General features: G+C 41.4%; 1 protein-coding gene across 1 annotated transcript; it reads left to right on the top strand.

The window, feature by feature from the left end:
- Positions 1–23949: 23949 nt before the first annotated feature.
- On the top strand, positions 23950–104292 carry adamts18 (ADAM metallopeptidase with thrombospondin type 1 motif, 18). The gene is made up of 24 exons (XM_049592795.1): positions 23950–24357; positions 24660–24741; positions 26044–26357; positions 44172–44454; positions 45710–45924; positions 46964–47047; positions 47149–47308; positions 49433–49538; positions 50687–50824; positions 50930–51083; positions 53214–53309; positions 55382–55530; positions 65180–65352; positions 66303–66433; positions 68997–69120; positions 69452–69696; positions 79547–79667; positions 81216–81342; positions 91916–92120; positions 95281–95475; positions 97505–97575; positions 97741–97906; positions 101332–101527; positions 102800–104292. The coding sequence occupies exons 1-24, from the start codon at positions 24256–24258 to the stop codon at positions 102913–102915; spliced, it is 3753 nt and encodes a 1250-aa protein (XP_049448752.1). The 5' UTR covers positions 23950–24255; the 3' UTR covers positions 102916–104292.
- The last annotated feature ends 28129 nt before the right edge of the window (positions 104293–132421 follow it).

The raw sequence follows: 132421 nt of genomic DNA, 5'->3' as shown, positions 1-132421 counted from the left end.
TGCACAAATACACTCTGTATTGTCTTCTTTTGATTCACTCTGCTTCATCACTGACTTTAAGAGAACTTTCTGTGTCTACCGACCCTAAAAAACCCTTGAGCTTTGGCTTTTGTTAAATCAGCAGGCTTGAGACCACATAGTGAAAAGACTGCATGGTGCAGCAATATCCTGCTCTGTATTGTGTAGTTTGAGGGGTCACGGACAATGAAGCCGGTGTGTGTGTATGTTTGTGTGTGTGTGTATGTGTGTGTATAATCCCATTTGAAATGATCTCACCTCTCTTCAGGTCACTTCATCATTGAGGCCCTCCATCTTTTGTCCTCTCCTCTCTCGCTGTATTTCCTTCTGTGTTTTCCTTTCATTGAAAAAGCAAATTGGCTTAACCTCACACGCACACACACCAGTACACACACATACACACACACACACACACACACACAAAGAGTGAGAAGAGAGGAGATAGAAAAGTCAACATCGGCGGCAATAAGCCCAGTGCTGTCCCCTTGGAGGACGGGGTGTCAGGGGTTTGTCTTTGCCCATTGTCCAGCCGTGGAGGCCAGAGACAGGGGAGGCTTTCCAGCTTCTGCCCCCAGACAATGGGGCCCTTGGAGGGGGCCAGGACTGACAAAGTACAACAAGCTCCCTGGTTCAGATAGAAAGGGTCAGAGGGGTCATTTAACTTCACACCTCAATTTGTTTGACTTTTGGTTTTGGCTGTCAGACAGTGATCACTTTTCATGGAATCCAGTCTGAAGTTGTTTCTCCACAGTGCCCCAGTATAACTTGTTTAGACTAGCTTCCCAAAGACGTTTCACAAAGGTTTTGCCTAATACAGCACTTTCTCAATTCTCAAATTATGTTCGTCTTGCCAGAGAGACACCATTTAACATAAAATAAATGACCTCCTTGTGGTTGAAAGTTCTCTTATGCTCTCTGGCTCCTTTCTACTTTGTGGCGCATTTTACAAACAAGCAATACATATTTATAAATACATCAAAGGGTGGCCCTTCCACCATCGGTCCGTCAGAGAAGCCACAAATTGAGATCCATGTGCAGAAGTCAGAGGATGAGATTATCCCCAGAAAGACAAGTTCTAAATACAGCAGGCCGACGTGCCTTCCCCCCGTCGCGCCCTGGTGAACCTGCTGGTTTTTCTGCTCCTGGCCGCTTGGTGTATTTTTACAAGGGATGTTTATCCTCAAAATGCCGGTTGAGCTGTAATTTTGGGTCGTCCATCCGTCTCTGTGTCTGTCTGTTGCTCTCTGGGGGAGGAAAGAGGTTGCGGCTGCTGACCACTAGCACAGACTGGGGCGAGCTGCTTGTACAGCTTCTTCTCTCTGATACAGTAACACTCATGCAACGTGCATCACCTCTGACGTGGTTTGGAAACTGCGTCTGTTTGCTGGCTAATGAAGAACAACTGCTGATTGTTTCTGTTTCATTTCAAATTCAGTTTTAAAGGCTACAAATTCTGAAAATTTGAATTTCAGTCCTTTAACACACAGTTTCCATATTACACATGGAGCATGAGTCACCTGCAGTGCCTTCAAACAACTTTTGAAGTCCAGCAGAAGCTCAGTTGGTAACCACAGTCAATACAGACAACAGAAATAACAAAAAAAATTACACATTTTCATCAATTTTAGGGCACATTGATCCTTTCTGGGGCAAAACTAGTAAGTTCTGATAAAATGTATTTGCAGTGCTGACTGGCAAATCAAGACTCAACTTATGCGAGAGCCAGTTTACTTCCTCACCACTGCTGCAGTCTGGAAACAGGCCTTGTTACCAGCTCAGTCACCATAAAAGATATTGGCATTGTACATTTCTGCAAACAAAGATTTGTAACATGTGTATGTTATGATGTAGTGGATCTTAAACATTACATTTCAACAACCCTGTGGTTAACATGTGGTTAGGTCCAGGCACGAAAAACCACTTGGTCATGGTTAGGAAAAGATCATTTTGAGGCTTAAAAAACTGGTTTTGGTGGCACAATCACAGCTGGAGAAGCCATCACTGTCTTGGTAAAAAACAGCTTATTTTCATGGCACAATGCCGGCAGGAAATGCAGCGATGTCTTGATAAAGAACAACCACTCTGCGTGGAACTATCCCTAATGGAAAAAAAGCAACAGGTCACTAAAAAACACAGAAGTTTGGTGTCTAAAAAGCTACTGGAAACACAGCTATGACTGGCTGAAACAAAACCAATTTTGCTGTTTGTTTGTCTCGAACAATAGTCTGCAGATTGGCAAGCATCTCGCCTAGATTTCACACCATTCAACATCCTTTTAACCTCCCGATGACAAATTCAGCTCATATATTACATCACTTGAGAAATGTTAATATGATACGTATGTAATGCACAAATGTAACATATCTGTGGTTTGCATAAACGTACAATGCCAACATTTTCCTGGCAATTTGACTGTATATTATATAAAAAGATGGTGCCATTTTCCAGTCCATCCCCCAATAAGTCCATTTTGACACCTCATTTCCTTTTTGAGGCAGCAGTTTTGTAGTGACACTGTTTGTTTGTGATTACAAAAAAGAAAAGAAAATCATGCTTAATTGTTCTCCCTCCGAATGGACAGAAAGATGACCTACATAGCTTACATGGGAACTCCAATTTGAGTTCATTAGTATCACTAATCTATCAGTCCATCCATCAAGTCATTTTCTAAACCACTTATCCTATTCAGGGTTGTGAGAGGCTGGATCCTATCCCAGCATGGACTGGGTGAGATGTGGAGTACACCCTGAGCAGTGTCTATCACTGGGCTGACACACACTGCCAGTTCAGATAAACACATCTATTTGCAATTTTAGATATTCCAGTTTATCTACATTCTATGTCTGGGCAAACCATTGGTTGGCACTCTGGTCAGGGCGCTTCTGTGTGGAGTTTGCATGTTTCCCCATGCATCTCCTTTGGGTGCTCCAGTTTACTTCCACAGTCCTTGTCAGCATTCTCATTACAGATAATTTCATCTAAAACTTCACAGGACCTCCAGATGCATCATGGAACCAAGTCAGCTATTCATTTCTGACACTGCAACAGATTACAGTGCACATTTGCAAGAGCAGATTTCAAAGTGTTCTCCAGATACTATATGGGGAACCGGTCACACATGTTGCCTTTGTTTGTGCACATGAAAAATCGGATTTAGAAACTGGAGCTAGCCTCTGGGTTTATAGCCCCAATGTATTACAGCTCATGAAACATTTGGACAATGATTATCAAAACCAAGCTTTTTTGAGCCGAGATCTCAGTAGCAATCATATCAATAAGTTTCTATTGTGTAAAAAACAGCAATTAGCCCATTTTACTGTGTCATGACAGCACAGCCAAGGACCTGCACTCTGTCACGTCCCCTCGGGAAGAGAGTGGGCCTAACTTGGCCTGCAGGAGAAAGGTGGGGTAAGGGGGCATTGGGGGTAAGGGGGACATTAAGGCTGACATGGGAAATCCCAGAAGCAGGGCCAAGCCATTGGTCCTGCACTGATGGCGAGCCAACAGACAGTGGGCCATGTGTTGACTGAGATGGGTTTGGGGCGGAGGTGGGTGTGGAGGGGGGAGGGCAGACAGGAGAGACATTGGCCGGCGGCACATCCCAGATGGAGAGAGATGAGTGCTGCCAGTTGTCACGTTGTGTTTGTAGCACGGTGGAAAACACAGAACCGCAAGTCTGGGGCTCCTGGCCGGACCTCATTATCCCATCAGCTCTGAAGTGACTCACTGAGGCAGACTTTCTGTGTTGCTGCTGTCACCGCCGGCCTCACTCTCACTCTCTGTGCCTACTCTCTGTTTAGCTGCTGCATCTTCATCCCCTTCCTTTTATAGATTCTCAAAGTGTCCTGTATCAGCTCCAACTGTTTGCTAAAATGGCAATGCAGTACTCCTCCTTAGAGTGCATGGGAGCACTACTCCACAAATTTGTTGTAGCAGATTAACAGCTAAGAAGCAGCTTTTAGGGGATACTATGGATGTGCTACACTGTGGGAAGGAGGACTTGAGGCAAACCAGATATTACATGTTATTTTCTTAAAGGTTTTGAAATGGCTCTAAGTGTGTCTGTACATCTGACACCTGAAACTGATATAAGTCTGATGTATGGTCAACCCTATCTGCAAAATAAATGGTGGCATTGTACGTTTCTGCAGACCATATGTAACATTTGTACCTTAGTATGCTGCCCATATGATGAAGCTTTACATTTCAACAACACTGCGGTTAATAGGTGGTTTGGTTTGTAGTTAGAAACAGATCGTGTTTTGGCTTAAAATACCTGCACAGTTGCTGATGGAAATGCTGCAATGTGTGGCAAAAAACACCCAAGTTTGCTGGAAATTGCAGCAATGTCTTGCAAATGAACAACCAGTGTTGGCTGTTTTTGAACAGTGGTCTGCAGGTTGGCTGTAGGTGTTACCATGCCCTCCACCGTGCCATGTCAAAGTCAACTCAAATGCATATAATTAGAACTACATCTCATCGGAAGCACTGAAATTACACTTCTGAAACATTCAAATTTAAAGTACATATGGTTTGCAGAAACGTACAATGCCAACATTTTCTTCAGGGGACTGGGCCGATGTGGTTTTAAGAAATTCAAATATATGACAGATCCTGCAGACGCCTTTGATTTTCTCTTATAAGGAAGAACTCCAGAGTCATCTTTTTTATTCCCATCACATATTTTGCCTCTACATAACCGCTGTTATCAAAGCACAACTGTCTGTTTGATGTTTCACCATGCCTAAACAATATGAGGTGAAATAAGAGTCAGCGAGGAAAGTGGAGTTACAGAGTTCAGATTTATTCATTTATTCCTAAAGGACTGGGCTGTACACTACAATTTATATTTTAAATGAAACAATACAAAGGAAGAGGGAGAGAGGTCCCATTGTTGCACCTGAATTGCACCAGACATTAAACTGCCTATGCATGATTCATATTTCAGTTCATGTTTCTCTAATCCATGCAATGCTTGTCACCTTTTCATTTAAAGGTGTGTGACACACCAGTATCCTGTTACTGTATGTTACTGAACTGTCAGATGTCCATATGATTGATGTGTTTCCAGTTGGAGCTGACCACATTTAAAAATATCCTTTGGAGCTGTAAACAAATACAGTTTTGTTTACAGACAATGATCCCCACAAAACTAATACAAAATACTTTGTATGTCTCCTGAAGGTCTAACAAAAATGTTGTATACATTTCCCACCTCATACATTTTAATTCCTGTACCGCTCACATCCTGCAGTGGTTTGTCTTCTTCTGGTCTTACTTGAGACCCTTTTTGGAAAATAAAAATGTAGGATACACTGAAAATATCTGCAATGTACTACAAATATATGTAAATACAAGAGAGCTGATTTAAGTAACTTGGCCAATAAAAACAATGGCACCTCTGTGGTGGTATAAAAACTCTCTTGAGCCTTGTGTACTGAGGAAGAGCTCCACCAGTTTTGTATGTTTTGGTCTCGGTTTTTTCTTTTGCCACAACGGGAGCTGCTGTGCCACTCTAAACTACTGTGCAACTCAACACCTCCTGACCAAACAATGGAAAATATTCTGCTGCCGCTTTCTCAACCATCAACCAATGCATTTCACAAACAGAGCTGTCAGGAGCACAACATGAGCAAATCCAGAATGAGGATCTGCAGGATTATAACCGACAATTCTGTATTCTCTTTAACACTGTAATCATCCCTGAGATTTCCATTTGACAGCTGTGAAATGTTACAAAAGACACTACAAGTCTTGCATTCATTGTGACATTTAGGAGGAATTACCCACTGCAGCCGACAAAAATGTATGTAATGTAATGTAATTATTGTAATTGTAGTGTGTATCATTGAAAACAAACAAGTAGTACGGGAATTTCTTCAAGAAAACACTGGGTGGTCAAAAAATTCACATAGCATAAGTAGCAGGTACAGTCTACTTTTATTGTATCCAGTCACTGTCTGGAAGAACAGCAATGTGGATTCACATGCCAGGAAACTGACTGGAAAGTTTAATAATTAAAAATAATATATTGTGCCAGTGGTGCTTTGAGAATGCTAACATGAGCATGCTAACAGCCTCACAATGATTATGCTAACATGCTGATGTTTAGCAGGCATAATGGTTACCATGTTTCCCATCTAAGTTAAGTGTGTTAGCATGCTAACATCTGCCAATCAGCAGTAAATATAAAGAACCCCTGAGGCTGAGGAGAATGGACTTTGTTAACCCAGTGGGCTCTAAAGAACCCTCCAGTGTCAGTTTTTGATGTTCAGGGACTGCATGTTACTGTACACATTGTGTCTTTTCAAAATACATATTCGTTTTCACAGGAAATGTTCAGTGTCTGCTCATTACATGCACACTGTCTTTTTCAAAATAAAACTACAACATATGTAAAACACTTTGTTTTTGGGTTTAGGAAACAAAAGTCTGTGTTAGATTTGAGTGCAGTTGTTGTTGTTGTCATGTAACATAATGTGACATACGTCACTACCATAGCATGCTACACATAGGTACTAGCACACAACATTGCTATTAAAATAACTCCACAGACTTTTGGTTTTGGTTGACTGTTAACATTTAGTAGATTTCCTCTCCACAGATGACACCAGCTGTGGTCAGCTTGAAGTCTAGAAACTGTAAAATCCCTCCACTTTCCACTTAGATGCTCACTATGTTCTAAACACCATTTGGAGAGAATAGCAATGCTAGATAGACCCTCACTGTTCAAAACACACCTCCTTAAGATGAGTAGAAAGTGTTGGAGCAAAAACTTCCCAGATTGAAAGACTAATAACACACTTTCCTGACTCAAGGCAAGAGGTTTGATTTCATATCCTCTTTAGTGGATGTCAGTGTCTATGTGTTTCCCCACAAGCTGAGCTGTCATAAGCGATGCTCAGGTAGATACTGTGTTGCTCTGTGACCTGAAGGCTTCAACTGTCAGCTGTCCCCGGTGCCATTAACAGGAGGCAGGAAAAAAAAAAGAAGGAAAGTAGTCTCCTGAAAAGAACCTAGGTATGAATGGAATAGTGCTGACTGGGAGGTTTTGTAAAACATTAGCTCTTTTTATCACCTGTCACCTGACGCCTGCAACTCTGTCTGTGTAAAGCCATTAAGCAGGTATCTGAGGCTGCCAGGGCGCCGTGTGACACAAAACAAACGCCCTCTGTTATTCTTTACCTGCAGTTCCTGGGGGAAATGGAGTGAGGTAATGCTGCTCGGCTTACATGATATGTGCACATGCAGATAACCACGTTCTGTCTTACACACACACACGCACACACGCATGCACACACACACACACACACACACACACACACACACACACACACACACACACACACACACAAACATGTAAACACACATGATTACAAGCATGCACTCACAGGTCTTAATCCTCTATTGTCTGGCGGATAAACAGACTGGGTCGACTGTCCAATCTCAACTTTTTCTTTCTAGGACAAACTCTGAGTCTGTGCTTCACTGTGGCTTCTTCCACCAAATCTGCCTCCTCTTACCTCGAGCTCAGGCTTGCCCTCTTCTTGAAGAGCATTAAGATATCAAAAGATTACCCCTATAGTCAGCCTTGTAAATATTTTGGTCCAATGAGGGTTTATTAAGGGCTTCCTATTTTCATTGGAGAGCGGATGAGGGGAGGGGTTGACAGATGCTTGGACCTTCTTTCATTGGCACAGTTTATACCTTTCAGCCTCGCCGTCATCCTATTCATTACTGACATAATACTTGGCCAAATTCGCTATTGAGTCATCTCTTGACAGAGTTTCTACCTCTGCCAGCTCCCTGTTAGAGTAGATATCTGTGTGTGTGTTTGTCTCTGTGTGATCTACTGGAGGCAAAGCTAAAAATCAGAGTGTGGCTTTATTGCAAGGAGCACCTTGTTTAGAATGAAATGTTTGAAGCTAGGAAGCATTTTGCAGTTTTCTGTTTATGTCATCCAAAAAAAGCTAAAACAAAAACTGCAGATACTGTGGATCGAATTTAACCAAAGGTTAAATATCAGCATGATACACATGAAATGATTTTCTAAACTAGATTCCTGGAATGCTTTTTTTCTCCAGAGGAAAACAGTGAGTCACTCAGTGGTTTTGTGGCTGAACAAAATCTCACAAACCTTTTAAATCTGATATATACTTTGTGCACTGAACACCATATTAATGACAGCGGGGTGTAACTGGAGCATGGATTAAAAACATGGTGTCTAAGAAGGTATTTCTAAAACAAACTTGTTTTAATCCTGGGTGAGCGGGTGAAAGAGTTTAACCAGGAGCCTCAAGCTGCCTTTCAAAGTCAAGGTTAAAAAGAAGCTGACATCACTGCAGCGCTGAAATGATGCCTTTAACGTACTTCTATATTTCTGTGTCACTGACTGTGTTCAGTTGACGCTTTATTGGTTGAGCCATTAAGACAGTGAACCCTAAGGGGGCTCGGGATGCCTGAGACAAAATAGCTCTTACACAGTCTGTATAAAATAATAAATGTAGCCTTTGTGACATCACCTGTTGGTTTGTAGACTTGTGTTGTGTCAGCTCGGCACTGAGTGACAATATTTGGGTGAGAGGGTGGAGCTGTGGATGAGCGAGGAGTGATCTGACTCATAGTGGTGATGCCAGACAGCCTGTCATTCAAATCAGTCACTCCTGTACTTCAAGCTTTAATAAAATGTAAACGGATGAGCTTTATAAAAACTCACCCATTCCTACAGTTGTCATGAAGGGGGAAATTAGCTATAGAGACATATGCAGGCTGTAATCATATTTATTTCTGCTGTAAAGTTGGGCATTTTAACAAAGGGGTCTATGGGGATTGACTTTTGGAGCCAGCCTCAAGTGGCCATTAGAGGAACTACAGGTTTTGGCACTTTAGTCCTAATTAAATCTTCCAGCCACAAAGGTTGCTGCTTGTTCTTCAACCGCATTGTCCAGCCATGTCTGATGGGGAAAGTATTTATAGAAGTTTTAAATGGTTAACCTAGAAGTAGATTTGTGGCATCCTCCTGGCTGCACCTCATTGCCTCCCCAGTCTCACTTCAAGAGCTCTGTGTCTTTTTCATGCCTTGTTGTCTCCAGTGGTCCTTACTAGCCTAGATTAAGGCGGTATAATTTGTTCACCCAATTTAATTAAATCTTGTCCATGTTTTGGTTAATTTGTGTGCACAAAAAAACTTAAGTTTATTTATGTGCACATGATAAGTGTATCATCAGTTCAGTTCAGTTTATTTAGAGTGTAAAATCACCATGGTAGAAACATGGTCTCAATACACTTTACAGAATCAATATATATCAGGCTGTTCTCACAAAATGTTTGTATTTTTTCTTACGAAAAGTAATGCACCCAAATTTGTACATACCCCACATATTTATAAGGGGGCAATCACATGACTATTGGGCTGATGGGAGTAAATAAGAGAGCAGTCCCAAGCAATCTTGTAAGGTGGCAGGTTGGAGTGATGGATGGGTCACAAAAACCCAGACTTTTCTCTGAGACTTTCCCCTGGAGTTGCGTGTTCAGAACTGTGTGACCTTTGAGTAAACTTTTATTTTAAGGTACGTCCTCGCCATGTTTATTTGCCTAAACCTGACCTCTGTAACTTAACTTGCCCAAACGTGAGGACACCCAACCATGTCTCTTTCCTAAACCTACGTTAATTACATACATACTGTACATTAAGGACGTAATGTCATTCGTGGGGCACTAATTCGGAGGATATCCTATGAACTGTAGTGCATGCATTTTTTTGTAGGATATCATACAAACCGTTCTATGTTATGTATGTAGACATCCCTCCACCTCACTCCCTGCCACTAGGAGACCATGGTGCTGACATTGGTTAAATATTAGAAGGGCAAACATGTTGGCAACATCTGATGACATCATGTCACAAGGAGAGTGCAGGCTTCAGCCAAGTTTGGGCTCTTTTTATGAGCTTGCAGATACTGCTAAGGATTCTTTGGGCTGCTGTGGCTCAGTAGGGTGGATTGTCCTAGGTGTTCGATCCCCAGCCCCTCCAGTCTGCATGTCCAAGCATCCATGGGCAAAATACTGAACCCCAAAGTGTCCCAATGACTATGTGGTATGTTATGCATCTGAATGTTAAACTGATGAGCAGGTGGCCTCTTGTATTTTTGTAAAATAACCACCAAACCCCCATGCTTATGTGCATACCAAATGTGTGTCCATACATTTTAATACTGTGTAGTATGTATTGTCCACTAATAATCATAGTAAAATATTTTTGTATCTTGCCTACAAATGAAAGTACTTTGCTGTAAACAGGGAGGACAAATTGTGACAAAGAATATACTGGAGATTTAAGCAAACAAAGAGAACTGTTTCCTCTAAGATTTAATGCTTTATTTTTCACATTACAGTCCTGGCACTCTCAGCACTGACAAAAGTGTATTTTAATTTCTTTCAGCTGAGAGTAATTCCTCAATTATTGTTGTACATTGCATTGTAGGACAATAGTGTCTATCAGCACACATTAACACGCTCAAAACTTTACTTAGTGTATTGTGATGGTATAAGAAAAACAAGTCATTGGTCTTTGTTGTTGTTTGTTTGCTGTAGGCTGATTTACTGGGCTGCTGCCTCATCACAACAACTTTGCAAGAAGGAACCCCTTTGATACAGATCAGGGAGATTTCTCTCAATAACATGGCATCAGATCTCTAAAAGGGGGCAATGGACAGTGTAGTATGCGTGTTTGTGTGTGTAGTGTGGTATGGTGTGTGTGTGTGTGTGTGTGTGTGTGGGAAGCCTGCCACATACAGTAAAACCCCAGGGCAGCACCAGACCGTATCTAATGGGAATTAAACAGCGTATTAAAACATCGCCCAGTCATCTTTCTGTCCAGCCTCGTCACAACAGTTGGAAACTTCCTATGCTTGGCAACTGGACAAGATCAAGCTTCAGGCTATATCTAATCCAGTGATGAAGGACTATAAACTTCGAGCAGTGCATGGTGTTTGAAATGTCTTTTTTTAAATTAATATCACTTAATTCAAAGTCCAGGTGAGACAATTCAACATTTCCCTATGACCATCTTCTAAGAAAGTACCATAATGTTCAGTTCAATGTGTGTTCTTCTCGGAACAGGCAGTGAGTGCAAGCACTAAACTCAGATTGTTAAACAGTATAAGATTTGTTTTAATTTGTTTTGTAGTGCAGCTAAAGCTGATAATTTAATTGAATTCACTGAAAAAATATTGGAGTAAAATATGACATCCTCATCTGATTGTTTTGACTGAATATAGCCATGTATAACCTGTTCTTATTCCCAAAGCGTCAAATACGGTAGCCTGATCAGTGGCCCCTGGCTTCTGATAATGACCCATAAGGCACCCTAAGGTGTCCATATGAGACCTGCCTTTCAACTAACTCCAAAGCAAACCCTTCTACAGCAATGATGTAGTACAAAGAGCGAGAAAATACAAATCGGGCAGGAGGTAAGGGTGATGGACGGGTCAAACAAATACAGGACTTTCACCCAGGAGAAACCAAAGGTCAACTCTGAGTTTTTTTTTAACAACCTTACATAGTTTACTTACTGTTATGTAACAAATGTAGTTATTTTAACTTAGCCCTGATCTTTGTTCTAAAAATAACCAAGTAATTTTCTAAACCTAACATAGTTTTGAAACCTACTTTTGCTGCAGAGATGGAAGTTCATTTTGAAAGATAGTAGTGCATGTAACAAGGAGAAATTAACACAGATTTGATATCTGAATTGTTATCTGTGTGAAAGGGACAGCCGGCAGTACGGGACCATGGACGGGACTGGTGTGGTGTTTTGACAACGTGTTATGTGTGAGAAGAAGAAGATGAAAAGCAGTTGAAAATGTCCACAAATTGGGAAAACAACAAGGTCCAGGCCCTCCTTACCCTCCAAGCAGAGGGTGAGATCAGCTGCCATAAACAGGGATGGTAAACGATTGTTATTGACATGTTATGCCATTGTTATTGTTTATAAATGCTGCTGATGTGTATGTTTTATGTCACACTAGAGGCCGCCGCTGTTGTGTCAAACATCACACCTGTCATCCCTTAAACTGTTCTGAGATTACTCATGCCAGCACACTGCTGACATGATCAGTGAAGCACATATCCTTCTTTCCAGGGTGCAGTGTACCACCCAGACTTTCTTGTCTTCTCACTGGATTAGATTTGACATACTGAATGACAGCCTCAGATCCCTAATTTAAATACAGTATAATACTCAACATTGTTACCATTTTGATGAATGGAATTAGAAAGCTACGTTCACTCATAAAAAAGGAGAAAATTTCCAGTTAGGATTATAAAAACAAAACTGTCATTCTCAGGTTTGAAAATAATAAATGGACCTCCTCTCCTTGACTTCTAATGGAGTTAACAGTTAACAGTAATTTTGTACACCAACCTGGTCATTGATTTACTCCTCTTACTTTTATTACATTCACCTTTATTTACTGAGCACTTGTCAAAACATTGTTATAAAGTGTTTTATGAGACAAATAAATGGACACAGCCAGATGGGAGGGTCAGAAATGTGTGCTCCACCAACTTTCCTCATTAGCTGAGTAATAGAAACTGGCTGGATCAATACTGGAGCAGCAGAGCCATTAGAGAATGCAAGATCGGTATTTATTCTTGCTGGTTTCAATCTGCCATGGGCCTGACTTTAGTACTAAGGAGTGTTTTTACACATTCATTCTCAGAAACCAGCTGTCGGTCAAACAGAGGCTCATCTCTTGGGTTTTCTGTTGATGAAGTTTGAGTTTCTGTCGGCAGCAGTAGTTTTGTTTTCCTGTTTTGCTCTTTAATTTTGGTTCTTTTTTTTTGCAGCTATGGTGGCTTGTTCTAACTACCCACTTCTTCTTATGTTTAGTCCAAACAAACCACAGACATAAAATGCATTTCTTCCTGTGTGCAAGCTCGTATTTTCCTGAAGAAAATACCTTCAAGACACAAAGAGCAACTCTGTTTAACACTGTGCAAAGGTGACAGTCATTCAGAGAATGTATGTTGAATAAATACAGCACCTACAATCGTTTTCATTCAGGTTTGTTGCTTCACAAAAAGGGGTTATTTTAGATTCTGTGCACTGGGCAAAGAAAAGTGTTTGTATGCATGTGGGTCTGTGTGTGTGTGTGTGTATAACAGAAACTTCACGAACATTTCACAACGAATTTTAAGCGCAGAGGTTAATCTTAAAATAGTCTGGTCTGGTGCCACAGGAGCAGCAGGCTTTTATTCTACCTGGCAACAAACACAGAGGCACACCAAACACACACACACACCGGGCAGTTAGCACCTTCACTGGCGTGAGCCCATGTGATGTCATCAAAGACAAAAATCCCAGGTGCTGATGGGATAGGAAATGGTCTCTCTGGCTCTCCCCCACCTCCTGGCACCTGGCTGACAACTGATGACATCTCCCTTTTCATGTAATGATCCCCTTGACTTCAAAGTGAAAGTAGGGGAATCCCACCTCACACACATCCACTAACACACACATACACAAAGCGTAAGGACAGGCATTCATCTTGTGTTTCTTCCCATTGGTAAGGTGTGACATGATTATAGCTGTCCCTTCCTTTTGGTAACTATACTTCAGATGTCAAAATCTCAAATACACACCCTTAAGAAATGTGTCCTATGTCAAAATGGCCACTTTATATAAAACCTGATACATTTAACAACAAACCAGGACACAACTGGATAAATTAATGCACTCGTGTAAAACACATCTGGTTAATTTCCCTGATTTGAATATGTAATCACTTCATAGCTACATACATGATATCATGCTATGAGACTGGAGCTAAAGATGCGTGTGGGTAACGCTGGAGTTGCTAAGTGGAAGCTTCCCGAAATACACATTCTCACTCCGACCTCGTCACATATTGACATTCTGATACACCGTGTCAAGTTCTCTTCTTTCAAGATACACTTCCATTTTCACAGGAAATTTAACATTTACACTCAGTCTCTTTCAAAATAAACGAACTACGTTGGTACCCATCCACCACCCCTCCTGCCCGCCCCACTCGGATTTTCGCCTTCTTAACTTTCGTCCTTGTCCCACCGCGTTTCCCCTTGATGTCGCTGGGTGCGGTTAAACTATGACAGCAATTGGCTATGTATCATGCTGATGTTAAATGACGCCTTTTTTCGTTGGTTTCTGATGCGGCAAGTTACTGTCCAAATGCTGGATTTCGTCTGCTGATGTGCTACATGTCACACCTTTTTTGATTCCGCAAAGCTGTGAGGCAGTGTGTTATCACACATTGGAGTGGAATGATGCCACCATCATTTGGTTCTGTGTAAAAATGCAACAGAGGCATAAAGACAGGACTTTGTAGTGGCCCTATAGCATGATCACCACATAGCAAGTGCTATAGTCAGTAAGTGATGTGCTCCACGGCTTTGAAGTAGACTTGGTTACTACTGTAGACACTGCAATAGATATAGGGCATGCTAAGCATTGCAGCTTACATTAGAGCAGATAAACACATTGTAAATCCAATCCACACACTTTTGCTCATGTGTTTTTGGTTTTGGCAAAGGCCACAAAAAAGACGTGAGCCATCAAACTCTTTGAATACAGAGTATCGCCGCTACAACAGCCCTGTGCACTGCTTTGTATGTGGAGACATCTAAAGTTTGACAGGCCTGCTGTGCAAGTTATGATTAGTCAGTCTCTGTTTGGGGGAGGGGTTTAGGAAACGGTCAGTAGGCATGATTCACAGTTTATCTCTAAAGGATACACTTCAGGAGAATTGTCATTCACTCAGACAAGTCTAAGATCCTTTTCACGAGCCTGAGGTCAGACATCCACTGTAAACCCATATAACCTTAACTGTACTGTTGTCTTAAATTCTAGAGATGACCGATATCACAGATGCTGTTTTAGAAATCTAGATGGACCATCTGTGAGCTTAACTATAGTATTTCATGTCTTTGATGCTGGTGGGGGGTAGAGAGAGATGCCAGAAGGTCTGACTGCAGAAGAGCTACCCAGAAAAAGATGAGGCTATCAGTGACACTGACTAATACTGGAAACACACACTAACAGAGACATACAGTATAATCATACACATTCATCAGGGGCTTGGCTCTCTAAAACTAATATGTTAAAATAAAATTGTATTCCCATCCCTTTCCTGTAGACATTTTCAAAATCTGAGTTATTCATCCTATTTGATGGAATTTCATATTGTGACTCCAAGCTATCACATTGTTACACACACTGCATGTGGTCGGCCCACACTCGATCTATTTCTATCCGCATGCAGAGGGAGATCACACAGGGCCACAAAGGACAAGACGTGAGTGACAGGCGAACAGATGCCTGCCACTGTGGCAACCGCTGACACAACCAAAAATAATCCTGGAAGAACAGACAGAAATTCACCCCAAAAAGTTCCACAGATACAAGCGGCGGGGAAATTATAAGGTCTGAAATGAAGACCAGATACAGGACGAGAGCACAGGACAGGAGAGAGGAGCAATGTCTGGAGCTGGAGTTGAACATTCTGGAGCCCACGCTGGAAAAAGCAGTGACAGGCAAAACAAGCAAACAAAAGTAAAGTGAGAGGGAGAGAAATCAGGGAATAGGCTGACATATCCCTGAGGTAACAGCTTGCTCCTCTTAAGGCTTCAGTGAAGTGTTTGACTGTTCAGTAAATAGGCCCTACGTCTGATCAGAAACAGAGTGCATCCACTTTCTCAGCCAGCGCTACACCCAACCTTGAAGGAAAAGGGTCTCCCATGGGTAACTCTGTGCCACAGTGTATTAACAAATGTGTAAAGGGTGATGAGAGATGCCAGTGTTTTTGAGCCAGTGCAGCCCAGCCTGTGCCCTAAACCAGGGACTTACTCACAGAGAGGGAACTGGGGTCAACCTGGAGTTCTTAAGACAACTTTAAGGGGCCTTCAGCCAGTGCTGTCAAAAATATTGATAAATATTGATCCTGATAATTTGAAACTGTTTTAGTACTCATTCTCTCCAGACATACTTTCTTGTTCTCTCTTCTATCCTACAGCAAATTGACACACACACACACACACACACACACACACACACACACACACTACTGCAGTCGCCTCTAAATCCTCGCCTCCTCTCACTCACTCTTTCTTCTCAGTTTAATTCAGTTTAATTCAAAGAGGCTTTATTGGCATGGGAAACATATATTGACATTGCCAAAGCAAGGGTGAAATAAAAAAAATGTATGTACAATAAGTAAAGATTTACTAGAAGAAAGAAATGTTACATTTCATTTCTTACTTGCTCTTTATTGCCTTTTGAATGTGTGACAATCTCAAAGGCTTTTATTAATGCAAAAAACTTTTACTGTTCATGTTTACTACAGTCATTCTGCTGTTTTCTGCTACTAACCAAGAAAAGAAAAAATGTCTTTTTCATATTATAGCCTTGTTTTTGTTTTTTTTTTGTTTAAAAAGACAACTTATATTCTAATGAGAAGGGTTGACATGGGGTCTATGGTCTGCTGCATATCTGTAAATCAACAGCCTTAAAGGATAGCTTCTGACTGTTTCAAGTCAACACTTGAATGCCACATGTAGGCTATGTTCCAAAGTTATGGTCTCATTTGTCCAAAATTCCTGAGCGGAGGCTGAGTGACCCTTCCTAGTAATTACGTGTCACAACTACTGACAAAACAGTGACAGTATATAGAATAACGACTGCAGCAACTTTCAAGTTCTTAATTATAATATGCACAAGAATTACAGAGACGCTTGCTGAAGTTGTTGGCAATGAAAATCTTGGATATCAGGCTCCTTCCTGCAGTGCTCTTTAGAGAACAAGAAAATCACACAAGTACAAGCAAAATGAGAATCTACGACATAACATAGAGCAAGGTGAAATATAGGGCTAAAATATAAACATAAATAAAATCTAAAATAAAGTAATACAAATTTGTGTAGACAGTATTAACAAAAGAATACATTGAGTGGAAATAAGAATGTACAGTATGCAGAGTATACACACAGCGGTGTAAACAGTTTGTAAAACAGTAGGTAGAGTACATGAGGGTAAAGTGACAGTATGGTAAGGTTAATGTAGAATTTTAGAGATTGTTTTGTTGTAGTATTGTGTGTTATTGTGTTCTGTATACTTGTACTTTGTACTTGTGTTTTTTATCTTCGGCACCTCACAGCAAATCAAGTTTCCCATCCGGGATAATAAAGTGACTGAACAGAACACGTGATGAGCTCAGGAGGTCAACAGTCTTATGGCCTGTGGGTTGAAGATGTCCCTGGTGGTGCGGTACTGTCTGGCGGATGGCAACAGACAGACAGTTTGTGGCTGTAACGGTTGGGGTCTCTGATCATCCTGTTGGCCTTCTTTCTACACTGCTGGGTGTAGAAGTGCTTAATGGGTGGCAGCTCCATCCTGGTGATGTGCTGTGCAGTATTCTTCATCCTCAGTGTGGTCTTATGGTTGAGAGAGGTACAACTGTCATACCAAGTGGTAATGGAGCCGGCCAAGATCGGAAATGATCACAGTGACCACTACCCCTTTCAATAATGACATGTGAGTATTGTATTGAGATAGACAACAGGACTACAAGTATGCAGCAGGCACAGTGGTAGCTACATATGATTTAAAAAGTAGCTTGAGATTGAAAATGTTTTATAATAGATCAGACTACGCTTCTGCATGTACAGTAGCAAAGCACCATGCATCATACACCATGCAGATGTTCACCACCACAGAGCTTTGACAGCCACCTTGAAATACGTATTTGTGTCATGTTACTGAGTTAAAATATGTCAGTGTGAGTATATTTTTGCAGTCTACTACTTCGATACCATAAACTTGTCAGAGGGGATCTTTGCTCTGGTTCCTCTCACGTCTTGTTCCCAGGACAGAAGGCTCTGGGGATTGATCTGGTCTTAGTGTGGTCTCTAAATCTTACAATCTATTTCCATCCCATGACCAGAAAACCCAACTGCTTATATTTCCTGCTGCAACCAGATATGTTGTATTGCTTTTGGGAAACAAACAACAGACTGGCCTGACAGGCCCTGGTAACTCAACAACCCATCTGGGGGAGAGACATTATGAGAAAGGGAGAGAGGGAGGGAGAGACTGCTAAGGGTTTCAGACAGTTGGTTTAGCATGCCGTAAATAAGCACATCGTCTGTCAACACAGTGGCACGGTGCAACGAGCTGTGGTGCGCCGGGGTGTAACACTGCTCGGATTTAAAAACATCTGTAGACACCACCAACAATGCAAACTACATTTTAAGAGGGGGAGAAAGAGAATTATCTACGCTGAGAGAAACACATCAACAGAGGAGAAGAAACAACAAGAAAAGGAAGGACAGGAACCACATCAACCACATTAGAAAAAGCCTCTCAGCCCACAAATCTTTCCACTTTCCTGTCTCAGGGTTGTGTGGTGTCTGCTCTGCACATGGATACAAATAGGTGGGTGTGTACAGAGTAATCAGGTAGTCAGCGGGAGTGTCAAACACGAGCGGCTTTATATACAACAACTCAGGGACCTTCAGTGAGAACTTGCGGAAACAGTGTGGTTGCGTTTCCTCACTCTAACTCTACATCACACAGAGCAGATGACAGTGCAATTACCCTCCAAAGTACAGTGCAGGAAATTTCCCAGCAACCTCAAATCACTGGCATTCACACTTAGGCCAAGTACAGGGCCACCACAATAACATCTTACGTCTTAATGAAAAGTAGACGCTGTAATGAACCGGTGAGGTAAAATATCATCATGAAGGTGTCTGTTCCCATGAAGAGTTCGGTTCCACAGTGAGATATCTTCTGTCAGAGGGGGGTGAAACTGTTTTAAAGTTCTTGAAAGCACAATATTCAGAAGCTCATTATGTATCACAAAGGATAGCAAATTTATTCACACACTGAATTCATCCAGTCATAGGCTCCAAAGGGCTCACTCACCTCTGCTTAGCAGCACACTCAAGGTAATGCTGCATTTCTATCTTCCCTGCATGCTCACTGCTATTGTACATGCTTAACAGTGGACTGAAGAGAAAGTGCCATTTTTACAAGCTTACTGTGTTCAGCTTTCACTAGTTTTTCAGGATGGAGGAACACACCAATCCCATCTGGTTCAGACTGTAGAATTCGCCCCCAATGACTGAGAGAGAGTCACCACAGTGAAACATGACTTTGGAGTTGTTGGTAGGTCCCTTTGACGTAATGGGGCTGAGTAACATCAAGTAATGTAACAAATGACTTCTGCTGCAAATTCACCAGTCAGCAAAATGTTATGAATAATTGATGCATTTTTTCAAGCAACTTGCCCAACACTGCTGCCAAAAAATGTTCCTCTGATTATGTCTATTGCATGCTTTGGCATGCTGTGAGGAATGCAAAGCTTTTTTGAGACGCTTACAGCAACTGTATGCCTGTTACTACAATGAGATGTACTGCAGGTCTATTCAGAGGAGGAGGGGATCCCACTTTCAGGAGTTAGACATGCAGAGTGGCCCGTCTCAAGTGGGAAAAGGTTGCTGGGGTGGTGATAAACCCTCTTATCTGAGTAGAGCTATGATCAGGCCCAAAAAGTGACTGCAGTTATGGGCCTGAGCCTGACTTTAACATGAATTTCCACTGTAAAAAACTAAATGAAAACAGGCTGAAGTCAACTTAAGTCTTTCAGTACAATAACAGACATTTGCGAGACAATCTGTGATATGCGCCTTCTCCTACTGAATGTTCAGTCATATGCCACATATATTAAATGGAAATTGTGTATCATTTCTCCTTGTTAATGAAAGATGGGAGTTGGGATGGGCTGATGGCAACACAGGCCATACATTATTCATGACATTACACAGACTATAAGTTCTGAATTAAAAAAATGCTGGGAAATTGGAGCAAACCTGACCCTATTCAAGCCTGGGGGCATTGGGAATTTTGAGAAATTACAGCCTGGCTGTGCCCAAACGCAGCAGGTCAGGTCGTGCCCAATCGGGTTGGGACAGAGAATAAAAGCTCCATATCTGACACAGCTCCAAACCGACAGACTTATCATTGAAAATATCATGCATTTCTTCACTTACAGCACACACATGCACAGATATATCTGTTACTTGTGCACTTGGCAGCATCCTGCTCCAATATTTTAAAGCATATTTTCTACCATTTCTTCTCATTCTAATCATTAGTGTATAATCTGACAGCATGTACTGCGGACTGTGGACTTGGTTGTGATGTAACTATGAGTCTTTAACCAGCTTGAATTTGGTAACACTGATGTACAAGTGCAAGCACACTTGCCTGTCAGCCCAGCCCGAAACAAGACTCAACATTGTTAGCTCACAGTATCTGGCAGAGCTATTGTTCCAGACTGTTGTCAAAGTCTGGGCTGTGTTGAATGTCACTATTCCCACTAGGGTCTGTGGGTGCAGATTGGGTACATCGGATCCCACAGTGTGGGATGCTCTCTAAGGCTGTGTTTCATACCTCAAAGAGGCATGTCTTGGGTGACCATCTCATCTATGGTTAATGGGGCTTCCATTAGAAAAAAAAACAACAACTCATCAGGATCAATAATTAGCATGCGATAAACATTTTAGCAAGATACTATACAAGTGCACTGTTCCTGTTCTAATATTGTAGAACTAATACCATGACTATTTAAAAAAAATGCCATGAAGGGTGATTCGGTCACTCTAAACGCACATATAAGACATTCATAAACCCCATGAGAATATGGTGGGGTTATTAAGGTGATGTTTTATTCGGGCTGCGCTTTGTGCCCTGCCAGAAAAGCTGGCAAGAGCTGTGAGAAGCCTTATTATGCTCGGCGGGGTGTGAATATGTGTGTAGTGAGCTGGCTCTACTCTTCAGCTGTGTGTCGGTGCATTCCAGCAACCTATCCAGGTGTTTGCCAGCCACCGGAATGGAAAAGGCCACTCCAGGACCACCTGTTCACAACAGTTAGGATTACACACATGCTTTAACAATATGAGGCACTAAAGTGTGTGCAACCTGTCGCTTCAACATGACAAATTTAACTGTATGACTCGTAAACACTTAAACAATGTGCCTCCATTTTGGTTAGTTTAATTGACGATATTAAAATGGCTTCAAGTGGAAGGAAATGTGTAAATGCTACCTTGAAATATAGTCAATATCAGGAGAATTTTAAGGTGAGTGACCCAGGAAAGTCCCCGCATAAAAAAACATTAGCCCAAAAGTCAGACTTTATTTAAGGCCTCACATACATTTTAGAAAACACACACAGACTGCATTTTACTGCCCCACATAAAAGATCTTTAATCCTTGTTTTTATTAAGCCAGGGTCTGTATTTGTTTTCGATCCTGCACATTTGTCCTCAGTTGTTCATGTTTTAGCACATGTTTTACTCACATGGTTTATTATATTGTCTTTGTTGGTATATTGATACAATGTGATGAATGTTATTTGTAACACTACGATGAAACATTTCTTTGACAGCTCCACATTTGCAGATGAAACAGTACCTAATGTGGCCTGACATACTTTAGAGAATCCTGCAAATGATCACGTTCTGCTAGAATGGCTTAGTATTGAGCCTGAAGCAGCATACAAAAAAAAATCTACTTCCTTTCTTGTTTGTGCATCTGAGCTGCCAGTTGTTTATGTGCAGCCCAGCCAAAATAAATAAAAATGGTGCAGAACAAAGAAGAGGTAGGAAATGAAATGTCTTCTATTCTTTTGTGGAGACTGAGGCAGAGTTGTGGGAAAATAAAAATCAAAAGTTGCCATTGCACATGGACTGTGACCAAATGTGTGGGTGTGACACATCCTGATGGAGACTAGTGTTGAAGTGGATTCAGGATTCAGTCTTTCAGTTCTGACCAGTGATTACACCGATGAGCACCTGGACTGGCAATATCTAGTCTCATATGAAGATATCAACATAATACTGATGTATTGCCCAGCCATTTGTATTTGCATTGGGACATTATGAAGTCTGATGGCGAGAGCCATTTCTTTGAATTTATTAAGTCAGTCTGCTTTCAATTTATATTAATGTAATAAAAAATAAAATGATGAAATGTGGGCACAACACGTATAAAAATATGTCATATACTTAAACTGATACCTCCCTAACAATTTCTTTAGACACAAATCAATCAATCAACCAATCAATCATATATTTCTATAGCCCTTTACAAAACCCAAAGGTACCCAAAGTGCTTAACAACAGTGTCAAATAACAATGAAACTACATGAAGTACCAAACACAAAAAACAAACAATAAGACAATACAGAAAAGAAAAACAATGGAAAGTGCGACAGTGCTACAGGGCATTAAAAGCCTTTCAACATAGATAAAATACATTAAAACAGAATAAATCAACATTAAAAAAGGATCGCCCTAGTCAGAATTGAAAGCCAGTCTAAAAAGGTAGATCTTCAGCTTAGATTTAAAAAGGCAGATATCAGTAGTGGTGCGAATGTCAGGGGGGAGCTTGTTCCACAATCTTGGAGCAGCAACAGCGAAAGAACGGACACCCCATTGTTTGTATCTCGACCTTGGGACTTCTAACAGAAGCTGACCAGACAAATGCAGGGCCCTGGCACTACTGCGGATAGTTAAAATCTCTAACAAGTAGAAAAGAGCAAGGCCATTAATGGCATTAAAAACAAACGACAAAAGTTAAAAATCTATCCTAAAACAAACTGGAAGCCAAATAAACATTAATATACAAGCAGAAACTTTGGTAATGCATTTCGTGTCTATTACTTTAAGACTGCATCAAACAATTTGTAATACACACATTTAAATATGATGTGTAAGTAGCAAAGTAGGCTACCCATTACTGTAGCAGTAAGAAAGGAATAAGCTGTAGATATATTTTGAAACAAATTTGAAACCAGATCAAGTTTGCAGAAGGTGAGCAAACAGTGTCTGCTAAAAATAATTACGAGTGTTGTATTTGCATTGAACTAAGTAAGTCAATTTGATTTATATAGCCAAATATCACAAATCACATTGCAAGCATAGTCAAGAGTTGTGCTTCTGGACTTCTGGGCCAAAACATAACATTGCCCTATAATAGGACCATCATCTGGATGATCTGTATATTTCTGTTGCCCAATGGGGGGATATGAAAGCTATGCAAACTTTACTAAAATCAAATTTCAAGTATTTACAGCAGTGGCGGAGGAACTATTAAGACCCTTAACCCAAGCTGAAGTGCTAATAAACAATGTAAAAATACTCTACAACAAGTAGAAGTGACAAAGGTGCCTGGAGCCCCAAGTGGATAATCCTTGTTTACTAGTCAAAAAGGCTGGAATCCCCTTCATTTTTAACAGTAGGCCTACATTGTATTTATAAGCACTTTTTAATGTAAAATCTTAGAGCGACCAATAATGACAGTTGTCAGATAAATGTAATGAAGTAAAAGTAGCCTACAATATTACCCTCTCAGATGTGGTGCACCTGAAGAAGGTATCAAGTAGCAAACACAGAAATAAGTAAAGTACCCCAGAGTTGTTCAGTACTTCACATCATTGATTGTTCTCATCACTGACAAAAGCAGAATAGTTCAGGTCTTTGTTATTACACTTCTATTTGAGAAAAATACTGGAAAAGTCACGTGCCTGCTGTCTATTTCCCCCACAACACTCTGCCACTACAAAGAAACAACCTTGCGGAACCAATTTTAAAACCAGTAAGTCATAGCTCTCCTCGCGAAGCTTTCAAAGTAGAAATTTACGAGCGGCACCTAAAGGCAGCAACAGTCCTGCTGCTGCCAGGAGGAGAATCTCTTTTTCTTCTCTTTTATCTGCGCGTGGTAAATGATGCTGCGCGCTGATTGGCTGCTGCCCGCTGACTTGTGCTCCATCCTGCAGGCCGACTCTCACAGAGCCGGGCTGAGTGCTCAGTCAGCGCTCCTCCCGGTGATCCCCGACACCGCTACCCACCGCTCCTCCTCACACACACACACACACACACACACACACACACACACACACACACACACACACACACACACACACACACAAACATACACACACACTCATGAGTGCGCGCTGCGTCTGTGCGCACCACCGGCTGCTGCAAGCTGCCGACTTCACCTGAACGAGCAAAGCGGGGAACAGAACAACTAAACAATGCGTGCATATTGCATTATGCGATACCGCAGGTTATTACTACTTTTGCGCTCTTTGAGGAGGTAACGGGGGAGGTGTACGCTTGCATGCCATCACCATGGATTGCATTTTTCTTCTGATATGGACTTTACCCATCCCGCTGGTCGGCTGCACCTCAGTCAAGCTCCTGTCTACCCTCTTGTCCTGGAATATTATCAAGGCATGTGACACTTACAAACGTATACACTCTGAAATCCATCACATGCGCCATTCTAGTTTGGGACCAAAACAAACATGTGTCTCTTTTCTGCATCAGCAACAAAGTGGTGTGTGCACTGCTGTGGTCACTGATTGTGGTGAAAAGAAAGACAAGTGATTGTCATCCCAAATTAGACGCGAGTGCACCTCATGTTTCAACAGAGGAGCTCCATTTATCATTATTTATCTTTTGGCTTCCACTTCTTGCAGTGCTTGCAACCTGTTGCTACCTGTTCGTTTATATCTTTCTTCTTTTTTTTGCAGACGCTGCACATTTACTGCTCTCACACCTCCCACACCGTTACGGCCAGCTATTCTCCCAGCGACAGCCACGGATTAAATCATGGTGAGTGCTTGTCTTTTGACATCTCTGGATGTTTCTTCCAGCTGGCTTGATTCCACGTTTGTAGAGAGAATGTGAATAGACTGAGATATATGGCAGTGATGGGTTCAGTTATTGAACCAGTGGCTGCCAAAAATGATCTTGAATATTACAATTTTTATAATTCTACTGTCAAATGGGGTGTCATGTCTACATCTTACTTGATGCTGTAAAAGAAAAAAGTTAGGAAACCACTGCTGCAATGGCTGGAGACAGGCCAATGAGTGCAGGGATTCCCTCTGGCTGCTTTGACCCATAGAAACCAAAGACACAAGTTAGGATGATTTACATACTTTGATTTACTGAGGGAAGAAGGGAGGTGGACAGTTTTCCTCTGGTTGTGAAGAAAGCACCCCGATTCTCCCCGTAGTCACATTGCTGTTGGGTATAGGTGAAGAACATAGACAGTCAGGACCACTGTCACATTGCCAAGGCTGAAAGAGAGTTTGTTATAAAACTTAATGGTGTTTCAAGTTTCTGCTTTTAATGTGGAGTCTCACACCGCTCCGCTGTGTTGAAAAGGTTATTAAATAAATCATTTTAGCATGTTATCTGACTGGAACACCATGACAACTGTGTGAAATCAGAACATCATATATTCACAACCTCTGGTTCTGAAGTATTAACCCATGTGATGTATCGTGCTGGAGTTATGGCTTCTGTTAAAAGCCATCTGTGATCCATATGAAGTGCTGCGCTCTGAGCAACAGCTGAGCACTGAACCTTTCACTCCAGCACCAGATTCTCATCTCAGTGACGGGTTTTGTTTCCTATTGGCAGATCGGTTTAGATGCTGGTAATGAATGTTGTGTTCCAGCTGCATCTTGCAAAAATGTGACACCATGTGGAGCTGCTTCGATCACATCTGTGATGTTTGGTATCAGATTGCTTTTATCAGTTATTTGAACTGTCAGCAGCAATTGATTGTAAATAGTGCAGAGGCTTGTAGCTTTCTTTTAAAGGGGTAAAAGAGTGTATCCACCAACATTAGCTTTACAGCAGTAAAAGTAGAATGCAAAGTAATTTAGTATGGTGTCATTAACTATTTCCACTGTCTCCACTGATATGTATAAGGAATGACTAAATGCAAATGTTCGCACTCCTCCTTGGCCAAATACACTTAGGAAAATGTTGGAACTAATTAACTGAAGTAAAAGGAGTTGATGCAGGATGTTAGAAAGTGTGAATGCCAAACAGCAGTCACTGAATAGAGTATTTGATGTTGGCACTCTTACGTGACTTCCTTTCCATCATTCTTCTCCTCAGACTACGTGTTTGTAACTCCGGTGGAGGTAGACTCTGAGGGAGGATACCTGACCCACGATGTGACCAGGCAAATCCATCGCAACAGGAGGTCGCTCTCTTCTTCCCTGCACTACCGACTCTCGGCCTTTGGGCAGGACATGCACCTGGACCTGCATCCGTCCCCTGTGGTTGGCCCGGGGTTCACCGTGCAGACGCTTGGCTCAGATGGCATTGCCACAGTGATGGGCGATGTAGGGTTTCACAACTGCCTGTATCAGGGATTTATCCGTAACCTGTCGGCCTCCTCTGCAGCCATATCGACGTGCTCTGGTCTGGTAGGTGACTGCCAGGAACTTAATGGCTATTGAGACACTGTGAGCTTTTGTCATGTTGTTGTTTTACTCTAAATTGCTGACAGGGTTATCTCCTTAAGCAAATTACATGGTTTCTGCATGGTTTGAGAAAATCATCCCTTGGGCTGATGAAACATTTCCAAACCAGTCTAAGTTAAATCAAACATTTTCATTTTCTGAAAAGTTTAGAGGACATTGTGAAAACAGACTTTCTGCTCCACCCCTACCTCAAGCTCCATCCCTTTATGCCCTTAAAGCCCTCTGTCCTCCAATGACCTGATTGTTCTGATGCTTCATTGTCTGCACAATGCAGACCTTGGTTATATGGATGAACTGTAACATGACATCATTACCCATGAGTGTAAGCATCGGTTTCTCGTGCTTTGTGAGGCACTTCTTTGAACGTTGGGAGGAGCGGAAAAAGAGAATGGAAGGATGAAAGGAGGAGAGCAGATGAGGAGAGAAATGTTACATTGCAGTGACAGTACAGCACATGAAAACGGAAAACACAAAATTCAGCTGAAGTGTTTATTGTTGCGCCAGCACACATGACAAACACACCCAGCGTATTGATCAGAGAGGACTGTCTGAGGAAGACTAGATCGACTCATTCTCTCACCACATGTAAATCCTGCAAGAGCTAATTTTGTTATCTCGTTGCGGACGGTGAATTTACAGAAAGAAAGATTGATCACACTGGTTAGTGGTGAACAGTCTAGCTGGCCCACAAGTCCAGCTGTTGACACCAACACTAATTGTATGATTGTCTGCAAGTGGACTGGTTGTGTGGCCTTGTGGAAAAGTGTCTTCATCACATTTTCCATGTTGTTGCCTTTGTTTCTTTGTGTCTTTGCTAAGTTTTGGTCACTGTTATTTCCAGTTTTCTTCAGTCACCACACCCACTGGTGTGCTAGGTATATAAATATTAGAAAAAACAGCTCAGGATTTTGGGAAATTTGGATTCTTTCAAAGAATGAAGAGAAAAGATCAATAACTTCAGCTCTGTGGTATTATTACCTAGCCGGAATTGGGACAGGTTTAACCTAGCTTTAGCCCCATTAGTGACGTAAGTGCTTAGCTAAGTAGCCTACTTTGTGATTTGGGCACATTGTTCCCAATGCAAACCTCTAAGGCCCAGACGCACCAAACTGACTTTAAAGAACTAGCGGCAATGAAAGCCCACTTTTGCGTTGCCTCATGTCGCTTGTGTCTCTGCCAAAAACTTTCTCATGAACACACTGCAAAGACTACAGCTGATGGCCAACTAGCACAGACGTCCTGTGCCTGAATGAGAGGAAATAATCTACAAGTGTTGGTAGTCTATGGGTATTTGTCACTCAAAAGGGGAACTGGAAGACTGTTTTCACGCTAGCTAGCCAGTTAGCGCATTAACAACACAATTTTGAATTTAAACTTTGTTAGCCTTGACAGACATCTGTGGGTTTATGAAAATACCTTGAACCTGTTGCTGTATGCTGCTTAGCTGGTGCTCCAACTAGCCTAGCTTACAGGCTGGAAACACCAGGAACAGCTGTTGTTCCAAAGTGATAAAAAAAAACCTACCAACACCAAACTCACTCATTAACATATTGTATCTGGTTTGTTTAACCCATACAAAAATAGAAATGTAAAAGCAACATTTTGTGTTTTCAGGGTGTTATGTGGTGCAACTAGCTAACCATATTGACATAGGCTGAAAGTGCTGCATAGGAGTAGGCTACTGAGTGAATGGACGAAGAGTTGTTTGTCAAGAATAGCAGCGATTTATGTCATCGTAAAACCAAAAATTGTATTTTCACATTTCGGTCCAGTCATAGCCGTCCTTTTTCAATTTGAACAGAGCCAGGTTAGCTAGCTGTTTTCCTCTGCCTCCTCTTTTTGCTTACCAAGCTTAACATGTTGTGACTCCAGCTCTGTACTTCATGCACGGGCATGAGATTTATAGCGAAGTTCTGTGACAATTTAAACCATTAAAACAATTAAATAAAATTCCCAATCTTTTCATGATGTGCTGACTTGACTTTCACTCTTAGGAAAACCAAATCACATAATTGGTGATAGCAGTGATGCTATGTTTGGGCTTGAGTTATGAACTTTCATTGATTTGTGTTAACTGTTAAGGTTCAGAAATTTTTCCACCACAAGTACTCTGTAATTACGCCTACAATATGCATTCATTTGTGGTTTATGAGGTGCCTGGACCCTCTGGCCCACCAGCACTCACACATTCCTTGACATATCCCACACCAGCCTGGACCAGATGGACACACTACACCTCCATAAAAACCATACCTCCATTTATCATCCAGGCTTCATACCTCCTCCTTGTGCGCCTGCCCTGCTCTTTTGTCCTCTGTTTGCCCTGCCTCTACATCTCCTCTTGTTTGCAGCAATTAAAGCCAGGGTGAAGTTTGAGCCGCCTCGCTGGCACTGCTAATCTTTGCATTGTCCCTTTCATTAGGCTAGCTCCCACTCACAATAAAACACCACTGACCCGTTCACTTAAAAGCGCTGCGAGAACACAATGTGATTGGGTCATGATTGCATTTGAATGGGCCGGGACGAACACTTTGATCTATTTTTTACTCCTCACAAGCGTTTGCATTGTTTTTTTTTCTTCTTCTTCCTGTTCCAAGTGCCACCCCAGGGCCATCGTTGGTTGGATGTTCACTCGGCCTGTTAAATGGACTCATGTTGTTATATCTCTGGCAGATAAGCATCATTGTTAGAAAAATAAAAGTTGAATGTAATGACAAGCACTTCGAAAGTGAATTCTGGGCCTTTTCGTTCCTCCCTCTGTCGCCTTCTCTTAGCGCATCAGTCTGTGTGTCATTGTTGGACTGCAGCGAAGCTTAGAACAACGAAAGCAGTTGACCCTTGCTTTTCATCTAGGCCTCTACCCAGAATATTTGGATTAAGTACAAATTAGGAAAGAGCCATTCAAGCCTGCTTGATGCAGTGATGGGCTCGAGAAAGAGATTAAGGTGGGATTTAAACAATGCAAAGAGGAAGAAGTCAGAAAAAAAGAAAAGAAGATGGGGAAATCCAGGAAAACACAAGAGAGAGAGAGAGAGAGAGAAAAGCAAAGAGAGTGAAATAATGAATGAAAAGTGAGCCAGGCTGGGCTGGGAGCGCTGCGCTAGAAAGAGAAAGTGTTGTGCAAGAATAATGCGAATTCATTGTCTGGGTGGAAGCTCCCAGGGAGGCTGGATGGTCTCTTTATAGAGAGTTGGAGAGATGGACTGTTTATATCAAAGGGCTTTGGAGGAGAAATGGGGTGAAAGCAAGAGGGGGGAGAAAGAAAGAAAAAGAGCTTCCTCGTACTTCATGTCATTGTCTCCTTTCAACAGTGCAGAGGAAAGAGGAGAAAAGGGAAAAGAAAGTGTCTGAAATAGGGTTTTTGGACTTGACCCTGCTTGCTAATAGCAGTAGAGATATCAGCACCAGCTACTGGGCCAAACTCTTTTTTTTAACGTTCACCCTGGCCTGGGCCAAGCAGATGGAAGTGGGATTCCGCTGTTTAAATGAAGACCAGGGCGAGATGGTATTAAGAGCAGGGCCGGATGGATGGATAACTGGCAAAGAGGGATTTTCTACTATAAATCCCCATTAATTGAACATGGTGTTATTTGTTGCTTTTTGATTACACTCTCCGTGTCCTTATGAAGCACCACGCTCATGTTTTCGAGTGAAATGAAGTTGTCTGTTCCTTTTGCATGAGAGATGAAAGGATGTCGTTTCAGATGTAATGCTCTCTGATTTGAAAGAGGAGGGGTGGAGCATCCTCTCTCTTTCTTCTTTTGAGGGTTTCTCATCTGAGGTCTCTTTTCTGGTTGACCCCAATCCTCTCTGCTCGTGCGTATGGGGGTGGGTGGTTGAATGGTGTCAACCTGGACTCTCACAGGTCCTAGTATGAAGTGAAGGTTCTCTGTGAATGCGGAGTAGAGAAGTAATTTACTGCTCCCCTCTGTCCTTCAGCCCCTTCCCAGGATAGGATTCTTCTCTCTGGGGTGAAGAGGGCAGAATGGAGACCTGCACTGCCGGGCCTGTGCTGGTGCCCGTGAGAAAAATAGTTAAACTATTTATCCTCAGAATGTTATTGGAATTTTGACACTTGTTTGCAGCTTGAAATGAAAAATGAAAAACTACAATAGACAGATAATTAAAATAGTGAAAATACATCAAAGGATTTGCACTGATCTAAGGCTATACACTTTCTAGAACAGTAGGAAAAATAGATATTTAGAACAGATCAGTATGTCAGTATTTTCTGATTGATTGAATAATTCTTTGGAGTACCAGAAAATGGCAAAGACGAACAATCAAAAAAACACATCAGTGTCCATGGTATGAAGATGACACCTTCAAATTGCAACTTTTTTTTTTACAACCAACAGTGTGTAACCCAAAGATGTTAAATTTAGATTTTCAGTGCTTTAAGTCAGACAAAAGAAGCAAATCCTAAAAATGGGTGAAGTTGGAACCATCAAGTGTTTGGCTTTTGTGCTTGAACTGAAAGGTCCAGTGTGTAGGATTTAGAGGAGTTTAAGCAATTTGAATATTTTATATTAAGTATACAATAAATAAGAATTGTCGTGTTCTCTCTACCTTAGAAACATTGTTATATATCTATATAGGGAGTGGGTCCCCATCCGCGGCCATGTTGCCCAGCCTTGTTTCTCGCCTAAAACTGACAAACACTGGCTCTGGGGCCATTGGCGTTTTGGAAGCAATATCTGCCCAGCACCAAATTGCCTCACTTAAACATCATCTGAAATATCTTTTCCTGCAGATGAAATCATCTGAATTTGTTTTTTCCCTGCTCCCAGTTGGCTATGCTATGGCTATGCCATATTTAAGACGCATGGGCAGTGTCAGTGTTGGAGTGATATATACTGTGATTATCTTATGGTGGTCATGTTTATAATTTGCATATACAATTTGCATTATTTGCGTTGGACTTTGTGAGCTTTAAGAAATACACTTGCTGCAACATTTTTAAAGTTGCCCTGTGTTACTGCTTTAAATATAACACCTTAGGCCATTACTCACATGACATGTCTTCACTACTGAAACATTTGAGTGTTGGATACACCCCATGCTGGGCTGACTTTTGGGGCTGTGGCTGAGCTGACCATGACCTTTACTGTGACCTTTCCCAAGCCCCTGTAGGTCAGGTCAGAGACAGGTTAGACTCTATGGAAACTGAGCTCCGAGGTTCAGAGTGACCAATAGGTACTGTTAAAGGGATCAGTTTTTCTCTTACTGTGGCGTTCTCTAAGTACTTAGGTTGATACACTGTGTGCATAGTGGATGGTATCAAGTTGTGAGGAAGCCAGGTGATGTAATAAAAATCAAATCTGTCAAGGAAGGAAGTTGAGGTGCATGGATAAGAAAAACACAGGACTTTTACCATTGTTTGTGTCCCGTGTGAAACCAAAAGTCACTTTTGAGTTATTTTAACAATGTAATTAATGTGTCATATATCACATTATGTTAATAACAAATTTACTTATTTTAACCCAAACTAGGATGCTTTTTCTAAACCTCACCAAGTACTTTTGTTGCCTAAGCCTAATGAAGTGGTTTTGGTGCAACTGTGACCATTTTACAACGTTATCCTAGACTCTTCATCACTGAACGGCTAACCACACTTAGCAATTTCATGAGCAACCACATAGCTTGCCTGTGTTACACCTTCACTAATTCTCACAAGATTTGTGAAAACTGGCTCTTATCCAGATACATCTCGTGGAAACTGTTTAACCTCATTTTTTGCACTCGTCATGAACTTGTTGTAGGATTTGTGATTGGTCTTACAATGGTGTTCAACATCAAACTCAGCTTCATCTGTTTGCAGAAAAGAACCTTTAATCTGTCCCCCGAGGTGCGACTAAGTAAGAGTCTATGCATTTTTCCTGAAACTTCCTTTTCTCCTCAACCACACATCAGTTTCCCTGGTGGCCTTTTCATCTCACTTCCACATCAAACTACCAAGTCGTCTACTAAAATTGCTAATAGCACTATCATTGATGACCGCACATTGTTCCTGCAACACGTGCAAGGAGCCATTAGTTGCCAGGCAGCCAGTAGCTTTCTACAAGTTGTCCTTTCTAACCTGACAGACGTTACTTATGGGGCACAATTTGACACAGTAGTCAAGTAGTGTATTAAATGGAAGATAATTAAAATCAAAGTGGAAATGGATCACAGATGGTTTAAATGTAAATATAATGCTATATATAATACAATTGTATAATACAATAATCAAAATGTTTCTGACAGCTGCCATTGGCCTATGGGTTGCACTTTAAGCAACTATGGCCCCTTTCACATGGAGATTGCGCTATAGGGCCGCTGTCCATTCTTCATCCCACCTTTGCATTTTCACACAGAACCAACCAACAGCAGCATCATTTCACTCCAGTGTGTGATTTTAGACAGCATGCCGGCATAGTGGAATCAAAAGAGGCGTTGGCTCCCTGACCCTCATTGTCTTCCCAATTTGTGGACATTTTTGACCAGTGCTCTTCTTCTATGAGTTAGCCATCTAACTGCTTCCAGCTGCTTTTAAAATCTTCCACAGTGGGTCGAAGGCATAACACGTCATCTGAAAGTCACACCTGTGCCGCCCATGATTCTGTCCTGCCAGCTGTCCAAATTTATACTGACAGCGTTTTAGTGCTGTTACTACCTCTGATACTGGCTTAAAGGCGAGACAACTCTGTTCACCAATTCTATGATTGTACCTTTTATACAGAACAGTTAGGTGGCATAACAGCATGGAATTCTTGCCATGAAGAGGCAGTGTAAAAGAGGCATAGGTGTTAGAGGGTAGTAACAAATGATTTATGTGGTTGTGTGGGTTGGAGAACTTGTTGGTTTAGACCATCTTTTAGAAACTAAATTTATCATGAGATGAGGATCTGTCCGATACAGTCTGATTAATTAATTGAGTGATCACATTGTGTGTTTACAAGTAGTTTTATCGCTGTGTATGTTTGAAGTTTGCATCACAGTGTCTCGGTTCCCTTTCCTTGTCAGTTGCCTCTGTTTACATTTCTGTAGTAACGTGGCTTTAGTCCTGGTGAGCTTCTAATAATGCAAACTCTTAGAAAACATTATAAACTAAACATACTTAACCATTAACCATGGTTAATCTCGGGAGACTTCTTGGATGTGTCGGCCTATTGACCCAGCAACCCCCAGGTATCACAGTTTACAGCTCAAATGTATGTTTGCACACCCATGTGTGAGAGAAAAAACACTAGAGAAAGTGTCAGTACACACCTCCTCCTTTCTCCCCTTCATCTTTCAGGCAGCTCAGATCAAACCTGTCTGATGGTTGTCGTTGACACGGTGCCGCGTGTTGTGGCAACCAGCAGTGACCGTTGTAAGAGGGGAGCTCAACCTACGACCTCTGTCTGTCTCTACCAGGCACATAGCTCCCTGTGGCGTGAAGAATGCGTTTGCTCTTTTCCCGGGGTCTCGTTAATGATGCTGCATGTAGTCTGGCCTCTGCAGGGCTTGCGGTTGTAGAGCACATCACTATGTGAATATATGAGAGTTTGCGCTCCATTACTTGTTGGGAAAATGTGACATCCTGTCTTGCAAAACTGTTGCTGGCATCAAAGCCTCTTAAGTCCTTTGGTTGTTTTGTACAATTGAATATGTATGACAGGAACAATTGATGATTTAAAAGTCAGTTCTACTCCAAAACTGCTGTATGGGATTTTGAAATGACATTCAAATATCTGAAAGAGTGTCCGTAAACTACATCTGGAAAGTGAAACCGTTTGGCCAAAAGGCATACATTTAAACACTCACTTGTTCTGTTTGAATATTTAACATGTGTAGATGTTGTAATCCCATTAGACTCCTTGTGGAGCTGAGACAATATATGATTACTCATCCGTAGGGCTGGGAACCGAGACAACATATGATGTGTGTGTGTTTGTCAGTGTGCTCCAAATCCCTTAGGCTTTAGTAGAGTTAAAATGACACTTGAATGACCGATTTCCAGCCAGCAGTCAGGCCATTTGTACCTGTCTGTTTTCTGTAAAGGCCAACAAATTGGAACGTCTCCCTACTACAATATGCCTCTCTGGCTTGGCCATAATTCAGCGACTGGGCTGGGCCACAGAGGAGCTCAGAGCTTGGCGCTACAAGAGGAGAGTGGCCCGGAGCCGTTCCCTGGTGGTCTGGATGCTGACAGTGATGTAGTGCCCACTGTTAGATGCCAGCAGGAGAGGGGGGTCAGGCTCTCAGCATGGGTGTGGGATGTTGTGTGTGTGAAAGGGAGAGAAAAAAAACAGAATGTCTGCGTGCCTGCTTGTATATGTGTGTGTGTGCTTGTGTGTCCTTTCTAGTCTGTGCAAGGTCTTTCTCACACAAGACTAATGGCTGGTGTTGAGGTCCTCAAGTGGATGCTGCAACTTCCACAAACAGAGCCCATACATCAAATCTGACCCACTATTGTCGCCAATGCACTATATTCACTGGTGCTGTGGTAAAACAGCCCAGACTTATGGTAAAAAAACAAGTACTGCCAAGTTCATGTAGAGTATCAATGTATTTTCTTATTTAGTCTTTGCTGACTGCGATGACAGCTCAGTTCAGAGTATGTGTTGTGTCATTTCCACAATTGTCTACATGGGCTATGCTCTCTTCTGGGATCTGTTGATATTGTTTGACAAGTTTTGTTTGTAAAGATAGTTAGAGGCTGGGTTAAGTGGCACTTCTTTGGACTGGATGACAAATGAAATGAAAATGGATGTATGGTCTCTCAAGACGAGGTTGGATGACCTGTCCACATTGAGTAAAAAGCAAAGTTTACGTTGTTTTTTCGAGTGTCTAGCTCTGCAGGTGCAGGGAAATGTCAGTCATCATGAAACATTAGTAGTCGTAGGTACAAGAGGTCAATAAACTACAGGACAGTAAATATTTCTTTGTGTTTGATACATAGCAACAGTGAAAGTTTTATTTGAAAGCGTGGAAATTAAGTGAATCTATCATTCTTTTGCATCTGTTGTTTAGAACTTGAACCAGGTTTTGGTCAAACTCATCACATTTCTTTTCGGAAATTACATTGCCTCCATCAGTGCAGACACTAAGGGGAATGGTGCAGTAAGAAGAAACCATAAAGAGTAGCCAAAGTAGGGAAATGTGGAATGTGGAGAAAACAGTGGATTTGGAGCTCTCGCGAGCCCCCCTCTGTCTGACATTCTGAAAGGGGCTTTTCACCTCCATCGTCCTATATGAACAGTACTTTTGAAGAAGAACACAGCTAGCTCAAAGACAAATTCTGGTGTCTTTCAACCGTGGTCTTATACTCATAATTAGAGATGCACTAATCTGACTTTTCAGTCCAAAATGCCGAAACAGATACCTCAGCTTTGGGCATCGGCAGTTACAGAGCACCAATCTGATACAAGTGTTTAATTGATAACATTGTGTGAAAGACACTGGGATGATTCTTTTATGTGTAAGGCCACATGTGGCTTGACTTAAACATTGCCTTCCTAACTTTGTAAAACAAAATGTAACAAATAAATACATAGATATAAATTTGAAATATCACCGAGCAGTTTGTTTTTAGCTCCCTCAACTATCTCCTTAGAATATAACTCAGTCTTTCACCCTCTGTTGCCTTAATGACAGGACACTCTTTTGGTATATGCAGGGGCTGTTCATGTTCAGAGCAATATGGGTTTTGGTGGGCTTCATAGTTTTTGTTTTGTTTTTTCACTGGAAAACTGTAGTTATCACCTTTTTTATACCCCAGCGGAGCTATCAGACCTGTATTGCTCCAGGTTGGAGCCAGGAAGGATAACACATGGTGACACGCATGGTACAGCTCCTTGAATGGCCACTAGAGGCCGACTCCAAAGGCGAGTCAATCCCTGCAGAGCCCCCATGTAAAAATGCCCAACTTTACAGGAGACGTAAAAGTTTGTAACCTTGTAGAACAAGCAGTTAATGTCTCTAGAGCAAACTTTCACACATTTAAATTTTGTTTTGACTAAAAGTTGTACACAATGGAGGGTGTGGCCATTTGAGTGACCAGCCCTCTGACAGGCGTCTCCCCTGTCTATGAGTCATAGCCACCCTTCTCTCCTCCACAACTCCACCCATTCATCCTAATACATTCACTTAAGGCTCCGAATAATCCAAGATGGTGATGGCCAAAATGCTGAACTCGAGGCTTCTAAACATGGGTCCACAAACAAATGGGTGATGTCATGGTGGCTACGTCCATTAGTTTTATACAGTCTACAGTCTCAAACAGGTATAAAAAAAAAAGTTCTTGAAAAGGATCAATACTACTTTTTTCAGCCCTGGAATTGTGTGAAAAATGAGAAGTAATCTGTGACTGAATTAATTCATGCCCTTGAATATACTATAGTATTTTATCACCAGTGGATATGGCAACCTATTATAGAAACAGTGTTTTCCTTTTTGCATCCATTATAACCTTCAGTTCATTCAGCTCCTCTGGGTGTTAGGGTGTGGCAGGCAGATATGTAGAAATAGCAAACTTCCCATCTCTGCAACCTCCACCTTTCCAGCTCCATGTGCTAATGCTGGAAAATGGAAAAATTTCAACCAAACAAATCACAACACATTTATGTGCATTCCAGCAGAGTTAAGTTCAATAAATTACCCTTTTACATCATTTGCATCACAGCATCTCTGAATTTTTAAGTCAGTAAAAGGGTTAGGGCTGCACTGTAACCTAGTTAAAGAGCAATTAACAGCACTTTGAAGGAGGACATTTCCATTTGTATGGGCTGGTGTGGGAGTAGTCCTCCTGTTCCCTACTGTGTCCTCATGGGATAGTGAGTGGGACCGTGCCCAAAGGCTCCAAATGACAAAAGACTCATCCAACACCATTAGTTTCTCTCTTTGTGTCTGCCCACCTCTGCTTTGTTCCCCAGACATGCTCATAGGGTGTCAGTAGGTTGTTCAAAGGCAATTAGTGAACCAAAACAAGACCCCGGGCTACTGACACATTGTGATCCTAATCAGTTGTTAATGACGAGGGTTAGAGACATACTACCAATAATGGAGTGGTTGCAAATGGCTACAGTTTACCAATCCTGCTGTACTTCTATGAGCACAACTGTGCGCTCTGAAATACACTCATTTGAAGTTAAAGGAGGAGAAACTTAACAGATGCAATGACAGGGCATAACCCTGTCATTGCTGCTTGGCTCTTGTCTGTTGTGCCACCTTCTTCTGATCCAAGATCCAAAATTACCATCTCTTTTCTACCCGGTTCTTAACCCATTTTAAAGACACATAATTCTCTTGAGCAAACTGTAATTACTCAGATTGTGATTCTATTGAATAAGTTTGATGCCTGAGGGGCCCTCTCTGCTCCTGTATGATTTTTTCCCCCTCACCACACACTGTTCACGTGACTCACTGCTGAGCTGGAGAGCAGATGTGCTTTAGAGCTTGGTAATCACCGGCTTGGGGCTTCTCGCCGCTCGGCACTAGTCTTTAACAGCATGTAAGCACTTACTCATTTGCCTTATAATATCATGGTAGGAAACCTTAAAAGAGACTACATTACACAGAGACAAGCTAAAGATGCTGTCTCCCCTGACATACACCGTTATGTTGCCAAAGAGAATGAGCTGTTTGTTGAAGCGTCTTGGATCGGCTTTACCCAAATAAAAGTCTTGAGGGAGTTTTTTTAACCCTCATTTTTCTTATGTAGAAACTAGTGTCATTGCTGACTGGAGGTGGCCTGGTTCAACCTCTAATCTGACTGTGTGAATCTGTGTGAGAGTCACAGAAATATTTGAGTCTGCATGTGAACGTGGGAGAAAAGTTAAGTGGTGTTTAGCAGAGATAGCTCATCCCTTTAATCTAGCCAAGTCTTACAAGTGTTAATGTACGGAGATAACTAGAGGTCTGCTTTATCAGTGCTACAGCTGGCCTTTCTCTGGTGTGTGGAGGGCTCTTAAACTCTGTGAAACTCTATACAGCTCATCTGTCTTTTTTATTGCACATCATTAAACGAATAGGCCAGCACCTGAGCATTGAGTTTGACACAGGCATGTGGTGTAGGTCCACTGATGAAGTTCTGTGTAGGGCTGCAGTAGGTGATGTTTTACTTTGCTGGGTCTAAAAGGCAGGTAACTGTTATGTTGTATTAGTTGTTCTGTCCTCGATATTCATGAAAACACAAAGCACATGCTGACAAGAGAAAATTGAATCCACACATACACACACGGCACCATTATTACCATCCCTACAGATGGAATAAATTTCCTGTCATTATCATCACAGACACTTCCATCTGCTAACTGCTGGAAAAGAAAGTGTAGAGCTGGCCGATGTGATACAGCAAAGGAGAGATACAGAAAGAGAGAGTGTTATGGATGTGAGTTGTAGGTTAATGAAGTAACTTCAGACAGTTGGGCCTTTTATCGTGTTATTGTTGGAATGCAGTTTCCAGGCAGGTTGGGCATTACTCACTAATGACATCACCTTTGTATGATGATGATTTGGATGAGCTAGAATTAGGCGTATCAGAGTCTGGTAGATTTCCAGTTCTGCTGGTCCGGTCCGGTGTACAAGCTTAGACCGGATTGATTTCATGCAAACCGGCTGAACTGTCATTTGTCATTATGGCATGTCATGGCAAATTAAAAAGTAGCCAACATCAGCAATCTATGCCAACGCCATCACAGTGCAAGAAGGAGAATTGATAGAAAGCAGGAATGAAAGGCAAGGAGGAAAAGATGATTCACTCTGTTCCTACCACCACAGTCCCTGCAGCACTGGTTGAGCAAAGCACTCTTGTTGCTAAATGGCTTGCTGACATCTTGCTTCTGGGTAGCCACACCAACTGTTTGTAGTGCTGTCCTTAACTATGCCTACATCAGCAACCTCTGTCGACAGTAGCCCCTTTTACACTGCCAGATTTTTGGCGAATGTTGGACCATTTTGCCGGCAAGCTGCGAGTGTTTAGACACACAGAGCCGGATTGGTGAGTTGATCCGAGGTGCCCAATTTTCCACCTCGGAGGGTAGTCATATTGGCCGAACCCTTTTAGTTTAAAAAGACCGAGGCGCCCTTCCGCCACGGGAGGGGCTGTTGAAGACTTGTGGGAAGAGCTGTTGATGATGCTGCACGTGCAACCCACTGGCGGTGGATAAACAGGAAACAGCTGATAGCAGGAATGAGCAGCTAGTACTGGTAGCAAGAGGGAAAGGTAAACGTGACAGACACTGTAAAGATGCGCAACAGGGGAGACAAGGAATTGCACACCTGACGGGCCAAGTTACGAGAGAATTGCCGAAGGACTGACCAGCCGCAGCTTCCCTCGGAAAACGTCACTGTTAACGTGGCACTCTGAGCTACACGTTTTGTTACTTGCTCACACCCCCCATTGCCCCGAAAAAGGCGCATTCTGTATGAACAAAAGTAGGTAGGCGGCATTTTTCTGCACTCCCCAATTTTGTTTTTATACTGCCAATGCTGAAAGAAGACTGATTGGCCTTTCCTGCAAATTTGCACAATTCATATTTAAAAAGGGCTAGCGTCACGGTGCTAACTCCAACTTGTATTGCAATAGTAATAAGCAATATGACAACATGATTAATGTAGTATTATATTTGTTTATAATCAGAATAACACAGTGTCTGACAGGCTGTGTGCAATTTACTGCCGAGCCAAGCACCAGCAACATGAGGGAGATCAAATTTCAGTAAAAGTGGGTGGGGGGAAGCACAATATGTTTGTTTACTAGAAAGTTTATGTGTTTTTTGGGGAGACGAAACGAGACAAAAGGGCTCTCTCATCTTATCTCTCTCTCTCGGGAAAGTGTGCCATTATTCTGCCTTGCCTGTTTGTATAAACGTACAGTTGGGGGGCACTGCTGTTCTGCCTTTAAGCCGGCAGCTGAGGTAGTAACAAACATGAGTCTCATTATGTTTCTTTCATGTGCAGCTGCTGAGTCAAGGACGACACCTAGTGCTAAAATTTGGTACACTGGTCCGATATTTGGCTTAATATCAAACTGGTTTCAAAATGTTTCCACTGGCCCAACCCTAATATGCACTGCAAAAAGATGAATAGTGGAAACCACTTCAAGTAATCACACTTGTCTGGGTCGAATTAATAAATCTAAGCGTATGATTATTATATATTTTTTTCTATTTCGCTGGTAGATTACACCAAATAGATAACTGTGTATCTACTATATGAATATAAAGTAATGAAACAGGCAGCATTGCAATGTGCGAGTTTTATCGACTATGTTAAAATACAGTATAGCTGTTTCATTAGGTGATTGGGCATTATCAGGCCACATGATTATGTGCATTCATTTTCTGTCTGCATTACTAGCAGCCACGACTAACAGTTAAAAGCTTTGAGATGATTAAGTGTTTTTATTAAGAGAAAATTTATTTCTTTTTTTCCCTGTCATGATTTCAGTGTGCACACAACATTAGTGTCACATAGCCAGCTACAAGGTTACTTTGAGGCAAAGTATCATGGGAGTAAAGTTAGAAATAAATAGACTTGGGATAGTTTTAAATCTTTTTTAATGTGTTGTCATGTATGACAAAGCCCAATATTAAACTTTTAGCAGACTACTTGATTACTGTAATCGAACTATTGAAACAGCATTTCTATAGGAATGACTTTGTCCCAAACATTTGGATCCATATAAGCAGTTGATCCCCGTAACCTTGATCACTAAAGCGGTTTTTACTGTACAATGTAATCTTATATTTAGGTGTAAAACTCTTATTTTCATGTCATATTAATAAGCTCAGTCTAATTTTCTAAAGCTGTTGGTTGAGGGGAGCAAAAATTATGAAATTATCTCTCAGTGTTGCGGGATGATAACACTGATAATGTTTGACAGAAGGAGCTGTCAAAAAAATCAAAAATTAAAAGTGTTTCATCTTTGAAAGAGGAATATTTGATGAGGTGTATATTTTTACAGGTCAGGTCCGTTGTAAATGCCAGACAGAAAGACAGATGAAAAGATGGGTAAATGAGAGGCGACAGCAGTGTGTGCTGATGGGAGACACCTCCTTTGACCTCCTCGAGCTCTGTTTTGAATTCCAATCTATTTTGGGAAGCGGCAGTCATTTTTGCCAAAGACCTTCTCTTTCTTAATTCAAGTCTTTGATTTGATATATTTTATTCATGGCCCAGGGGGTACATTTTCTTTCCAACCTTGTGCTCGCAGGTGGAGCCTTTCATTGCGATGCCGGGGGAGCAGGTAGCTGTGAAGTATCTAGCTCAAGGTTGTTTTGGCAGGTACTGATGTGCTGGAGTTCAAACCATTGACACTGCAGAACAAAACTTTCAACCACTGGACCATGTGGACCTTACATGTAGTCAAAATAATGAAGTTTGACAGTTAACTTCCTGTAAAAGGAACCATGGAAGATTGATGGATGGAGAGGATGATTTATGAACAGATGAAAGATGTGCTGGCAGCTGGATGGTTAGAAGGATGGATGGATGGAAGGACAGAGGGATGGATGGATGGTTGGAGGGACGGATGGGGCTGATGATGGCAGCCTGCCATGTATCCAGGCACTGTTTTGACAACAAGAGCCTCGCCATGGCTTCCCTTTTGTCTTGCCTGTGTTTATTTTGCCACCTGCTATACTCTGGGGGGAATGGGGTCAGCTCAACAGGAGCAGGGCCCTGTCACACACACACACACACACACACACACACACACACACACACACACACACACACACACACACACCTCAGTAGGTTTGTGGGGAAGTATATGACACACACATGTACACAAAAAGGTCAGAGGTCATTGGGTCAATGGGTGCACATATGTGTTTTTGATAAACTCAGTGAGCGTCTGCTTCTATGGATGTGTGTGTGTGTCTGATTGATTGCACAGCTATTTTGTGTGCATTTGGTGGGTGGTGGAGTGAATTAGGTAGAATTCCATGGTCAGACGGAATGTTTAAGGTTCAGTAGCTCAGTGTCTCAGTTCAGAGGGCAGCTCAGGCAACTCCACTAAAACAAAGACCCAAAACACAGTCTGCTGCTGTGACAATATGGTAGTAAGCTGGACATGTTAATTTGCTTTGTACTTCTTCTGTGGACAAAATATGTAAAGAAAGGCGGGAGCTATGCAAATTTTGCCCTTTTTCTGCAGCAGTGAAGTCAAATGTTGAATGTTAATATGACAAGAAAAACCATCTCAAAACAAAAGGTAGTCAATTACAGCTGCAACTAATAATTATATCCATTGTCCATTAAACTGTTGATTATTATGGTGAAAAATATCTATCAGTGCTTCTCAGTTCTCAGTGGTTCACAGTTCAAAAGTATTACGTTCTACAAGAAACCAGAAAATATTCACATTTAAGAAGCTGAAATCTGAGAATTTTTACTTTTTTCTTTAAGAATTACTTAAACTGATTGATCAATTATCAGATTACTTGGTGATAAATTGAGTAGCTGACATCTAGTGTAAGTGACTAACCCTGTATCACCTGGTAAAATTGACTTGATTTCTTTCAAAAACATGGGAAGAAGGCAATTGACGAGAGGAGAAAGTACCCAAAAAATTTGCAAGAAATTAGTAAAAAGAGAAAATTAGGTAAAAAAAAATTTTTTTAAAACAAACAAACAAGGAAATGGAAAAAAAAGTGCATTATAAATTATAATAATTCTGAGCTGGAATTTTAAAAATGTGATAATAATAATAATAATAATAATTATTATTATTATTATTATAAATATAGTTTTTGTGGGACATTTTTTTAATCAAGTTGCTCATTGGCTTTTTTCCTATGTTTTTTTTCTAAAGAAATTGCACCTTGCTCAGGGTTCAAGGGTTCAAATACTTGCGAAAGGCATCTGAAAGCAGCACAAGAAAAGTAATGTCGCTCCAGGCTTCAAAGGGTTAATTGATTAGCCACTGCAGCTCTAGTAGCCATATGTGCGACCAGTGGAACATTAGTTGACTTTTTCAAAGTGACATATAAGTGTCAAGGAGTAGATGAATGAGAAAAAATCTTTGTTCTTTCATTTAGAGTTAGAACTCAGATAAGCATTTGTAGGACCAAACATTACGTCCAAACCAATTCTCTTCCCTATTTGATTTTCAAAATTGAATGAAATATTGAAAAAGAACAATTACAAAATAAACTTTATTTTGAAGAACAAAGCCAGGAACTTCTACAACAATGTTGTAATTGATGATAAAAAAACAACAAGTCCTGCAGTGTAGTCTGCTTTGAGTTAATTATGTTTTGAGGTAATGCCCTGACCTGGACTTATCTGTCTCTGGTTGGACACATTTTAGATGATGTTAAAATCAATTAAAAACAAAGCTCAGCTCAGTAATTTCACGCTATTCTGTCTTCCAACCAAATAAGACATCATCTCCTTTCAACAGCTGTATACTGTCACACTATGCACATCTGCCTAATGTTAGGGTAGGTGGTAAGTGTAGATAGGGCTGATTTGGGTGGGTTTGGAAGTGAAATGTGTGTTAGGTCTCTGTTTAGAGTTGGAATGATTGTTGGCTTCATTCAACAGCTGCTTCAGCTACAGTACACTGTAGCTCTGTTAAAGCCAGATGGAGACTGGACAACTGTGCTTTCAAATACCATTGCAGAAGTAGTTTCTGCACAGTATGTGAGGCGCACTGCATGAGATTTATAAAACATATATGATACATAGTTATCCACTGGTGTGTTGTAAATTTTTTAACCTGGTTTTGTGGGTAATCTGTGGTTTTCACTCATTGTCCATGTATTTTCTGTGTGTGTCTTCCAGTCAGGTCTGATCCGTGTGTCTCAGGAGGAGTATCTGATTGCCCCGCTACCCCAACACCTGGCTCAGCAACACAACTACAGCGCCCCTGAGGGTCACCATCCGCATGTAGTCTACAAACGCTCAGCAGAACACATCGTCCACAGAAGATCGAGCAGCCCAGAGAACACTGCTTCTTCCACACCTGACAACCCGTACCTCCACCATCACCAGCAGCAGCAGCATCACCATGACTACCAGCATGGAAAGCTGCAGAGGCAACACTTCTGCGGACGCCGCAAGCAATGTATGTAAGGGAACCTAATATTCCTTTTATTTCACCATCTAATAAGTGTGTATTTATGTTGAGGAAGTGATGTAATGGTTTATTGAGTTGTCAGTTCATGCACTCTTCAGCCATATTATACATACCAACAAGTCTTAGGTCTGCAGACATGACTGCTGTGTAGGATGTAAATCAGACAGACCAGCATTTTTAGCCACAACACTCATTTGCTATTTTATCATGTCCTTTAAAACACCACAAACATTAAAGAGTTTACAGAGGTTTCCCTGAAGTGCACACCATGAATTAACACGTGGTAAACATGCATGCGACCGCAACATGCATAATTCAGATAATTATTCACAGCACTATTAACTCTTAAGTATGCAAATACAACATTATGATTTTATTTTAAAAATGCATTATAGTGTGAGGAGAACTGAAGAGAGTTCCCTGAGGTGCTGGTAGCTCCATGTTCCTTTGCTATTATGAATTTATGATGTAATCTATCAAAGCAACAACCTAATATAAAGGTAATAATCATATAGGAATATAGGAGGGACTGAAGGGAGTTCACCCTGGTGCTCAGGATGCAACTGTTTACTGAACAATAGTATACAGTAGCATACAGTGTAGGATCTTACTGGTTTACATTGAAACCAAAGGCTGTAGTTTTTGACTTGTTATTGACTTTCTTGTCTCAGTATAAACTTTATTTGGCCGTCCATATACCAAAAAAGGACGATTCTATTTAGATTCTGTTGTGCCAGGGTAAAGAAAAGCAGTTTGCCCATTATGACACACTACATATTAGCCTGAGGACTCTGTAACATAAAGCATTGTCACAGCATTATTGCATATTATCAGCACTCCATAACATGAAATGTTAATTTAATATTTTATAGAGTGGTTAACCCTAAACCACTGCAGTCTCTAGATATGTCTGCATTCATTATGAAGATTAATGTCTGTATTAAATGTTTTTGAGTGCACTGTGTCCATTGTATTCAGCCTAAGGCTACTGAACCCTCAGGCTGGTTCACAGTTTTATCTACCCTTCTAGTGGTGAGAGGTAGGAAGCAGCGTGGGGAGTGAATTTCCTGTCCTTTCAACACCAGAGCCTGTACTCTTATCACCTGGCACGAGCCAGGAAAAAGACAGTTCAGTCATTTGACCCTCACTGCCAAGTTCTCTCTCTCTCTCTCTTGCTCTGTCTGTATCGTTCTCCCTCCCTCTGTCTCTCCTCCCTTCCGTCCTTCCCTTTTTACCCTCCTAGACGCTCCCAAGCCTCCCGCTGAGGAGCGTTTCATCATGCCCGATGAGTTTGCGATACCTGAGGCAGACGGGCCAGGAAGGGCAAAGAGATCGCCCATTAACTCCAACAGGGTGGGGGGCCTGAATGTGGAGACCCTGGTGGTGGCAGACAGGAAGATGCTGGAGAAACATGGCAGGGACAACGTCACCACCTATGTCCTCACCGTCATGAATATGGTGAGGGTGGGAGAAGGGAGGGGAAAGAGAGGAGGAAATAGCATGTAACATAAATCTGTTGTACTGCTCTATTGCTCTTATTGTTCATTTATGTAACGTAGGAGAGTCAATAGAACGGTACAACCACTGGCACTTTATGCCAAAGTGGCAAATGGTGAGTCAGCAGAAGTTACACAGGCTACCTAAATGCTAAAACTGATTAAGCAGAAGTTTTGTCTAAATTAATATTCTTAATAAATTTGATGTCAAAATTTGGAGGGAAGGTTAGTAAGCTACAAGTCTGTTTCAAGTTTTTTCAAGTTGAAAAGGCATGTGAAAATGGACAAAGAAACATTGATCGGCAAGCCCAACAGCATTTTTCCCTTCGCTGTACAGTGCTTTGGTAACTTTCCAAGGACAGTTGCAGTATTCACTTCTTTACTGTTAACACTGTTTCCAGTACAAAGTAGCCCACTAATGTCTTCTTTCTGTCATCAAAACTGATGTAACGCTGAAAACACACGAAGCAGTGTCAAAGTGTCGTTCGCTGCAATAATAACATTCTTCTGTGGCTGAGAGGCGTGTAAATGTGTTTCAGGTGGGAAGAAATTCTTTGTAACATAGGTCAACAGGCCACAGGAGTCACAGGACTTTGTTAAGTGATTGGTTGTGTGTATTCTCTGGCCACTATCTGTAGCTAAAAGTTTAACTATCCCCAACTTTTAATTTAGCAGAGTGTAACAGCTGTGGCTCAGAGTGGCCCCTGCAGCTTTCCATAGACCTTGCATGGCAGCTTGCTGCAGGCCGCACTTCACCACTGCTTGGTGTGTTTTCAGCATATGAGCTTAAAGAGTATGACCTTTACCGTCCATATTTTTGGGTGCAAGAAATGTTCATAATCTAGGAAGTGGAGTCTCTTCTGCTTTTCTATCTGTAAGCTAGCCCGGATAAGAACATTACATTGTATTTCTCCACATAAAATCAGTGCAATCAGAAAACCATAGCTATTAGATTTGACATGTGGGATATTTCTGCTTAAACTGTTTCCTACTCTTTACAGGTTTCCAGTCTTTTCAAAGATGGCACCATTGGGACAGACATCAACATAGTGGTGGTTAGCTTGTTGCTACTGGAACAGGACCCAGTGAGTGGATTCAGACTATAGTTCTGCAAATTTGTATTGTTTTGCACTGGGCACTGGTGACTGGTAGCTCTGTATCTGTAATTTTTCCCCTTCATTCCCAGTTGGGCTTGACCATCAATCACCATGCTGACCAGTCCCTCAACAGTTTCTGTCAGTGGCAGTCAGGTCTGGTGGGGAAAGGTGGTAAACGGCATGACCACGCGGTTCTCCTCACCGGACTGGACATCTGTTCCTGGAAGAATGAGCCCTGTGACACCCTGGGTGAGACTGTGCTCAGCTACCCTTTACAAGCCAAACATCCTATTTTTTTTTTTACCAAGTGGAAAGCAGCAGTTGATAGTGTGGAGTATGACGAAGGTTTTAGGAGATGTGCGAGCTGTCTTCCGTGGTGACAACCAAGAATCCACTGCATGACATAAATGTTGTAATTTTTGGCATGTAGACAGGTGTAGAGGTGATACTGTGGGTGCAGACATTACAAGAAGGAGTGAAGGAAGTTTGACAGGTGCAAGCAGAAGAGACTGTAAGTGAAGAATGGTACCACTGTGACCGAAAGCTCCATTTTATTGGAGCGTTTTTACAATATCTTAAAGCCAGGCATGTGTGACTTTTTTGGCATTTTGCCTTTCTTGGATTGTGACTGCGTAGATGCAGACAGGAAACATCAGAGAGGGTATAACATGCAAACACGCTGCTTGGCCAGAAATGCAAACATGACCTTGATTAACTGTCACTTGAAGGGAGCTTATCAAAAAGTATCCTGCCAGAGGGACACAGTACAATTACATCTCGGCAGCACTGAAGGGGAAAACAGTTCATCACTCTCCAGTGACTTTGTATTGCATGAAAGTGCCTCCTTTTCAGTTCTGTCTCCTATAGCAAACAACAGAAAAATGCCTAAAAGCTTAAAGAATACAGAACTAAGTTTTTACGAACTTCTGAACCTAGAACTGAGCCTTTAAGAAGACATATATGGATGCGGATGTGAGATTAGTTGGCACTGAGTTTTAAGGAGAGACCAAATAAGTGACCGATATAAAAAAAAGAGGTAACCACCCGAACATTTTCACTAGCCTCCATGCTGCTTTCTACTGTTTACTAACTTGTTTTTGAGCATCGTTATGATGCTGAACATGACAGATCAGTGGCTCGTTTCAGCAGATTTTCCTGTGTTTAAAAAACCTGCATTTACATGCTAATTTCTGTAAGATAGAAGATAAGCAAGGTAAGGAGGAGGGACACTGCGATAGACAATTTTGTTTTTCAACTTTGTTAATATACCTTTTCCTCTTTGGTAGATGGATGCTAAAATAATCCTCTAACATGCTGAAATCTAACGTTTGTAGCTAGTTACAGGCATTTAGTTAGTGTGTCATGCCCTGGTTGCAAATCCTGTCGCCTATTGTTTTACCCTCTGGTGTGCATGGTTTTCAGTGACATGTTGCGCTTGGTCTCTAAGGTAGTCTATCATCTGTCATAATTTTATATGAGAAATCTGTGTGAAAAACAACAAATGTGCAAAACACCTGGGTCTGAATAAGCAAGGTGAAAAATCTGCAACAGTGTAACAAATGAAGTGACCAGTGATGCACTTTAGGGTGAGTTTTTTTCAGTGTACCTATACATCTTGAGGCCTGTAGGTACAAAAGGCAGCTGGAACAACATCAACGTAGCCAACTAAGCTTGACTAATATCATAATCATATTGCTTTCACACCACTAATTGTTAGTAATCTCAGGACAGCACTTTATCTCATTCACTGCATGGGTAAAAAAGGTGAAAGGTGACTCACATTCTGAATTATTTATTAAATTTATGTAACTTCCGTATTTATGTATGTTCTTCCAGGCTCACAGGCTCATTCATCAGCCACATATTGATGTTTCTACTGTACATGTTCTTATATTTTTGGGTCCATTGGGAGAAACTGCTGCCAAAAAAGACAGTGAGAAAAAACAGTAACCACAGGATATTTTCATCAGCTTGTTCAGTAAATCTTTTTCCTAATGCTGTCGGTCTGCCATCAGCAGTTGTCCTCCTCTAAACTGATTGGCTTTCAAAGTCTAGGAACAAACTTAAGTAAAGTTGTCCAGGGCTTGTGAGATTGCTCTTTGCAGCTGGTGTGAAATCCCCTTTTATGCAAGCATACATGTGCGCAATATGCAAATATGACAGACAGTTGCTGCCTGCCAAATTTGTCAGGTTTCAACGGAAAGAATGTGATCAGTTACACCACAGAGACAGAGAAAATGATTTTATGTTACAGACATGAGGTTTTATTATTATTTTATTATCCTTACCTTACCTCACTGCCTCGCCTTGCCTTACCATACCCTACCTTACCTTACCTTACCTTATTTGTCTTTTTTCTCTTTCCCTCTGCAGGTTTTGCCCCCATTAGTGGAATGTGCAGCAAGTACAGGAGTTGTACCATCAATGAGGATACAGGACTGGGCTTGGCCTTCACCATTGCTCACGAGTCTGGACACAAGTATGTTTTAACAAAAACTGCATCACAGCAAGCTTTACAAGTCACACAGTTTCTGAACTCCACAATAGACCACACAGACTTAAAGAGATGAAACCATGTCAGACTGGAGTGTTACTTTAGACCCAGTCACTATATTGGCTCTGTGTTGTGAGTGGATGTAATGAATCTATATTTAATGAAATAAATGTGGTCTGATTTAAAGAAACAAATATACTCTGAAATGAGAGCATTACGTTAGAGCACTACCTCATCCAACCCGTGACACTTTATGAGAGAATAATGGAAACTGCCTCAGGCCACATGGCCCTGTGTTTGTGTTTATACGTTTCCTATGAGATAGGAGGACCTTTATTTTTGATATTTTTTTGATTTCATGTTGTGGTTAAACTCTTCTGTCTGTCTGGCATGCTCTCAACACAACATAGGGACAACGTGTTGTTTTTACTTCACCCAGGTGATAATATGTCAGAATATTTATTAGCCGCAATACCCTAATGAATTTTGCCAGCTCCATAGAAGGCATGCCCAGAAACAACTTGACTCAAGAGCTAATACTGTTAATCATTGACAAATTCAAGAAAAAAGTAATTACTAAACACATGGTGCAGCAATGAATAAGTAAAGAAGAAATCTTAGCTACGCACATTAGCAAGCATATTGATTTTCTGATAACTCCAACAAGCTGTAGTTTCATGATTTTATAGTGTTGCATGAAAATGGTGGGTAAACAATGACATCAGTTTGATCATCACAAGGACAATTGTCATTTTCTTTTTCTTAAAGGTGTTCTATGTGAACTTAAGACTGAAGAGTTGTCTGAACATGGTTTTCAATTAGGAGGTAGCTGAGCTGGTGGTTCGTAGCCAATGGTGCTAACTCCATAATCAGTGTTAATCAACGGCAGCAGTGTTGACAGAGCTAATGGTGTTAACCAGAGAGGCACCCGAGGTTGGGCGCTATGCTTCCATGATGAAGCTGTCCCAGTATCAGTTGTAACTGCTGGATGAGTGCAGTGCAAAGTTGCTACGCTGAGCTAGCCAGTGGGATACGCGTGGACTAACATGCACGTGTGACTAGGCCGGCTTACCTCAACAAACCACAGAAACTTTAAACTTTAAAGTCACTTGTTTATTTTCATTTCTTTCTAGTTTTGGGATGATCCATGATGGTGAGGGGAATCCATGTCGCAAGACAGAAGGCAACATTATGTCTCCCACTCTGGCTGGAAACAACGGGGTCTTCTTCTGGTCCACCTGCAGTCGACAGTACCTCAGCCGCTTCCTTGGGTAGGCCTAGATGCCTTGTGCAAGTGCACCAACACTGTCACATTTGCCAGTCAGTTGTCGTTGCTCGCTTTTTGACTGACATAGGTGGTTTGTTGTGCTCACCAGAACAGCCCAGGCATCCTGTCTGATTGACGAGCCCAAGCAGATCGGTCAGTACAAGTATCCTGAACAGCTTCCTGGGCAGCTGTATGATGCAGACACACAGTGCAAGTGGCAGTTTGGCTCCAAGGCCAAACTTTGCAGCCTTGATTTTGTCAAGGTGAGATATTCATTTTATAAATTTTTATCATGGGTTAAACAATGAAACATTTTTTATATTTACAGTGGATTAGGCTACATGACTAAATATATGTGACAAGGTTCACTCTTGACAAACCCACAGATAATTATCATCTGCCCCAGTAGAACTCTTAAGCTCGATGCAGCTCTCTAGCATCTTTAAGCACATTGTTTAGTTTTAGTGGCCGCATTTTTTTGGTTCACTCTCACTGCTCTCAGTGTTGTTTTTGGCAAAAATGCTAAAAAATATCCACTATATTCTGCTTCCCCAGCACCAAACGACAGAGACAGAAATAGTGACTAGCTGGTGAATGAAGTGGGGCGTTTAGCAGCTAAAGAGCCAGATATTTCCCTCAGGAGTTGGCGAAGAACAAAACAGAGATAAAAGGAGCAAAAATATTGGACATACATTTATCAGGTGGTCAGAAATACTCCAACTTCCAAGTCAGAGTCCTAGTGTTGTTTTATATCTGCTGGATGTGCCGAATTGCAACTGTTTGCTAACAATCAATCAATCATACCAACTTAAAAGGCGATGATATATCTGTGTTTAACTGGGGTGTTCTCTTGACAGTATCTGTAAGTTTCTTTTTTTGATAAAGTTCTGACTAAAATTGCAGCATGTTGTACAAACCAGAAAATACATTATACACTAAAGCAGGAAGAGTAAGGAAAGGAGAAAGGATCAGTCCTACAATAGATCATTAAACTAACCTTGTGTATTGCAGTTACAAAGAACCAAATCTATCGAAGCTGAATAGTCGTGGTTTTACATAGACCCCAACATTCCTAAATGCATTCCATAAACTGAATGGGAATCCCCAGCCTTGCCCCCCTTCACAAAGCCTTGTGGTCTTGGTATAAGCCTTTATAATGGATGCATTCAGAGATTTTGATTCACATGTAAATGCTGTTTAAAATACTACGGGGTATCCTCTCCAGGGCTGTAATTGCTGGGAAATCGACTTTGCCAAATGGTATATATGTCGGATTAGCCCACGTGACATCGCCTTGGCTATTCACCACTTCTCTAAATCCGGGCTATGTTTCCCTAACAGAAGATCAAATACTACATCTGCATTTCTTAGACCTGTGTGCAAGTCGGTGGGTGGTGAATTAACCTATACACTGATTAACAGTGGATTTAGGGCTGCCTTTCACACTTTTTTTTTGTCCCCGATGGGATCATGTAAAATAATTTTAGCATGCCGGTATGGCTGTCAACCACCTGCTTGGCATCAGAGAATGGGGGAAAAGACTTAAACACACATACACACACATGCACACACACGTAATGACACACACACACACACACACACACACACACACACATGCACACATGCACACACACACACACACATTTACTTTGGTCACTTTTGGGGAAATTTCATAGACTTACATTCATTTCCTGGAGTCTAACCCCTAACACTAACCACTACTTTCCTAACCCTCACCCATCCCTAACCCTAATCTAAGCCTAACCTTTACCACTGACTCAAAAATGAGCTTTTTTCCAACTGGGGACACAGCTTTTGTCCCCAATTGGACAAGCCGTCCTCAATTAACTGGTCTTTAGTCTGAAATGTGTAACCAAAGGTAGCCTAAGTCATTGCCACACACACAAACACCGATGCACATACACACTTGAGCAGTCTCTGCTACTCCTACTCTCCCTCCTTTCTGGTTTCTCTCTCGTTGCCAGTTGCTGTTGGGCGGGTTGCCAGACTCTGCCGCCTGTCTTTCGACCCCAGCTCTCCCTCTGTGCTCACTCGCTCGCTCTGTCTCTGTATTGTTGGGTCAGATGACACATACAATTATATCCCGTTTCATTAAAGAAGTACAGTGATTAGATTTGACACCATGGCTTTGTGGAGAAGCTTATCCCCGGTTATCAGGGTGGTGGGGGCTTATTGACCAGCGTGATGGTGGTCCTGGCAGGAAGCAGGTGCTGTTGGGTCAAGGGAGAGGAGAGAGGGGAGAGGGGAGGAACACGATGCCAAAAGGCCATCAGTCTGCGGTCATAAGAAAACCGATGATGGTAAAAAAAAAGACCATGTCTGACAGACATCTCATCCTGTGTGTGTATGTGTGTGTTTGACTTATTTGACAGGACATCTGCAAGTCGCTGTGGTGTCATCGCACAGGGCACCGATGCGAGACCAAGTTCATGCCTGCTGCAGAAGGCACCAGCTGTGGTCCTGACATGGTGAGGAAATGATTTCTTGTTCCTGTGAAGAATCGCAGCAGCCAGTCACTCATTCTGTTGCCTGAAAATTTTATTCACTTTACTAATTAGACACCATGCATACATTTCTAAAAGTGATAAAGGGACAAGCATGTGCCTGACAGTGTCTCATTTGGATGCATAATATAATTATGTTTTGCGTATAACAGGCTATCATTCCTATTCACAGTGTTGGAATCAGCTCATACTGATGTTCGGCCAATGAATCGGTGCATCCATAGTTTAGTCATCAATAAATGTAAATGCAATGTTGACATAATCAAAGAATTCAAACAATTATGTTACATTTTGGAACAACTTGTTATATTATAAGATAACTGCCATCAAAAATTAACTTTATACATTACAGCGTTACCTTCTAAGAGATGTAACTTGTGAGAGTATCTTTTCATTACCTCCTAGTTTCATCTGGGAGATGGTCGAGTAGTGAGCTCACTGCACTGTGTGTATCTAATAAATAAACAAAAGAAGCTCACGAAAGGAAAGTTTTCCCTTATAAAACAGAACAAAACAACTGTAAACCAATCCAAGGTTCTCCCTTTCACCAAACTGAGACTAGCTTAATTGCCTTGTGAACTCATTGTAAAACACCTCATTCAAACTTAGTCTCTCCACTGTTCCAGCAGTCACCAACTCTGGTTTGGTTGAAATAAACCCTTAATTCACCAAGTCAGATGTGAAAATGTGCTTCATGTACATGCTGTTTATCCCTGCGGTCTCTCCCCATTGTCTCCGTCTGCCTCTCAGCTGACTGCTGAACAGCTGCCTGCTGAGCAGCGGTCTCGCTCATTCTTTGGAGGCAGCTACAGTACATCATGTTTCAACAATCATCCAATTAATGGCAACAAAAAACATGGCAAAATGGTCATATTTTAAAAGTAAAAGGTTGTATTTTTGAAAAAGTAACCTATAAACTGATGACTTGGATTACAAAACTAACAAGTTCCATTACTCATTAGGACTTTTACCACCAACTGCCTGTTGCTAATGATAATATTGCACTTACTAAGTTATTTGCTGAGATGTGAGAATTGTGTGATATCCCTAAACTGAAATCAGATGAGCAAGAAAGTTTTAAAGGAAAAGTTTAACATTTGGTAAAAATGCCTACTTGCAGAAAGTTAGATGAGAAGATTGATACCACTCTAGAGTGGTATCAATCTTCTCATCTAACTCTTGGCAAGGCAGAGTATAATCTTATTTCCCCAAATGCAAAACATATTGCATACTTATTTAAATGAGGGAAAACCCTAAATTCACTACCAAACTGTCTTTTTAAATCACAGTTTATGGACACACTTCCTAATTCAACTTCGATGTAATGTGTTTGTTGTAACTGTAAGTGTAATGACAGATTTTTACTGACATTTCAGGTGGTTTAGATAAATCAGACTTTGTTGTTGTGGTGCGATGGTGTTCCCTCATGATGGTAATTACTTTAGTGAGTAAAATCTTGTGATAACTCATAGAAATAATACCCTATTGATATAAGAGACAAGTGTCATAAATCATAATCTTCCTTTTAGTTAAAGCACTCTCAGTTTCCTGAGCCAATGTAAATCCTTGCTTATAAAGGCAGAGGAGACAGCTCAAACTGGATTCTTTTATTTGGAATTTATTAAAAGTCAATTACTAATATCAATCAAAACTTAGTTCTGTATTCATTCCTGCTGCTCACACATGCATGTACCTGCAGAAGCATTTTTGCTCCTTCCAGCTGGACACAGAACGGCCATACCTCCTCACATATCGAAAGATGATATTTAGAAAGAGAGAGAGGTGGTGATGTGTGTGAGTGCAGGGTTTGGCTCGGATCGGCCCAGGTGTGGTGCACGTGTATGAGTATGTGTGTGTTTGCGCGTGTGTGTTTTGGCTGTAGATTGAGAGTGTGGGTGTCCAGGTGTGGTGCTGGGCATTTCTCCAAACCAGGAAACTCAGGCAAGAAGCCCAGGCCAATGCTCAAGTTCTGATAAGAAAGCTATTTCTGTGTCTTTTGTTCCTCATTAATATCCTCCTCTCTTTGTTTCCTCCAGTGGTGTCGAAGGGGTCAGTGTGTAAAATACGGGGAGCACGGTCCTAGGGCGGTCCATGGTCAGTGGTCAGCCTGGTCACAGTGGTCTGACTGCTCGAGAACCTGCGGAGGAGGTGTCATGTACAGGGAGCGCTCCTGCAACAGCCCGAGGTATACACACTTGCACACACTCACATAATCTTCAAATTCATCACCTCCTTTTTAATGTTATTAACTAGCCAAACAGATGACAAAATGATTCATGTTGTCATGCGGCTGCCTCTACTATGAAAATCTGAGTTGCAGTTTGGGCCAGAAAGCAATTCTTGAAAGCCTCGTGTCCCAAAATCCTTCCTTTCTGAACACCTGAAAGCGCTGCCTGCCAGGTAGCTGTCAGCACAGACAAGCACACACATACTCTACACGCACACACACATACACATGCGCCTGATAACGGCTCTCATCAGTCAGGCTGACAGTCCAGACAGACAGACAATCTCTCCCCGTGCTCCAGACGAGGAAAACCTTCTAATAGCATGCTCTTTTCTCTGAAAGCTGCCAAGACAGTCAGCAAACGTCCCCCATTGCCGCTCACTCACACAAACATAATTCTGCAGACCCAGATCCCACAGTGCATATCTCTGTGTTAGCACAGGGCTCTGTGCATGTCATTACAGGCACGTGAGAGATCCTTAGTTTTAATGTTGTGTTTCATAAGAGATGTACAGTCCCTTATTGTTATTCCCCTGAACACTCGGGAGATTTATTACATGTTCTTGAGTGTTTATTTCACTTTCATACAATAGATTTATTGTTGTTGTGTCACAATGGTGCGATCAGCTAATTGATTGTCTCAGCCTGCAGTTAGTTAGCAAGCCCCCACAACACTGGCCCTTTAAATGTAACACAGGACAAGCAGGATGTCTGCAATGGGATATTTAGAGAAAGGATTAATTTACTGATCATTCATGCAATTTCAGCCCCTCGCCTGCCTGTACTGTAGAATGCGTAATCCATGAACCAAAGTCAGTCTTACAGAGGTCGTGTTCAACACTGACATTATGTTGCAATTATATGCAATGTTTGAGCACGTTTTGTTGTTGTTAAGGGTTTAAAGTATTCTCCTTGAAGAACTTGTGTTTATACTAGCAATTTCCTCCATACTGTAACTCAGGAACAGTCATGATGGGCATGGTGGAACCAATTAACTTTGTTTTTATTTTCGCCTGTGGGATCCATGGCCAATCACCAAGAAACAGAGTCAACACAAATTCTTAGACAGCACCTCTAATGTTTTTCCTAGTTGCGTTCCTAGCCAGCTGTCAAGAGGATTTTAAGCACTCCTGATATTTAATATTTTTAAAAAATGAGGAGGAATTGATTTGGAGATCTAGTGAGATGTCTGTCCAGCTAATGTTGAGCAGAGTTCATGCTGTTTGAAGCCAAACACTGAATGTCTCACTCAGTAGTATCCTAATGGATCAACCTGTGGCTCTGCAACTGTTGAAGGAAACAGTGTTGCCACATATGCACAACTCAAATTCATGCATGAGCACACACATCCTCACATACAGTATAACCAGAAACTCATACCACAATAATAAGAATCCTGACTAATGGCTAACATCCAAGGCTACCACCACCTTGATTGGTGGACAGATCTCAGACTTCATCACAGACAATCTGCTGTTCGGGTTGTACTGTTAATGATTGCCATCATTTAGGAATTAGTCATAGCAGGTTAGATCATAGTGACATGTCACATCCAATCCTACATGTCTGCACACAGACTCGTGCATTTCTGTGTGTTTAAATGCAGGTGAGATGACAAGGATACAGGGGACACAGTTGCTCTCTTAATTACAGCTGCCCCTGTACACTGCCTTTGAGCCAAGTAGAGTCTGCATATGCGACTTGAATATCAGAATGACTTCATACCATCATCTTTTCATCTAACATCGGCTTTTACACAACCTCCATGGTTGTCAGTCACATATATGGGTGCCTACACTGAGTTACCGTAGGACTAAATAACAAGGACATCTGAAGAATATAATGCTATTTAAGAAATTAGAGACTTCAGCTGCATTTATATCTAACTTCATAATGACATTTCAACTGCTTTCAGTGGTCTCACAATGTCTTACTCTGCAATTCACACTTCAGCTAGTTTCAGTGCTTAAATATCAACTGACAGACTCACTGCTTTCACTTCTTACTTAGTTTCCACCTGGCAATTTCACTGCTTTCAGTGGTCACACATATTCGGACATGTCTTTCATCTCTTGCTCTAAAGTTTGCAGTTTAACCACTTTCAGGGCTTTCACTTCAACTGACAGTTTCACTCAGATGCGCTTTTAGGTACCGTCATTTGGCACCAATGGATTTAATGTAGATCAGTGCTCAGTAGTACTGATGTAATTTGGTTGGTATCTTTAAAAGTACCGAGTTCAGTTTCCAACCCAAGTTGCCATAAGCAACCATTTTGAGAAATTGACAACCAATCTTTTGCCTTTGGTTGCTGTTACAGTCAGAACCAAATGCAGACATTTCTAGACATGTGTTGGTGCCCTCACTTGTGTGCACACAGGCATCTATTTTCATGCCAAAGCAAACAAAGTTGTTTGACTGTGTGGGGAAAAGTTTGACTAACCAGTCAATATCACATACAAATGTGCAGATTTATTAAACTGACAAAAAAAATTGTTTACTCAAAAGCTCAAAATATTGCTCAAAATATAAGGTGAATTAAAAATGGGAACCATATTTTCAGTTTCAGCAGCCAAATGCTGATTCCTGGCTATCCACCCCCAAAACCTTCCAACCCTCATCCTTCAGTTTATACAGTTGAACTAGCACTAATTTCCTTTGGGACATTGACTTCACCTACACTTTCAACTTCTCGCTTTTCTCAAACTTTCACTGCTTTATTTCCATTTGAATCTTCACTTCCTCACAGCCCTTTCACCCCAAGTTATACTTCCGTTGATCTCATTTTTATTGGCTTTTCAACTTCATTCATACTGACACTTAAAATGAACTTTCAACTTCTTTTAGCAAATGAATTTCAACTGCCATTTCAACATCTTTCAGTAATTGTGTATGGACTTCCGCGACAACTCTAACTTATTTCAGTTATTACTGTTTAAAGCATATACATTTTCTTGAGAAAATGTAGCCTTTCAGGTTTTTACGTTTTCTTTTTTTATTTAATCATATCCACTCTATTAAAGTGTCTGTCCAGATACTCAGTTTATTGTCCTCTTTACTCCACCGGCTTCATCACTGCATACTTAACAGCCGGGCAGACACTGATGTGGCTATTCCGTCCGTCACAGCCGACTCGTCTCTTAATCCTCGCAAGGGATCAAAGACCAAAAGGTTTCAGAGGCAGACCGGCCCTCATATGATACACATTATACACCAGAACTGGCAGACCAAAAAGGGCCACAGAGCTCTTTAAACCAGGTTAGCTGTCAAGTTCATTTATCATTCCTGTGGCACTAAAGAGTGCTTTGTAGCAGCAGCTGCTGAAAAAATGGGTTGATGCTGCTAAATGGTGAGTTAAGGGGTCAGTGGAACAGAGAGGGGATGGAAAGATGGGGAAGGATAAACATCAAACCCAAGTCATGATACCATTTGTATTACTTGTCAGATCCCTTAGAACTCTTGTGCGAAGACAATAACATTAGGCTGGTTTATGTCTTAATATGATATATCTTCCCGTCTGTTACCATCCTCAGTCCTACCACAACACACATCTCCACCAATACAATCCAGCCACCGAAACACACTCAGACCATATCCCAGCTGCAGCATGTACCCCTGAGTCACGTTTTAGCCCCTGACTCAGAGTGTGTTTGTCCCCAGTAATCTGCGATTATTTTGGCAGGGCCCCTCTGCTCTTAATCTGAGCAGAACAAGAAGGATTAGCCTGAATCTGACTGCTTGTCTCTAATGTCATCTTCACCCCCAAACTGAACTGTCTGGACAGTCTGGGCTCTCCTCTTCAAAAATCACTAACACTTTTTAAGCAGACTTGCAGGATGTGTAGATACATGCATTAAAGGCATGTATGGGAATCCATATCTTCAATTTTAGGTGAAATCTAATAAACCCCTTCATTATTTGGAAGTTGACCACACAGGTATGGCAGCTTCTTGTACATTTTACCTCTGCCCTACTATAACATCCTCACTCAGCGGGAGAAGTCTTTAAAATCATTCATTTGATTTTGCACAAACTCATCCATTTAATGAGGCCAGCATGTATCTTCTGCTGAGTCTTGTAAAAGAGTTCTATTGGATCAGCCGATTAAAGCCATCCCATCGAGGAGTTTCTTCGAGACGGAAAATGAATCTTCTCCTTGCCCCCCCCTTCACTTCGCTCCGCACTCCTCCATTCCCTGTAGACCACCTGCCAGATCAAACACAGTCAACCTAATCCTCACCAACAAGGAGATTAGGTTCACGATCTTGACCTGATTTTGTAGGGAGCACATTTTGTCACACACTCGATTTAAAGGGAGTAAGGGGTGTACTATGAGGGGGCGATGGTGTGATGTCTCCTTGTAGACTTGTAAAGGAGTTTTGCAGGGGTTAGGCCCATAGCAGAGCAGCAGAATGTGGATCTATGTAGGAAGCTGTGAGAGAAACAGGGGGAGAGCAGGTGACTCAAGAAGAAGACAAGACTAGACCTCTGACCTACAGGAGTTTACTCCCAGCTTCTGTCGCCGAACAGATTTAGCAGACTCCTACGACATTTAAGCATACTTAAGGGTCCTGAGGGCTGTGTTGGAGTTGGGGTGTAGAGACAGGAAAGGAATGACTGAAACCCAAACTGAAAACTTGTCATATCTGGTTTCTGTCTTTTTGTTAGGAGTAGATTTACAGTTGCAATGATACTGGAGGATCCAGGGAGAGAAGAGCAGTGGAGAAGACTAAGAAGAACTTTGGAAGAGAAACCAGGGGCCATATTCACGAATACATATTCTAGTATGTATTCATATTAGTCTAAAAAAGGAAGTAGTCCTAGCCAAGGTGTGATTTCAGAAAATTCTCAGAGCAACTCCAAGCAAGAAAGGGACTGAGACTTTTACCACAGGCTGTTTTCTTGTACTACCACTGGACAGTGTTTGCAGAATCAGGCCCGGAGCTTCCCTTTTACACATACAGCACACAACAGGAGATTGTCCGTGTCATAAGTGTTCTCACCTACTGGAAATACCCTGTATCTGTTTGGTTAAGTTAAGGGGTGGTGCTTGGGAAAAGTGTGCAGTGATATGGATTACACGTAATCACATAGCTGGTTCTTAATTTGGTCAACAAACAACAGTCTCTGGCCATTCCTTGAGTTTGTCTGATGATTTTGGATTTGGCTCTTACCGACAGAAGTTCCTGAATCTTGTAATGTCTCCAGTAAGATATTTTTGTTGCTGCCTTTGTGTAAATGAATGACCCTTGGACGTCTGTTTTCTTCCGTTCTGTGCGAGACGAATGGTTAGAACGTCATCAAAACACCTACTTGCTTGCTGTTAATTCTGGGGACAATTACCTGCTCTATTCACACATGGGCTCGATCGAACACGCAGACTGTATAGGGGTGCTGGGAGGGTAAAGTCCATTTATTGTCCTGATTCTCACACGCATAAAGCTCCTACATGTCTATGTAAGTTCAGGTTTGCAGTGCATGTGTGACAGTGGGTTTAGTGAGAAGGTGTGGTTGACCTTGTTGCCAGATATGATGCATTATTTTAAAAGGTGGGATTGGTTGAGCCTGCAAGGTGTGGACACCCAGTGGAAATAAAATGAACTGCATCACAATATAAGACTGAAAGTATAGTCTCACCACCAGACAATCAGAGATCTCCGCCTTCTTATAGTCTGGGGACACTGCTTTCTAAAGTGTGTTTAACACACCAGAGAAAATGGCCGGCAACAAAGCAACGCCTCTTGCATTTTTTAAAAGGACACGCCCTCCCGGAAATGTGCGCTCCCCCTTTTCTCGTCTGCAAGGAAACAAACACAGAGAGCTTGAAAATGGATGCCGAGAGATTTAAGTCCATTTGCTCAGTCCACAAGATTGTGGAAATGAAGGACTTACAGCGACTTTGTTTAAAACTTTTAATGCAGTCGGACTATGTTTACGAGCACAAGAGTTCAGCGAGCCACTGAAGGACCGCCCTGCGGATTTACTATTGGTTCTGCAACATAGGGAGTTTTTTTAAACTCTGAAATTGTATCCGCCCATCTAAACACAAAATCAGGGAGAAAGACATCAGTCTTTGGTTAAGCAAAGCGTCTAAAGACTGACTTGTGAGTGTAGTGAAAGTACTGTGTTGTTTGTATGATCACTCTGATAATGGAAGGCTGTGAAAGGCACAAGTCATCACCGCTGCACTATTGCATTTTTCCAGTCCTGTCCTAATCACTTTCATTTCTGGCGTTATAGCATTAAAGTGTTGGGTGAAAGATGTGAGCACATCGACCGCAAACATTATCCCTGTAGGATCTAACCCATAGTCATAATCATTAACGCATTGTCATTCAACTTTTGGAAAATATTTCTCCTACGGCTTCGTCTTTCTGCCATTTTTCTACTCTGCTTAAAAAACTCTAAAGCCTAACCTTACGAGTTCTTTCAAGGTCTGAGATGCTTTGCGAATTATCTTCACAAGGATCTAGTCTTGCCTGTAAAGGGAATTTCTTAAAAAAAACATCATAATTCTGAGAATTTCTTTGAATTTTGTCACTAGAAGCAACTCTTTGTTCTAGGAAGCTTATAATTATGGCCCCAACAGTGTTGTGAAACTCAGGGTCAGACTGTCCATAATCCATGAAGTGCATTCAACTTTCTTAAGTTAACTGTCCCTCGTCTATGCTCGCTTCTGATCAGAGGGCCTTGACTGACGGAGTATACAGTGTAGTCCCCCACTAGCCTGCCGTAAGCACATTACCATATGGGCTGCATTTGTCTGCCGCTAAGTCTTAATAGGATCAGGCCTACAAAAACCTGGGCCAATCCCCCCCTCACCAAGGGAAGCGAGATCGGCACTGAGCACATTTACACACATACACACACACCTTGAATAGAGCTCCATCACTCTTGGCAGCTAAGTCACTGTTTGATTGAGTCCAGATCTGAATGGAGGGGACGAACGCTTGGAGTGAAATAAAAATGCAGTGAAGCAACATGCTGTTTTGCTTCTGATTGTTGCTAACATTCATTTAATGCAGACATTTTCAATAATGTTGCTTTGGTGAAGGAGATTCAAAGAAATATGCCTCTAGTTGCCTTCTCCTGCTGGTGTTTACTGTTTTCTGTAATGCACTTTTTTCAGTTCCTTTTCCAAAGGGTTTCATTATGTTTTAACACTTAGGGAATTGTCTTTATTAGACTTGTTTGATCAGCATGGTTCCCCAGTCTGTGAGTGTGTGTGAGAGAGAGTCTGTGTGTGCGCAGACCACTTTGGTAAATAGCTAAACTCAATTTTCTCTGCTGGTGGTTGTGTTGGAATGCCTGGCAGGAGTCTAGAAAGCCTGAGAAGTCAGACATGGCACTCTAATGTTTACTAAATATCAAGACTTTGCTTGTCTTTTTCTAACAAGTGGTGATTGCTTTTATCCTTTTAATGGCATATTAAAGCTCCATTACCTGTTTATGTTGTGTACCAGCTGTTCCCGTGTGGTTAGAGAAGTGTTGATTTGGTATGCTGAGGAGACATCAGACATAGCATGCAAACTTCTCTTTGACAGTCCTATTTTAAACCAACATGGTCTTTAATCCTGATTAAAACTCTAATTTACACATTGATCAGGGCTGACACCATACTGACAGATAAGATGGTGTCATTTTGATGAATTAAGGCAGCACATTTGTCATGGATGAAGGAAAATGTAAGAGACACTTCTCTGATAATATCTTGGATTTTATTATGCTCTGAAAGAATTTGTCTTGGCTCATCAGTCACACTGATTGCGAGATGTGTGAAGTTGCCCCGCGAAGCTTTAAAGCTGCCCTGTTTTCTAAAAGTTCTCTAAAAACAAATGAATGCATGTTCCTCCTCATTAAACATTTGCAGTTTTTTAAAACTTTACTTTGGCAAGTGTTTGAGGACTCTCTGATTGTCTTGCTGAACTCTTTATACACACTTTCAACAAGTCTGCAAAACAGCAGCGACAATGAGAATCAGATAATGAACAAAAACATGGAGGGAGTTGGAAAGATGATATGACCTTTAAATATTGTTCACACATTAGTAACCAATGTTATGTACATATGTGTGCTTACTTGTCTTATTATGGTGACCTCTATTTTGATTTGGTTCAACATGATGAAGGTTATGTTGTTAAAAGTCTGTGAAGGTTCTATGTCTAGGGTTACATCCACACTAATAATTTTAAAACACATAACTATTGCTATATTTACGCCTAGCGTCCCCACTACTCCGACCTTTTGGAACCCCTAAAATGGAGACCTTTGAAAACGCTGCTGACCCCATATTAATTTGAAAATGTTGGGGTTGCCTTTTAGTCTGAGCAGGTGGAAATGAAGACTTTTGAAAACAATGATGCAAATACCCATCTTCACTCCCTGATTGTGTCTCCTTGGTCACAATGTGTAAAGCTAGGTCAACTTACCTTTCCTGACTTCGATCTTCTTGGGTGGGTACTTCCTTCCCACAGCTATGTCTTTTTCTGGCGATGGATAATGCTCCTAGTTGGTAACGCTCTGATATGTTACTGTATTTGCTTTGCAATAACTCCCACTCTTCCGCCACACTGACCACCTTATGCACATGTGTTACTTTCAGTAACAGTTCCACCTCTTTATTGGTCTAAGCAAGGAAATCTCCGGTCTTACTTTTTGCCATCTCTATAGCATTTCCTCTAACTAAGCAACCAACCACAGAGCAGACAATCTAGATATGCCTTTTCAGGCGTGGTACAATGGACCTTTTAAAACAGCATTTTAAAATGACAATGTATCAGTGTGGATGTGGATGTGGATGTGGATGCGTATGAGGGACTTTGGAACTGAGTCCTTGTTTACATCAATGTTTACTAGCTTGCAGTCTTCTTCTTCTTCTTCTTCTTCTTCTTCTTCACTGCCTTGCGTGTTGTCACCTCCACTTGTTCATCAGTTGAATGGTGTGGAACTGACAGGAGTGTATTATGTTGCCCACACTGTTGTATGTTCTAGCCGATGAAAACAAAATGAAGACCCACATGTAAAAACGTGGCTCCATAGCACTACAAGTGTTCAAAAACTCCACAGGGTACCTTTAATCACACAAGTGTATCTTTATATTTGAACTGAAGGAAGTAGAGTATGTGTAGTACAGGCACGAGTACAGTTCTGCACAGCATATGTGCATTGTTAACAGACAGTGTTGTGGTACTCGTGATCGTACTTGGTCTCAAGAGCGTACTCAAGACAACTTTTTGAAGGTCTTGGATCTTGTCTCGAACTTGACGGCATCTTTACAGGCGTTTGTCTCGGTTGCATGTTCCACATTTTAATGTAAATATGTCATGCAGTGAGGGACTCGCACTGGTCTGGTCTTGCCCTTGACTCGATTTCATCCCTTCAGAGTTTTGGTCTCGTCTTGGTACACTCTGGTCTCAGCCATAGCTTGGTCTTGGTTTAGGTGGTCTTGACTACAACCCTGCTTATTGATACAAAGGTAGAAGAGTTGAAATGAAACAAAGAGGATATTTCACATCTGTAAATATTTTTTCTTTGTCTCTCTTCTTCTTCTTCTTCTTTTTCTTCTACTACTACTACTTCTCTGTCTTGTCTTGTCTTGTCTTACACCCAGGCCACAGAACAATGGTAAATTTTGTTCAGGCTCCAGCCGTCTCAACCAGCTGTGTAACACTCGGCCGTGCCCTCTTAACGCTGTGGACTTCCGGGCCCAGCAGTGCGCTGAGTACAATAGCAAGCCCTTCAGGGGCTGGTACTACAAGTGGAAGCCCTACACCAAAGTGGATGGTAAGGTGATCAGTTGATATAACCCAACAATGTACAAAGTCTGTTTAGTCCTGTGGTGAGTTTATGTTTAATGCATAATTTGCTGTGAGGATGTTTTGGACGTTTATAAAGACATCTTTACTGTATTATTGGCACATAATGCACAGGCAAAGAAATCTCATTGTTCAAAGAACATAGCACAGCTAAATACACAGAAAATTGCAGATTGCTTAGGGCAAGCTTTTTCTTGTCTTAATTCTGTAGATCTTTTCATTCTTTGCTCTGCTTGTCCTAATCTTTTTTTTTTTTTTATAAAGTGTTTCTGTAATGCAACCTCTATTTACTGCTGCAATGATTAGGGCCAAAAAGCTGGAGGAAACGATCACTCTGTGTAATGTGCATGGGAGACATGTAGCCACCTGCACCCCCTGACATAGTGGGGATAGATTTAAAAAAGAAGCCTACGGGCCAGCTTTGTTACACAGAGCGAGGGAGAAAGGGAGAGAGAGAGTGCAATGAAGGAGAGTAGCGTGTTTGGCCGTCGTCCCGGACCTGTTTAAGCTGTTGATGAATGGGAGGTGATGTAGAGAGGAACAGATTCTGAACTGCCTTCTGGGACCTTGGGCCAAGTCACCTTCACCGTCATTTATTTTAATCAAAGACGGCTGTAGAGACTTGTCTGTGATAACTGATCTGAACCACAAAGTAAACCTGTAGCCCCACATGAATACCCCTGGGTGCATTCATAGTCAGTTTCCATCTTTTCCAATTCAGCCTCAGTAGGAGCTGTACATAGTGTGTGTGTAACAGGTTGCAGTACAGTAGCCACGGTAACTTTACCTTCACCAGGTCATAGAAGAACTCTGGTGAATCAGTAACATTAAGAGTCATCCCCACAACAATTTGCACTTTTCACTGATGCTACCTTTTGTAATAGTGTTACTGACTGCATTTGTATGCTCTGTGTGCAGATGAAGACATCTGTAAGCTGTACTGCATTGCAGAAGACTTTGACTTCTTCTTCGCCATGTCCAGCAAGGTCAAAGATGGCACCTCCTGCTCCGACCACAAAGGAGATGTCTGCATTGATGGAGTGTGTGAGGTACATTATCTGTATGGATTCACTGTGCTGCACAGTAAAACTTTCCTCATGGACATTATTTTTCCTTGTGGCAGAAAAATGTTATGTGACATCAGATTTGACATGACAGTACACAGGAAACTGGTGATGCTTATATATGCATGCATCGTCTTATTGCCTTTACTCCTTAGATATTGTATACCAGAGAGCACTGAGGTTCATTACAAATCTTAAGGAACCCACTCACCACTGCTCCCTGTATGCTAGGGTTGGCTGGCCTGCATTGTCCATCTGTGGACTTCATCACTTGCATGACCTTATTTATAAGGCAAATTGTAACTTGCTACTTCTTTACTTATGTAAATTTATCCATCTGAAAAATGTTGGAAGCTACCGTCTACACACTTTGACATATTCGGCAGACCCACTCTTACTATCTGTCTCCAAAAATGGCTTTGAGGTATGCTGCCCCTGAGGCTTGGAATCTTTTGCAGACTGATTTGGGTCTTGGGGAGCTGGTCTCTCTTAAGTGTTTTCAAAAGTAGATTTAAGGAGGAAGGTGCATCAGGTCATAGATGCTTTCACTAAATATTTGCCTCTATGTGATCCAGGGGTCCATTCCAGAAAGCAGGTTTAACAAACTGTGTGTCTAACCCTGAACTCTGAGTTGATGAACGGTGAGATGGAAAACTGAGGTTTTCGGTTCCAGAACAGCTGATCAGTCAGGTCAATAAACTCTGTGTATGTTCCCTGAGTTAAACTTGTGCTTGGTGAATTAAAAAAAGCTACCATCAATGGAGCTTCAATACTATAATTGACCATAGCAACAGGTATATAAAAGGCATAGCCTCCATTTTAATCCAGTGGACACAGGGCTATTAATGCATGTATATGCAGACTATGCATATTTAGCTTAAAAAAAGAGTCAGAGCGAGGAAAAGTTTCATGTTGTCCATCATTAGGCCAAAGCCAACATTAAATTTTAAATAAATTTTAAAATTTTATCTGATAGGGACAAAACACAGGGGCCAGAAACTGAAAATTAAAACTGTAGCTGAAGGTTTTAAAAACATATAAATCAAAGACATGGAGACATGATTGTAGCTCACAATCTGATCCAGTGATGATGTGGTTTCTATTTTGCAATTGAAAAGATGTCAAGGTTGAAATATGGTAGATTTTAAAGTTTCGACATCTATTTGGATCTCTGGCTCAACAGCATTCATCGGCTTTATTTTAGCTACTTCAACAAGTGAAGCTTAAAATTAAACATTGTCACTGAAATGCTGTTAAAACATGTTCAGTTTATGACTATACACAGTCGATTTCACAAACTCAGTTTCAAACTACATTCTGCAGCTGCTCAACAACCCTGCTCATTCAGAAATATTAATATATAATCTCCACTATTAGAGGAATTATCTTCCATCAGTGTGACCAATCAAATGATGAACGGTAACTTAAGATATTTCTTAATAACAAACAGCTATCCAACCAGGATTTGGATTCTGACACACAGTAAGCTTCAATATGCGCTTTGATACGGACTGAATCAGTGAGGAAATAAACAGCATGTCTGGTTGTGTCAGAGGGAGGAGACAGAGAGAGACTCAGGGTTTGTTGAAGAAAACTTGCCAGCAAGCAGGTCAGGTTCACAGAGTTACTACAGTAACTGACTCAGGGTTAAAGTTATCTGTCTTTCTGGAATGGGAAAAAAAACAAAGTTTCCCTCATCTTAGGGTTAATAAATTTAGGGTTTTCACTAAACCTGCTTTCTGGAATACACCTCTGGTACACCTGATTCAGTTTAAAAAAAAAAAAAATAATAATTACTGTTATATATCACGGTGTGGATGTCCAGGCTTTGCAGTTGCAACACCTGCCTCACAAAGAAGGCAAACGTTGGAAAAAGTTCAAATGTTTATTAAATCTTATGCAGCCAATTCCTTGACCTACTGCAGTGCAAACATGATTGCAGTGGACATTTTGGGTGTGTTCACTTTCAGTTTTACTTAAGAGATTTAGATAATTGGGTTAAACTGGGGATTTGTGTAAAACCTGTCTAGTTGTCGAAAGCATTCATGTTGCTTGCCTTACTTGCAGCCCTTTAAGGAGCAGTTCTTGCCAATATGTCATCTAATGGCTTTTAGCATGCACAAAGGCATAATAGTAAAAAAGGTTGTTGTTTTTCTCAGCAGGAATTGACCTCAGTATGTTCAATGCTGAAGAAAAATGCGTGCAAGCAGGTATTAAAAACCTGGCTAATGAACTGTTATGGGGTTCCAGTATTTTGACAGTTTTTTGGTATTTCTTAGAACCAAATAACTATAATGTCTCCATTTGACTGCATATCAATCTGTTCCCTATACTTCATCTAATTTTAAGAGTAATGCTGCATCCATATTGTGATTCATATTGTAATCCAGGTCCAGGTGCAATAGTTACATAAAACACCCAATTTAAAACCAATGCACTAACAGTCACCCCCGGATTTTGGAAATTTTTAGTTTATTCCTCACAATCCTAGTTCTGTCCACACTGATGCAGTGTGTGTGTGTGTGTGTGTGTGTGTGTGTGTGTGCAGGCAGTAGGCTGTGACCAGATACTGGGCTCCAAGGCCTCTCTGGATGCCTGTGGAATCTGCAAGGGAGACAACTCCACTTGCAAGTTCTTCAAGGGCCAATACACCCTTCAACACAGGGCTAACGGTAAGCTTGTCTTTGTTTGTAGGCTGTCTGTGCATGTTAGCAAGAATAAACTGAGTCCTTCTGCAAGGACAAAGAGAGACTTAAGCGGACAAACAAGAACATTGAAAAACCATCTAATCCCACTTCATAATGGACGGATTCACTTCATCCCTGTGCAGTAATACACATGGACCAGAGATAAAGTTGATGATGAGGTAAAGCAGAGATGATGGTGTTTGTGTGTTTGGATAGCTGGATTATGATTAAACATGACATAAGAATTAGAGAACAGTAAATATCTAGTCATGATTCAGCCTTGACTTTCCTTCTTTCCCTGTATTTTTTTCCCCAGAGTATTACTCCATGGTGACAGTCCCAGCTGGAGCACGAAGCATTCGCATTCAGGAAATGGAGGTCTCCACCAGCTACCTGGCTGTCCGCTCCTTGAAGAGGAAGTACTACCTGACCGGGGAATGGACTGTGGACTGGCCAGGGAAGTTCCACTTTGGTGGGACTGTGTTCGACTACCAGCGCTCTTTCAACAAGCCGGAGAGCCTTTATGCTGCTGGACCTACTAATGAGACGCTGGTGTTTGAAGTAAGCCGCCTCTGCCGGGTGATGTCCGTTTGTGGCAATTGACAGTGACAGGGTCCCTGGCAGAGCTGCCGCGCCTCTTTTTTTTCTTCTTCTTACGTCTGGATATGAATAGGCTTAGATGGAAAAAAAGAGGTTTGGGTAGTAGGGAAAAAAGGGGTGGTTGTAACTGTCTGAAATGCTTCTGTGGGGGATTAATTGTGTTTGTTGATTGGTTACGTCAGGGATGATCTGGGGATGGGTGGGTGGCATGGAAGACTTTAATCAGAAGAATCTTCAGCTTTTAGGGCCTTAAAACAGTCGATCCTGTGCAGAGCTGTCTTCTTTATGAGTGAAAGAAAGAGAACAAAAGGATTAAAAGCAGCAGAAGAAGACATATCTAGGATTAATTAAAATCAAAGCCAACAGTTTAAATGGTTGTTTCATCCAGAGCACACTGTCAATGTTAGTTTAAGACAGAAAGCTCAATAATCACCACCTCTCCTCAATCTGTGCCACCCAAGGGCAAATTTAGGACTGTACAGTATATGAAATTAAAGCACTTTTAAAAACGACATTGCATTCTGTATGAGCACAGTCAAAACATGTCAGTGCGTGATCAGATACAAGTTAGGGGCTAGGGAGTTAGGGGTTAGGGGTTAGGCTAAGGGTAAGTGAGAAAATATGTTTTGTGTAAATTTGTTTAACCAATCCTTAAAGCATCAATATAATGACAAGGACAATAAAGCAGACAGGGAAAAGGGAGATGTGGCGCAATTAGTCTAAATCAGCCTTTGTGCCACTTTCACTATTCAGCTCAGTCTCACATGGCAGAAGCCTGCCTCTTGTTTATACGCAGTACAGTTTCTTGGTACTGCTGGCTCCAGTGTCACCCAGTCACGTGTTTGTCCACATACACATACTCAAAGCCATGGATGTGGCCCCCATGTCCACTGATCTCAAAAGTGCTTTGTTGCAGCCATGTGATTTGCAGCTAATAGAGCGAGAAAAATCCCTAAGTCAACTGCCCGTTAAGAGGCGGGGATGAAAAGTATAAAATCAGATGGTTGCTTGAAGTGAGATGTTCTGCATAGCATAGGAGGTGATTTATGAGCTGGTGGTTCCCTTTTTTTTTTTTTTTTTTTTTTTTTTGCCCCACGTTTGTAATCAGTGGCGTGTCAGAAACCAGAGCTTGGAAGGGAGGGCGAGTCTTTACCCGTCCTGAAGCAGCAGAATGTGATGCTGGACAGGCGTATCCTCCTGAGAGCAAAACTAATATTCCACAAGTGGCCGAGTCATTATCCATATGACTTAAGTGAATGGTGCTGGGATGTGTGGGATGTTCTTCTCACATAACTTTGTCAGCAAAAGCATTTATTTTCTCTTGAACTCTGAACCTTAGGCGTGGAAACAGAAGTGGAAACCAGGTGAAGGGAAGAGTTTTTTCCCTCTTCCAACATGGGTGAAGTGGTAGTCATGTAAAAGCTAGTCTCAACTCAGTCCCTTGGGCTACTGAAATCCTGTGGTTGAAGCAGGAATGAGTGGCCTGTGAATCCAGGAGGAACACCAGTGTGAAATTTCTAAAGTGCTTGGCTGGTCACTTGTTTGGCCATCAGGAAATGTCTGAATGTTTTTGTAGTTATTTTAGAAAAGAGACTTTTGTTTGTGGGCAGTTTAGAGGAGTAGCTGCTGTAGTTGGCGTTTGATCAGCCCATTGTTGTTTCCTTTGGCAAGACAAATGCTTGCAGACATGCAGACTAGTAACAACAATCTAATATTGTCATTCCCAGAAGAGGTTGCAAGATAGATTTTATGATTTTTCTTAGCAACTTCTACTTAAGCAATTTTTGCATTCTGGAATGCCACAATTTTGCTTTCACTGAGCATGGTTAGATGTAGGGATAATTCAGTTTTTATTTTTAATTTTTTAAAAAGGAAACTTATTTTTAGCACTCTGGCGGATTGGCTGTAGGGATGGAAATGTCAGCATGTCTGACAGTTGGTTGATCCAGCACTTTGGTCCAGACTGAAATATCTCAACCGCTCTTGTATGGATTGCCATGAAATTTTGTACAAACATTCATGGTGCCCAGAGGATGAATCCTAATGACTTTGGAGAGCCACTGACTCTTCACTTATGCTGAGAAATATCTCAACACTTACTGGGTGGATAAGCACAACGCTTTGTACAAACATTTATGCTTCCCAGACCTCTTTGGTTTATAATGAAGTAACTGCAAAACAAATGACATTCCCGTCTGCCTTGGCTGAACTTTGTGGGTAATGCTGATTAATGAGTGGTAGCGTGCTAATACACTAAAGAAAGATGAATAACAAGAACCACTGTGTCTAAGTGCAGTCTCACAGAGCCTCGAGCATAGCTGTAGACTTACTTGTACGTTCGGCCTTTGTACCTATTGGTAATGAGACTGTTGTCACCCAGGTAATTGCTGAGTTCGGGGAACATGATGACAGAGCCAGAATCTCAGATGGGGCACAAAACACGAGCAGTGTTTTTATCAAGAAGCTAAGAGGCTAGTCAGACTTACGTGGAAGAGGAATCCAAAGCAAACAGTATAATTGTCTGTTATAAATACCAAGTGTGCAGACCACTTTCTGTTTCACGTTTGACCTGCAGGACTTTGTTGTACATGCACACAGGTCTCTGTGAGAGATCATTAGGGACAATCTCGGTTGCACTCTCTTTTGGTTTTACTTACAAAATCAAGTGGTTTAGATAATTGGGCCAAACTAACTGTGGGTTTATTCACAACCATCTGATTGTCAGACCATTTGTATGTCTTGCCCTGTCATACTTCATGGTACTGAAGTCACCATATTCCCACCACTTACTTTGTGGTCATTGCATTCCCACCATTTAGTTTGCAGAGTACAGAAGAGTGACCCAAGACCTAAGTTTAAATAGTTCTAAATATTCTTTAGAGCAGAGACTTTACTAAGTCTGACAGTGCTCCTCCTGCTTGTCTGTGTGTCTCAGTCATACATCTGTCCAGCAGCGTGCTCAGCGGTAGCATGCTGCAGATCTGCAGATGACACGAGCATAATCTCTATAAGTATGTCCTGTAATTACAAAAAGGAGAAAGAGGTTGATAGAGAGAGAAGGATGGGGAGAGGGGGAGAGTGAGATTAAAAGATTAAGAATTCTGCAATTGAACTCTTTGGATGTGAGAAGCTAAGGTCAGGGCAAAGAGACTTTAACTGCAAATGAAAAGAGCCAAATGAAGGAAAGCGAGTCAGGTTTTTTTTTTTCCATTGCTGATCTTCATCTGTTTCACACATTCTACTTAACTGGCGCTGTCACAGAGAAAGTGAGAGAGAACATGGGGGAGGGTAAATGCACCGATCACTCACAGACCCTTACTCAGCTTGAACCACTCAGAGAAAAAAAACATACTGAGGAGTGTGAGCGCAAACTGTGACAAGGTGTTCACATCTGTACAGCTGCTCAGCTGGTGGGGAGACCTAGCTAACAAGAGCAGGAGGAACATATGGCTGAGGTCTCAGTGGATACCAAGGAGGATTATTCCCCCTAAACTGACATTCTTGTGGTATGGTGAGGCGAGGTCATGCCAGTCCAGGGCAAAGCACTGTGAGTCCACAAGTGAGACTGATATCTGTGTCTGCTGCATTCTAATTCATCATCATCTCATCTGACTTGATGAGTGGTGTGGTGGTCGCGCTGTGAAAACCAAGACACTCTGTGGTCTGATGTAGGAAGATAGACTCCCATCAATCATGCAACGTGAGCTTGGCAGGCACATTATCCTGAAACCTTGCTTCAAGAAATATATGTTTCTTTCAATATATACGGACTTTTCTATGAACCAAAATAACACAAGTAAATACATGTAACCATATGAGAAAAAATAGCCATTCAGGGGAAGCCAGTATTTGCTCCAACTCTGACACTCCCAAAAACAGGATAACTTAAGTCAAGTGTGCACAGCATATAACTATTTCACCACCATGTTAAACCATGTTGAAAAAGAAACTTTAAATGTCTTATTTTTATTCCACAGCAAGAATTTAGAATTATTCTAAATGCAAATGCACATTTGAAAAACATGGCTATTTTGATCTGTCAAACTTATAAGCCTTTTTTAGTTAAGGTCAGATTTTTAAACTGTTTTTCCATTAATCAATTTATAACTAATTGACTTCGGTTTCATCTAGCCACAACAACATTGTCCTTGCCTGAGGAGTTTTTTATGCACACTGAATATCACTACAAAGTGCGAGGAGCTCTCTCGGGGCATCACAGGTTCTGGGAGTAAACGTCCCATTAACTCATCCCAAAGACAATGTTATGTGGCTCATGGCTGAAGCATATCTGAAGCTTGGACAGGCATGAACTTGCTCAGTTAAAGTTAAAGTTAAGTCCCAAAGACTAACAACTGCATAAGAAAACATCTGGTTCTTTGACAAAAAAGTCAAAGATACAGGAGCATTTTGGCAAGAAACTGCTGTGGTGTTAAGAAAACAGATAATACAGCCTGCAGCTATAGTTTCCAACTGCAATCACAAAGCAGTGAATACAGCTCTTATTCACACCTCTGACTGGTGTCTTTTCCATTGAAACAACATTGAGAATCATTGGCAATGTAGTATTTAGAAATGGTCGCCATGCCAAACTGATAATAATGAAAACTGGTCGCAATGACCTAAGTTATAGGACTGTAATATTGTGACTTCTATGTTAAGTAGAAGAAGAACGGGGATATACTGTAGTATAGGGAAAAACATATTGTTCATTGTTAATTTTTAGCTTGAAACTAGACCAGAATGTTCCCAAAAAGAAGGTTCAAGTTCAGGGTTCAGTTATTGTAATTCTGCATTACAGAGTTGCACAACAGAATGCAAATTGTACTGTAGTCCCTTCATGCTACACAAGAATTTTTTTTCTGGTGTAGTACAGTGTTGAAGAGTCTTACAGCCTGGGAAAAGAAGAAAGTCCGTGGTCTCCTGGTACAACAGCATATACTCCTGTATCGCTAGCCAGATGGCAGCACGGTGAACAGGCTATTGTTAGAGTGGATATTGTCTTTTAGTATTCTTTGGGCCCTTGGCAGGCACCCCAAGAGATCACTGATGTTTGGTAGATGGGAACCAATGATGTTGAATCTGTTTCATCAAATTATTAATTTGCATGTAAACTCTAAGTGACAGAGGTTACTGTTGCACTCTTTCTCTACATGCAATTCCTGTTAAAAGTAGTTTGTGTTGTCAGATCAGATAAAGCTCATTTATTTGCTGGCGGTAGAGCTTTAGTAGATTTATATGTGTTGTCATTAATATCAAGGCAGTATTTTGCTGCTGCTGTTATTTGCTTTGACTACCAAAGTGTTCACAGGGTCAGTGTGAGTTCTGTCCATGAAGTGGGAGCAAGCGTGAAGTCACTGTTGCTATTGCGGCTGATTTGCTGAAAGTTGTGGGATTTTGGTTTTATTTGTTTATATTTTTCTTATTGGTTCAGGTGTTTAGTTGTCAGTCAGGGGATGAGCGTTGGCGGCAGTTGTCCTAGACTGAATAACCGGAGAGGAGACAGGTTAGGATATGTCTGAAATTATTATTTAAAAGTTAGCGTCTCTTCTCCGAGACAATGTTAACGCTGTGGTTGGTTGGGTGTATTCAACATTGCGAATGGCTTAGGAAAGAAAGATCAGTTATTTAGAAAGCTTCAAGGCTTCAATGTTGTGTAGGTCCTCTATTAAAGGGATTAAAAAAAAATCTTGCTGAATGTTGTTTTTATAGCTGCTGGTTCACATTATTGGTGGTTGTTTGGCGAAGGAGCAGGAATGTTGGTGAGAGTTGGTTTGCTTGGATAAGCACAAAGTCCTGGTGTGGTTAGTGGTGGTAGTTGCTTCATGGCAGTGGGTTTGGGTTTGGTTTGGGTGGTTAGCATCAGCAAAGGGATTGTGGGTGTTAAAGTGTCGCCGATTCCTATGCAGTTTAAAAGAGGCCAGGGCCACAATTTCAATATTTTAGGCTAGACACCCTCAAGTTTAGGCGGTGCACAGTCTGAGACAATGAGTGTGCAAATGTTAAACCTCAGTTTGATTTGTGGATGTTGGCCATTACAGAGGGTAAGAGAGGAAGAACAGTAGCACTCTGATAAGACAGAATGAAGTTTTGCATTTAACTGGGAGACATATTAGACAGAACTTTTTTTAAGATTTGGTTTAACCTGGTTTAAGCTGAGGTTTGTTTATTAAACAGCAGGGAAAAAGCATTGACTATAAAAAGATCAGGACCTGGGTAGCTAGCAGCTGATGGTGATGTATGATGGTTATGTATTGGAAAATAATGTACTCCATTAGAGACAGTTCTTTAAGTGTCAGCATGATGTGAAATTATGCAAACATTTGGCTCCAGTGTCTGTTACCAGTGCTTGGTGGTCAAATCTGTGTCTGCACTTGATTTCAGAGTTGACTTAAGTGATTCTCTTATCAGTGCAGAATAATATGCACAGCAGGTTTTAGCATGCAGGCCTAACTCAGTGTGATTAAACGAAAGCTTTGGCTGACTTTTGAATGACACCCCTGCAGAAAAAAAGATAACATAAGCAGGCAAGCTTGTTTGAGTGCAGGGGTTTTTAAAGTCTGACATGTGCGCCCCTCTGCAGTCAAAATCACAAAAACTGTGGCCCCCACCCCATGCACACCCCATACCTCAAACTACACTTCATGCTTTGGGGGATGTAAACAGGAAGTATACTGTTGCCATGGATTCAGTGAGTTGCCTACAGCTTGAGCTTTGTATTCTGAGTCTATTTTTGATGGAATGTTGTCAAATTGGCACCATTGAAAGTAGGCCAAATTAGCTATAAGCAGCTCCTGTTGGCAGTGTGCCCATGGATGTGCTGACAACTATCACTGAATTACTCTGACATTGACAAAAACTTAAAAATATGAGGATTTCTTTTTTTTCTGAGCAGACTTATGGATGTTTATTTAAGATGATTATATCCACAAAAAAGTGGAAGTCACACCAAACCTAAAATCAGGTATTATGTCTGAGTTAAGACTCAAAGACAGAGTGCGATTTTTGACTCAAATTGCGGCAATCAAACAACTATTGTTGGTGAGCTGGCCAAATTAGCACACCAAACTACAATATCTAACTCCACTGGTATGCACCTGTCTCTTTCACCTCAGGAAGTATCTTTTCCTCACATTTATTACATTCTCCCAGCTGTTCACACATCTGTATATTGTACCAACATATCTAGATGTGTTTGTTTAACATTAGAGAGCTCCTCGCTCCTCTCCACATAAACGTAATCTCCTTTTGCCTCCTGTCTGGAGCTTGGCCGACCATACACATGGAACAGTTAACATGCAGCAGAAGGTTATTGGTCCAGTCAGTGGATGCGCCCCAGGACTGTTGAATGTGGATCGGACCCAGGAGGTGCTTGGCTCTCTTAAGTTGGATGGTTGATGGTAGATTCCTCTAGCTTTAGGATATACCCCAAAGAAAATACACTTGTCAAAGTCCATTATTGCAGATACTGATAGACCTGATATGTTTTTCAGGCACTGGAATGGCTGTTGACAGTTTGGACTTAATTCAATTTGCCAAATGGATTAAAGATTAATACCCACCCAACCTGAACTAAACCGAGGTGGGCTGTAAAAGAAACATAACTATACTGAACACAGTCCAGTGCAGTGTTTTCAAATGGTTTAAAATGACACACTATGAGCTGACTATGTAAATGTGCCTCTAACAAAATTCTTCACCATGGCAGTCCTCACGGGGTTGCTTTAATGATAGCCTGATGCTTCTCCTGTAATGGTTATGTCTGCTTTCATTCTTCTGTTAGTCTTTGCCTGAGTTGAATGTCCAAATAAATCTCCCGTACAGACAAAGGTAACTCAGAATCACCAGCCAGAGTAAAGGATGTGGCAAAAAAAAAAGCTAACTCTTGAAAGAAAGTGGAAATTGTCCCTCATATGTGCTCTGTACTGGCCAAATAAAATGACCTTATAATAGTGTGGTCAGCCAGTTTGGACTAGAGAGGAAACAAAGCGCTCCTTAATGTTTCTGGAACCTTCTGGTTAGTGGGTAGTAGATCTAACAGCTCAGTGGGACCTAAATGGCTAAATTGAGCTGCCACGTTGTCAGTGGTCTTACCTTTAGTCTCCTGTACTGGAATCCAAAACAGATGGGTCTTTTGTTTCTGTTCTCCTTTCATGAACCTTTTTTTTATACAGTGTAGCACTTACTGTATAGACTTTTGGACTTGTACCAAAATACAAAGGAAAATAATGTGACATTTTTGTTACAGATTGGCTCAGTAAGAGGGTATACATCATACTGTATGTAGGGGAAGACAGTTTATGTTTGCTGTTGACCTGGTTAGTTTGAAATTACAGTACACCGATCAGTCTGGAAGTCAGAGATAATGTGAATCTAGTGCTGAAATGATTCATTTATTAACTGAAAAACATTTGCTGTTTCCAGCTTCTCAAATGTGAAGATCCATAATTTTAATTGACATATACAGGGTTCCCACAGCTTAAGGCAAGTTATATTTAATATATTTTTTAAGACATATTTTTTTTAATGCCCTTCAACATGAAATTTAAGGCGTCTGGGAACATTGCCTGGAATTGGTCCCTTACTCCCTCATTTGATTTGTATAATTGGTGTTTTGTCACTGTGTTCAGACACCACACTACCTATGTTTTCTATGTAGGTGTACACCTGAATGCTGCTGACCCTGGCACTGGTATCAGAGATGGGGGAATAGGCGTGGCGGAGACGATGGTAGAACAGAATTGGAAAATACTTGTTGGCGAGTTCTCTTGGCGATTTTATGTTTCTCACTCTGCATGTGGGATTGCACTGCCTTGAGTCCCATTGTGCAGAGTTTGAAAAACTTTTGCATTGAGTGCAGTGTCTCGTATGCATTGCCACATACTGGTTTCACCCATGCAGAGAAATCTTGCTGAAATAGACAGTTTTCATTGAATTGCAATTGCAATTCCCCATGTCGTTCAGGGTACAGTGACAGCTAGCTAGCAGACAGTGGATCCTCTGCTTTGAGCATCCCAGCCAGAAAAAAAATATGAGTTTTGTTGGTTACACTATCCTGTCCTGTGTGATGTTTAATGCAAGAAGCATTTGGTAAATTATAAAGAAAAAATAGATGCTACCAATTATTTTGAGATTTTATAATGGAACCTAAAAATAAATAATAAAAATAAAACAATTCCTAAAATTGCACTTCCCATGTCTTAGCATTTTTTAGACTTTTGAAAGATTTTTTTAAAAAAATGTTAAAGCAAATTACGGTTTTATTTTTGGATTAATAAATTAAATGCCTTTAAGACTTTTTAAGAATCTGCAGGAGCACTGAATATGTTTTAGTTTCGGTCTGTCAGGCAGGCAAAATAAGCAATTTGAAGATGCCACCTTGCAACAGTTGTGAAGGACAATTATCATTATTTCCTAACATCTTATAAGTCAAACAATACATTGTGACAGAAAATGATAAGAAGCTAACTGGTAATGATTAGTTAATAATTAATTAGTTGCAGCTGGCTGAGAAGATGAGCGATTAAGAACACTGACAACCACCAAGGCAATGCTCTCTCTGTAATTGTTGACCCTTGATATGTGTGAACATGATGTGCTTCCCTATATACTGGCAGCCTGGACATTTGGATGAGGAAGGTTCCTTGTTTAAACCTGTAGAGCAGATGGGAAAAAGTGGATGTAGTGGTTAAAATTTGATGTTGATGAAACAGGGTGATGCTCAGTGTGCTTTCCACCAGATGAAAAAGGTTAAAAGACAAACTATATTCAAACATGTGACAACTTACTGACTCACTGTTTTCTTTCCTGACAGATTCTCCTACAAGGAAAGAACCCGGGTGTGGTGTGGGAGTACACGCTGCCTCGCACTGAGAGGAAACCCGACTACAGCTGGGGTGTGGTGCGCTCTGACTGCTCTGCTCCCTGTGCTGGAGGTGAGACTGTGTGCTGTATGTTGGTCTGTATGTGTTTATTTTAGGGATGAAACTAGAAGAACTTTTGTGTGTGTTCATGTATCGTGTGCAAAAATTGACCGGTTGCTAAACTCTTCCCTTGAATGGCAGTTACCAGTCACTGCATAGCAATTGTAACTTGGCATGGTAGGCCAGCAAAGCTTTGGATTTGTCCACACGTTAAAGCAGTGTATTTGGGGCTGTAACGAGAGCGATACTTGGTATTTAGAGAGTTTGGAGGTTGTTATTTTGTAGTCTATCCAAAACCAAAAACATAAGAGCAAAAGAGTAAGGAATGGATTAAACAGGGTGTCTAACTGCTGTAATATAAGCCACTGTTACCTGAGATAGAGGAACAAACACACTGACTATTCCTCATCTTTAAAGCTTTTCCTCTTACAGCATAAAAAATGAAAACACACTGTTAAAACATACAAACAAGTACAATATGCAGTGGTAAAGTAGGTTTACTTAGCATGAAACATTTCTGATCTATAGTTTTTTCTTTGTAAAAAAAAAAAAAAAATGCTGTTTCCTCAACTTAAGACCCCTTTTACAAGATTCATGGAAAGTAGCATCTTCAAACAAGCTATGGATCATGGATTATTTTGTTAATTTGCTTGCTAGGGTGGTACGGTGGTGGTGGAGTGGTTAGCATTGTTGCCTCACAGAAAGAGGGTTACGGATTCAAACACGCTGGCAGGCTGGGGCCTACAGATTTTGCATAAATACCCATGTCAGCGTGGGTTTTCTAGTTTCTGCGTCTTCCTCCAACAGTCCAGAGAGTTTGCAGGTTAGGTTAATTAGTGAATCTCAATGGAGGGAGACACTATTCAGTGTGGCAACAAACACCTGTTTGCTCATAGTGCCCCTATTTTCTCCCATCATACGCATTTAGATTACGCAATGAGTCTGCATTGTTAAATAACCCCTGGATTCCACCAAATGCAGCTATGCAACCTTCCAGTGGAAGATTCAGTTTAAAGTGGTATAAAAGATCTGAAATGTGAACTTGTTTGGGGATGTAGACAACCTGATAAAAAACAGGTTGAAAAAAGTGTGTGTTCATGTGTGTATTCTATGTGCACGTGTCAGATTTTATCTGTGTGTTTGTGTATGTTGTATCTGCCTCTTCGTGTGTGTTTGAGTGTGTTTTTGTATTGTGCACTATTCCTGGAGTAGAATGTGGTCCAGGAAGTGTGTTAAGGCTAATGAAAAGCACCTTTGTCAACTGAGAAGTTCAGACTCTGTTGGTCTCAAAAGACTCACAGCAATCCCCTGCTCACTTGTCAGTGGACGGCTGTGTGTGTGTGTGTGTGTGTGTGTGTGTGTGTGTGTTCTTACTATAGTCCTTGTAGTTCCACATTCAGAGGCTGCAGCCGCTCACAGACAGGCTTGACTTAAGAGAGATTTTGATCCATGACAGTTACAAAACTGAACTGTTCATATTTCCATGTTGTAGGCATGAATGCTGAAGTTGTCAAACTGTATCCAAGAACTACATCAACTCTCTCGCTCTTTTTCTATCAGGTCGTATCTCGACCAAGGCAATCTGTCTGCAGGACCAGAAGGTTCAGGTCAACTCCACCATGTGTAATCCTCACACCAAACCAACACTGGGCTCCCATCTCTGCAACACACAGCCCTGCCCTGCATAGTAAGTGCTGCTGTGTGTGTGTTTGGGGGGTCAAGGCATTTCTTCATGTACAGTTGGCTGTGGGATATGTGGTATGTGTCTTTATGTTGCCAAATTTTCAGGAACCTTAGGCGCTGTTTTTATTACAGGCACACACATACTCACACAGACACACACACACGCACACTGTGGTTGAGCAGTCTAGAGATTGCCTGTGGTCCATTTGCTGTGGTCGGCCACCACTCTGCTCAGCCTGTGTTCTTCTCCTCTCTCCGTCCTCCTCCCTTCTTTGCCCGCTCTCTAATTTTTGATTTTCTCATTTTCCTATTTGAAAAAACACATGAAAGCCCTCCCTATCTGCTGTCTTTTTGCATCAGTCTTTACTTATCCATTGCAGTGTTTTCTCCAGCTGTATGTCAACCTGCATATTGAGTGGATTTTAATCACTCTGACATGACAGAATCATATAATGTCTGTTTTTTATCCTCATGTCTTGGACAAGTGGACCATTGAGCTTAATCTGAACTGTCTGAACCTGGCAAGTGATAACCAGTCGGGGAACCGAAACCTAGAACGAACAAAATATATTTTGAATAATACAAGAAATTATCACAGTCAAGAACATCCTATTTAAGAATGCATTATTTTAAGTACACTTGTTCAAAGTAAACTGAACCCTGTGCTCCCAGCTGTGGCTTCAGCTGAGGTCAGAAAACAGGCCTGTAGCAGAACCACTGAGGTCACCAGGGTCATGTTTTATTTCTGGGATTCTATGACATGAGACAGAGTTCACATTCTGCAATTACAGACATGCTGGATGTGATCACAGAATGTTGGATTTTTAAGGCTGATTCTGACATTTTTCTGCCTCCACACAGGCGACAGCTGCGGCCAGAGGCACTATGTTTTCGGGTTGTCTGTCCATTAATCCATCATGTTCTCACATCACATACACAGCGTGATATTTCAAGAATATCTTGAGGGAATTTCTTCAAATTTGGCACAAACATTCACACGAACTCAAGGACAATCTGATTAGAATTTGGTGGTCATAGATCAAGGTCACTTTTGACAGCTCAAAACATGTTTTTGGCCATAACTCGAGACTTCAAAGGCTAATTATGATAAAACTTCAGAGTGATGACATTTTATAACTATGTTGTTACATTCAACTTCGATGTGACATTGTAATATTCTGCAAAGACACTTCTGAATTAGTGACACTAATCCTTGGTATCCACCTTGAAACTGTGCTGATTCTATAGATCTTCCGAGCTCCCGGGTTGAAGATGTGTGTGAAGCATCCACATTTTAGAATTTGCAGCTTCTTTGCTGTAACATCTGTATTTGAAGGATTGTAAACTCTTATGGCAACAAATGAGTCTGGAAAGAGATGGTTCATAGAGGCATACAACTGTGAGGCGGCGATAACTAGGCATAGTTAGTAGTGTAGAGAAGGCTTTGAAACAACTTTGATACAATAATGTAGGAAGATTAACGTCAGAGAAAATAAAATTGATCAGTTAAATTAATAAATAAAATATGAAATATACTGAACACACATTTAAACACACACTTGTTTGTTGCCCCCATTTTCCACAGGTTTTAAGTTAATGATCTAAGAATTTTCTCAAAGAGAAGATGTAGATATATTTCTCAAATTAGTTAAAACCAGAGGATGGTTGGATGTACTGCCAAATTCAGGGAAACAACATTGGAGACATCTTATGGTTGAGAAATGAACATTCATAAAGCTGCACATTTTAGAGTGGCCTTTTGTTGTGACCATTCCACCTGTGTACTATGATGTTGTTTGTCAGCATCTTATGCCACACCTGTCAAGTGGATAGGTGATCTGTGCTCACTTACATGGAGTTTTAGAAGATCAAAATTTGACACATAAAAAAGTCTTAGATCTTAAAGTCACACATTGAATTTTTGTTTAATGTATGTGTCTCCAGACATTCCCATCAGCTGCACGTTGTGTTCAGTGCTAATTACCCAATGTTAGCCTGTTAAAATGCCCACCTGGGATATGAGCATGGTGAACATTTTACAGAATAGTTTTTACAGAATAGTTTTTTCTTCTCTAAGAATTCGGTATTTCTAAAATTCTGGCCCAGGCCCTGTCAGAGACATCTCATTCCAGTATAACCCCTTGACACAAGGTTCAACCAATTGGCTGACTGTTTTTGTCATGAAGTAAATACAGGATGATGTTTCCAAGTCTGGATTGGACCTTTCCCTTTAGCGAACACTTGAGAATAAGAAAGAGAGAGGCAAATGAAGAAAGACAAGGCTAAAAAGAGGGAGGGAGACATCAAAGCCAACTCAGACTGATTGTTGCTTTCAGTGCACATCGTCCCTCTCAAAAATTCTCAGAGCGTCCTGACTCAGTAGCAAAATCATGCCCATGTTTTATCTGCGTTGTCTAGACATCGTGCTTAATGGCATGCATTTTTAAAAGAGACTGAGCATTCGGGGACCAGTGCAGAAAGCAAAGGAGGAAACCAGGCTAAAGTGCAGTGGAGTAACAAGTTGAAACAGCACTGAATAAATGGCCTCGCTCCTATGTAGGCCTTTGGCTGAGGGAACTGGAGCTAGCTTGATTTACAGCGCTGCTCCAAAGAACAGGCAGGGAACCGTGTCTTGGGTTCAGAGAGAGTACACACACACACACACACACACACAGTCACTCACACACACACTCACAGGGCGGCATGCACAGTTACAGTTCATATGCAGACACATTTTCCAATGTGTGACGCTGAAATAACGTATTTTGGATCCAAAGCGTGAGGTAAAAATAAAAATACAAGCTGCTTCTGTGTGATGTTAATGCGGTTGTCATTTTGTCCACCATTAGCCATGCCACAACAAGTCCAGACTGAACTTTCTCCTGTGTCAGGGGTTGAACAAGCCAGACAGCTATCGGTTACACCTCCAACATACAGCCTCTGTTTCTCACTAAGTTTCCCACCACCCGAGAGGGCATTTCCTGCGCCTAATCTCGGGCATACCATTTCTCTTATCTCGGCGAAAGGTATTAAACAGCCTTGTTGCGTGTCCCGACCTCCCCCCTTTGTTTGAGTGAAGAAAATGGTATAGCCCAGATAAATAACATCCGTGTGGTTTGTCCATTCAGGAGTATAAAGCAGTGTTTGACACCCATGGATCTTATTATACAGTAGCTGACACCATTTCTCAGCTGGTTGTGTGTATGGGCCAATTTATGGGTGCTGCACAGGAAGAAAGTTGAGTTGAGTGAGCAGCATGAAAGCTTTAATGACTGCATTAAGACCTCCAGGATGTATGGGCATGCATTCAAGAGCCCAGCAGAGAAAAGAAAAATTGACAATGAGGTGAGATGCATGTGCGCTCTGTGTGCGGGTGTGTGTCTGACAGGAGGGGGAATGTAAAAGTGCCTGCTTATCTCTGCAGCGTGGATCTCGGGTGCTGACAGGCCTATCCATGTTTTATTGTGCAGAGACGGCAGAATTCCCACAGGGCCCGGCCAGTCTAGCCATGCAGAGCCAGTCAACCCCCCCCCCCCACCCACCCACCCTCATCACCCTCTCCCCTTCTCTCCCATCCACCCCCTTTTTGCTTTAGACCTGCTCTAAACCTTCACTCCCCATATTGCTGTCAGGGAAAACTGGGATTTTCAGCCGTGGTGTAGCAGCAGTTTCTGAATATGAAAAAAGGATGCAAGGAGAATTTTAAGAAGTCACTTCAATCTACCAGCCCAGTGTGCAGTTAGGAAGAGATATGCTCATATGTCAGTCTTTTTTTTTTTTTTTTTTTTTTTCCATTTTCTCCACAGCAGAGCCCCATCCCCACCTCCTTACCTTTCCATTTTCTCTTCCTCTGTAGTTCTACCTCCGTGTTTGAAGTTTTTTTGCCCTTTCTCTTGGCAGAAGCCATCTGTAGAGTCACTTATCAAAGGTTGGGGATTTCTCTGTGCATCACAGAGCGGCATATGTAGACAGATCAAAGTAAGACATGTTGTACCTGTGCCAGACGAGATGAGTACAAAAATAGAGACAACATATGTAGATACTGACTAGGGCCTGTATTTATCAACTTTATGTTTACTTTACATTACACTGAACTAATATGTGAAATCATTTTATAAACATAAGTGATTTTTTAAGTTGAAATTAATGTCTTCATTAACAACTAATGTGAAATTAACCACAGTCAAAAATATCTATAAGGTATAAAAATATAGACTTGATTTATTAATTAAGAGGAAACTGGCCGAAATAGAAACATAATGAAGACCAAACTGGAGGAAGAAAAACATTTTGGTGCTGGTAAACAAGGTCAGAGAGAAGATGCATGGAAATCTAGGTTGTATAAAAAACTGTATGTAGCCCCTGTGACGTCACCAAAAGGTTGGTAGACTCCTGTTTTGAAGTCTCAACTTTGGCATTTTGTCTGTCGCCATCTTGTATTTTTGGAGTCAGAATTGACCATATTTGAAAATTTTTATTTTTATTTTTGTTTTACTAGCGGAAAACAGGTTTTAATCCTTATTGGAAAAACTGAATATCCAACACCTTACTGTACTTTCACACCAAAAGTGACCAGAGCTTCCAAAGCGGCGGAAGTCATTCATTTTCAATGAGAGCCCGGCGACTTGGGTGACTTGGGTGACTTGGGTGACCTGGTCGTCAGCCACGCGTCTTGGGCGACCTGAGCGGGTCCGGAGGGAAGTTAAAACTCGTTTAACTTTATGGTAATGAGCTCTGACGCGGTTCGGCGTCAACCAGTCGGAATGCTGACGTGCTTCAATGAAGCAGGTCCCAGAGAACAAGCCATGTAACTTACAGCACACTTGTTCTGACAATGGATATCGAGAAGTTTATTACTTGCATTCACTCCCACTCAGTCCTTTATAATGTGTCACTGTTTGGTTACATAGACCAAAATAAAAAGAATGAGGCTTGGGACTGCGTCGCGGAGGTAGTTGGTTGGTCTAGTGAGTTTTAAAGTGTGTAATGTTAGTAACGGAGGAGAGAATTGCAGGCTAGTGTTGACACGTAGCATGCAAGTCTTCTGTGCTTGGTTTGAATGGGATGACATACGTTTTCTGTTTTCACTGACCAAACATAACTTTCTGTGGGCCAACTATGAGCTTGTTGACTGGACAACAGCAAGCAGCAACTACGCTGCTCTGAAGCCAGGAGTCCGCTTTGCAGCTCCTTTAAATTGACGAGCATGATCGAATGTTCAGTGATTCACGTGATGAGCGACTAGAGCAACCAAAGCTGCCACAAATATTTTTGACAGTCATGCTTCTTGGGCGTCTGCGACAGACTTTGCCTCTTTGGAAGCTTCTGGTTTGAACGTACAGTTAGAGGATCTTGTAGTACAAGAACTGAATAAGACTTTTTTAGTAGACTGAAACATTACAATTAACTGTTTAGAACAGAAAACACACTGAAATGGAGACGGCTATGCCTTTACTCTGAACCTGGGGTTTCAATATGGCTATGTTACCTAACCAGCGTTGATGCCGTGGTAGCACCTGTCACTCAAAGAGGCCACATCTTTATTAAAAATAACTTTAAGCCTCATCCCCCGTGCAGTTGTCATGAAGGAGGCAATTAGCTTTAGACACCAAAATCCATTCGAGGAACTGTTGTTTTTGGCATTTCCGCATTGGCTTCATTTTTCAGCCATTGGGGTTGCTGCTTGATGGAAATTAATTTCAAACCAAATTGAGTGCCACGTTTTTCATTTTGTCTGCACCCATGTCAAATTCTAGTTAAGAAATAACATGAAAAGGGGCGTCGGTGGCTTAGTGGACCCGGGTTCGACTCCAGCCTGTGGCCCTTTGTTGCATGTCACTCCCTCTCTCTCTACCCCCTTCACACTTATCTGTCCTATCAATTAAAGGCTTAAAAATGCCTGAAAAAATATCTTGAAAAAAAAAACAAAACAAAGAAATAACGTGAAAATAAAATCATAAAAATTGGTTGTGATAATCTACCAAACATCTGTTTTGAGCTCAAAGAAATAGCTTTTGTTATTTTGTGTTAAAAATAGTATTCAATTGTCCCAGTAAGTCCTGATGGTGTGCAAGTCATCTACAATACTAGGACCCTGAAACTGAAACAGCTAAAATAAATTCCGCCATCCTTATTTTTATTCTTTACACGTGCTTTTCTCCACTGTGACATTTCAAAATGTCTTCTGTAAAAAACGCCTGTTGGACTACTCTTAATATCCACAGAAACTTTCAATGAGCTCTACAGCAACATTACCAAATACTAATGCTGTAGAGCACTAAAAGAAAGGAATGCAAATGTCAGAGTCTGATGGGACCACTGGGTGACCATATTGGAGTGAAATGCTGAAAAATAAAAAAAATAGAAGGAGGGAGATGGAAAAGATGTTTGTGCAAGCAAAATAAGTACAGATGGGAAAAGTCCAAGTACACCAAACCACACAAATGTAAAAATGCATAAACCTGGGTTTTTTAAAAAAAATTATACTTTCTTAAGAATCCTGGTTGACATGGATATAGCAGCCAGTTTGGCAGAGAAGGTAATTTTGTATATGATTAAGCATAAAAAGTTAAGTCAAACTCAATATTAGGTGGTGACTGGTGTCCAGCCATACAAGTGCTACAAATGCATGGGTGAGCTTCTCAAAACCTCCCCTGCAGTATTGCACTCTTTTACCTCAAAAAATGTCAGTTATTGAAACATTTCAGAGATACAAATTACAGCTAGGTCAGTGGTGGTTTGCAGCGAAGCGGAGTGGCACTTAGGCCACTTTTCCCCAATGATATATTGTTATTTATAAGCCAGGCAAAACAGAGGAGAAAAAAAGCAAACAGTCCCCAAAAATCCCAAACCGATGCTTTCGGGTCCCAATGGTTCACATCTTTCCCATTTCCAAATTGCAGTTTAGTCCTGCTGCTTCATTTGTCTGTGGCGTTTGAAAGAGAATGAAAGCATTTTTCTTTCCCTGAAGCAGGTCGGCGGCGTGGAGGAATGGTCTTTGCGGTAGCATGTCGTTTCAGAACTGGACTGAGCCATCTGCCCATCTCTCCATCTCCCTCTTCTAAGCCTGTGGTTGTCAGACCACTCATTTGCTGTAATCTCCCCCTTCAGCCCCAATGCCAAGACAGAAGCTATTTTAGAAGCAGCAGTAGGCTTTCATCAGTGGCGAAGCAGGATTTCAAAGACACCAAAGGAGAGAGAGGACAGGAGAGGCAAAAAGCATTGGACAGTTTAGTTCTTAAATCAGATAAAGTTATTATTGTAGGCGATTTTAACATTCATGTCGACGTTGATAATGACTCCCTGGCTACCGCGTTTATCTCATTATTAGACTCCATTGGCTTCAGTCAGGGTGTACATGAACCCACTCATTGTTTTAACCGTACCCTCGATCTAGTTCTGAAGTATGGATTTGAAATTGATAACCTAAAAGTCTTTCCACAGAATCCCTCGCTATCGGATCATTATCTGATTACTTTTGATTTCTTTTTACTCGATCACACGCCACTCAGCAACAGTTACTATACTAGATGTTTATCAGATAGTGCTGTCGCAAAATTTTAGGAAAAGATTACTCCGTCATTAAATTCAATACCAAGTCCCTCAGTAACAGAGGTTTCCCGTACCGACTTTGATCATTTTGTCGATAGCGCCGTAGGCTCGCTGCGAACAACACTTGACTCTGTAGCTCCTCTTAAAAAGAAGTTAAAAAAGCAAAGAAAATTCGCTCCTTGGTATAACTCTCAAACCCGTAAGTTAAAACAAATATCGCGAAGGTTTGAAAGGAATTGGCGATTAACCAAACTGGAAGAATCTCGTTTAATCTGGACAGACAGTCTCAAAACGTATAAGAGGGGCCTCCGCAATGCCAGAGCAAACTATTACTCAGCATTAATAGAAGACAATAAGAACAACCCCAGGTTTCTTTTCAGCACTGTAGCCAGGCTGACTGAGAGTCAGAGCTCTATTGAGCCTTGTATTCCCTTAGCCCTTAGCAGTAATGATTTTATGAGCTTTTTTAATGACAAAATTCTAACTATTAGAGGCAAAATTCATGATCTCCTGTCCTCAGATAGTACCTATCTAACCTCAAACACAGCTGTAAAACCTAATATATATTTAGATTGCTTCTCCCCAATTTCTCTTCAAGAATTGACTGTAGTGATTTCTTCATCCAAATCATCAACATGTCTCTTAGACCCCATCCCAACTAAGCTACTTAAGGAGGTCTTTCCTTTAGTTAACACTCATATATTAGATATGATCAATATATCCTTATTAACAGGCTATGTACCACAGTCTTTTAAGGTAGTTGTAATTAAACCTCTACTAAAAAAGCCCACCCTGGATCCAGAGGTGTTAGCCAACTATAGACCAATATCTAATCTTCCCTTTCTTTCAAAGATCCTTGAGAAAGTAGTTGCAGACCAGCTGTGTGATTTTCTCCATGATAATAATTTATTTGAGGAATTTCAGTCAGGATTTAGAGTGCATCATAGCACTGAGACAGCACTAGTTAAAATTACAAATGACCTTCTGATTGCTTGGACAAAGGACTTGTCTCTGTACTTGTTTTATTAGATCTTAGTGCGGCGTTTGACACAATTGACCATCAAATTCTACTGCAGAGACTGGATCACTTAATTGGCCTAAAAGGTTCTGCACTGAGCTGGTTTAAATCTTATTTATCTGATCGTTTTCAGTTTGTTCACGTTCATAATGAATCGTCATTACGTACCAAAGTTTGTTTTGGAGTTCCTAAAGGTTCTGTGCTCGGACCAATCCTATTTACTCTATATATGCTTCCTTTAGGTAACATCATTAGAAATCACTCTATGAATTTCCATTGTTATGCGGATGATACTCAGTTGTATTTATCGATGAAGCCAGAAGAAAGTAATCAATTAACTAAACTTCATAACTGCCTTAAGGACATAAAAACTTGGATGAGCACCAATTTCCTGATGTTAAATTCAGACAAAACTGAAGTTATTGTTCTTGGCCCCAAACAACTCAGAGACTCTTTATCTGATGACATAGTTTCTCTTGATGGCATTGCTCTGGCCTCTAGCACTACCGTAAGAAACCTCGGAGTAATATTTGATCAAGATTTGTCTTTTAATTCTCATTTAAAACAAACCTCATGGACTGCATTTTTTCATCTGCGTAATATTGCGAAAATTAGGCCTATCCTGACCCGAAAAGATGCAGAAAAATTGGTCCACGCTTTTGTTACCTCAAGGCTGGATTACTGTAACTCTCTATTATCAGGTAGCTCTAGTACGTCCTTAAAAACTCTCCAGCTAATTCAGAATGCAGCAGCACGTGTACTAACAGGAACTAAGAAACGAGATCATATTTCTCCTGTTTTAGCTTCTCTGCACTGGCTCCCTGTAAAATCCAGAATTGAATTTAAAATCCTACTGTTAACTTATAAAGCTCTAAACGGTCAAGCTCCGTCATATCTTAGAGAGCTCATAGTGCCTTATTATCCCACCAGAACACTGCGCTCTGAGAACGCAGGGTTACTCGTGGTCCCTAAAGTCTCCAAAAGTAGATCAGGAGCCAGAGCCTTTAGCTATCAGGCTCCTCTCCTGTGGAATCATCTTCCTGTTACGGTCCGGGAGGCAGACACCGTCTTCACATTTAAGACTAGACTTAAGACTTTCCTCTTTGATAAAGCTTATAGTTAGGGCTGGCTCAGGCTTGCCTTGTACCAGCCCCTAGTTAGGCTGACTTAGGCCTAGTCTGCCGGAGGACCCCCCTATAATACACCGGGCACCTTCTCTTCTTCTTCTTCTTCTCTCTCTCTCTCTCTCTCTCTCTCTCTCTCTCTCTCTCTCTCTCTCTCTCGGGAGAGATTGGGAATAAAATGATGGCAGGAGAGAGGACAGGTGAAAAGAGAACTGAAAAGAGGAATGAAAAAACAGGAAAGGACAAAAGAGAGGCATGAGGGATTGTAGTCCCCATCTGTCCGTAGCCTTTTTGTATGCTGTATGTTGCGGTTGGCCTTGGAGACCTGGAAAAGCTGTTATGGAGAGTTGTATATACAATATGGTCGACATGTTTAGTTTCAGATCTGAATAGTGCGGACAGAGGTGGATGGATGTGGATATATATTTCAGCCTGTGTATTTTCTTTGATCTTAACTAACAATTTGTGAAATGACAAAGATCAGTGTGTAAAAATATTTGGAGTATTTTAAAAAGCAGCAGGTTTAGATTTTTATGAATCATAACTTTAAAGAAAAGCAAGAAAAAACAGCTAGTGTAACCGCTTAATAATAAGTGGTTTTCAAAAGTTTTTGGTGTGTTAGTACTCACTGGTAATTTAGGGTGAAATTGTGTTTTTCTGCATGTGTGTTTTGGCCCAAAATAAGTTCAGCAGATTAGAGTTTGAAGCTGTGGTTGGCCGTCCTGATTAGGAGCTCAGTAATGTGGTTGGTATCCTGATGACAGAGGCTGAATTTTCTCCATGGCAGCTCCTTATAATGTGTGTATATATAAGCTAATGTATGCATCATTTAATATATACCAAATCACTACTTACACATACTTCCTCTTGGTGTCCCACCACAGCTGGGCAACAGGAGACTGGGGTCCCTGCAGTCGCTCGTGTGGAGGAGGTCAGCAGACAAGGACCCTGCGCTGCCTGAGGAAGGTGACTTACCAGAGGGAAGAGGTGGTGGTGCACTCCCTCTGCCCCGTCATCTCTCCGGCCCAGGTCCAGCCGTGCCACACCCAGGCCTGCCCGCCCGAGTGGAGCACGGGATCCTGGTCACAGGTGGGTTTGTGGCAGCGTTTGAAATGTTTTCCACCACAAAAGCAACATGCCTAAAACTTATCAGGTGAAATATATCCATATCTTCTAGATGGATCAGCACAAAATTTGATAACGCCATGGTCATTAGAAGAGTAATGCTGTTGACTTTGATGATACTGACTTTTCCCTCAAGAGGCTGACACTTGTGATTATTAGTGAAATGTCTTGACAACCCATGGGATGAACTGTTCAAACCAACGTTTCGACTAGACCGTCTTCATCAGGGTATTGGGGGTATCAATTGAAACGTTGGTACTTGAATAAAAGAAAACATTTTTGCATCGAGCCTTAGAGTGTGTGTCAATGGTCAGCACCTCTCCAACCCTGGTGTGCGCTCCTCCTCTCTCTTAACCTGATTTTCACTGACATAAGAGTCCAACATTTATTTTGATGTCATTATAGCCCTTTTTAAATAGGAACTGTGCAAATTTGCAGAAAGCCCAATCAGTCTTCTTTCAGCATTGGCAGTATAACAACAAAATCGGGGAGTGCAGCAAAATGCTGCCTACCTACTTTTGTTTACACAGAATGCGCTTTTTCGGGGCAATGGGGGGCATGAGCAAGTAACAAAATGTGTAGCTCAGCGTGTGATGTAAACAGTGACGTGCTCCGAGGGTAGACGTGGCTGGTCAGTCCTTCTGCGATTCTCTTGTAAATCGGCCCATTTTTCACCGTTCCCATCATCTGATGGTTAATGGCCTCTTCGTTTGTGAGGGCAAGAAGGGTGCGCAATTCCCTGTCTCCCTCATCTTTACAGTGTCTATCAGGTTTGCTACTTGCTGCTCTCTAATTCCTGCTATCAGCTGTTTCCTGTTTATCCACTGCCAGTGGCTCACACGTGCGGCGTCATCAACAGCTCCTCCCACAAGTCATCAACAGCCCCTCCTGTTGTGGAAGGCCGCCTCGGTCCGTTTAAACTAAAAGGGTTCCGCCAATATGACTACCCTACGAGGTGGAAAATTGGGCACCTCGGATCAACTCGCCAATTGGGCTCTGTGTGTCTAAACGCTCACAGCTTGCCGGCAAAATGGCCCAACATTCGCGGAAAATCTGGCAGTGTAAAAGGGGCTATTTACATTTGTTGCTGGTAGTTCTGAAGACTGTTAGTTCTGCTATAACTTGAGTTTGTTTCTTACTTGACACAATGAAGCTGACCTTGCAAACATCGTGACAAAATCAACTTTGATGCTACAAATCTTTATTTTATGCTACATTTTATACAAATTAAATACATGCCATGTATGTAGTCGTTACAGCCCTTTTTTCCACAGCAGACATTTCTATTGTCAAACTGGGACTGTATGACATTAACAATGGCTTTGTTCTATCCAAGCGTCCCTGGTCCATGGCAGCATGACAGTGAGCCTCTAGGCACAACACCAGGACCTTGAACTTGAAACTGAAGCAGCTAAATAGAATTCAGCCATAATTTTTTTATTATTTACACTTGTGCTTTTGTGACATGTTAAAAAGGTCTGTAGTTGCTGTCATACTTGCTGTTCAAGGAAAGAAAAGAGAAGTGCTGACAGTGAGTTTAAAAGGAAAACGTGTTTCAATGCTGCTGATGAAACTCTCCTTCTGTTTCTTCTTTGTCTGCTGTAAAATCATTGTTTTGCTGTCAGGGCTTACAGGTTACGTGTGCCCGCTGTCAGAGGTAATTTGTTGGCTAAAATTCACGTAGAGCAATGCCAGCTTCAGCTTAAAACACACTTACATGTTTAGACATCTGCATGACAGGAACACGTGCCTGAGAGGAGATCCACACACACACACACACACACACACACACACATACACAGTTTCCTATGTAAGCTGTCAGACGTTTCACTCATGCTAAAACAAACGCTCTGCTGCCCTCTGTTGGACATGTGGAGAACACTGAAGACAACCTACAGAATGTAATGGTGGCCCACTTGTTTAGATACAAAGGACTATTTAACTTATTTCCTTTGGCAGCTGCATTTTGTTAACTGCTAGCTGTTGAAAAACCATTTGTCTTTCTTGTATTTCCATTGTCATCTCAAAGAAATGTTTTCTCTTGTGCTCTTGTCCATCCTCAGGACTGGGGGAATTTACTTTGAACAGTTGGACGAGAATGACCTCCTCTTGCACATAGTAACCAAACAAAGCCATGAATCACAACAGCCACACAAAAGTGATCATAAGTCATTGTCTGGTTTGCAATCAACCGTTCTTGTAAGATGTTGATTTGCAGGATTGTATTCATATGTTTTTTTGCAGAGCCAACATTTGATTAGGCCATTCAATCCTATGGCTAATAACCAAGTATGACTGCAATGTGTGAGCTGGTTCCTCTGTAACCACAGTGCATCACACACCAGACAGCACTTTTATTTGCTCATTTCACCTTTATACAATATTAATAGCCTGGCAGCAGATCTGTTGATTAGCTGGTGTGACCTGCACAGTCGGGACACTCAGCTGTCATTCAGCCATCATTCTCTTGGACACTCTGGACTATTTTGTCACACCAGTCTGAGTTCAGTCGGCGGTCACGCAGAGGCAAGGCCACTCTCCCTGAAAAGATCAATCGGACCTTTCAGTGACAAAAGGACAACTGGGATGTGTGTTTGTGCATGGCTGTATATGTAAATGGATGTGCACAGATGTGTATGTGTCCTTTGTCTAATAAATTAATGCAGTGTTGTTATATAAACTGCCATGACTGCTGTGGTTGTCAGTCCCAGCGGAGCAGTTTGAATCCGTCGTCCACCTCTGCTTTTCAGTCGGAGTTTACAGCAGCACTGGCTACTTTGATGGGTTGGGGTCACATTCATCTGGGAGTTATTGGTTTATTGTATTTAATGTAAGGCCATAATGGGCTGTCATCAAACCGGTGACCTTCTGTTTGCTTGTATACCATGTGATGAATTACAAATGCATGTACAGTGTCCGAGCCAAGAATTTAACCTCTGTTAATGTGATGACAGCTGAAGGTTAAAGTAATCATAAGAAAATAAAGACTAAGTTACAGTGTATGTGCATGCATGTATGATTTACTAAGTGTGTCATTAAAGCTTTACCTATTGAACCACTAATCTCCTGAGGATAAATTATTGACTTTTGTGACTTTTTTTACTTCCTTCCTGTCCACTCACAGTGCTCCAAGACCTGCGGGCGTGGACTGAGGAAGCGGAGTGTGTTCTGCCGCAGCACTGATCCTGGGGCCAAAGCGGTGGTGGTGCCCGACAGCATGTGCAGACAGCACCACAGACCCAAAGCCCAAGAGACCTGCGTCCTGCGGCGCTGCCCTAAGAATGAAAGGCTGCAGTGGATCCCCACTCCTTGGGGAGAGGTAAAAAAGACACATGAAGCTTGAATAGCAGTAATGCTAAAAGTGAAATGTCTTCATTTTCAGTTTAATAATTTCGAGGAAAAATCCGCCCTAAAGCACTGAGAATCACAAACAGCTTTTGATGATGCACCTTGCTCTGTGGATCCATTTTGTTGCTTGGTGCTGTGTTTGTCTCGCTCCAAATGTCACCTCACACTGACTGAAACACTTCCAGCACAGCTATGATTTGCAGCCTTATCAGGAGTAAACATCACACTTTGATGTCAGTACTTCAGAGTTAAGAAAACAAATGCCTCTCACTAGCGCTCTCATTTTTCAAAAATATTTATCAATCATATACGGAGAGCTCCATTATACAACAGAGAGAGCAGTTTTACAGCCAGCAGCCTCAGTAGACCAGAATGCCATGCAACATCAAGACTCGTGCTTCATGGGGCTGGAAAAAACTCAGCACTGCTCAATGTCAAATCCCTTCACTGAGCGTGTTGAAAGGCTAACTGGTAATTGTAGGAACTGGATGAACTGGACTGGAAGTAAAGGGAAAATGAATAACTAAAAATTGATAGAAAAAAAATACCCATTCATCCACCACACTTCACTCCCTTAGTGAACTGTGTCACTCTTAATGCAGTGTCAGCTTACTTTCTTGTGATACATTTGTGAGGTTTTTCTTGTAAATATACCACTTTAATCTCAGATAATATCCAAGAGTGGCTAGTCCTAGCCCTAACCATGACCTCTGCTCTAATTCTGATCACATCTGACTCTTGACGCATCAACTTGATGAGTACTAGCCAGTCACAGCATGCAGTAGAATCCATAATGATTTGTCGTAGAGATGGGTGTAAGTAGCTTAGTAGCCGCAGTGTGACTATTGTCACCTAACTGCAAATAGACACCATGTAAAAAGAAATTACAATATGCTTTCCACAAAAAAAAAATATATATATATATATATATTTAAGCTTTCTGTGTCAACATGTTCAACCTCTTTGCAAGTAATGTATGTTAGAATATTGTCACATGGAGTAAAGCAGCTAAAGCTAAAAAAAAAAAAGCTGTCAGTTTAACTGATTATGATGAAGATGTTCTTCTTTTCCATTTTTAAATATACTGCCAAGTTAACATCTTAAGTTTTGAACATCTGGTTGAACAAAAACACAGTTGGACGACCATACCTTGAGTACTGCTGCCACCATGATAGAAAAGAAATTACTTATTGTAACTTCAGAAGTTTCATGTCTTTTCCTAGTAGAAATAATGAGCAAATATACCAGAAATAACAAAAAATGTATTTGCTCAGCAATCTTATCACTTTTTTGCCAACAAATACTCCAACAAGGATTTTTTTTTTTTACACTTTCCAACATACGCTGGCTGTCTCCAAAACTAATCAATGACCTCCAAACAACTTGGGGGTTTTGAATACATTATTTGAAGAATTATTTTTAAATCTAGGAAGTTTAATCTATGTTGCTGTGGCTCCATACAAGTATTTCATATATATTTATGTTTGCCAGTAGCCATCAGTTGAGATAGCATATTCTTTTAGTGTGTGTGTCAAAGATTTGTGATTTCACACCTGCCTCCGTGATATAAGTTCTTCTTTATTCTCTTTTATGTTAAGTGCAGTAGTTTGAATGAGAGGGGGTACACCAAGTTATGCGCTGAATAGTTCATGTTGCTGAATATGGAATGATCAAGGTCAGCAAAAGGTTAGGTTTGCAGCACAAGACAAGATAGATAAGCAAGATAAAACACAGTGAAGATACTTAGCTCCCAGAATGGTGGTTTGGATTTTGAAAAAGAGCCAGACACATCGAACACTCACACGCGTACATATGCACTGTCTGCTCATCAAATGTAATGGCTGAAAAATACTCAGTAGAGCACTTAGTATTTTGGCTCTATTGCTACAACGAAAAGTGACCTTGTGGTGTCTGCTGCTATGGGAACCTGCTGCATTACACACACACATTCACAGAGTTCATTTTGTAAAATTGTCCCTCCTGCCTGCACTCTGTTTCAGTGCTCCAGGTCTTGTGGCTCAGGCATCCAGAAGAGAGAGCTTCACTGTGGGGAGAGAGACTCACAGGGAGGGTATGTGCCTTCAACTGCACACCAAGACACTTTAATAGATCTGCACACATGCTTAATACCCCACTGTGTCATCTGTGTGCTATCCTCAGAGTCAGAATGTTTTCAATATTGGAAGCTCTGTCGGAAAAGTAATTTTGAGCTGACAATCTGTCCTCTCCCACACAGGTATGTGGAGTTCCCCGTACGGAGGTGCAGGAATATGGCTAAGCCTTTGGTGGATCTCCAGCAGGGCTGCAACCGAGGTCCATGCCCAGAGCTCCCTCGAGTTATCCCTGGCAGAACCAGCTCCAGTGCTGTGGTCTTAGGCTGGTACTCCTCTCCCTGGCAACAGGTACATTTGTTCAGGCTTTGATCCTAAACTGTATACATGAGAGACTTTTAGTGCTACGTGTGCGTTCCAGCTGACAGTCTTCCAATTCGGAGCTTTTCTCCCACACACCACACAACTGTGAAGTGTACTACACGGATATTAAATTGCATCCCAGGACATGTAACGCGTGGCTGAATGCTCAAACTATAATTTGTCATCATAGCCATGACGACACTTAGATCTCACATCAGTAAACTGGATATTTATCTCTGTTTGGGAGGATGGCTAACGGCAGTCAACATTTGAAAGCTTTGTATTTCTCCACATGTAGAAGTGATTTCCATGGGACTGTAGTGAGAGACATTCTCTGCATTTACTGTGGTCTTTCTTTCCATAACTACAACACAAGCACAAAAACACAAGCAAAACAACATAAGCTGCGTCATTAGCCTGTCCATCTGACTACCTTGCTACCTACAGTAGTAACCAAGGTAAGATATTGTAACTACATGATGCAAATCTTGGAATCTCAAAACTCGTAATTGGAGGATAGTATTACCCGTAGAGTCCAGTAGAGGGCAGAGTTTGTGTGAGATGGAATGGAGGGTAGTCTCTATATATAGACTGTAGGCAAACATCAGAGATCTTACCTCCGGAAGAAGAGCGGAAGAGCCCTGGTTTCCGGTTGTAGGCTGTTTGTAGTCCGCATGATATTGACCAATCACATTTGAGCCAGCTGCAGTTGTTGCCAGGTTAAACGGTCCATGCGGTGAACTAACGAGGCGGAACGTAATTGGCGTCACTGCAAACTCTGAGTCCATCGCAATGGTTCAGCATATTTACTTATATATAAACGGAAGTCGGAAATGAAAATTCACCGCCTCCGCCCAAATCAAACCGGAATGCCAAAAAATCGGGGGCCTGCCCCCAGAGGCTGTATCGCCAACGCCAAATACAGCCGATGGGTTCCAAGAATGAATGGAGGGTTATTTCGAAAGTCAAGCAGCATATCAACAGCTACAGGCTGTTCTCATGCACTGTTTGTACATATACCTACGAAAAGTAATGCACCACAGTTTGTATATTACACATGTAATAATGAACCAGTAATTCTTTAATCAATCACGTAATCTGGAAAGCTGCGATCACATGAGCAAGGAAGTAGTATAAAGACTGGAAGTCTGAAATACTTTCTTTTAGGAGACTGGTGTTCAGGATCGTGTCAAACCAAATGGATTTTGAGATATTTTAAGGTACATCATCACTATGTTTTTTTCCTAAACCTAGATAACTTCACTTCTCTATACCTAATTTACACAACTTTACATTAAGTACATAACTTTAAGTTAAGTACGAACATGTCTACACCATTCGTGAGGTGCTAATTTGTTGGATATCATACACATCGTTATATGGGGATGTATTGACAGCTAATTACATTAGTCTGTGAGGTTGCAGGTTATGTTAAAAAACAAGCTTAGATCACAATGGGCACATCCGCTATGTAGTGTTTTAGCCCATCCCAGATGCTATCAGTTCACAGTAATGTTCATCTCTTTGGTGGATTTTGAAGGTGTAGCTTTAGCCTCACTCTTATAGCATTACATTGCTACATATTTAGGACTCCATTTCACAAAAATTTTGTTCTAAACTGAGCGAGCAGGAAACATTAAAAACCAGCCAGGGATGGCATTTTTAACCAATGAATGAAACTATTATTAGCATATTAGCTACAGCTGATAAAATCTGCCAGCGACTGTTGTCATTTCAAATGGAAATTCTGTCAGTTTCTGGTCTGAAATAAGAAGCCTACTTTTGTCCTCTTCTTTCTGAAATCAAGGGCGTATTGTGTAAGTGATTACATGAAAGAAGAGGAAGATTGACAGGCATAGTAACAGTAACTAAGGGGGGGCAGGGCTTCGAGAATGGTCAACTGAAGACTCAATCATAAAAGATGCATGATTGCAATGTGACTGTGGAATTAAATGGTTCAAAATAACGTCGGGAAGTGGTGAGAAGTGGGTATCATGCTCTGCTGTCTATAGCATCAGCGTTCCTTAAAAGTAGCTATGAGCAAAATTATCCCATGTTTAATCAGTTGCTTCTAAACTAACAAATCTACTGAAAAGGTTTTGTGAGATTAATATTTATTTTCATCTTCACCATCTCTCACTTTGATTTTTGTTTACCAAGAGGAAAAAAGTACATTTAATTTCGGAAAAATATCCTAACTGCTTGTCCAGAGGTTTCAGAGATAGGAAAAACCCTATCTTTTTTGTGTCATATCCTGTCTCGTACCCCTATCTTATCCGAACTTAAGAAATCCTAACTATATTGTCCACACCAGTGCTTTACCACTTCAATACACTGCTTTTTACCCTCACAAAAAAGGACCACCTCAAGTACTCATTGCATTTTAAGATGCATCTCAACAAAACAGCTTACACAAGTCACAAATTCATATTTTCAGAACTGGGCATATAGCCCTTTGGCTTTGCTCGCTTTTCTCTGAACCCTCTGTACAGTACTGAAGTTGACTCGTCAAGCTCCAGGCTCCACAGAGAGTGACAGCATACTGATTCTGGTCAGGAGAGTCTCAACCAGGTCTCAATAGAGGAAACATTTTTTGTACCAAAAACCCTAAATGTCACCCTAAATTGTGATAAGGTAGGATTTCAGGTTTAGGATGTTTCTGTAATGAGGCCCTAGGCCCTTTTCTCTGGGAGGCTGTGGCACGATGAGGAAGGCAACACAAATTCTGGGCCAAAACAGCAAATCAATACAAGATGACAATGAATTAGCAATAGCTATAAACCATATCAGTCCCATACTCTGTATTGGAACTATGTTAAATTGCATCGTCTCTATCAAATAAAATGAATAAATGAAATAAAATAAAAAGTAGTTATTGTGTTCTAATATCTAAGTTTCACCAAAATCCTCAGAGACAGACAGTATAGTGTAGGTGGTGGTAATTCACAGACGTAGCATAGTTTGTGTGTGGAATGCACCTCAGATTCAATCCAAAAGCTCCACTCTGTTACTGAGTCTACTGGGGCAGGTTGTGTAGGCTACGTGTTATATCATCTATTATGCAAAAAGTCTTAAGGGCAACCTCTTATAGCACAGTGTCTTATTCTGCTTGATCTCAAGTTTGTGATCCCTGTACGTTTCCACCAGAGCAGATATCTCCTGACAGCTCGCTGGAGGGCAAGTACATGCTGGATGGGATGTTTGTTTTCTTCATCTGTTCTTTGTCTCTGCGTAGACTTTTCCTCCATCCCTCTTCTGCTCCTTTTATGATGATTTTCTTTTCCTCCGTGCACTTCAGTGTTTGATCTCCTTCTCCTATTTATATCTGTGTGCCTTTTCCTCATTTCTCTCCTTCTCATTCTGCTCCTCTGTTTGTTTCTGTCTCTGCTTTTCCTCTCCTGCCTCTGTTTCAGTGCTCTGTGTCCTGTGGCGGAGGAGTCCAGACTCGGTCCATCCAGTGTCTCCGGCAAGGTCGCCCCGCAGCTGGCTGCCTGCCCCACCAGAGGCCTGTCACTTCTAGGGCATGCAACACACACTTCTGCCCTGCTGCTCCCCTGGCTCCAGCACAACGCCCCGGCCGGGTCACAGCTGCTGCACCAACACTGAAAGGTAAAGTCGTCTCAGAAGGAAAGACAAATTCATCCAGTTTCATTCCCTTAGAAGCATAAAATTACAGCACTGTTTAAAGTTTGCACTCCCTGTTTTGGGGTGTTTTTTTCTGCACATCTTGATGAATTCTTCCCATAGTCTAGTGACAAGTAGCCAAAGTGAATTTAACAGTAAATGGTCCATCTGTACGGTATATGTTTGCATATATGTTATGTTATTTTTAGCCAAGTGTGGCTCCAGGGATGGCAATGTAATTCAGTCCACCACTTTGGCTCTTGACTTATATAGGATGGTTTGCCATGAGAGTTTGTGCAGACGTTCATCCTACTGATGTTTCCTTTAGCGTCACCGTTTATGGTTTTTAGTGAAATATCTCCACCACTATTGGATGAAATGTCTTGAAATTTGGTACAGATAGTTATGTTCCCCTCAGGATGATTTGCAATAACTTTGACAACTTTTAATTTCAATCTAACGTCATCATCAAGTCACATTTTTGGTTTGGTGACACTTTATTCTGTGAGAAAATACCTGGTATTTGTCAGACAAAAACAACCAATTTAAAGATCCACCTTGGTTTCTGGGAAATCTGATGGCTATCTTTCTTTATATCCTCAGTGTTTCTTGGCAGAACAATCAATTTCCAAAAAAAATTAATTGAATATAAAAGTGAATATAATCATCAGACTGGCACTGCCAGATGAATTCACAATTGTGACTTAGTCTGGAACCTCTTGGTTCATTTTCAATCTCCAAGGGGGCATTATCAATGGCCGTAGATCAAAATGCTTCTGGATGCAATTGGACAGACCTACAACTAAACAGACCAATGAAATGTGACGTAGCGCAGAGCGACGGACAAATGTAAATGCAGAGCTGCTCTGTAATGGTGTAGCATCAACATGTCTGTGAATGAGTGTTTTTGCCATCATAATCCGAAAATAGTATCCTAACAGAAAGTTCCACATCAGCTGAGCCATCTCCGTTGTTTGTTAAAATGCCTCAGTGGCGCTGCTCTGCATCATGACATGTTTTGCATAAAGTGTGACATCGTATGAAACCTGTCCCATTTCACATAAACAATTGTGATTGGCCGGACCTGGGTCTGGTTGGCTTAAATTTGTCTGAACAGAAGGAAGACCAGACGCATCTGCCAAAGCAAATAAAATATGAGCTCACAGATTCATCTGGTTCTGGGCTATGTATTCATGAGCCGCAGCTTTGGTTTGAACTGCTACTAAAAATGTGCCTTATTTTTTCTTTTCTCTGCAGATGAACACTGCATGGACCATTTCAGCTGGTGTCATTTGGTCCCCCAGCACGGTGTTTGTAACCACAAGTTCTATGGACAGCAGTGCTGCAAGTCCTGCTCCAGCAAGAGGCAATAGAGCTGTGATACCTCTGAGTCTGTGGCTTGGGGCCTCTGAGGGATACAACACCACAGAGGCCATTTGGGGGCCATTACACACAACACACAGAACTGTGCTCAACACTTGTGTGTTTTCTTCCTGGAGTACTTGACTAATGAATCTTGAAAAGAAGTAAAAGAGAAAAAAACATGGACTCTTTTTGTTAGAGAAGGCAGTGTGGCTGCTGATGCTCATCTGCCAAAGCGGTCAAGTCATGTCATCGATCACATCGGAACTGGAAAGACAATGCAAATTACAGAGCATCTGAAGACTTGTTGATGTAATATATATGTCGTCATTTCGTTGAGCATTTTCCTTTTGAAACCTCTAAAGCTACAAGCCATCAAGAGAACAGGAAAGGACAATAGTGTTTTAGCTTGCTTACATGTATTTTTAAAGACGTCTGGTTTCATACGCCTTTATTTAAGTTATTATGGTTCGTAATATATGATTGTACATTTTGTCAGGTGTACAGTGGATCTGTGACATGTTATTTCTATGTTTGGATGTACCATAGCATTGTGCCAGTCACCCTTGGATCCACATTATGAGATTTATATGAGGCATTTGTAATCGATAGTGGGATGCCTTCTGCACTTCTCCTTCACACACTCTCTGCTTGTTATGTTTACTGCTGCTGAATCATTTGGAACAAGCTGGAACACAGTTCGTCCTGCGCATTCCATTCATGTTAGCGCTATAAAAACATGCCTGTCTGTGTACGTAAAACATTTTATCCAGTCACATTGTAAGTGGTCGCTCTCCTGTATGGTTATGGTAATACAACTTGATCATCTACCTGTCTTTTCTTTTCTTTCCTGCATACTCTCTATCAATACAGCCACAACGAGGGGAATCATGCGCTGCACTGTCTGCAGTCCTGGAGGAGAGGAGAGGTAGGGTGAAGAGGGAGAGAAGAGGATGATTGCAGGGTGAGCGTGGGTGCAGTCTAGATAGTATGAGGTTTTGCTTTGTTAAGAGAGAACAGTGTAGGTGTGTTCTCTGCAGGAGTCTGGTCAAAATGCAGCTCTGATGTGAGAGTCTTGGCTGGAGGACTTCAGATGAGTGATGACACAGTCACATTCAGTTTGGTGTTAATCAGCCACCACCTGAGCAACAACGTAGTACCTGACCAACAGGACAGAAAAATTAGCATTGCACTTTGTTCACAATAATCAATCAAGAGATAACTTTAGATTACTCATCATGTTCCACACATCCATAAGCATCCTTATTCTCTATCATGTCAGTCTCTCAGTAAGCACTGAGCCAGTGGCTTGCTACTCATAAGGCGTCTAGACATCTTAAAAATTTCTATTAAAAAAATAAACAAACATTCTTTCACTGTCTAAGTTCCTTTCAACGTGAAATAGGACTTAACCCTATGATAAAATGTATTTATTAAAACGCTAAAACTGTTATATTTGACCCAGAAGTATCAAAAAAACATGTCAATCAAAATTTTCCAGTTGTGTCTTTGACATCTAGATGTTTTTTTTGTTCCTGTAACACACCACAAGACAATGCTTCCTGGGCTCTGCAAATTTATTGAACCATTATTTATATTCAGCCTTTATTTATACAGGATTATATTGATTTAAATGCTGGAAAAAAAGAAACGTCGTTTGGTTGAGTTGAGATGTTGGCTCAAATTCCCTGAAACATACCAAATAATAATAAAAAAAGAAATATTTTGGGCTATATTTGTTTCAAAGAACTTACAAGTAACAGTAAATAAGTAACACAAAGCTTACACAAATAGAAAAACATGAATGTGTTTTGTGTGACATTGCATGATTAAAAATGTGTTTGTGCTCCCAGACACGTGTCCTGGCTGAAGTGAAATAAACTTTTTGTTATACACAAAGTATTCTTTTACATCATCTGACAACTGGAGCCAGGAATTATTTTGCACCTTTATTAGCCAACAATCAGTCTCAGCATTGATACGCCTATTTAGTTAAACAAACCAGCTCTTGATGACACCCAATAAGTAACCAGTACACACAATTAGTACAGTGACTTGTAAAATAATATGCTAAATTTCTTTAAAACTACTCTGAAACTGTATCTCATTTTAAAAATCCATACAAATATGCTAGGCTATGTAGAAATTCAAAAACATATTTGGAAACCAATTATTTGGTCTGTAATATACAGAAAATATTTGTGAATCTTTAAATGATTTGTAAATGCTTTGGCAAGCTGGTTTCTTGATCCAAAATAAAACAGCAAAAACAGACAAAACACATTTGTGAGTCTTATTTTATTAGCGTATAGTTTAATTTACTTTTTTGATTTTCTGAAACAAAATGATCCCATCATGAAGAACCCAGCATCTCTTGTGGCTCCTAGAGCCCAAGCCACAGATTTTTACCTGACTCAGTTCCTCTCAGCTCTACAGAGCACTTTAACTTTACTGTTTTGATTCATTCGTAGTGCTCTGATCAGCGTTTTCAGCAGGCAGCAAAATAAACTCAGTGATATACTCACTGTATACTCCCTGCTCTGCACCAAATGGCAGAAAGTTAGTGTCTAGATGATGAATATAGTGGAAGCTGGATGTGTCTCTGCAGTGTTAAACCATATTATCTTTTTAAAAAGCTGCATTAATTGACTTTTTGGCCTACATGAACACAGCATTGAGAAATTACCACCTTATGAAGTTGAAGTGGCCAATGTGTGAACAAACAGTGGCTTTATTTATGCATGCAGACATAGAGCAACACTAGCATGCATTTGGAGTGGTGTCTGTGTCTACATCACTAACGTAAGTCCAGTATTCTCCTTTAAGCTCATTTGCTCCTCACCAACACCAAGAAATAAATCATGCTCTTTATCCTCTATTAAACTCAACTCCACTAGTCGCTAACTTTGTCTGTCTATAGTTTAGTGCAAGGTAGGTGATGTAGAGTTACTTTATCAGAGCTTTTTCACTGAAAACAGAGCAGTGACAGGGTCTGATTCCCTCCCACTGCTCATTAAAGTTGTAGTGATTCCCTGTCACTACATTAAAGTTGTGGACTTTAAAACCGAAACAATTAGCTTGAAGTCCACATGAAACAGCATTCTGAAACAGGATAGACAGGTGGGATATATCGTTGGGTGGAATTTGATTTGATCTGATTGTTGAGAAGTGGATGTGTCATGACAGTGAGGCCCCTCAGATTATTGACCTATGGCTAAGTCCCGCCCTCAAACGTGATGAGCCAATCACAGTGCGTATAGCCATTCCCATACACTCGGACATTCTCTGCCTGGACGTCCATTGAAATGCATTACAGAAAGTCAGTTTTGTTCAGTTTTATGAGCTTTTTCTCAGATTTGAAGTTTAAAAATGGTCAAACAGTGTGCATGGGGTACATGCAACTCCGACACAAGGTATCCTGAGAGGCTGGGTGACGAGGTGTATTTTTTTACCCTTTCCTAAACCACATCTCAACCAAGAAAAGTGTCTCCTTTGGATAAAGTTGTGCGGTAACATTCGACCACAACATCAATTCAATGTGAATAAGATTAACAATGATGTCTACATCTGTTTAAAGGAAAGTCAACATCGTGTTTGAGGCAACATATTGTCACTTTGCTGGAAAGAAATATAAAATTATCTTTAACATCTCTAGCTAACGTTAGCTAAAGTTAGCCAAACGTTAGCTCCTAGCTGCGTTGTTCATCATGTCACCTTGTTTGCTGGGAGCTCATTAGCCTATTTTGTTCTAGTTTTTTGTACTTTGGTGATCGTACATCATTGTTAGCTGTTGTCCAAAGGGCTCCAGTTAAGCTAACATTAACTTCTGGAGCTTAGCTTCATTAATTTATCTGTAATTGCAGTGATAACAAAGGTTGGTTGATTCAGTGTAAATACTGTAGCACCAACCTAACGGAGAGACACTCTTGGTAAAGATGGTTAAAAGGCCGTTATCCTTTTCTCATATTCTGAGCCAAAAACCTTAACTTCAGTGGAACAATGCTGATCCTCTATCTTGTTGTCTATCGAGATGCAGCTCACAAGCGTACACTGACCTGTAAATTTTGGCTTTTAATTTAAGCTTTTCATCGACCTTCTCAACATGATGAATATATCCCTCCAATGCGTAGTTTAGGTCCTTTTGGTTACTTCTCAATGACATCTGATTGTTATGTCTCCAAAAATCATCAATTGCCTCCTGTGAAATGCCGTGTACTGTGACACCTGCCATAGCGCCAGTCACTGAATGTTGATAGTTTGTCCAAGTGTGTGGAGGAGGGCGTGGCTTAGCCATAGGTCAATTGCTGAAGCAGTCCACTGTAAAATGTCTCGTGCACAATTTGGAACTGTCACAGATACCACTTCATTGGGAATATATTCCAGCCAGCAGGGCAGTGACCACAGGATTTTGGGGAAACAAAGGCAGAGTGACATAGAATGCTGTTGCTAGCAAGCTATCTTAGGGTGTGTTCTATTGCATGCAGTATGCACACAGTCGGGACATACCACTTCCTCATAATGTTACGCCTCGAACTTTGACTCTCTCACTTTCATATGTGTTACCATAGCGATAAAACATAACGCTACTCACCGAGCTTGCCAGAGACTGTAGGTCCACTTGGAGAGCTCTGATGTTATTATTTTGCAGTAAGTTATAACTGCATACACTGTAGATTCTAACATATGATATTCATGATAGTAAAATTACATAGGCTATGTATTTTTTTGTCATTGTTCTTAAATACTTATACACTTTTGTTGTTATTAATGATTATTTTATTCAATTAAACAACTATTCTGGGCCAGAATAGCCAGAAAAGCATGCTGGCTTGCATACTGCAAAATCTGACTGGATGTAGTAGAACATCCTAGTATTTCTGGCATGCTGCATTTGACATACTATGTAATGGGACATACTAAATCTTTTTCTGGCATACTATATAGTACAATAGTATGGGTACTGGAATGTACAGTCTCTCTCAGCTCTGTATGGCTAACAGTGGTCCAGACATTTTCCATAGGGGTGGCCAGATGGGGGCACTGAAAATCCTGGAGTGGCACACCAAAACAGAAGCCATTCAGGTACTAGCTTATACGCTAGGTGAAAACTATGTCAATATGAGAGTTAACAAAATTGCATAGTGATATACTTGGGTTCTTCTTATTCTGATTCTTCTTCTTACTTTACGATGAATTTCACTAATTATCTGATGTGCACAGACTAATACTGGTACGGTTAACACCAGCAGAGTTCCACCACAACCCTGTTTTGATGTGTTATGTATCTGTTTATAGGTGATGGGATTCATTGTTCCTCATATAGGCTGGTTGTCCTTTTCCATAAAAAGACAAATACAGATTTAATTTGAAGGAGTTTGTTGATTGTAAGAAACATTTACTTTTACTGGGGTCAAGCCTTCTCAAGGTTAGGGGAGACTTGTACCCAAAGATCCTGTTTTTATTCAGGCACCTTGAGGTGAGAGTTCAAGGGACTTTGAAAATGCCACTTTGGAGCGTAATTATGCTCCCTTCCCAACAAGCTATTCTGACCCCCTCTTGGTGCAGATTGATTGATGGGTGGATGTTACGATATTATTGGATTTGCATATAAGAACGCAAAGAATGTTTATTGTGTGTGTATATATATATGTATATGTACATAGGACCACAACATGACCAGGTATGTGATCTACAAGGATAAAAAGGACATTTTTCATTTCATCTTAAGATAAAATAAAATGCTCCATAGAGCTGAGGGTAACCAGTGGGTTTACCAGTACAAAAGACCCCTTTCCAGATTACACATGCTTATTTAATTCATTGGTGTAAGTTTTGTATGGCATCAGTGTTATCTCATATGCTAACGTGTTTTGCCCTCCCTGTGATCACAGTGATTATCATGCCCAGTTAGACACACTGCCACTATTTATCTGGCCACACAGTGAGAGAATCTTCCTGCACTTCATTGGCCTCTTTGGCAACTCTAGACATTTGATAACTTTTTGCCCCTCTGAAAACTTTAATAACTTGAAGCGTGCTGAGATTTATGCTACCAAACGGTGTTTTTCTTACAGTGATTATTCCACCCTTTCTCGCACTGCGGGGGCAGCTATTGCTCTTTAATCAACCCGTCTGCATGAATCATGGAGCCCGGAGTCCCCACATCGTCTCGGCTGCATGCTGTTTACCGGCACGCTGTGAGCCAGACACCACAAGCTGGGGCCCACGCACATACACACAAATATGTCAGTTCGGCTAACATACACAAATATAACGTGTTCATTGAGGATCAGGCTGGCTGTGAAGGTGTGTATTTACTGTGCTTGAGTGTGTGTGGGTGAGAGCATGCTTGTGCAATTTGGGTGTGCACGCACATTTTGCATGCTTTCCCGGATGCTTGCCTGTGTTTGCTGGTTGAATTCATGCATTTAGTGTGTGTGTGTGTGTGTGTGTGTGTGTGTCTTAAAGGGAGAGAGAGTGTTTGTACAATACATATGTATGTCCCTACAGCCCAGCTTATGATGTCTACCTCTCAGTGGGGCAGCAATTTTACTGCTGAGCCGATGTGAGAATTTCTATTTCTCCATCCTGCTTTCATTTCCAGATGGGACTCAATATCCCCCCTCCATATTGGTTTGTAATGGCATATTTTGATTATCTTAGCATGGGGAGCCACATCAACCCTAAGTATTACTGCAGCTGAGAAATAAAGAGACCAAGACTGGAATAAAGAGACTGAAACTGAGGGGTGTTTTTATTTGGTGTTCTCGCTTGAATTTGGATCTGTACCCACGTGTAGGGCTGGGTTATGAACCTCAATACTTTTTTTTAGTGCCTCCAGAAATGTGTTTGTAGCATCTAGTATTGAAAACTACCACATGTTGGTATCAAATGCTTGCTCAGACTTACTGTTAACCTATTCTATGAACAGATATTTCCTTATTTACGTCACGATTTTGGTTATTTTGGATCTTATTGAAGTCCAGTAATTTGTATGGCTGCTGATGTAGACAAATATGGTAATATCTCTCAATGTGAGGTTTCATAAAACATATTGCTTGGGTACTGGTACTGAAAAGCAGGAGCAGTTGTCACTGGTATTGCAAAACAACCAGCTCTACCTATGTACAGATGGGCGGTTAGTTGGTTGGTCCACCACTTTGGTCCTGACTGAAATATCTTGACAGCTGTTGCCATAAAATTGCCTTCGGTGAACCTCTGAAAATGAATCTGTTGCTATCATGAGGTTGATATTTTTGGTTTTTAGTGAAGTGTCTTGACAGCTATCAGACGGAACACCATAAAATTTCTCACAGACATTCATGTCCCCTTCAGAATAAATTGTAGGTACTTAACTTTCCTGATATGTAGCACCATCAGGTCGAAACTTGTCCAATACTTTAAAATCCCAACAAAAGCAATGACATTTTTATTTTGCTGTGGACAAGATTATCTTGTAGGAGAAGATTACATAGTTCATGAAAAAGGAATGTAAAACAGGAATTTTGAACAAGATTAAGAGGGCTGAGGGGTGTGTTAAGGCACAGAGGCGGTTTCAGCTAAATGCTATAGCAGGATGCTTATATGCTCACAATGACAATGTTAACATGCTGATGTTTAGCAGTTGTAATCCATGATCAGCATTATATTTTAATACATTAACATGCTAACTGTTACGTCCCCGTTTTAGCCCGGGGGTGAGGGGAGTAACATATAAAATGTTTACTGGGTATTTTCAGCAGAACGAGAGGAGAGCAGGTCAACGTTAACTTAAAAATGGTTTATTTACAAAAACAGAAGATAACGAAAACGTAAAGCAAGCTGCTCCAAAACGAGTAGCTGGACCACCTAAAACACACAAGCAAAGAAACGTAAGTTTGGGCCAACAAAACCGCTACTGGAAACAACACTCTCCCTTCCACACCAAAAGAGTACCCATAGGTCTTTCAACGCGAATGCTTCTATGAGAAAACACACAGCTCTGCTGTCACAGTCCACTGATGACTAGTTCACTCACAACTGGTCCACTGACCAACTGGTCCACTGACCACTGGTCTTAGCCACTCCTTCCGCTTTTATGCTCCCCATTTCAAGTGGCTTCAGGTGTGCTTAACCACTCACTATGGATAATTGAGGGAGAGGCGGGTCCTGGAGGAAAAAAGGGAAGGGGACAAAAAGAAAAACAGCAAAACAGGCCTGCGGCCGTAACACAAACACTTTCGAATTAGCACTACCCTCAAAGTATGGCTGGAATGTAAGACAGTGTATTGGAAAGTTGAATTGAGATCCAGGATGTTAGTGGCCATCAGCTAGATGTAATTCCTAAGCGTGCAAGAAACGTTGAAATATGAAGTAAACATGTTTCAGCTATACTGCTAAAGTTTATGTACACAGTGTATTTTTAGCAGTTTTATACAAAAAATATAAAACAACCTCAACTCACTCAGGACATGAACTTGAGTCTCCTGGGTGAAAGACCTGTGCTTAACCCATTCAGCCACCACAACTTCCTACATTGACTCTCACTCTTCCTACTACATCAACTGACTTTCCAGCAGAACGACCTGAAGACAAACTTCTACCATGAGCGATCAAAGATAGCTTAGACTTTTGACACTTAACCTTTTGATCTCAGAGAATATTTATGTTTTTTTTTCTCGTAAATTGTCATTCATAGTTTGTACATTCGTTCAGCTTTGTTGTCAAATGCAGAGCAGAATGAGAGAATGCATCTAAAGGATCTCAGTGTAAAAGACATTTGACATTGTGACTTAAAAACAGGCACTAAAGACTAAAAAATATCCTCCCAGTGAAACTACTGTAACAGACACTGGCAAGTAAAACAAACACTGAAAAAAATGTGTTTTTTCTCATAAGTTTACCACTTTACTCTCAGAGAATAGCAAACTTTTTCTTGTGAAATTGAGATTTTAATACTGGAAATTCTGAGGGTTTTTTTTACCTACAGTGGCCCTGATCTACCCTTGTACATTCCAGCTGTTCTTTAAGTGTAGTGCTAATTAGAAAATAAACATAATGGATTATACCTACTGAATATCAGCATCTTAATGTCATCATTGTGAGCATGTTATGATGCTGATGTTAGTATTTAGCTGTGACCACTGTTGTGCCTTAGTAAATTCCTCACAGTGCAGCTCTTAGTCCTTTAAAATTCCTATTTCACCACATTCTTCCATGAACAATATAATAACCTTCTATAAGAAAAGCTTGTCTAAAGCAAAATAAGTGCAACAATTCACCCTTTTTGGAAAGAGGGTACACAGTGTGCACACTGAGCCAAAGTAGATGCCCTGGGCTGTCAACTCCAAAATAGGCCTGTCTCTCTTAATACCTTCCCTACCCAGACTGATCGATGCAGGTATTTCTTTCCTGTTTTCAACATGCTCTCCAGGTCCATCTTTTTTTTCTAGTTGGCAAAGCACCAGTCGGTCCAGCTGTAAGTCAGGGCCGGCTGTTATTTCCAGCTTCGACATCCCTCTAGTAGCCGACTGTCAGACAGCCCGGCTAAGACGGCCGTTTGTGTGCGCTTGGCGTGCAGTGAACCTTGATAGGACCCCTCACAACTGACAGTCAGCCTAATCACATCTTAACAGAGTTCTATCTTAGTGTGTGTGTGTGTGTGTGTGTGTGTGTGTGGGTTTGGGTGTGTGTGTGGACTGAGAGAAAGTGAGAGTGATCTCTCTATTTCTTGCAGGGCTTACTATGAGGGCAGGCTTCAGAACAAGTGAGATCTGTCATATTTCAACGCCACCTCTCCCATCAGTACCTCTGTATCAAGCAGAGTTCACCGAGCGCGTGCCCACACATACAAAAAGATAACAGACGCACACTCTTATCCCTTTCTTTATTTCCCCCCCTGGCTTTCTCTCACCCCTCTCTTTCTCTCTCTGTCTCTCTCACACACAGACAATGTGGCTGGCTGCACAGGGGAGAGCCTGGTATTTGCTGCAGGGTGATTGCAGGTGGATCACGGCATTGGCAGGGCTTTAGAGGTGTGCAGTTGCGTGGGAGTCGCAGTGTGGGGCTCATTTGTTGCTGCCAGGCGTCTCCTCCAACGTTAAGAGATCTGCCCCCTCGCAGATCTCCGTGATTAACAGCTCAAAAGACGACTGACAGCTCTGCGTCAAACCAAGCCTTTGTGCCTCTGCCACGCTGGGTGATTTAAGAGTCGGGTAAAGACCTGTGGATATCTCGCTCGCGCCTAACTAAACCTCCTTGGCTCTCCTGAACCCTCTCCCTGATCCTTGCCCATCACACGCTCCCAGCCTGCCTCTCATTAGCCTCCTCCTCTTTCCATCTCCATCTGTTTTACATCTTCCTCACCTTCTTCCTGCCTCTCCTCTTCGCTGCAGTGCCACGACCATCCTCGATTGCTTCAACCCCCATCGTCTCCATCACCTTTCTCTCACTCCTTTCATCTCATTACCTTTGCTTATGCTTTTGTAAACTCTGAAAAGTTTGTAGTGTTTGGCTTTTGGGAGCACCCAAATCACTTTATAACCCCACCTGCTGTGTGTTTTCTGTCTGCAGCGGGTGTCATCTGGGAGTCAGCCACAGCTGGTGTCTATGCAAGTCTTCAAATTCAGTTTTAAAGGTACAGCCTCTTCCTCTCCTGAAGCGCACACAGTGTATTTCTTAAAAAAGAAACACATCCTTTTGACCCTGCTAATTTGACCCTAAATTAAGAACCTGTTCTCATTAATTAGTTTTTGCTGAGAGAACATTGCACTGTCTGTTTGTCACACTGCAGCTGAAGCAGCTCTGTTCCCTGTGGTTACTTGAGCACCACTCTCACAAAATATATTCCACCTGTTCCTGTTTTTACACTTTATCGACCACAGAAATGTACAAATATACTAATCAGTATTACAGACCCTTTTTTCTCATCCTCCCATGGCAGATAGTTATGTTTCAGAACCTTGACAGTGGACGATTTCATTCTTTGTGCTCATACGAGCTCATTTTCTCTCTCTCCCTCTCTCTCTGGAGCATAAAGGTGGACATACCAGCTGGTTCATTGAGCATCCCCGCTCAGATCCATTGAGTAAAAAGCTTTTACTTAACGTATTTTCTCCTTGAGGCTATGAATATTATTGATCTGTGTGTTTGCTGCAACTCTCTCTCATCTATCTTCCTTTGAGCAGCCGGTTTCTCATCATTTTCCCCTGAAATGTAAGAATTGATTAGGATCCTCGGGGCCCTGTAGGCACCAGCTGTAGCCGTGCCCACCTGCCTGTTAACCCTCCGACCTTGAGGAAACGGCATCCAAGTAGCTGCAAAAGGAGCGTGCTCCCCTGCCTGTGTCTCTCCCTCTGTCTGCCCTTGTTGTCTTGTTAAGATTTGCTCTTGTTGTGTTTGTTTGGTATGTATGTGAATTAATCAATGTAAAGCATAGAGCTCATCCATTTCATTCTCAGAGGAGTTGATGTTTGTCACACCACCCCCTCCCCCTCCTCCCCGGAGACACATTGCTTTGCTTGACATCCATTTATTCATATAGAGCCATATACAGTGCAAGTACACACTATATACACGTATATGAATGTGCACACAGGCTAGCTTTGAAATGATATCCTGCGGTGTTTGACAATGGAACCAGCTTTAAGCTGCCACACACACTGAAGGAGCTGCTGTACAAATGAGGTACACCACTGATGAGTTCCTCGCCTGGCCACCAGAGGGCAATGCTCACTCAGTAATTCCACAGTGGTGTACTTTTGTCTTTCTCTTCCTCCACATTTTAAACCACATTTTAAATGCAAATTACAAACAACAACATAAACAAAGAAGAACAACAGCAAAATAAATCATACTCTCTAACACCTAAGATGTATGCAAATAGATTTCCCTTGATTTTCTCGTCTCCACAAACAAAAGCATTGACTCCTCTGACCTCTGTCGCCCAGTTAAACATGATCGCACCACTCCTCTATGCACATTCCCAAACTTCATTCTTGACAGGCGCGATTTCAATATTTGTTTCTCAGTCATATTTTATTGATGAACTGCGTGCTCATGCCAACCATGGGGAATACAATTGCACAACAGATATGTAAATTCCAAACCTATCAATTTTTCAGACTTTTTGGTCCAGAATGCCAGCTGAATCTCAGAGGCGATCCTTCATTTTCGCCCCTTGTGGATAAAAAGATGAATAGGCGAAAACAAGCCAGGCTTGATTTTTTAGACCACCAGTGATTTCCTAAGTAAATGAAGTGCTCTCCGGCACGTCGAGGGCAAAGCTGAATTACAAATAATCAGGGGGAGACATCATCAGACAGAAAGAAACAAGGTCAGAACTATTACCAATTAACTATTACTTTTTGTGCAAGGCAAGCAACAAAAGTGTAAAACATGGGGGGGTGGCGTGTTCTCTTTCATTGTGTAAAAACAGCCCGTGAGTGTGTTTGTAGGTAATTGGCCAAGGTTACAAACCTCGATAAATCAAAGCCATGCATGTGCTTCAAACAAGGACACAGCAGTGGTCACATTACAGCAGATACATTATTTTCGGACACATACTTAAGTTGCCGACATCCTCATACATAATGACTGTACTTCCCACCACTGGCTTGCACTCCCCATTACTTGACCTCCCACGATATGTTCTGTTGTATTGAGTGGCACACATAGCACATGAAGTGCTTCCACATCAGGCTTGCCTTCAACAAGACTTTCATCTAATTGAGGCCTTTATGAGACTGAACAGATTGCATTTTGAAAGTGAAAGGCCCTATGCTTGAACAAAATGTCTCTGAAGTCATTTCAGAGGGAGATTCGCTTTAGTTGCTGCTATTTCAACTCAATGGAAAGATGTTCTGAATCGTTCTGAAAGGACAAATTCTCCATCGCTGCTGTGCAGAGTTGATCTTTACACAGCTCAGATCAGTCTAATGGATCAGAATAACTTGATAAAATCTCAAAGTCATCCCATAAGCCGAGACAAGTTTAGACAAAGTCAAATCGGTGCTGCGTTTCATCCTCCCTCGGCCTCACATTGCCTTAATAACTCAGCCCTATATGGGGGGCTGGTGGGCCTTTCAAATAAACAAAAATCTACTGTTTACAGAAGGCTTCAGAAAATTGGTATAAAAAGGCGCCAAAGGAGTCCATCTGTATGCTGTCTATGCTGTGTACAGTAAAGCTTGCATCTTTAAATCAGCAAAAGAAGCACTGATGGTGATGCTTTGTGACATCTCAAACAGCACGAGCACAAGCAATTTACTGCAGTTAACACCGTATGTGTGTGTGCATGAACTGGTCTGTGCTGTGTGTGCAGGCATGCATGACTTCATGTGTGCGCAGGCTGCGGAGTTGCGTAGGAATAAATCACAACTTTTCCTAAGACAATAGTGACAATTGCAGGTAGATCTCAGCCCGCTGGAGCGTCTGTGGCTGTCAGAGAGAGCTCTGAAATGGAAAGATTTTTATATATATACAGACAGAGAGAGAGAGGGAATAAGAGAGACAGACAGAGACGGAGTGAGGGAGAGGAGTCTGACAGATTTCAGTGACAATGTGCCTTACAGCCACTTCCTCAGTGCTTTTTACCCAGTGCCTCTGGTGAAGTACGCACATGAAAGTGAAGGAGGCATCGCATGCAGCCAGAACGGTGAACGGCACCATTACAGATACAAAACAACTGTCACCTGAAGCCGGAGTCAGCGGATTTGACGGCTTACCTCACCTTATTTTTAGTTTGTTTACAGTGAACTTAAACGGTGAAAATACAATAAGCATAAAACTGTAAAAGCTCTCAGACACACGTCCATGCAACTCTTAAAATCAGCATGATAATTATATCCCATTTAACAAATGATGCCCTTTATTAGGTACTTGTAGCACCTGGTGTATTCTCTAAGTATATCCCCACCTCTCTTTTGTTCTCTCTGGAGTTGTATGAGCCTGTGTCGACAGCAATCACAACTGCAATAGATATGAATCCAAATGAAGCAAATCAATCAAACCGCCTGCTCCTCTTCCTCTTCTCTTCTCTCCCACCAGCAGAGAAAACAGCTGCCGTTAAAGTGGAGCTAAAATGGGAAAGTTTGCTTCCATTCAGGGTCGGGTTTCCCTCGGAGAGCAGTGGGGTGTGAGTAGGGAAACAGGGAGAGGTGGGCAGGTGTGTCTGGCTGTGCTGGCGAGGTTCAGTTTCCTAGTTACCTTTGCTACACCTCGCCTAATCATCTAACTCAGTGGTCGGTCCACCCGGCAGGAGCCTCAAATACCTCGTCCCTCCCTCCGCCCTCCCCGTGTTGGCCTCAATTAGTGGGGAATTAAAGTCCTGCTTCACGGATGCGATTCATGGGGGACGCTGCTCCTTAATTACAGCAGCTCTCCACGTGCTGCTGGGGACTGATTGCAAGGCGAGACATCCCCCAACCCAGCACCACCCTGGCCCTATTTGGGGGTGTGTGGAATATAGTGTTGTTGAAATCAGCAGGCAGATGCAGATTAGTTATTCAGCTGGTACAATAGCGCAGAGCTACAAGTGTCACTGTCAATTTTTTTCATTTTCTTATCCGGCTGCCTACAACAAGTCAAGGGAGAGGGGAGTCTTTTCTTTTTTCTAATGCAGAAACAGTCGACAGCACAGCTGTGAAAGAAGTTTGGAGGCCTTGTTTTTGTTACAGTTTGTACACAGCTTGCAAAAAAAATAGTTAACAGACTTTTGTTGAATTTTCTTCCCACCTACATTAGAGCCAATTGTCTCTGCTTCTTGCATTGTGACTGTAGAAATTCACTCAATATTTCATACCATATGCTACATACATTTCCTCTTTAAATTGAAGCTAGGCCCTTTTTCTGACTTATTCTAACCCTTTTCTTCTTCACAGTGTGTTTACCATACTGTCTACAAAATTCTGGAGAGTAACCTCGGAGGCTCATCTGCCCACAAATGCAGTAAGTTGAAGACGGACTCCTCCTCATTATGTCCCAAGTGTATAAAATGTAAAACAGAAACTGGTAGCTTTACTCAGTTTCTTTCCTGTTACCAAATTAAAAAAGGAGCCTCACAGGAATTCAGACTTTGGGTGCTGGTGTTGTTGTTACGCCTGTTGCTAAGCATGCCAAATGCAGATCATATATGCCAGAGGTTCCCAACCTCTTTTGGCTCAGGGCCCCAATTTTAGGGATGAACATGTTTGCAACTCCAGCTACTTATTGCCATTGGATATGTTTTCACTGACAGACTGGGATTTAAACTTAGAATTCTGAAAGAACATTTTGGTCTTCAACCAAGAGTACTGAAGAGTCCGAAAGCACACGTCTAATGAGATGGTTGTGCTTGTATGTCATGCTGCAGCCTGAAGTACCAAACCAACGGGCGCAGTCAAGAGAGCACATCTCATCTCATCTCTCAAATCTGCCCTGGAAAGGTACTTTGATTTAAGAACCAAACGTTTAGAAATGCACCGTGTTGCCTTTGAGTAATTGCCTCTTGATCCAACCCAAAACTCCTGGTAGCATTTGATCAGTTATCAGGTCAGTCAGCTGTTCGACAGCACTGGCTGGCAGATCCATGGAGGTTGCATTGCTGTTAAATGGGTCAATCACCCACTCCAATTTTTTGCTTAATCGCAGGCCTGGCAGGCATCACAACAAAGATTTGCTTCCATTGCTATGTAGACAACTGTGCTGAATGCCAGGTTATCTGGCATAATGCCACATTTCTGTGTTTGTTTTTGTTTTTTAATTTGATTCACACTTTTTAAAAATGTTATCAAACTTGCCAGCTGAACTTGTCACTTGCCAACTGAATGTCGACTGGACATTAAGTTAATTCATTATTAATCAACTAATATGAACTAAACATTGCCACAACATCTACCTCTATTTTGAGCAACATTCTTGTAATCTGATTTCATATTAGGCCATCCCATCTTAGGGTCCTGAGCCCAAAGTTGGGCAAGCATAATATTTGCGATGAATGAGGACAAATTGTTTTAAATACTACAAATAATGAATAAAAGTATTCCTGCATCTTAAAATAGATCATAAAAGCCTTGGTGCCAGAGGAAAATGTAGTTGTATGTTTCTGCATACCAAGAATATGTTACATTTTCATCTTTCATACGCATCATATCAGCGTAATGTAGTATCTGAGCTGTCATCAGGAGGTGAAGAGGGTAGTGGATGAAGTGTCACCTAGGTGAGACACCTGCCAAGCTGCAGACCACTGTTTGAGACCAACAAACAACAAAGACGGTTGGGATCTAGTGAGTCATGGCTGCTTCAAGCGGCTTTTTAAGCCCTTAGCTGTGTTGTAGCAAACCATTGCTGTTTTTCCAGAAGGAGAATGATATGAGAAATGGTTGTTTTTTACCAAGACATTGCTGTTTTTCCAGCAGGGATAGCACCATGGAAAGCGTTCATTTTTTACTGAGACATCATTGCATTTTTTGCCAGGATAGTGCCCCCAAATGTGACAGTTTTTTTTACTGGGAAATTGCTGTTTTCCAGCGGGGCTAATGCCACGAAAAACAATCGTTTTTTCACCAAGACATTTCTTGCTTCTCAGCAGAGATAGTGTCATGCAAAGTGGTTGCTTTATACCAATACATCCCTGTTTTACTAGCTGTGATAATGCCACAAAAAGTAGTTGTTTTTTACGGAGACATCACTGTTTTTCCAGCGGGGACAGGGCCATGAAAAGCATTTGTTTTTTATGGTGACATTATTGCATTTCCTGCCAGGATAGTGCCACAAAAAGCAGCCTTTCCTTTCTTTAAGAAATTGCTGTTTTTCCAGCAGGAATAGTGCTGTGAAGTTTTTTTTTTTTTACAGAGACATCCCTGTTTTTCCAGCTGGGATAGTGCCACGAAAAGTGCTTGTTTTATACCGAAAAATCGCTTGTTTCTCAGTGGGGATAATGTCATGCAAAGCAGTTGCTTCATACAGTACCAAGACATCCCTGTACTCCCAGTGGGGAAAGTGCTACAAAAAATTGGTTGTTTTTTACAGAGACATCCCTGTTTTTCCAGCAGGGATACCACGGATATAGGTTATTATTCACTGAGACATCCCTGTTTTCCCAGCAAGGACATTGCCACAAAAGGTGGTTGTTTTTTTTTTTTTACTGAGTCATCCCTGTTTTTCCAGCGAGGATAGTTCCATGAAAAGTGCTTGCTTTTTAGTTTTCCCTGCCTTGATAGTGGCACAAGACTAATTGCTTTTTACAGAGACATCGCTGCTTTTTCAGTGCTGGCATTTTAACCCAAAACAAGATCTTTTCCTAAGTGGTTTTGTGCCTAAACCTAACCACATGTGAACCACCGCGCTGTTGAAACAAACAGTCTGTGTGCAGCACCAACATTTTTTTTCTGGCTATTGGGTTGTTGAACTTGTATTTCATTTTTACTTGACATGCATACTCAGATTTTATTTAAAAAAAAAAAAAGTAAAGAGGGGAAAAAAAGCCAGAGAGGTGAATACATAACACTGTGTGATTAAATTTGACCCTGGAATGTGCTTTTCATCTCATATCTGCAATGGGAAATAAATGCACATATCAAAAGTGTAATTTATTCCAGGAATAGCTTTACACTATATATTCCATTGACTGTGCTGCCACAAATGGATACTAAATAGGGCATCGACTGAACCTACACTTGTGTCCTCACAGGGCCTTCAGCTTCTGATGGTTTGATATGCATTCTTTATTTGGGAGGGCAGAAAATTACACAGCCTGTTTCCACAACCCACATCTCAGTGTGGCTTTTTGCGAAAAGGTTGGAATAATTGCTCTTTGTCTCTGCACCTGTGTGATACCAAAAAGCCAGAAAACCCTCCTTGAATTTCCATGAAAAAGCCCATGAGAGCCACTTGTGGCGTGGGAGCAGCGGCAGGCTGAAGTGGCTGCAATATTCTGGAATTAGCAATGATAGCTGAATACTCAGGGAGGCAAGTGGGTACACATCTCCTTATGTTATTTTTACCTTTAATTTTGAAAAAGTCAGGGGAGAAGAGTAAGAGGGAGGCATCCATAAAATGTATCATTTTAATTTCACTGGCAGTGTCAGCGTTCATCTTACATTCAGTCTGAATGTAAAAAATATGAGCAAGATATAAAGCTAAATATTAACTAAACCTCATTTGTGTTATCTTTGTACACGACATGCCAACCGTCAGCATTACACATTTGTATTCTGAGGTAGTATTTTCCTGTCACAGCACATATCCCCTTTGAATAGAATAGCCTTTGGTGAATTAACTAAACTATTTCAAAGGAGAGGCTCAGCCCCAGCCTCACAAACAACAAAGATGGCCCATTTCTCTTTCACTGGGAGAGCGCATGCAGACTGTATCCACTGCATGGCTCTGACAAATGTCACCAGGCTACCTTTCACATTGGATTTTGCACTTGTATCAATAGTTGGGGAGGTTTCATAAATCAGCTGAGACAAGTTTTTTTCCCAATCTTCTCAGGGCTTAGATTTACAGTGGTGTCAATGATGGTATGACAAATGAGGACCATTGTCACTTTTGAGCAAAAAAGGAAACGGAAATCAAAAGATAGATGGATTTATGCTGAGAGAGGAGGGAGAGGGGAGGAGAGAGCATTCAGGATGAAAAGGGGGGAGTGTAATACAATCCTAGGTCAATTGGAGCATTTGTTTTTAGCCTTCTGTAACCTCTTGACCCCTGCTTAAACGCATATTGGCATGTTTTGATTCATGTCAGAGAAAATAATGTAGGGTAGATGTGCGCATACATGTAGGCTTAGTGTGTGTGACTGTATGTTGTACCTGTGTGAGTTTTTACCACCATCACAGATAAGTGGTGCACAGTTTGGGTGAAAAACAAGAATATGGGAGAATATTAACAAAAATGTGAGGAGCTGGAATGAAATATTTGCTCTGAAAATATTATATATAAGTCCAATACTTCATATTTTTCCAGCTCTATTTTTAATGGACTAATCATAACTAATGCAGTTTTTATATGTAAAATTCTATATATAAGTAGGCCTTTGTCAGGTAGACAAGGAAGCTTTATTGAATGACATAAATTGTCTTTTAAGTGAAAAATCTTCTTGTGTACAGGAACTTTTTTGCTCTCATAACTGAACAGAACACCATTTAACAGAAACCCACACTTTAACAAAAGACAGTCCAAGGACGTACTATGGAGGTCACAGCACCGGCCACAACTGTTTGATTGACAAGTGATGTCTGGGTAGAGCACAACAGTGGCACCACAGATAGTGTGACAGAGACACAATGAAAACATGGACGCCTGTGGACAGTACAGGTTAACTCTGAGTGAGGCCGTTTGTGAGGGAAAGAATGAATAATTATGTGAGTGAGTTATTTTCTGGATCCATGACCACATACTGTATGAAGAATGAATGTAACTACTGTGATATCACCCATTGCTTTGTGGACTCCTGTTTTGAAGCTTTAAGTTTGGCATTTTGGCCGTTGCCATCTTTTTATTTATCTTAATTTATTTTTGTCTTTTTTTGGAGCCAGAGGTGATGATAGCTGGACAGGATGGTGGAGCTGTGGAGGAGCAATTTTTCAATCAATCAATTTTATTTATAAAGCCCAATATCACAAATAACAATTTGCCTCACAGGGCTTCACAGCATACGACATTGCTGCTGTCCTTAGGACCCTTGCAGCGGATAAGGAAAAACTCCTCAAAAAAACCCCTATAACAGGGGGAAAAAATGGTAGAAACCTCAGGAAGAGCAACTGAGGAGGGATCCCTCTTCCAGGACGGACAAACGAGCAATAGATGTTGTACAGAACAGATCAACATGATAAATTAACAGTAACTTGTATACAAAATGATACATACAGAGAGATAGAGACAGAGAAAGATGCAGGACAGACAGTAATGATAACAGCTTAGAACAGCATTAATTTTAGTAATAATATTAAAATAACGGTAATTGTGGTATAATATGTTGTTGGCATATATTAATATATGATAGTATATGTATGTGTGTGACAATAATCATATGTGTATAATAACAGTAGAAGTATGACTAATGATAACAGCAGCAGCAGGAGGCATTTGACACCACAGCAGCACAACCACACACATCACACTATCCAGACACTGCTGCGATATGTTAACCTGCGAGACAGTGGAGCACAAAGGCTCCAGAGAAGAAGAAGCGATCAGAAGAGGTGATCTGACTGAGAGCCCAAGGTGATGCCTCTCAGACAGCCTGCCATTCAAAGCAGCCACGCTCTTAATTATGCATAACTTTAAGCTTTCATAAAATAATAGCTTTATAAAAATTCACCCCCCACAAAGTTGCAATGAATGAGGAAACTACAGAGACCAAAACTATTTTGTACCAGGCTGTAAACAAATTTATTTTTGCTGTAAAGTTGGACATTTTAACACAGAGGTCTATGGGATAAGCTCATTTTTAGACCCAACCTCAAGTGGCCATTAGAGGAACTGCAGTTTTTGGCACTTCTGCACTGGCTTCAGCTCCAGAGGTTGCAGCTTGTCCATGACATATGTACTGTATCTATACCCACCGGAGTACTTAGCACTAAAGACAAAATTGATTCTTTTGACTTGATTAATTGATGTCTTGGCCACTTGGGGGCAGCACAGCAGTCTGTAAACACAACAGTGGCATATTATAATTTTTTAGAGGTAGGAAATAGTTGCTTATGTACACATCCAGCAGATATGGGGCAGCATTAGCATTCATTTGGACTTGTGTGATTTGTTTAGTTGACTGATCTAAGTTCAATATTTACTTGTCTCCACTAACTCCCGAGGGAAATATTTGGGTCTCTGGCTGCTAAATGCTCCACTGTCAATATTAAAATATTGATACTAGCAGCTTTAAGGACACAGGTCACCCAGATTACCAGACATAGAATCAAGTAAAAATACATTTACACTTAAACCTTGTGGTATCCAGCCATTCAGTTTGGGTTTTGTTTGGCTACGGTTTTGAGATATCCAATTCTGAAACTTCTGCTGCCACAGTGATTGAGGTGAATGAGATTTTGTTTGAGCTGCTCAGAGCTTTGAAAAAATCCATTTGATTCAATTTCACCCCCATTGTGTTGAGGTGGTGGCAGAAAACTCAGAGACCGATATCTCAAAACCTCTGCAGATAAAACCAGAGCTATCTGCATGGCTGTAGAGGTTTGGGTGATGTGACCCTTTAGACAGACAGAATCCTGTTGATTACTTCTATGTGTCAGAAAAATGTCAGAATATGTGAGGCTGCTTCCTGCCTCATTTGCAGAAAGACACACCAGGAAACAGTTGAAGTGCTACTGCATCACTATAATGAAATGCTGACATGAGTCTTCTTGAGCATCAGTCTGAAAACAATCCAGAGGTGGCTCTTGTCACAGTGGTGCCAGAAAGTAATGCCACTCTCAGTTTTGCCTGTTTGACACCCTCTGTTTAATTCTGAAAGCAGCGATGTCGAGGCTTTGGTGGTTCACACAATAAAGAGGGGAAGTGAAGCAGCGGGTTTGTTAGCAGCACAAAATTAAAATGTCATTATGTATCTCTATCTCTATTCTTAGCTGAGACTGCTGCGGGGATCTCCCACATGTCTTTGTTCAGAGGAGTGGCGTGTGGTTTCACAAAAAGTTTGCAATTTCATGTTAATCCCAAAAAGGAACTAATATGCCACTGCAACATGACATCAGTTCCAACAGGATTTTAATATTGTGTTCACAGAATGTAACACACATAAATCCACAGGCAACTCCTTCTAATAATAGTTAGAGCTGTGAAAAGGATTATCTTGACAAGATAACAACCAGGTATCGAGATGTCAGAGTGAGGTTTAATAACACAAAAGTGGTTTTTTTCTGTTGAACTCTTGCAATGCTCTGGTGACTGGAGATGGAGAGATTTTATAATAAATTGGCTGGCTGAAATAAGAAATCTTTATGATTTCCATGGTTTTTGGTCTATACATGCATCAGGCAGTTATTAATCTAATGTTTGCACCATGCAGTGCAAATGAGCGTGGGCAGCATGAACAAAACAACACCACTTTCAAGTTCACAACATTTGCCAGTTTTGTAATGCACTGTTGTCAGTCATGTTGATTCAGTGTGAATCCATTCAAAGGCACACTCCTTAAAAATGTGTTCAGAAGTGATGAAAGAAAAAAATCATTGCAGGGTGCAGGGCAAACAAAAAAAATCTATTGAATCTAAACCCTATATGTGTTTTCATAATGATTTATGTATTTCTCAAAATTGGCACTTAGTGCTTAGTAATGCTTCTGCAGGTCAATCACTTATGAAAGCATTTCTTAAAAATGTCATGCAATTACAATTTCTTTCAAAGGTCTGCCGGGGGGCAAATAGAGCAGCTCTCAGCTGCTGTGCTGTGAGAGATTTTGATGGTTTCTCCACTGGCTGGCAAAGAAATCTTCATTGAATTCCCCCTTTAATTGTGGGGATGGGAACAGTGAGGAGCATAGAGGATTAATTTGAAAAAAGGCAGAACTTGATGTAAAAATGTTTTCTTCCATCTCTTTACAGTTTTTCTTTTAGACACATAATTATTATACTTTATAATTTCAAAGTAAATGATACTGTGAGTGAATATGTATATCTGTATATAAAAGTATTGCTAGGTAAGTATAAGCAGTGTAATGTACATGTATACTTTTCTTTATTGTTATTCATGTAAATTTTTTTCTTTTTGTATCTTTTTGTCTTTCACTTTTGTTGGGCAGTCAAAGCATATCCACTTGCAACTTGCAATACAACATTTGTATTAGTCTGGATTCCAGACGATTAATATTACAAACATGAAGTATGTTAAATGTCCTCCTCTGGTTTCATCGGCAGTGAAGTGCAGCCCCCCAACACACACTGGCAGCGGCGCGCGGCGGCAACGTCGACACTAAAGAGTATTCCCCCCCAGCCCGCTAGGTGGCTGTACCTACACTAGTTGCCAACGGTTGCCAACTATACACAACAACAACTTGGATATTTCACGGGTGAGTTTCTTACCAAAATCATTCATTCATTCATCTTCTAACCGCTTCATCCTCTTGAGGGTCGCGGGGGGGCTGGAGCCTATCCCAGCTACATCGGGCGAGAGGCGGAGTACACCCTGGACAGGTCGCCAGACTATCGCAGGGCTGACACATAGAGACAGACAACCATTCACGCTCACATTCACACCTACGGACAATTTAGAGTTACCAATTAACCTAGTCCCCAATCTGCATGTCTTTGGACTGTGAGAGGAAGCCGGAGTGCCCGGAGAGAACCCACGCTGACACGGGGAGAACATGCAAACGGCGAGAGTGCTAACCACCACACCACCGTGCCGCCCCTTACCAAAATCATCTTATTTAAAATTTGAAGCAACCGGAGTTGATACTACGGCAGCCAAGATGTACATAAAAGGCTTTTCTTGCAGCGCCGGCCGCGCTGGAAATAAAGCAGTGGGCTGAAGCAGAGCGGTGCGGCACATCGGTCGGCACCGGTGTGGGTTTGTTCATAGAATATAATGGAGACGGGTGTTTTGACGCGCAGCATATGGTGGCGGTGTGTGTTGCACTTAAGACAGCAAAATGCATTATTTTTTAACCATCCATGTCTGTATCATAGACTGTTTAAAAGTAACAGATGTAGCCATGGTGATGACAAACTTAGGTTTGTGGTCATTCGTTTATGAGGCATCAAGTTTGGTATTTTGGCCATCGCCATCTTAGATAGGCTATATGAAGCTAGAAGTGATTCTATTTGGATAAGAGGGTAGAGCAGTGAACGTGTGTATTTCTGCTGTAAAGTTCGGCAGTTTAACATGGGGGTCTATGGGCTTGTGGAGCCAGCCTCAAGTGGCCATTTCAGGAACTGCAGGTGTTCAGCACACCAGGAAAGTTCCCACTTGGTCTGTACCAAAAAAGCTACGGTGCTAGAGTGGGTAAGAAGGAGCTTAGAAAATTAAGTTAGAAATAAGAACAGGGTAACAGGTCATTATTTGCTTGTTACAAATGTTGCTGCTGGTTTTATGTTTCTGGGATGACCTAATTATCAAGTGGGTAGGATTGAGTGGCATCTAGTGGTGAGGTTGCACAGATGAAACTTCTCCTGTGTGCCAAGCATGTAGAAGAACTATGGTGGTAAACGCAAAAACGCGAATGACCCCATCCAGAGCCAGTGTTTGAGTTGTCTGTTCTGGGCTCCTGTAGAACAACATGGTTCACTCCGTGGAAGAGGACATGCTCCATGTGTAGATATAACTGACTCATTTTGAGGAACCAAAAACACAGTTCTTACTTTCAGGTGAATACAAACCAATGCAAACATAGTTGTGAATATTATATACCATTTCTGCCAATAGATGCGCTTAAATCCTTCACACTGGATCTTTAAAGGCATGCTCCTGCTGTGGAACAACATTGTCTGCTCATATTGCAGAGAGCTAACCAAAACAGTAAGAATTCTGTGCTATTTTCCCTCTATTACCATGGAATCGGGCTGTCAGTTCAGGCCTTGTACTTTCAGCTAGAGTTGAATCCTCCTCCTCCTCCTCCTCCTTTCCTCCCTCTGTCCCCTAGGCAGTGTCGCAGGCGTAAAAAGCAGCCTGTTGAGCAGCCATCAGTCTGCTGGCATTTGATCAATGCCCAGGTCCCTTTGTGCTGCTAAGCGACAGATAAAAGAGACTGTTATCAGCTCCACAGCATCAGCTGCAGATAGCTACGTTGCAGTGGCAGAGCGGGCCAGTGCAGCTGGGGGGGTGGGGGTGGGGGGTGTTACACTTCAGCAAAGTGTTGAAGGGGAGAATCAGGGAGGGTGGGAGGAAGGTGAGGAGAAGGGGGAGGATGGGGCAGCGCACCGTAGGTCAACGCCTTGATACAAGGTTTTACAGCTGTCACAAGCCCTCTAGAGAGAAACACATGGGGGGAGGAGATGAGGAGATGAGGGCAGCAAGAGAGAATAAAAGGGTGGCAAAGATTACGGTGGAGAAGGAATTGGACACTGTTTGGTTGAACTACACCTTTGACTGTGACTGTTAAGAGCACACGATCAAAACATGAGACAGCAGACATCAAAATCAAGCAAAAACACACAAATGCAAGCTAAAACACTGTGTATGACCACACGCAGGTGCACACATACTCACATTACAAAGCATTTATGTGCCTGCCTTGTTATCATTAAATGAATGTGACCCAAGTCACATTTATCCCATCAAATCTCCTTTTCTGCCAACATTCACTGTCTCTAGCCCCGTCAAACGCTGCCCCCTCCTCTTTGAAGAGTCAATAAGGAGCATTGATTGGTATGCTTATAAGATCTCTCTTCACAGTGATTTTGTTGATTATTTTGTCAGCATCCTATTCTGTTTGAAAGAGACAAATATATTCAATTTATGGCACCACTTTGACTAAAGCAAACAGAAAAACTTTATACTTGTAAACAGCCTAATGGATTGAAGTGTCCAATTTCTGCAAAAGCGACGAATGGTACAAATGAGCGACACTGAAGAATAAAACGGATTCTGAAGCAGTGCGTGACAAGCAGAGTAATGACACGATGCTTGGAGGGCTTTCTTTTTTGATGTGGATTACTGGGAGCGACAAAGAAAACAATGGTATGACAAAAGGCTGACAAGACGGCAGATATCAGCTGCTATTAAAGACCCCGAAGCGCAGACAGAAATAGTTTCTCACTCTTCTAATTTACTCAGGATGGGAGGTGAGGAGAAAGTTTCGAAAATTGTTTCACAAGATGTCTGCTTATTTAAACAGCTGTAGGATCAAGCCAGGAAGTGTATCATTAAAAAAACACAGTGAAATGCAAAATTGTTCAGATTTTAGCAGGCTGACTTCACCATCAGGCAGAGTTGGTAACTGCCTTGGGCCTAGGCAGATTTTTGATAAACAATTACGTTCAGTGCTAACCTCAACAAAGACATTTGTCTCCTGTAATTGCTTCAAAGCCACCCTGTGTGTTTTGCCAGTTGCACACAATGTGATACAAAATGTTTGGTCTGAGACAAAGGCATGGACTAGTTTCTCTGCATCGGAAAGGGTGAGAGAGGGATGGAGTTTAGCGATGTTCTTAAGGTGAAAAAAGCAGGATTTACACAGATATTTAATGTGATTTTCAAATGTTAGGTGAGGGTCCAGTCTCACGCCAAGGTTGGTAACTGTAGATGAAAGGGGGATGTCCTGACCGGAGGAAGTGATGGTGGTTATTGAAGATGACTGGACCTGATGAGGGGTGCCAATAAGTGTGGCTTCGGATTTGGAACAGTTGAGTTGGAGGAAGTTTTGACTCATCCATGCCTTTATCTCCTCCAGGCAGTGGGTGAGTGTGGACAGAGGTGAAGATGAAGATGGTAGAGCAGTTGAAGGGGTTGGGTCAGTCCTGAGATACAGCTGAGTGTCATCGGCGTAGGAGTGGAAAGAAATCCTGCACTGTCTGATGACATGGCCAAAGGGGAGCATGTATATAATGAATAGAAGTGGGCCAAGGACAGATCCTTGAGGGACGCAGACACCTGTGTTGGCTTCCAATTGACTTAGATTTCCATTGCTGTATACTTGTGTTACTTTCAGTAATAGTTCCACCTCTTTGTTGGTCAAAGCAAAAAAACATTGGTCTTACTTTTCGCTATTGCTGTTCGTCATCTGTAGAATGCAATTAAGCAACTAACGCAGAGTAGAAGTCTGCTTCCTGTTCACAACTGCACATACACACCCAATGTGCGAGAATGGTCATGTGATTTTTTTTAGGAGTGTTAGTATAGACAGAGATTATTTCTGAAATGGTGCTTGAGAGTATGCAGATGTTTTTTTTTTTTTTTTTACTGATAAACACCTTTTTAAAATGAAACGCATTAGTGTGGATGTAGCCTCAGTGGCGGGGTCCGCCATAAAGATTTCGGAGTCAAGTCTGACTTCATGTATTATATCTTGCATTACTGTTTTATCTCCTTAATATCAGCCTCTCATGTCAGAGCTGTATTTTGTCATCACTAAACTACACTGAACATTTCTTACTGCCACTGCTTCACATTTAAAGTGTTTGGCTAACACAACATTGTGTGGCTGCTATTGTGAAGCAATGTGTTTGTCACAGTGATTAGCACTTACTGCGACTGTTCCTCAAAAATGTCGATACAAATTGCTGTGACTTGTTACCACCAGTAATCACAGGGGTGAACATATCAACCTGGACTGAAACATTCATTAGGGCAGACTGACTCTTTCCGAGTGTTATGTTATGACATACTTTTATTTTATACTTTGATTGTTACGATGTAGTCTTAAACGAAGGTAAATGATTTTATCCAGGACAATCAGCAACCTCAGTAATACTGAACATGGAGGAACATTATTTACATTTTGTGACTGCATAATTCTGACAGGTGGGAGTCAGGTCCCTCTATTTCAGAGGGAAAACACTGTTATTCTACTACATATAGTTGACAGCTGGTGACTGGCCAGTTTGCAAATTCACAATTCATGCACACAAAAATATTCATTCATTCATTATCCGTAAGTGTTTATCCTATTCAGGTCCGCAGGGGGGAGGGTGGCTGGAACATATCCCAGCTGACACTGGGCAAGAGGCAGTGAACACCCTGGACAGATTGCACACAAAAATGTGATACAAAAATAAAATATGATGCATTATTGTAGATGAAACTATCCAGCAGTATATAAAATACTTTAAACTTGTTCCACCTTTAACAGACTTTATGTAAATTCAAGCATATTGGGCTGATACTTCTGTAGTTTCACTTCCCAATATGCAGGACTTTTAAATGAGTATTTTAATTATAAGAATACTTCTTCGACCAACATGCCAATGTGAACATTTAAACAAAAATAAAGTGAAAACAAGGCCATACAGATACTTCATGTCTGAGTTTGCTTAACGCCTCCAATTTATTAAATCAACATGTGAATTCTTGCAAAAGAAAACATTTAAAAAATCTGACAACACCAACAATGTTACTGAGAGAGAGTCAATAATAACCTTTACCCATTTTGAAACCATGATATTCACAGTCGAAATTGCTAAGTAATTTTCACCCATTTAGGCAGCTTTTCTCACTCGGGGAGCAAAATGACAGTTTGAAAGAATGTTTCTTGAATTTTCCAAGATCTGTCGTGATTGACTCTGCATGAGAGCTGCAAAAGTCCCTGAGGGAATAGGATGAGGTAGGAGGTAAGGACAGGGGGTTCCTCTGTATGTGTGTGAGTGTGTGTGGATTTCAAAGTAGGAGGATTTCTAATTGGTGAAGATCTTTCTGCTCCAGGCCAGTCACTGCCGTGGACACTCGTATGTGTGTCTGCCTTGACAGAGCTTTTGTTTCTGTTTTTGCCTTCCTTTTGTCTGTTGTCTCCCACTTTCCTCCTGCCTCTCTCGTACCTCTCATTGTCTCGAGCTGTCGTCCTTGTTGTCTGCTTTTTTCTGAGAATATTAAATGGCCTTGAGTGTCTGTCAGCAGGGAGCCCACACTCATGTGTTTGCGTGTCCATGCGTGAGTGTGTGGTTCAAGATCCAGGATTGCTTTATTTGTCCCAATTACACAGACAATTATAGTGCAGTGACCGACATTCACAGTGCGTTCACAGACTTAATGAATTAAGACTAAGTGTAGACATAAAATGCGCTCTCACTTCCCACCCTCATTTCCTCAGTTGTGAGGATTCACTGAATGGAAGCAGTTTGTACCTGATGGAAGCTGTTTGAAAGCAGGACAGGGAGGGTTCAGAGATAATTTTACAAGCCTGTTTAATAAGACTCTTGTCAAAACTGTGTGTTTTGTGTGTGTGTGTGTGTTCCCGTCTCACTGTCTGTTGCGCCTCAGATCAGTCGCTAGATGATGTGCCAATGAAACAAGCAGAGGATTAAACTTACAGGAGGACGGCATCATTAACTGTGTATAGTTAAATGTTAATGGGCGTGCTGCTGCCTTTGAGCGCACAGGGAGGAAGGTATAAAAGTGAAAGAGCAGTGGAAGGGTAAAGAGAGGGAAAGAGAAAAGAGTAGGCTCACAGTTTTTAACCTTTATTTATGCAGAGGAGGCTGACCAAGGGAGCTCTTTTTCAGCAGCCCTTGACTTCACACTCATGCTCATATTTAGACCTCAGAGCCCCAAGTCTGCTTCTGTTGGCAGCTCCACCGCCTAAAGGCATTTCAGGACTAGTAAGAGGTAAGGGAGCGCATTAATTTGTTCACTTCCCCCAAATTCTAAATTTCTCACCTTGACAGGAGATTAAAAAAAAACTCAATTACAAGTCACAGGGCTGCATCTAAAATTTCAGCTATGGAGACAAGTCCAAATGGTCTTGCAGGTCACCTTCAATGTCACCCTCAGCAATGTTAAACAACATCAGACAGGGCCTGTGTGTCTTTTACTGAATGTTTAGTGACCATTTCAAGATAATAGTAAGTGCTAAAATGTCAAGCAACAGTAGCACAAGAGGAGTAAAGCTTTAAAGTTGGCAAACTGAATCAGAAATGTCAGTGCAGCTGGATATACTTCAAAATACAATAAAAC

The sequence above is a fragment of the Epinephelus fuscoguttatus genome, linkage group LG2 (genome assembly GCF_011397635.1).
Source record: "Epinephelus fuscoguttatus linkage group LG2, E.fuscoguttatus.final_Chr_v1".
NCBI classification, from domain to species: domain Eukaryota; kingdom Metazoa; phylum Chordata; class Actinopteri; order Perciformes; family Serranidae; genus Epinephelus; species Epinephelus fuscoguttatus.
The sequence above is the reverse complement of the archived record's forward strand: the minus strand, read 5'-3'. Positions and strand labels throughout refer to the sequence as shown.

Coding starts and splice junctions, on each gene's coding strand:
- adamts18 (XM_049592795.1), top strand. CDS start 24,256: ATGGATTGCATTTTTCTTCTGATATGGACTTTACCCATCCCGCTGGTC. Junction 92,121..95,280: donor GCACGGGATCCTGGTCACAG/GTGGGTTTGTGG, acceptor GTCCACTCACAG/TGCTCCAAGACCTGCGGGCG. Junction 97,907..101,331: donor ACTCCTCTCCCTGGCAACAG/GTACATTTGTTC, acceptor CCTCTGTTTCAG/TGCTCTGTGTCCTGTGGCGG.